The sequence below is a fragment of the Neovison vison genome, chromosome 1, assembly GCF_020171115.1.
Source record: "Neovison vison isolate M4711 chromosome 1, ASM_NN_V1, whole genome shotgun sequence".
NCBI classification, from domain to species: domain Eukaryota; kingdom Metazoa; phylum Chordata; class Mammalia; order Carnivora; family Mustelidae; genus Neogale; species Neogale vison.
The window spans coordinates 26,323,550-26,449,604 of NC_058091.1; the positions used below are offsets into that span (position 1 = coordinate 26,323,550).

Sequence of the window (126,055 nt, forward strand, 5' to 3'; positions counted from 1 at the left end):
TGGCTCAGTGGGTTAAAGCCTCTGCCTTCGGTTCAGGTCATGATCCCAGAGTCCTGGGATGGAGCCCCACATCATCGGGCTCTCTGCTCAGCAGGGAGCCTACTTCCTCCTCTCTCTCTGCTTGCCTCTCTGCCTACTTGTGATCTCTGTCAAATAAATAAAATCTTTAAAAAGAAAAAAAGAAATGGTATAGATAAGTTTCATGAACTAAAGTAGTTATGGAAGATTAATATGGCAGATTAATTCTTGATCCACTCTTTCCACCCCAAGTTTTTTTAAAACCTGGATTTAATTCGGCCCTAGCCCAGGCATTAAGTCAAAGAGGGGAGGAGGAGGTAGAGACCTGAGATTTCACAGCTAAAATGCCAGACACCCAGCCTTTAAACCACATGCCTCTATCAAGATAAGGGTGTTAGAAGGGAACCACCACAGTTTTCTGGAAAGATCAGATCTATGAATTTAGTGAGTATCAGAGGCCCAGCTATGGCTCTGACTGCAGCTCAAGTCATGGTCTCAGAGTCCTGGGATTGAGCCCCGCATCGGGCTCTCTGCTCAGTGGAGAGGCTGCTTCCTCCTCCTCTCTCTCTCTCTCTGCCTGCCTCTGCCTACTTGTAATCTCTCTGCCAAATAAATAAATTAAATCGGAAAAAAAAAGCCGTATTGGAAAAAGTTATATAAATCTTTAAGGAAACAGAGCTGGAAATGACTACCATCCACCAATTAATAGGTCAGCTAGCTGCCTGGAAACCAGAGTCAAATGAAAGGATTATCCAGCAAGCACCTAAAGAATCAGTCTTTTTTTTTTTTTTTTTAAAGATTATTTGTTTATTTATTTGACAGACAGAGATCACAAGTAGGCAGAGAGGCAGGCAGAGAGAGAGAGGAGGAAGCAGGCTCCCCGCTGAGCAGAGAACCCAATGCGGGACTCAATCCCAGGAGAGGGATCATGACCTGAGCTGAAGGCAGAGGCTTTAACCCCCTGAGCCACCCAGATACCCCCTAAAGAATCAGTCTTAAGGGGCACTAACAAGATGGCACTCCTGTGTGAATTAGAAAGATATTTGCTGTGGCCAGATGAAGCCTCCTGCCACTGGATCTTTGTGAGAACACTGACACCCCTTTTTCCAGATGAATGCAGTCAGTGCCCCATGCACAATATGGCAAGTAGAGAGTAGGATGGATTTCAGTCAGCACTTACCTCCTTGGCTAATTACCAGAAATCCTTCCTTGGAGATTCCTATGTGTGGTCAGGAAGAATGCTGTGACAAGTGCTTGGAGTGGGCTTGAGACAGCCAAGCGGCAGTAAATATCACTAACCTGCCTCGTTACTACAGTAACTCAGGTTAAAAGAGTGGGCAATAAGCAATGTCACACACACACACACACAGAGAGAGAGAGAGAGAGAGGAGTATTATGCCGCCATCAAACCCCCAAAATCTTGCCACTTACAACAATGTGGATGGAACTAGAGGGCATTATGCTAAGCGAAATAAGTCAATCAGAGAAAGACAATCATCATATGATCTCACTGATGTGAGGAATTTGAGAAACAAGAGAGAAGATCATAGGGGAAGGGAGGAAAAAATTAAATAAGACAAAACCAGAAAGGGAGACAAACCATAAGAGACTTTCGACCTCAGGAAGCAAACTGAGGGTTGCTGGAGTGGAGGGAGGTGGGAGGGATGGGAGTGGGTGGGTGAGGGATTGGGAGGTTATGTGCTGGGGTGAACCCTGATGAATCACAGACCTGTAACCTGAAACAAATAATACCTTATATGTTAATTTAAAAAAGGAAAGAAAAAGAAAAAATAAATACATAAAATGGAATTCTCTCCCTTAAAAAAAAAAAGAGTGGGCTACAAAGTTGGAGGTCAGGCCATAGCAGTCGGGCTGCAGGCCTCCCTGGAGGTCCTTCTGTGCCTCTGTTAGCCCCACCCCCCAGGGGCCTTGTGTTGTGGGAATGGTTGTAGGTTAGAGTACGATTTTTTTTTTTTTTAAGATTTTATTTATTTATTAGACAGAGAACACAAGTAGGCAGAGAGGCAGGCAGAGAGAGAGGAGGAAGCAGGCCTTCCACAGAGCAGAGAGCCCGATGTGGGGCTCAATCCCAGGACCCTGGGATCATGACCTGAGCTGAAGGCAGAGTGGTTAAAGCCCACTAAGCCACCCAGGCGCCCCATAGAGCACGAATTTTTAAGAGTTGATTCTGTAATTCCCCTGGAAGTAGCATGAAATGTTAGAGGTCAAAGAACATTCTGGAGCTGGAATTTCCATGTCCGTTTCCATTTCTTCATTTTCTACAGACAAGGTAGAGCATGGACTTTGCAGTCAACTGACAAATTTGAACCGTGGCTCTGTCTTAACAATGTGAGAACTTCAGACATATTCCTTTAAAGCTGCTGAGATTTCTCTTCTGTAAAATGGACTCTTTCAGGAGGATTAAAGCAGACAACCCCTATTAAATATGTGACAAAGGTAGGTAGTGTGCAATCAGTCTGGCAAAAAAAAAAAAAAAAAAAGAGGGGGGTGGGTCTTCCTCTCCCACTCCACCTCATTCTAGTCGCAGACAATCTACTGCTGGCAGCCCACTGCACACCGTCTGTGCCGCAGGCAAACCCTTGGCTGTCAGGGCCCGAGAACCTGGGTACCAGATTAACTGCCTAGACAGGAAAGGAAGATGATCCCTGAAGTTTGACTTGTCCTTTGGGTACCACAATTCCCCTAATTTCTACCTTTCTTGCTAAAATGAAACCCTGGGAAAGTTCCACCTGTTTATGGCTGTCCTTATAGACCACAGAGTGCTCCTACTTATTTTTGATAATGACTGAGTGTTGGTGTCGGAGAGATCTGGGTTTGAATCCTGGCTCTATTTTTGACTTTTTTTTTTTAATAACTATTTGTTAAATCGGGGGCATAAGTCAGCCCCCGTTTTCCTCAACTATAAAATTGGGATATTCATTATCTCATAAAATTCAAGTAAGATAATTTCCTGCCATATAGGAAGAATCAAATGTTATTGTTGTCATTGTTATTAGGGGATCAGTTAGGTCAGGTCTTCCTGAGCTGCCCTAAAGGAACCCTCCCACAAGTGGCAGAAGCATGGGGCCGTGCCTGGCAGTCCCTGGGCCAGGACACAGGCAAGCAAGGCATGGGCCGGTGACCAGCATCAGGAGTGCTGAACTGCAGAGTACTGTGTGTGTGTGCACACGGAGCTTGGCATCAATAATGTGAGCTTTTCAAGAACTGATGATTCTCAGGTTGGGGGGTTTGTAAATGGATGCAAAACATGGTTATCAAACACCTTGCCATGAATAGAAACACTGAAGTATGGCTGAGAAACGGAATTGGGATAACGCAAAAGAAACAGAACATATGCCTTGATAACCCTTACCACGTCCACTTGGAATTTAGGACAGGAAGGACTTTCTGGTCACACCCATGCCACCTTTCCAGGACTTTTTAAAGAAGTCAGCAGTACATAACACATAGGACACATACAACAGCTCTCGTGGTGGGGGCTATAAAGCTTCTTTCCGATGGTCCAGAAAGCAAAACCTAGCCCAAGGATGAAGAAATAGAATTATTCAAACGTGATGACTTTGAGGTCAAGCATCTTGGCTGCTACTCTTTCTCCTACAGGGATGACAGTAGGTGCTCAGTAAACGAACACATCGGCAGGAACGGAATTAAGGAATTGGCAGGATGATCAAAAGACCCTAGATGCTCCCACCTTGGTCCCCTCTCAATTGGCAAAGCTCAGATAAGGGCTCACCCATTGTCCCAGGAAAACCTCTAAGCACCTCTGTCATCTGGATGCCCAACCACCCAGTGCCCACTAGGGGTGTTGGAGTTAAGGGAGATGTGCTTCCTTCACGGTTATCACAAGCCATTACTCCTTCCCTTCCAAGACCGGAGTCGTAGGCACTGAAAATTAGGCCACCCCAAGCCCTCCGCTGTCCCAGCTGGGGAGAGGCAAGGTCTCCCTTTGCCGCCCCACCGCGCCCGGGAACGGGAAGATGGGGGAATAGATTAATAAGCAACCCCGGCTGTTCACTCTCCCGCCGGCGCGGCTACGGCTAAACTGACAGCGAGGGACTTCGGGAGGGCGGGAAGGAGGAGGCGTGGTGGCCCCCGCCCGGCGTGACCGGACGCGTGCCCCGCACCGTGTCCCCGGCCGGCACGGGTGCGTCTCCGGCGGGTGCCCGGCGAGGTGGCCCCCCGGGCGGCGGCCGGCGTGGCTGCGGCGCGGCCTCGGCGGGGTGGCCCGTGTGCCCCGGCGGCGCGGGCGCGGCCGGCGCTCCTGCAGAGGGAGCTGTGCGCCCGGCCCGGCGCACGCACGGCGCCGCCCGCTCCCTCTTGCCGCCGCCGCAGCCGCCGCTGGGCCCGCCCGCCGGGGAGGGGCTCCCGGCCTCGCCGGCAGTTGCTTCCTGCTTCCAGCACGTCCTCGCCGCCTCGCCGCCGGTCCGGTCGTGGGAGCCCTGGCCGAGAGCCGCCCGCCGCCGCCGCCGCCGCCGCCTGCTCGGCCCCTGCCAGCGTCCCAGCCTCGCCCCGCGGCCAGCCCCGTCCGCTCGCGCCCGCAGCCCGCGCCCCCACGCTGCCCCCCGCCCGCCCCTGGCCATGCTGTCCTTCCAGTACCCCGACGTGTACCGCGACGAGACCGCCGTGAGTACCCCAGCCCGCGCCCGCCCGGCTGCCCGCCGCGGGTGCCGCGTCTGCCGCCGCCCGCAGTGCTCTCCCCGCAGCCCCTCGCCCCCTGCGTCCCTCCCCTCCCCCTCGGCCTTTGTTTGCGAGAAAGGGGCCGGGGGCGCCCGGCTCCTCCCGAGCCGCGGGGGCCCTGGTGGCCGTCCTTGGCCGCCTGGTGGCGGCGGAGCCTGGGGTCAGCCGCCGTTGGGCAGCCTCCGAAAAATCAATGGGGTCAAGGGCAGACGCCCAGGTAGGAATGGGCGTTTTACGGGATTGGGAAGACGGAACGTGTCCCCGCTTTTTAACTGGAGGAGGCTCTTGCTCGAATATGGTAGGAGAAAGTGTGCATGTGTGTGGATGGTATAAAATTTAAAACAAAAGCAAACTTTTTGAACTTCCAGACTTAAAATCCTTAAGAGTTGAAGTTCATTCATTCGATTTTAAAACGTGTATTGAGTGCCTGCCCTGCCCCAGGCTGCCGGGGATGCAGAGATGAGACAGAGTAATGGCAAGGATTGGAGTAGTGACCCCACAGGGTTGCAGTGTGGATCCAAGTTTTCCTAAACAAGCAAAGGAGTTAATGGGGGTGAGAGGAGGCCTTTAGAAGGGAGAGGGGATGGCCTTTCTCAGAATGAGTTTGTTTTGCTTAGTGGAGGGGTTAGCCGTCATTTACATAAGCTGTAGATTATCTCAGGGTAACTGTTGAGATCTAGTGGGTGGAAATCTGGGCAAACACCCTTTTTGTGTAAAAATTAATTTGGCATCTTAGGAACTGGAGTGAATCCAGACCTCGTAGGCATGATTCTCTTAGGAATAGCCAAATTTCTCAGATAACTTAAAATAGAATCAGAATAAAAAAAAAATTTGTATATATACATCCAGTTTCTTTCTACTTACTCTGACCTGATTTATGCCAAAAAGTCTGTACTTCAAAGCACATTTCCTTTGGGTTAAAAGGTACTGAGACTTTAGAGTAAAGGACATATTGTTTCAAATTAAGACTTCCAAGTGGCACTGTACATTCATGGTTTCTTTGACCAGTGGCCATCTGGTAACCACGTTTTCTCAGTCTCTTCAGCTGCTTGATTATTAAATTTACTCTAACGGCCCAAGAAGCTGTATTCCTGTGTTTCCTTTGTGTATGAGAGTAAAGTGATCCTGCCCGGAATGGAAAAGAGGAAAAGACCTGAGTGCTAGTTCTGGTTTTGCAGCTCACTAGCTGGATGCCTTTGGGGAGATCACTTACCTGTTATAGGCATTCTTTCTCATATATGAAATATTAGTGCTGGCTGGGCTAGCCACAGGGCTTAGGACTTAATGTTTGCAGTAAGAAGATCGTCATTCATTTATTCCCATGACAGTCTAGCCCTGCTGTGGGCCAGACTTCAGTAATCAGAAGACATGTGAATATCTCATTTTGGTTCTTTGGGATATTTGAGTTTTCAGGGTAGATAAAAATATAAAGAACTATCTACTGTGTGGCTTGATAAGTGTCGTTTTAGACTTATTTTGTTTTTAGTAGGGATCGCTCCTTGCTTCGTTTTTCCATTTGGGTTACCAGAGTCCTGCAGTTCTAGAAAGGGTTAAGTGAGAATTTTATGAAGACATCGAAAAGATTATGAACAATTAAAACAGTAATGAACAATTAACTCAAAAGGTGACATGGATTTTAATATTCTCCAGTTTCTTCTCACCAGAGAACTCGTGAAATCCCTAAGCCTCATGGCCAGGAGAATGTAGCTCTGGTCCAGCTTGGACTCTGCTCTGTGGCTCTCGCAGTGTACTAATACCGGCCCTGATAGCCTACATGGGGTATCTTTTTCCTGTGACAGAGCCTTGATTACTAAACCTTAGGCTAGACTTAACGCATTTACTCAAATGGTAGCCTTGATTTCTAGGATGGTTTTTTCTCTCTCCAGCAGGTGCTAGAAATTACTGCAGCTCTCTCTCTGTCACTTGAACATCAGCAGTCTTCTGCTGAACTGTGGGGTTGGAGTATGCAACCTTTTTTGGTGGATTTCTGCCCTAATGAGCAGAAATTTGGAAACCATGACACTTGCAGTGCAAGGCCATCATCCATTCCCCCAGCGTGTTGCTGTCAGGAAATATTCAGGCATGCTCCAGGGGTTAGAAGAGTGTGTGGGGTGAGTGGAGAACACCCAGGAGAATGGGTTTAATTTCCACAGGGCAAAGAGATCATATGTGCGTTGAGCCTGGAAATTGGCCAGTCGGATAAGGTAGAAAGGACATTCCTGGCTGTGGGACCAAAATAAATCATAGTTATGTAGGGCTGGACAGTTGTGGACTTGCACTTGTTTGTGGGATGGCAGGGAGGCCATTGTGACTATCCATGGGTGGACAAGCTTGGATGGGAGCTGGAAAGGAAAGATAAAAAAAAAAAAAAGAAAGGTCAGATTTGATGGGCTTTGCCTGCTGTGTGCAGGACTCTGCAATTTACCCTGAAGTCAGCAGGTAAGCTACTGAATAGTACAACTAAAATACTGAATAGTAACAGTGCCTTGTCAGGGCTCTATTTTTAAAAGTCTTTGGGGGGAGATGAGGTATGGCTGGCAAACTTAGATCGGATGGAGTCAGACACTGCACAACTTGAGTTCGGGGTTATGGCTATAAGATCACTCCACTTGTAGGGAATGGTCTTGTAGAAGAAGTAATGGGGTAGGGGAGTAGGGTGGTGGCCCTTGGCTCCTGGGATTGTCCTGGGGAGAATGCGTTTCCTCCCCTGGTTAAAAATGTCTGCTGCACAGCTGACCTCAGTCTTTTTTAGATGGTAATGCTGGTGCCAGGGAGATGGGGCTGTTTCCTCAGAGGTAAACACCATTCAGGAGGCAGCCCTGGGCTCTGGGTCAGGGGTGGGCCTGCCAGTTTACACCTGGCCCGGTTCATCAGCAAGAGGTTAAGTGCACGGACTTTGGGATTGGCTTATAGAGGGTCATGGTTCTACTGCTTATTAAACTATCTGACTTCAGTTTCCTCATCTGGAAAATAAGTTAGTAAGAGCCTCTCAGTGAGATACTGTGGCTGAAATCTGTGGCTTGGTGTTTATAGTCCACGGTAGCCTCCAAGTGAACAGTAAGTCTGTAGCCCTTTGTGCTTGCTCGCCTTTGTGAATTGCATTCCATACTCTGTAAACTAGAAATATCATCCACCCTCTTACGAGGATGCCTTAAAACACTAGGCACAACAGTGGGGATAGTCAGCAAATGTTCATTGCTTTGGACCTAGTATTAGGCAAAACTAACATGATTTCCTGTTAATCTTTTCTGCTTTCTTATGACAAGTTAAGTCGATAGAACCGTCTTGAGTTTTAATAACATCATAATTGAGGACCATTTTTAAACCTGGCGTGTCACCTCCAAGGAATATTTGGGGAAAAGTTGTTGGCAGTTTGTTTTTAGTCCTAGCCCTGGTTCTGAACTCGGTGCAGCCCTGGGCATGTTGCCAGTTGTCTGTCATGGCTCCTAAAAATGTTGGATTGGAAGATCCTTTACAACTTTAAATTTTTCAGATTTCTTACTGTCAGAGAGGAGAAGGTAGTTATTTTAAGCATATTGAAAACCACTTCAAGGGGTGTAAAATGTGAAAGCCTTGCAGATACGAAGGTAAGTTTTCGTTCAGTGGTAACAGTCAGCTGCAATTTAGAGAGGTTTTTCCATAAAGGTTGAAAGTTGGTCATTTTATGAAAACTCATCAGGAGAGATTTTAGTCTGGTGTTAAGTCCCTTGCATTTGTCGGTTGTTTAATGAGAACATTTTCTGAGTATTCTGCTTCAACTGCCTATTCTTCCAGATGTGCATTTCTCCAGGTGTTCTCTCATCTGGCTCTCACCGGATGCAGTGAGATGAAGGCCCTTTGCAGAAAGCCCAGGGTTTTAGGCACCAGGAGATTCTTCTCACCTGCCCAGCAGCCACACGGGAACTGTGACCAGAAGTAGAAGCAGCAGATTTTTCCTTTCTCAGGACATTGTTTCTCTCTGTTAGGGAGGAGCCCTTACCTTCTGATGTTCGCGACAAAGCTAGGAGTTAAAAATTCATCTGAGACCCTGGTATTGTTCCCAAAAACCTTCCTAAGAAACTGTAGCTGGAATGTTGGAGTTGTTCAGAGAGATTTCCTGGAAAGATGTTGTCCATGTGGTTTCAGTTAGATTTATCAGGATAGTATGAAACGAAGAGATTTCATAACGGCCTCTACCCTTGGGAATTTTTTTTTAGGCATGATCACCTGGGGAGTGGTGACTCCTGCCCGCTCTTGCAGCCTCGCTCAGTTTCTGAGGCCAGGCACAAGATGTGGCTTTTCAGAAGCTTGAAGGTGTTTCTGATGGTCAGTTCCCATGGATGCTCCTGAAGCCTTCCCCTCAGCCAGTCCCTGCCTGCACTAAGCCATTGTCTTTCTTCAAATAGCAGACTAGTCTGACTGGGTGATGCCTTTGTGCCTCTTTTTTATAAGCGTTTCATAACAATACACAAAAGGGAAGAAAGGCTTCAGTTTTAGGAATGTTCTTTCATTATGCCCAAGTCAGCTTTTTTTAGCTGATATCACCTAGAATCATTCTACTGCACATCGGTGACTTGCTTTCTGGCAGTTGAGACTTAAAGACAAAACCTATCATGTAATATATTGTAGGGAGATTTTCTAATCATTAACAAGCTTAGCAGGAACAGACGAGAAGCCAGTAAGCACGTGTGTGGTAACTCCTTCACAAACGTGCCCTTCTTGTGTCCCGGCTGCATTGTGCGATTCTGGGCTTTGCCACTGACCACACATTTCCAAGTTTCTTTAGCACAGCGGCAGGCCTTTGTTTTGTGTTGTACAGACAGAGCAGTTCCCTATTCTGACCTTTCATCTTTCTTTCCTCCAGCTAAAACATGCTTTTCACGGCGGGTGGCTTGACACCTTTGAGAACCTGCCAGCTTTGGTTCATGTGGTAATTTGGGCAGACACATTGCCAGTGAGCCAATTGGGGTATTTTTGCCTGTCCTCCTGTTTTCTCTATTACATTCAGAAAATACTAACGCAGTTGGGGGTTAGACACTAATTGTTCAATACCACATTTTGTCTGTTGCAGGTACAGGATTATCATGGACATAAGATTTATGACCCTTATGCTTGGCTTGAAGACCCAGACAGCGAGCAGACAAAGGTAATTAGGGCTTATAATTAAAGATGAGGTGGACTTAGTACCTTAGTACTGATGGCTAAACCCTAGCCATCAGTAGCTATGGCTTTTTCCTTCCTGGTATCTTCCAGTGTTTTCTTCCATGGGGTGGTGAAGGAACCTGTTGGTGCTACCACTTTTTGTCAAATGATTCATGGGTGAAAGATGAGAACATTTTAGTCCCAGAGAAAATAAAAAATGTTTGCAATAATGTTTATGGTTTATGGTGACACTGATGAACCAAGTATTTGAAATGAAAATATGAGAAGTAAAATGCCAGGTAAAAATGAAAACATAAAATAATGTGAAGGGAAAGTTGCCTAAAACATTTTTTCCAAAGGAAAAGGAAATCCTGTAAAGTTGGCCTTTGAACAACCTGCAGGTTGGTGGCATTGACCCCTCTCCCCAGTGTAGCTGAAAATCCAGTTATAACTGAGTCTCCAAAAAGTTAACTCCTCATAGTCTGCTGTTGCCAAGAAGGCTTACCAATAACATGAAGAGTCAACACACATTTTGTATATGTACTGTATATTATCTTCTTAAAATAAAGGAAGCTAGAGAAAAGAAAATGGTATTAAGACAATCATAAGGAAGAGAGAATACATTTATAGTTCCGTACTATCGAAAGCTCAACTGTATACTGGACAAGTATCAGGTCTTAAACAGTGAAGGCTGGTCTTGAATTACTTATTGATTTTAATGGAACAACAATAAAACAAAAACCAAATTGTAAATATAAGAACATTCTTATATTTTATAGAAGTAAGAGGATGGAAGGGAGAATTTTCTGTTCTGTCTGAAAATACAAAGCTTTCCTATTCTTTTGGAGAAACTCAGTTTTTTTGTTTTTTTGTTTTTTTTTAAAGATGTATTTATTTATTTGAGAGAGAGAGCAAGCAAGAGCACATGAGTGAGTGGAAGGATAGAGGGTAAGGGAGAGAGAGTCCTCAGGCAGGCTCCCTGCTGAGTGTGGGGCCTGATGTGGGGCTCAGTCCCAGGACCCTGAGATCATGACCAAACCAAAGTCAAGATTCGGCCGTTTAACCGACTGAGCTACCCAGGTGCCCTGAAACACATAGTATTTTGAGCTGAAGTCTCATTTCATTAATGAAGTCACACCTCCGTGCTATGTCCTACAGATATTCTGTTCTCCTTGGAGTGCCCAAGACTTGTCATTTGGGACTCATCCTTACTTATACTGTATGTGGTTAATTCGTTTGTTTGGTGAGCAGATCATGTTTCTCCAATCCATCTCAAGTGCCTTGACTCCTTTTTATAACTATATTTATGTATTACTTAGTACATGGGAAGATGTATACTCTTTCTATTCCAGGAATTCATGTGAGCTGCTTTGGAATCCCAGAGTACACATTTCCCATTTTTCAAAAAGCAGTGTTAAATACACTCCCTTTCTGTCACCCTCTCCTGTTCTTCCTAGCATGTCTGTCCTTTTTCGCTCACTACAGAAGCCCTTACAACTTCTTCTCTACCTTTGTCCTTGAAATAAGCACGCCACCATTTTGAGATTTTCTAGTGGTGTTCCCTAGTACTTGTAATCCTTCTTATCTCCCTTTCCTGACTTTAAGGAAGGCAAAGTTCTCATGGGCGAGAATGATTGGTATTTGGGTTTTCATGAAGCACTGGTTATAGAGGTGGATGAGTAGGGACTCCAGAAGGAGAAACTGATGGAGATCTTTCGGAGTGGGCGAAGGCTCCAGCTCTGCAGGAAAGGTTAGACGGTGCAGGGAGTAGGTGTGGGGCTGCCTCCTCCCCTCCACCCTGCCACGCCCCACCTCACCCAGCATTAGTTTGAGCTGAGCGGGAGGATTGAGCCTGATAGGGAGTCACAGGTAGCTGCGTAGTCTGTAATGAACGAGAAGCCCCAGGGAAGGGAGTGAGCTTCCTGGGCTTCTCTGAGAAGAGTGTCCCCAACAACTGTCTCTTTGATGATGTCTTTGTCTGGGGTCATGGATACAGCCTTGATTTCTTCAAGCTTTGATGGTGATTGAGGGATTCAGCAAGATCAGAATGACCCAGTTTTAGTTTATGTGTTAATGAACATAACATATAAACTTGGCTGTTCCTTAATTGATACTGGCTGGTCCCGTGGTTGCCAAGCCACTTATTAGATGAGACTTCGCTAGTGATCTTAACAGCTAATGAGTGTACACTATTACTTTCATGGTGTACATTTACTGGTGCTTACTGTGTGCCAGACACTTTATTGGTAGCTTTGCATACCCTGTTTCATTTAATTCTCTAAGTCTAAAATAGATCTTTTTATTTTCCTCATTTTACAGATGAAGAAATTGAGTTACTGAATGATTAAGTCCAAGGTCACTGGTCTAGTAGGTGTGGAGCAAGGAGTGGCATCAGGGGGCACAGCTAGTTATCAATTTTACATTAAAAAATAATAAAAGAAAAAAGACTCTGGGCGTAGGGGATGCAAGCTGTAGGAATGTATTCCTGTGTGTGCCTGCCATGGGATTTTGTGGGCCTTCCACGAGGACCATGGGCCGGCCCCCATGCCCAGGCTAACCTGCGCATACGGCTTTGCTCAGGTGTCAGAGGAGCTTTGTAGCTTCTGCCTCCCCTCTGCAGTGTCCCTGCACACCCTTCTCACTCCGCTCCAAACAGGTTGGTTAGTGATAAGTAGTATGTCATCTGGTTTCCAAGGGGTTAAATTTTGGCCACAGACTGAAAAGGGTAGGGTGTGCTTTTCCAGTGAACATTTTCTGCTCATAGTTGTACACATACACACAAAGGTGGACTAGTCAGATCTTGGTGAAGAGGACTGTCTTCACATAGCCTCCAAAACAAAGAAAAAGAGGCTTTTTCTTTTCTTTTTTTAAGATTTTATTTATTTATTAGAGTATAGGCAGGGGAAGTGGCAGAGGGAGAAGGAGAAGCAGTCTCCCCACTGAGCAGGGAGCCTGATGTGAGACTTTGTCCCAGGACCCCAGGATCATGACCTGAGCAGAAGGCGGTTGCTTCACCGACTGAGCCACCCCGCGTACCCCTAAGGCTGCTTTTTTCAATAAAAACCAGCCAGGAAATGAGGAACATACGTCGCTCTTTTATACTAAAATCTGAAATGCTATCAGTAGATCTTTGATTTAATCTGGTATTTAATGTGGGTTATCCATTTCTGACAGTGCCTGGCATTTGAGGCTTTATCTTTTATAAAAGAATATCAGAACAGACCTGTAGCTTAAAAAATTCTCAAAAACCAGAGTAGGAGGGTGTTGAATCTAGACGAATCCTTTCAAGCTGTCAAGGCCCATATAATCCCATTTTAGCAAACGTTCCAGATTGTAGAAGATCTTGCACAACTCACTTAGTTCTCCGAGGTAAATCCGACCTTGACATGAAAACTTGAGATACTTGGTAAAGAGGAAACAGACCAGGGCTGCCCGTTAGATATATAATACCAGCCACATACGTAATTCAGATTTTTCTAGTAGCCACATTTAAAAAAGTGAACAGAAACAGGAGGAATTCATTATATAGTACTATATTTTATATAATCAGTATTTTCAAAATATTAATATCTCAACAGGCAATATAAAATATTAACATATTTTCCTTTTTTTGTTTTTTTTGAGACTAAGTTTTTGAAACACGGTGCGTATTTTACATTTCCTGCACATAGCAGTCCTGAGCTGCCACACTTCACGTGCTCAGAATCCACACGTGGCTAGTGCTGTATATTGGACAATGAAGATTTATGGACCAATCCTTCGTGTGAATATAAAGAACGTAAATAAGTGTTAGTAGATTTAAAAGAAGGCAGAATTTATCATAGGAAATGAAGAAGAATTTAATATTAATATAGAAATGGATTTAATAAAGCTAGAAAATTAATACCAGAAATTAAAGAAAATCTAAAAATAAAGTAGGAATAACAGTGCTTTATCAAGATGAAGTCTCATTCAAAAACAACTTAAATAGTAGGCTAAAATGTCTCTTGTCACTACGATTTTTAGATGTTTACAAAAGCTTTGACCAGTACAATAAAACATGAACCAAAATTTGGAGAAAAGAAAATTATCATTCACTATAGATTATATAGGATCACGTGTCTAGAAAATCTAAGGGAAACAAATGAAAATTTATTAGAATGATTCAGTAGAGTATGTACAAAATAATTTGTACAAAATAAAAAACTGTTACCTTTCATATATGTCACTAATAATGAGAAATTAGCCTATCTGATAGCAACAAAAAGCAAACACTTGGGAATGAAAGAGATTTCACACCTCCTGCGAGAGTAACAATGCCATTTTGGAAATACGGAGATCTCAAAAAGGGTCAGTTTGGGGCGTTATTTCTAATAGTGAAAAATTTTCAGCAGTAGGGTAATATTTTAGCAGAATATATTGAATCTGCTCGTGAATTAGTAGATGCATCCGTTAAAATGCTGGGCTGTAAAGATTGTTTACTAATCTGAAAAAGTGCTTCTGGTAGGTTATTTTTTTGTTGTTGTTGTTTATTTATTTATTTATTTATTTGACAGAGAGAGATCACAAGTAGGCAGAGAGGCAGGCAGACAGAGAGAGAGGAGGAAGCAGGCTCCCTGCTGAGCAGAGAGCCCGATGCGGGACTCGATCCCAGGACCCCGAGATCATGACCTGAGCCGAAGGCAGCGGCTTAACCCACTGAGCCACCCAGGCGCCCCTGCTTCTGGTAGGTTATTAAGTGGGAGAAGGATGCAAAATTCCAGTGCTCCAAACAATTGCAACTTTACAAATGACCTTTATAAAAACGATTGTTGGAGAATCTATATGGGAAAAGGAACTCAACCACAAAAGTCAGATAAAGGGACAGCTCTGAGTTAAACATACTTTAGAGACCTAGACCTGCCTCTTGAAGCATCTGAACCACAGTGAAATCTCACTGGCATAAGTGGAACACCAGGGTCACCTTAGAAGTTCTCAGCGTGGAGGGCTAGGGAGGGAGGTTTGCAGTCGTTAAAATGATATCAAGGACTAAACAGGCGGCCCAACAGGTGGTTAGCTCATACTCTCCTTTCAACAGGCGTTGCCAGCGTGTCCCACGCACGTCGTGGGAGGCAGTTTGGAGCAGTCTCCCTGCACGTCGGTGTTTTGACCCTGAGGTTAATTTGAACCTTCAGTCTCATAACCAGGCCCCACTTCCCCACCCTCCGTGCAGTGGCAGTAACGTGCAGTGGTGGAGAGTTTAAAGCCTCATCTTTAAACTTTCTAGATTTCGTTCTTGTTTCTGGTGGCAAAGAAGCAATCCCCAAGCCCCACACTCTGCCGTAGCTTTTTGTAACCTCTTTCTTCCTCTCTGTTGGTGTCCTGGCCCCTTGGGAGGTGCCCCGCTCAGATGTTATTTCAGATCTTACCGTGGTCTGTCTCCCTCTCTTCCTCTGCCTGTCCACAAGCTACTCTCCACACCCCTTGACGTAGCTGAGCCACCTGCCTTTGTCACTGTTCCCGTCAGTACAGACCAGCCTCCGTCATGAGCAGCCACGGCCCACTTGTCAAATCCAGAAACTTCCCAACCCCGTGTTCTTTACTGTTCACGTGGATCACATGTCTGGGGGAGTCATGGAGATGTGGGAGTGTCCTGCCTGGGGGACAGCTCTGCTGCTTGCCTCCCCGGACTCTGCTGCCATCGTTTTCACTGCTGAGCTGGTGGTCTCCCTGAGACCAGTGAGTGAGTATTGGTCCTGGCCTCTCTACCCGCTGTGGTGGTGTCTGTCCACACCGCGCTGTTTGCTCCCCTTCCCAATAGCGATAACTTCCTGTCTTTACATCTTTGGGCTTGGTTTTGCATCCCCAAGGTCCATATAGAAGCAGTGTCCTCCTGAGCCCTTGAGTCACTCGGCCTCACGCCATGTTTTGTGGCTCCAGCTTCTTAGTTGCCTATTCCAGAAGTTGCTACTGAGTTACCAAAGGGGAGATACACAGAGGAAGGAAGCATTCATATCTTTCAAGGGATAGCTGTCTTAACTGTAACTAATGGTCAGATCTGTCTCTCCCCGAAACTGTCCTGGGACTTTGCTACAGGAGTAACTAAGTATAGACTATCAGTTGTGTATATCTAATGGCCAACTTTTTTTTTCTCCCTAAGAGCTGCCCTAGGCAAAATGAGAGTAACAACAGCTCCATTTCCTTGGTGGATCATGAGAGAAGAATGCTAGTAAGAACCAGCAACAACAAAACCAAAGAGTCATTTTTATTTATATTCATGCCTTCTGATAAAACGAAATAAAATTACCATCTGTTTCAGAGAGGATCAAAGGAATACGCAACATAGGCCTTCTTCCCTAGGACATTATTTGCTCTTCCTTCCCGTTCCCCCATTGGCCGGAAGAGTTAGTTACAGGTTGCTAGCTCAGTACACCTGCCGATAAGGGGCTCGGAATCATAGAGAGGAGAGCAGGAGTCATTCAGTCTTCCAGAGTAAGCAGCTGGTCATGACCCTTTCTCTTCCCCTGTCCTTCCTTGCACTATTTCCTTCCCTGGCAGGCAAGATTTAAATCTTAAAGGACTTCTGATCATCTCTAGATTATTGAAGGAGGCTAGAATTTCAGTGTAGGTACTGCAGTGTCACGGAGGTCAGTAGGGAGGTCATCACCTGCTTTCAGAAAGACCTCCTTCCTGTCTACTGTGAGGTCTCTTTTCTTCTTTGTTTGCTTGCTTTTGTTTTCATTGTTGAAGGTTAACCCTAAGAGCGTGTAGTGTGAGGAGTTCCTGCTCTGTTCTGGTAGCGGTCTGGCCTCCACCTCCCTGGGCACCGGAGCCAGAACCAACCCGTGGAAGAGCCAGCGTGGAGCTGGGAGGCAAGACTCCTCTGCCCAGTTGCATTTGTGCGTCGGGCTACTGGGCTGCCAGGCTGCAGAGCCGATGGAGTAGAAGCCTGTCCCCAGGACTTCCCGTGCTGTGAAGGGCGAATTCACTGTCTCTGAGACAGATAAAGTTTACTGGAAATCAATTGAAAGCGTAAAAGACTGGTTTGCGTTTCCCGTGTTCTCTGGAGACTTCAGGCCATGAGTATCTTCTTCATGACTAGTGCCTTCACTGTGTGGGCGGCTGGTCTTCCTCATGGCCTTTCCGCTGGGAGGCCGTACGGAGGCGGAGGGCATTTGCCAAATGGAACTGGAGTCAACACAAATCCGAGCTCTTTTACCTCCATTTTCTTGTGGTCTGTCCATGGCAGGCTACCCTAGCCCAGATTCCTTTTTTCTATGTCTAAAATGAGTATGATCCTAATCTGTTCATCTGGCTTCCAAGGTATTCAGAGGCCTTCAAGTCAGCAAATGCACAGAAGATTTTGCTTTCTATACGCAGCAGAGGTCTGTGCAAAGATGGTGCAGCATGGGACGCTGTTGCTTAACGGGCCTGAGCACTGGACCTTCAGACTCGTGTGCTCCAGCTCCTTAGTCAGAATGTCCAACTTCAAGACTCTTCTCTTTATTTTCATCCAGGAAACTAAGCAGGATTTTCCTTTGGAAGCTTACATCTTTCAGAAGAATGTGCTTGACATTCTGGATGCTGGTGTTTTTCCAGGAACTATGACCTCATAAGTGAGGCTTCTGTGTTCTAAAGCATGACGATTCAACAAAGGGCAAAGATTACCTTAAAGGTGGAATCCCTTTTAATTAGGGCCTTTTGAACTCTACAGGCAAAGGTGGCCTGTAAAATACCCTTCCACCTGTTCATTGATGTTCCGTGTAAGGGCCTGGATTCAGAATTACTCCTATGCTGTCCATTCTTGAGTGGGAACAGGAACTGCCTTAGGTAAATATGTTACCATATATTATGTCAACCTCCAAGACGTGTAAGGTGTTAAATATCTCACCACCTCCTCTGGAAATGTTTACCCTTATGGTACTTTGTAAACATACTTCTCATAAATCCATAGATGAAATATGTAAGTAGGGAACATCTTCCTTTTGATCTGTGGATGGGATAATCCTCAAAAGTATGAGGAAATGAGGCATGTGGGTGGCTCAGTCGGTTGAGCGTCTGACTCTTGATTTCAGCTCAGGTCATGATCTCACGGTCATGAAATGAAGCTCCGTGTCCAGCTCTGTGCTAGGAATGGAACCTGCTTGAGATTCTCTCTCTCTCTCCCTTCCCCTACTCCACTCTCTTTTCTAAGTACTGCTGGCTCCCTTCTTTTTCTCTCTCCTCGTGCCTTCCAGAACCAGGGTTTTGATGCAAGCAGCAGAAATGGGTTCTGGCCAACTTCAGCAAATAGGGAATTTATGGCAAGGATGAGGACAGCTCCTGAGGTGGACTGAAGGGGTAGGCTTGGAATAGGCAGGAACCAGATAGTCATAGGGCTCTGTGGCAGGAATTTCCACTTTTCACCCAGCACTGTTAATGGTATCAATGATCTCCATTCATTCAACCCTCTGTCGCTTGTGTTGTGACTGTCCCAGGAGAGGGAGGTTTGATTGACCAAACTCCAGATATGTGATCAGTCTTTCCTTGGCTGAACTGTGGCCTTGAGAAATTTGGTAGAAGCCCCAGGGACCCTCTTTGGCATCTGTAGCGTTGAAAGCCACCTGGAGTTACTCTCTGTTAAGAAGGAAGGATGCTGGAAAAGAAGAATGGATGCTGGCTGTCCCAAACGTCACAGGTCTGTGGGTTTCCCCTTTTTTCCCCTCCATGGGGGTTTGTCCCTCTCCAACTCCCCCTAGCCTACGTTGACCTGTGCGAGACAGATGTGCCCCCTGTGGGCAGGGAATTTAGATGCCAGCACAGGTGAACCAGTGATTTGGGGGTGGGCAAGCCACTTAACCTTTGAGCTGCTACAGGTCAGTGCTGAAAGGACGCTGAGCCACATCTGAGTCGAGTTTGGGACACTAGCCCCTGTGGTCACCATCAGGGAAAGCTCCATTTTAGAAAAGCAGGCCCCAGACCACTGATGAAATACTTTAAATTGCTTAAGTACATTTAACACTGATATCTTGCCTGTGGACAATTAACTTGGCTTTGGTCTTAATCATCTACAGTGTTCCCTTAAGAAAGGCTGGGGTGTCTGGGAAGCCTGTCGGTAAAGAGCTAACAGCTGAAGAAGTGAAATAACTGACTTCTCCCAGCCTCTCTTTTTTGCCCCCAAACTTGGGTGTCTGAAATCCATTCACCACCCCACACTGCCATGTCCAGGGAACAAAGTACTTTGTCATAAAAAAAATAAATAAATAATCTTCCTTGGGCACATAGTGAAATGTGAGTGCCTAAGCCGTAATTCTGGAGCATCTGATAGCTGTAGAAATCTCTTTCCCAAACACTTCACCAGATAATTAAGGTCCAGAAAGCTTAGGAAAACTGCCATAATACCTTTGATTTATATGGGGTCTGCTTTCAAGGTGCCAAAATTCTAGTAGATTCCTCACTGTTTCTAGCACCTTTATAGATTGGACAGGCAGTGTTTGTGGTTTTCTTCATTGGGAGAGACCAAGGCATGTGTTAGAATAAGGACATCTGGGACTCTCCTGTTTAACATTGTACAGCATTGTGGCCATTCGAATCAGATGTCTGTTTAGTCATACGTGTGATTCTTGGGGGGTTTCAGTTCTGCCTCTGTAAAATCTCATGCCTTGCTTATTTATTTATTTTTAAAATTTTTTTAAAATTAGATCTCTGCTGATGCAGCTTTGGCTCTGACAGGCATTCCTAGACATTTGGTAGCTTCCTAACGTGTCTCTCTTCTAGAATTTTCTTCTAGAATTAGTTCCCCCCAGCAGCTAATGAGAACCTGTAGAGATCTTAGAACCTGTTTATTCACGGGAAGGCAATAGTGTAGGGTCATTGAATGAGCAGCTTTGGAGGCAGAAAGACTGGTTTGAAACTTTATGTCACAATTTCCTCAGATGTGACATTGGTCATATTTTTTAACAGCTCTGAACTTCAATTTTCTGATCTACAATTTGGAGAAAACTACCATGTATCGTTGTGGTGAAAATTAAGTACTGCTGTTTTTGAAACATGCAGCAAAGTGGTAGACTCAAGTCAGTGCTTCATAAACACTTGCTGTTGCCTTTATCACAGAGCAGTTGAAATAGCACGGAAATGATCTGTGTGATAATTTAGAGCTCTCAGGGACAAGTTCTTTTGCTGCATTAATTCTTGGGCTCTTTTCCTCTTTCATGGTTGTTACCTTGTTCAGGTCTTCTTTCTTTTTGGATCAATTTTAGTCCTTTGTATTTCCTAGAAAGTTGTCCCATTTCGTCACGATTCTAAAATTGACCAGCAGTGGATTATGTGTAGTATTTCTTACATTATTGGATTTACTCTGTATATGTCTATATTTCTTTATCATTTCTAATTTTGAATTTCTGTACCATTTCTCCCCTTTTGATGATTAGGTTAGCCAGAGCTTTGGTTGAATCTGTTGTTTTTTTTTTTTTTTAAGAAGCAGTTCAAGGACTTGTAAGTTATACTTTTTAGTTTTCCGTTTCATTAATTTCTTATTTTCTTTTGTTACTTTAAAACCTCTTGATGTGAACATTTTGTTTAATTTCACTTTCTCATTTACTGATGAGACAGCATTCGTGTAGATAAACCTTTTTTTCAGGTTTTGCCAGCCAGGACTTGGGTGAGCTTCTGATCAGTTCCTCTTCTGGGCTGCTCGTGTTCAGCTGACCTCACCCTGCCCAGCCAACAGCAGGACCCCTGGAAGAGCTACGTTAGGACTCCTGACTAGCGGTGCCTAAAGCCCAGCTTACTAGCTCATACCAGAAAGGAGCTGCATGGCTCCCGTAACTGGGGGCCAGGGTGTACGTGCCTTTGGGCAGAGCTCAATCCAGGAGTGTACGTATTTCCGGAGGCCTATCTCTCTTTGTCTTATAAATCATCTGCTTTCCTCTAATTGTTTTCTAGTAGCCTTTTCCATGGGGTAGGGAAAGATGGGCCTTGCCTGTTGAGGTTTTACTCAGTCCTCATAGCTGGTTGCTTTGCCTGGGTTCACAACTACTTTAATTAACTGTTGCCGTAGAGAAGACATAATGGAAAGACTTTGCTTGTAAAATGAATAGGATTTCTTTACGTAAGAATGTAGAAAGGAGTTAGCATAGTCGGAATACAGACAGAGGTGTAAGGCACATTATCTAGGACAGACTGCGGTGCAAGCTACTGGCGCCCAGACATGGTAAGACCTGATGGATGGAGAGAGAGGGTAAACCACAAACTTCCTGCAGACCTAACTGTCACTTTCCAGACCCAGCCTTTTTATTCACCTACAGAGCACCTCACCTGTGCCCAGATCAGCCCCTGGATCTGGGGGAGGGGTACTCGGAGGGCCGGTAGAGATCACGCTCCCCTCCCCCACGCTCTCTGCGGGCCTCCTCCAAGGTACCAACAAGAAATAGCTATCACCTCCAAATGTTTCGCCGCATCTCATGAATTTTAATTCTTAATAGCCTCATTTTTTTCTTGTTTTCTAAATATTCTTATTGTAGTTTGGATTCCCTCATTGATAAAATAGTTGTTCAAGAGAGGATGTGTATGCTTTTAACCTCTTCATGGTCAGGTTTTTAGTTAGGTATGGATTTGAGGTGCCCTGTGTCCTCGTCAGGCTTCTGCTTAGGAGCATGTGTGCCAAAGGACTGAGCCAAATGGTGTGAAAGTTCAGCGTGGAATGGACTCTCTGGTAGTGACTAGATTGGAGAACAAGGCTGAATTGTGAGGTCAAACCGATTTGCACATATGGGACAGGTAGAGAAGGTGGAAGGAGACGTGTCTGGGCTTCTGGAAGGCCCACCTGCTCTGTGAATCATGTGCTGCTGGAAGCTCAGCGCGAGCCTTCCTCACCTGAGGGCAGATGGGCCCAGAGGAAGAGGTGGACCTGCTGTGGGATTTTAATGTGAAAAGGCGAGCCCAATGGATTTGGGGTTCTCACCACTTGAGTTCAGTGTTTCTGCTCCTTGGGAATGAGTAATGGGTTTGGGGGCCAGGAAGAGAAAGGCACCTCACTTAGTTGAGGTTCATGGCATTGTGGTTACAATTGTGACCTAAACCAGCTTTCGTTCTTGAGATTTAAGATTTCCTTTGTCGTCTGAGATCCTGCTAATTTTCATAAATGCTCAGGGAGTACTGGAAAGTATGGACCACTCTTCTCTCTTTCGCTCTTGCTCTTTTCTTTCTTTCTTCTTTTTTTTTTTTTTTTTTGGTATTTCGTTCCTCATATTCGCCTTGTAAAGTACATTATTCCATTCTGTTAGAGTCTCAATTTCTAGATGTGTTTCCTGAAGCAGCCGCATCTAATTTTCTGCTTGGCATAACCTGCCTTCAGTGTTCTGTGTGACTGTCCAGCCCTCCTGGGGTGGTCTCCTGGCCCTGGGTCCCGTAGCCTCAGGAAGGAGCTTTGCCACCCTTTGGCTTCCTTTTTATAGGTGTATCCCTGCACTTGGACGGTCATTTCTGAATTCTGCTACACTCTCAGCAGTGACAGGGGACCCACATAAGCTTCTCCCTCTGGCCTCCAGAAAGAGCTCAGCCCTTCACTGGGCTGGGACCGTGGTTTTCTGTCAGGCCTTGCTCTGACACCAGCCGTTTTCCCCAGAAGCCCCTGAGAGTTGCTTTAACTGGGTCATTCATTTATATATATTTATATTTATATGTGTGTGTTAAATTCGTGTATACTTATATTCATTTATATATATTCATACACACACACATCCATGTGTTCAAACTTTGTGGGATGTGCATAGCGCTATCCCTAGTTTTTCCATTTACGTGGGAAGAGTGGAGGTTGAAAACCATGCCCAAGTCAGTGTCTGGTTCTCTTAACACCTGCGTGCCCCAGTCCCCTGCACCTCTGCCCCATCCTGGAAGCAGTTTCCCCTTTATTTGTTCTCCTGCAGCACTAACCCTTATCCCTGAACCATCTGTTTAATCTTACATTAATTGTGGTGTTTTGTGTATACATAATGAGTAACTAAATGTATGCATCATTTTGCTCATACACATATGCATTGTACTTATGAAAGGACTTGAGGTATTTATGGATTAAAATACAGGACACGTGAGGACAGCCTGAAGAAATTCTTTCTGAAGACAGGTGGGGTAAAGAATCTCCAGCTTCCCACCGGAGTGACCCTTTGCCAAGTGGCTTTTCATTTTTCTTTCATGGGCGTGAGAACATGTCATTCGGCACCTGCCCTCTGACCATTGCTGTGTGTGCGTGTACCATACTGTTGACGACAGGCGCCCGGCTGTACAGCGGGTCTCCAGAACTAACCCCTTATGCAGAACCGAAACATTGCTTTGCTGTTGGAGCTTCCTGACATATGGGGCAAAAGCAGACGTGAGTAGGGTTTCTTAGTATTTGAGCAGCTATTCGACGTGTTCAGATCCATCCACGGCGATAAAATCTAAACTGTTGGTCTTCAGAGGCTCAGCCACAGGCGTCACTGATGGGCTTCTGGAATCCAGTCGCTCTAACAGAACTCTGGAGAGTGATCGCGGACAGTGAGGCTTCTGGAGGAAACAATGAGAATTCTAACTCTCCTCTCCCTGCTGCTTCATCATCGTGGAAATCAGCCGGTTTCTTCCCTGTCTTTACTCCTTTTCTCCCTGATTTGTTCTAACGTTGAGACCAGGAAGCCAGACTATTTAATCCTTAAGTCACCAAGAAGGTATTTTTTAGATTAAAATATCAGAAATCATATTCACAGCACAGGGAACCCTAAATTTCACAAGCCCTCCTACAGAAAACTTGCCACCTTCATCATGAAGAGGATTTGCCCAAGTTATAGAGAAGTGCATGAAGGAAGAACTTTAGACTTTGAGGAATTTGATCACTGTTTGGTTTTATGTATAGATATTTGACTTGGAAGGGAAGAGTCTCTAAATATTCTCTATTTAGAGTAATTAATTGACTAACATCTGTGGGTTGGGGGTGACAAAATTGGTCACAATAATCCTTGAATTGTTTCATTATTTAGTGGCATTATTATGCCTGGCGCCTCAGTTTTATGAACATTTGAAATGAGAAAAGCCAACGTGTCTGCTCCCATGTGAGCTGGATTCTGGGACTGCAGCTGACACCGTCGTGAGGCATCCAGCAGAAGCCATGTGAGATGGAGAAGTGGCTGAAGAATGCAGTTCCATTCCACCTTTCCAAAGAAAATGAACTGAGCCACCTCTGTCTCTTGGACCTTCATGGTCCTACTAAACCAGGATAAGGTCTAGATCAGCCTCAGACAAGCACAAACCAGGACAAGGGAAACCAAGCCTGTAGGGTGCCCTCCTGAGAGGCCTCTCAGTGGAAGAAGAGGCGCCAGCCGAGACCCTCAGCATGCTGGGATCCCAGGGTGGGAGCCCTTAGTATCTAGAATGTTCTGATGAGGCCCTTGTGGGAATAGCCAACATATCTACACACTAACATGCACTGTGCCCATTTTTCTCTGTCCCCATGCCATTACAGTGGTTGTTCCTGGTCGTTTTAGCGACCAGCCCTTTCACTTGGCCTCGGCTCTCACCAACCGCTGGCCCGCCATCCTGACCTCCACTTGAACTCCTCTGGTCTATACTTCACCCAAAGCAAGGCTAGTTTTTGTTTTGTTTTGTTTTTAAAGATAAACCAGATATAGAACTATCTCCTTTCCTAATCATAGCTTGTTTTCACCTAGAATGAAGATTCAAACTCCTAACTGCTCTCCAGGTGTTATATAGTCAGCTCCGTCCTGGATCTTGGCTCCCTATCACTCATTTCCAGCCTCACTGACCTCCCTCCTCTCCTTCACGCCTGTCAAGCTCCTACCCCTCAGGGTCCTGCATTTGCTCTTCCTCGGTCTGAAATGCTGCTCCTATCTTTGCATGGCTGCTCCCTCTCCCCAGCAGACCTTCCTTCAGAACCTCCTCAGAAGGGCCTCCTGGCCACCCTCCCTGACATACCTGTCCTCCTCAGTGCTTCCCAGGATATGTGGTAAATGAGGGTTTTTAAATTTCTAAACCATAGTGGGTTGATATTTTTGTAAAATGTAACAAACCTGTCGCAGCGAAGTCCAGCTGCTTACAGCTCTCCCTCTCAGTCTCTCTGTTTCCTCATCGCAGCCAGGGCAGCAGATGCTTCTGGGCCAGCGGTGGTTGCAGATGCACGCGATTGTATGTCTTTGGGACTCCGCGTTCTCTGTAACCCTCTGGCTGGTGTTTTGTGTCTCCTGGTAGAATGTTCACTCCACGATGGGAGGGAGCAGGTCCTAAACTTGTCACCCCTCTACCCACAGTGCAGGACTAGTGCTGATGCACACGAGGTTCTCAGTAAGTCTTGCTGAAGCTCCAGTACCCTGATGTGCCTGTCCAGCCTTGCCTGACCCGGGTCGGGGAAATCATCCGAGGCCAGGCTGCCCTTTCCCCACTGTTGTCTGCTTTTTCTTAGCCGACATCCGGAATCAGAACTGCAGTCGCTCCTACTGTGACTGGTATAGAGTACCATGACCCTTAAAGTAGGAGATGGAGGGGCCTACCCCCACACCCGCCAGACTCAACTACTGAGAGCCCACTGTTGGCTGAAAGCCTTACCGATAGCATCAACAGTTGATGAACACGTATTTGTGCGTTAGTATTTATTATATACTGTAAAGTATTATATACAGTAAAGTGAGCTAGAGAAAAGTAAATAGTTATTAAGAAAACCATGAGGAAGAGGAAATACATTTACAGGACTGTAAAAAGTCCACAAATAAGTGGTCCTGCATGGTTTATACCTGTGGTGTTCAAAGGTCAAACCATAATTCCACTTCAGTGCCATGACTGAGTCACTGTGTGACCTTGACCAGCTGACTTCAGTGCCACAGGCCTCCATTTCCACGTCTGGAAAGGTGACATGGCATTTCCTTCGATCATGAAGTCGGGTAAGGCTCTCACACACACTTTGGGATCTCCGCAAGGCTGCCCCAGAGGGGCTTCACAGCCGTGCACTAATCTTTTTCTATAATGGACCACATATTAAGTATTTTTGATGTTATGAGCCACGTAGGGGTCTCTGTCAGGTTTTCGGGGTTTTTTCCAACTCTTGAAAATTATAGAAACTGTTACTAGCTCACCCAGGCCAGGACGAAGCTTGCCAGTCCCTAGTGGGTGGCAGCTGGAAGTATATTTCTTTGCAACTCAGTACATTTTATTTTCTGTCTGGATGAAATAAGAAATGTGGCCCATAATAGTTTTATTTTTCTTGAATTGATCCTCTTGCAAAAAAGGTTGTTCATCATTTTAGTCATACTTTCCACTCTTTGTTGTTTACAAGCACATTTTAAGTATTAATGCATTTTAGAACAGCTTTTCCTCAGCATGGAATCATGGTTTTCCAGAGCCGAGTTGTTGGTTTGTGTGGAAGATCCCATCTGAAGATCATTTTGAGCTAGGCGAGGCCCTTGAGGATCCATCCAAAAGTAGAGTCTGATAAAAATGTATTTTTGTCTGCCATTCAAAATGGATTGTGTTCTTAATTTCTTGAAGTTTTCTTCTGAGGACTTACTTGTTTGCAGACATGGGGTTAAACCTTCAGTTGAATTTAGAGCTGATACACTTACTCTTATTTCATTTCTTACTAATAGCCAGACGTGAATTATCCCGAGTCCAAGCTTTTATAGTACAAAGAACTTTCTAACTGCTAAGTTACCAATAAGGCATGCTTGGAAACAGTTGATCTGTTGTAAAACCTGCCCCATGCCCTGCCTATGCTGCCAGGGCCCCCTGGCTTCTTGCACACAATCTCTTGCCCTTCTTGCAAACCACTGCTATAGATATTCTCATTTAATGTCACCATTCTCCCATTTTTTTCTTGAAGATTTTGTTTATTTATCTGACAGAAGGAGCACAAGCAGGGGGAGCAGCAGGCAGAGGGAGAGGGAGCAGCAGGCTCCCTGCTGAGCGGGAAGACCAACTCGGGACTCAATCCCAGTACCCTGCGATCTTGCCCCGAGCCGAAGGCATACGCTTAACTGACTGAGCCACTTGGGCACCGCACCTCCACCCCATTCTCCAACTTTTAAATAATATTCTTTAGGGACACCTGGGTGGCTCAGTCCATTAAGTGGCTGCATTCGGCTCAGGTCATGATCCCAGGGTCCTGAGACCAAGTCCACTTTGGGCTCCTTGCTCAGCCGAGAGCCTGCTTCTCCCTGTGCCTGCTGCTCCCCCTGCTCGTGCTCTTGCTCACTCTCTCTCTTGCAAATAAATAAATAAAATAATCTTTAAAAAATATTCTTCAGTTTCAAATATTAGTAAGGTTCTCTGAAGTTGACAAATGACAAGGTAGTGGGTCTTAGAAAGATTGGTAAAGTTGGTAGAATAGCACCTATTTTATTTTATTACTATTTTTTTAAATTTTTATTACTATTTTTATTTATTACTATTTTATTACTTTCTTTAATACTGATGGTTTTGGGGACCACAGGCCGCTGACTAAGAAGAGCAGGACCTTGGTGTAATGTGGACGTAGCTCACTGCCTGCCTGATCTTAGCACAGTAGAGTGTGTTGGTTAAGAGGGTAGATGCAGGAGCCAACTCTGGGACTTCCGAGCTGTGTGACGTTGGGCAGTTTTTCTACTCCGAGACTCCCGTTTCCCCATCTGTAACATGGGGCTAATAAAAGAACCTTCTCCGTATGATTATTGTTGAGTTCTAGATGAGTTAATAGTACATAGTGCCACATAAGGACTAGTTAGTGTTTATTGAGGGGAAGAATACGCTTTCATGGTTATGTAACAGTGGATAGCACCCCACATAGAGAATTTTATATCTAACTTGCTTTGTCCATTTACATTTTCTCCATAGGCTTTTGTCGAGGCCCAGAACAAGATTACTGTGCCATTCCTTGAGCAATGTCCTATCAGAGGGTTATACAAAGAGAGAATGACTGAACTGTATGACTATCCCAAGTATAGTTGCCACTTCAAGAAAGGAAAACGGTATGTGAGGTTTTATTTAATTTTCTTGTTACTTTTCTAATAGAATGCTTTCTTAAATCTTAAAATACAAATTCTAAATAACTTACCAGTTTATAAAATCAATCTGTTATGAAATTGATTAGCTTCTGTGCTTGAGTATGAGAAGACTGTTTTTCGGTCTGTTGTCCATATTCTTAAAATCATGATTTAAGAAATTTAGTAGAGGCATTTCCTAGGAAAGCAAATCTAGATTACAGGAAATTATTGTTGTCTCATGGCGAATATTTGGGCTAGCAGGATTTGTAGATAGCAGTGGAGATTTGTTTGCCTTTTAACTTCTCTTTGGCTTCTACTACTAGAAAATAGGGATTTCTTTCATCCCAGAGTGGAAGTGGACCAGGAGGTGGCACCTATTCACTTCTTGGTTCCTCTCTCTTTCACATCAACGTAAACATATTCTCTTGTTCTTTTTTTAAGTGTCGGTGGAACCACCACCACAAATTTACTTGAGAATTTCTTAGACCCTCCTCTCTCTCTCACTAACACATACCTTGTATTAGCAAGGTACAATCTACATGCCTAACCCTTCCTGCTGCTTGTTTTGGTAGTTAAATTGAAATGGCACACAGAAATGTCCATTCACTTATCTATCATCCATAGCTGCTTTTGTATAACTATAGAATTGAATAATAGCAACAGAGACTCTATGGCCCACAAAGCCTAAAACATTTGCAGTCTTGCCCAATACAGAACAGGCTTGCTGACACCGGCCCGAGCAGCCTGTCTAGGGAAGGATCCAACGTTTCATTTTAGAAGATCTGCTTTCTTCTCCGTTGAAAAGAAAAAGTTACTGCTTTATTTGATTATCCGTTTTAGTTCTAACAAATGAAGCAGTCTTGATTTGTCCGCATTTAGCTAATATGCAGGATTACAATAAATTATTCCAATACTTAATTCAGGTCCCAAACTCTAATTATAGGGAGGTGGTGGGACCTTCCATCCTAGTCCCCATGTCCCTGGCTTGGCCTGTTTGCAAATGAACATTTGTATGTTTTTCCTTTTCTCTGTGCTTTGATTGTACCTTACAGATGGAAAACTCCACGGCTCAATAAAGACCATCTCTGTTCCCCAGGTATTTCTATTTTTACAATACAGGTTTGCAGAACCAACGAGTATTATATGTACAGGATTCCTTAGAAGGTGAAGCCAGAGTGTTCCTCGACCCCAACATCCTGTCTGATGATGGTACGGTGGCCCTCCGAGGTGAGTGTTGCCCGGCTAAGCCCATAGCAGTCCTGGGGCCCCCACTCACCGCTAGTCCCCTCTGAAATACCAGACAGGATGGACCATATTGGAGAACAGGTGCACATGCAATATCAGGAAAGCTAATTTTTGCACAGTGTCTTTAGAATACATGAGTAGCCACATGTTCTGGTGGCATGAAGCAGAACTGGAGAATAACTCACACTGGGCCCAAATTAGCTTCTGGGGCTTCTGAGACATTTAAGAATCGTCACCATTGCTTCTAACATCCCTGAGACCTCTCTGTGTTTAGGAAAAAAGTCTTCTATCACTAATCTAAGCTCTATGAAGAATGTTCCAGCTGTGAATGTACAACAGGAAAGAATATTTACAAGCTCTCTTTCCTTGGTGGAGAGGAAATGATCAAAGTTTTAGAATTTAGTTGTTTTAGAATTAAAAGTAGAAAACCACAGTCTTGTAAGAAATTAGACAACTTGATACCCTGTTCCCTGAAGATGGCAAGTTTGAAACCGGAATTAGTTAAGTTTTTGCCTGTAGTTGCCATGTGTTTCCTAAATAACCCCACCCTGAGATAACCTCCTCCACAGGCCCTAAAGATTACCCTAGGCTTGTGCCATTAGCAATAGTTCTAAGGAAGGAAGTTGGCGAGTCACTGGTTCTATAGTTTAATAATTGTATACTCTGAGAATCATCTATTGTTAGGATCCTAGATTTTCGCTCAGCATTTTCCGCATAGCATCTTCTGTTTTGTAGAGAAAATACAGGCCAAGTCTCAGCCCTGTGGAGTTGAGTGATTAGAACATTCTAGTCCTATAATCAATTAGGTGGGAATGAAAGGACCCTGTTTTCATATCACTCTGTGAAGACCCTTTTATAAAGCCACTCAATCATTTGGTGGTTCTTCCCCTCTTTTTCCCAAGTAGGCTGTGTATGTTAAAAATGATACTTTATATAATTAGTGTTGAAAGTAATCAGTATTGAAAATAAGATGCCAGGCAGCTAACTAAGAATATTCTTCCATGAGTTGAGCTTGCGGTTCTAAATGAATGTATGGTTCTGTGTAGTAATAAGTCCAGTGTAGGATATTGTTTAATTTTAAAAACAAACCTTTGTTAAAATTAAAGTTCTTAAAACTCTCCAGAAGAACTTCATTATAAGAGGGTCTCTAAAAGTTCATTTCCATAACTTTAGCGGAATGCCTGCTGCATATGGGTCCTGATAGCTGAAAGAGAAAATTAGACATGGGACCTGGCCTCAGTCTTGTAGTGTTCTGAAAATGATACAGGGAAGTTACAGTGTGGGTAAACATACAGGTTCTTTTGATAGAGTATGATTTTTTTGTACATTTTAAATCAACATTTTAATTTAAATTTTTCCTGAAAATTTTCTAATTACATATAAATAATTTATGTAGAGTGAGAAGTATTAGCTCCACATTGCCTTCTAGACTCTTCTCTGTATTTATATACAGATGAGCTTGAATACTTCATAGCAATTATAAAGGATTAATAAGTAGGTCTTGTGAAATTTTAAACTTATTTACCACTAACAGAAATTCCATGTAAAACAGTAGGAAGCCTCTGAAAATAGTTGGGTTTCTGAGTATAATTTTCAACCCCTGATACAGTTTAACAAATATTAAAAGAGGAAATCTGCAGTGTCCGTGTCTGGTACCAAATGCTCTCTATATATGCTTTATAAAAGCAAATATAAACATAGAAAATTTCTCAACACACATTCCGTAGTGATTAGAACATTCTGTGATGGACTTAAAGAAGTAGACACTCGTAACAGTTCATAGATGGTGTTGCTTTTCTTTCTTTCTCGTGGTTGCTTTGGTACAGGCTCCGTGTGAGCCTTCACTGCAACCCTCGGGCTTTTTTACCTGGGCTTGTGCTGGTCAGGTGGTGTGGACGATGTTAATCCTTGAGTGCCAGCGATGCTCAGAAAATGAGGGTATAAAGAGTGATTTCAAATACTTTGGAATCCATTCCAAAAATTACTTAATGGCTTCCATTTAGTTCTGTTACATGGTATGTGTCATAATCCAGTCATTACTGTAAAAGCGGTTTCCTTATTCTTTTCCCCTCCTCTTTAGGGTATAAATAAAATATGCTGAAAGTCTCAGATGAGCTCTGCTTTTAACTGAACTGCTCATTGAATTATAGCAATATAAACGATGGAAACATCTTAGCAATCCAATCCAATACGTCGTTTTATAGCCGAAGAACCTAAGACCCAGAGCACTTGTCCAAGCTCTTGAAGCGAATTCCTGTGTGACCCGGTCTCAGTCCCCAGAGGTCCTCAGGACAGGCTTCTTGCTGCCTCCATCACACATCTGGCAGAGAACATGTCAGGCAGCATGGAGGGCAGCAGGCAAAGCTAGGGATTGTGTCCCCATGGGCACTGTGTGAGAATTTCTCCTGTGTCCCACAGGCTATGCCTTCAGTGAAGATGGGGAATATTTTGCCTATGGTCTGAGTGCCAGCGGCTCAGACTGGGTGACAATCAAGTTCATGAAAGTTGATGGTGCCAAAGAGCTTCCAGATGTCCTCGAGAGAGTCAAGTTCAGCTGTATGGCATGGACCCATGATGGGAAGGGGATGTTCTACAACTCCTATCCCCAGCAGGATGGAAAAAGTGATGGTAAGTGAAGATGGCAGGTGAAACACCTTTCTCATGAAATGCAAGTGTGACTTTACATAACTTGAAAGGCTAAACCCTACAAAGAAGTAGTTTGGTATAGAACTAGGTTTCTTCAAAGGGTGTTGTATCAGCATTATTGTATGACAGATCACCCCAAAACTAGTGTCTTAGAATAATAATCTTTTTTTTTTTTTCTTTTTTTTGCTTGGGAGTCTTGGGTTGGCCAGGTAGTTCTTAGATTAGCTGAGTTCTGTCATGTGTCTGTGTTTAGCTGTGGGTCCATTGGCCTTGGCTTGGTTCTTTCCCATGTCAGGAGCTTTGGCTCTGATCCTTGTGGTTTCTCCTCCTCCGGCAGGCCAGCCTGCTAGGTTTGCCTGGCAACTCACTGGGATGTGAAAGGCATAAGTCTCTTTGATACCTGCACTTGCTGCTGGCCCTAAATCATGGTGCTGTTCTGTTGGCCAAAGCAAGGCACGGAGCCAGGCCCTGTTCAAGGGGTGGAGAAACAGATACAAGGAACCAGGAAGAACTAGGCCATTATTGCAATCAGTCCTTTTCAAATATGTTTTATCTGCCAAGGGGTCATGGAGAAGATTTTTTTTTCCCTTGAAACTGCTTTATTTAATGATGTTCGGTGATTATAAATAATTTATAAACTATAAATTTATATATAATATAATATATAAATATAATATAAAATAGAAATATTTAACATAAACTTAAATTTATAAATTGTAAATAATAATAAATAAAAAATAAATATATTTTCCTACTGTAGTGATCACATCTCTTCCTCCGATTAGAAGTTACAAGTCATTTGGTTGATTTATCTTGACACTTTCTCCTTGTGAACTTCCAGGACACACCTTTGTTCTTCTTCTCTGTTACACAAAGGTCCTGCTGTGTTCAAGCAATCTCTTTATTTCCCCCTTCACTCCTCACCTTTCCAGAGAGAAAGGCCCACCTATCTTGTACCTCGCTGTTGCAAGCTGTCAACAGTCACCTTCTTCATGCTACCCCATCTCTCCACAGGGACCTGTTGTCTTGGTTGGTCTTTACTCATGGGTTGTACAATCCCTTTGTGGGAGGTTTGGAGCTGAGGTACAGAGGTACAGAGGCTCAGTGGCTCAGTTACTTGTTGGAGGCCTGGAGCTGGCAAGAAGCACAGCTGAGCCAGTACTTTCTGCTACATATGCTGACCCCTTATCATGACCTACTGTATCTTGTCTTTAGATATGCTAGCTTGCTTTTCTGACTTCCCCCAGTTGAATTGGGAATAAGACTATAATTCTTTTCATCTCTTTCGGCTATGTTCAGCCTTTGCTACCTTTTAGTTAGGCTAAATCAATACTTTTTTCTAAATTCTACAAGAGGGGCTGATTTAAGAGTAGGCTTTTTATTTGAGGATGTTGGCTAAAGAAAGACCTCTGTGCTCTCTACACTAAATTAGCTGCCTGTGTTAAGAGTGGTACTGAGTTAGAAATGGCTACTTTGAGTTCTAGGAGACCAAAGATGTATTCCCCTGGCCATTTCTTGTTAGAGAGCAATGTTATTAATTTGTGAAAAACATGAAAATTATTATTTAGGCTCAGCTTTCAGTGGCAAAAACAGTAAAGCTTAGTTACAGTGATTGATTTCAGAAAGGTACCATCTGCTCCCCGCAGTAATTTGCTGCCCTCTTGTCCAGAGGACCTCAGCAGCCCCTCAGGTTGTGGGGTGGAGGGACTTACCAATGAGGCTAAGTCTTTCCAACCATGTGCTTCCTGGAAAACCCATGGAAAGTCACCAAGTGCTGTAGAAGCTTTCTTTTATATTATGGTGTTGTCTTAACTTCTTTTTCATTGTCCTGAAAGCTTAGTACCTTTTTGTAATGAAAAAAATAGTTCAATCTCAAAACATCTTCCAAAATCTGCAAATATGTATGAATTACTTCCAGGGTGATACCCAACCAATACTTTAAAAAAAAAAAAAAAAAAAAAAAGGATAGTGAGACTTCATCTTTGAGAGCATTTTTAGGTTCACATCAAAATGGAGCAGAAAGCACAGATTTCCTGTACAGCCCCTCCCCCACACATGCAGAGCCTCCACTATTACCAGCCTCCTTCCCCTGAGTAGATATAGTTGATGACCCTCCATTGACACGTCATAATCCCCCCAAGTCCAGAGCTTACACTCAAGCTCACTCTTAGTATTGGGTAGTCCACAAATTAGACAAATGTAAAATGGTATATTTCCTCCATTATAGTATCATACAGAGTTTGACCCCCCAAAGCCTTCTTCCACCTGTCCGTCTTCCTTGTTCACTAGCCTCTGGCAACCACGGATCTCTCTACTGTCTCCATAGCTGTGCCTTTTCCCAAATGTCTGTAGTTGGAAACATACACTGTATAGCCTTTTTAGACTGACTGCTTTGACTTGGTGATATGCATTTAAGTTTCCTCCATGTCTTTTCATGGTTTGATAATCCATTTCTTCCTAGTGCCGGATAGGATTCCATCATCTGCATACAGCCCAGTTTATTTATCCTCTCACCTACTTTTTAATTCATTCAGCTACTAAAGGGCATCCCAGTAGTGTGCAAGATGTGGCAGTTATCAATAAAGCCACTATAGGGACGCCTGGGTGGCTCAGTTGGTTGGACGACTGCCTTCGGCTCAGGGCGTGATCCTGGAGTCCCGGGATCGAGTCCCGCATCAGGCTCCCAGCTCCATGGGGAGTCTGCTTCGCTCTCTGACCTTCTCCTCGCTCGTGCTCTCTCTCACTGTCTCTCTCTCTCAAATAAATAAATAAAATCTTTAAAAAAAAAAAAAAAAAAAAAAATAAAGCCACTATAAACATCTGTGTTCAGGTTTTTGTGTGGACATAAGTTTTCAAATACTTTGGGTAAATACCAAGGAGTGTGATTGCTGGATTGTATTATAAGAATGTTTAGTTTTGTAAGAAACTACAAACTGCTTCCAAGTCACTACGAATTTGCATTTCTACCAGCAGTGAATATTCTGTTGCTCCACATCCTCATCAGCATTTGGTGTCGCTGTTGTTCTGGAGTTTGTCAATTCTAATAGGTGTGTAGTGGAATATTACTGTTTTAATTTGCATTTCTTTGTGACATGATGTGGACCATCTTTTCATGTGTTGCTTTGCCATCTGCATATCTTTTTTTTTTTTTTTTTTTTTTAAAGAAAGCACACACATGCACAGGGAAGGGGCAGAGGGAGAGAGAGAATCCCCAGCAGGCTCCACACTCAGCCGCTCAAAGCCTGACGCAGGGCTGGATCTCACCACCCTGAGATCATGACCTGAGCCAAAATCAAGAGTTAGATGCTTAGCCCACTGAGCTGCCCAGGTGCACCTGCAAATCTACTTTAGTGAGGTTATTGTTAAAATCTTTGGCCCATTTTTTGATAGGGTTAGAATTTCAAAAGTTCCTTGTAGGGGCACCTGGGTGGCTCAGTGGGTTAAGCCTCTGCCTTCAGCTCAGGTCATGATCCCGGCGTCCTAGGATTGAGCCCCGCATCGGGCTTTCTGCTCAGCAGGGAGCCTGCTTCTCTCTCTCTCTGCCTGCCTCTCTGCCTACCTGTGATCTCTGTCAAATAAATAAATAAAATCTTAAAAAAAAAAAAGTTCCTGGTAAATTTTGGGTGAAAGTCCTGTATCTAATACATCTTCTGCAGATATTTTCTCCCAGTCTGTGAACTGTTTTATTTTCTTGACAGTGCCACAGAGCAGAATTTTTTTATTTTAATGAAGTCCAGCTTCACTTGGTTCTTTCATGCATCATACCTTTGACATTTTATCTAAAAAGTCATTGCCAGGTCTAAGGTCATCCAGATTTTCTCATGTTACCTTTTGGGAATTTTATAGTTTCACATTTACATTTAGGTCTGTGATCCATTTTGAATTAGTTTTTTTGAAAGGTACAAAGTCTGTGTCTAGGTTCATTTTTTTTGCATGTGGTGTCCAGTTGTCCCACCACCATTTGTTGAAAAGGCCGACTTTGCTCCTCTGGATGGCCTTTGCTCCTTTGTTCGAAGACCAGTTGACTGTATTTACACAGGTCTGTTTCGGGGCTCTCTGCTCTGCTTTATTGATTCACCTGTCTGTTCTTTTGCCAGTACCACACTGTTTTGATTACTTACAGTAAATCTTGAAGTCAGGTAGTATCAGTCTGCCAGCTTTGTTCTCTCCCTTCAATATTGTCTTGGCCATTCTGGGTTTTTTCTCTTTCCATATAAACTTTAGGATAAGCTCATGGATAGCCATAAAATAGCTTGCTGGGATTTTTATTGGAATTAAATTGCATCTGTAGATCAAGTGGGGAAGAATTGACATGACAACATTGAGTATTCCTGTCCATAACATGGAGCTTCTCCATTAATTTAGGTCTTTTTGATTTCTTTGATCAGTTTTTTTTTTTTTTAAGATTTTATTTATTTGGCCGACAGAGATCCCAAGTAGGTAGAGAGGCAGGCAGAGAGAGAGGGGGAAGCAGGCTCCCTGCTGAGCAGAGAGCCTGATGTGGGGCTCGATCCCAGGACCCTGAGATCATGACCTGAGCCGAAGGCCAAGGCTTCACCCACTGAACCACCCAGGTGCCCATGTAGGTTTTCCTCATATAAGTATACATATTTTGTTAGATTTGTACTTGACTATTTAATTTTGGGGGGTACTAATGTAAATGGTATTGTGGTTTTTAAAAATTTTTTTTGCCAAGTGAAGTAAGTCGAGCAGAGAAGGTCAATAATCATATTGTTTCACTTATTTGTGGAACATAAGGAATAGCATGGAGGACGTAAGGAGAAGGACGGGAAAAATGAACGGGGGGAAATTGAAGGGGGAGACAAACCATGAGAGACTATGGACTCTGGGAAACAAATAGAGTTTTAGAAGGGAGCGGGGTGGGGATGGGTGAGTCTGGTGATGGGTATAAAGGAGGGCACAGATTGCATGAAGCACTGTGTTATATGCAAACAATGAATCATGGACCACTACACCAGAAACTAATGATGTACTGTATGGTCATTAACATAACATTATAAATAAAATAAAATTTCTTCATTGAGGTATAATTAACATAGAACATTATATTAGATTTAGGTATATAACATAATGATTCAATATTTGTATATATTATGAAATGATCACTATATAAGTCTCCATCGTATCCCCATACATAGTTATGTTTTTTTTTTCCTTGTGATGAGAATTGTTAGCATTTTCTCTCTTAGCAACTTTTAAGTATGCAATACAGTATCATTAACTAACTATGGTCACCACGTTATATATCACATCCTTAACGATACTATGTTTTTAATTTCAAATGCCACATGTTCATTGCTGGTATATAAGAAAGCGGTTAACTTTTGCATATTAACTTTGTATCCCATGGCTAGGTAAATAACTTTTTAAATGTTTCTAGCATTGTGCAATATGGGTAGGATAGATTTTTCTTAAATTTGCCAACTGCACTTCAGTAAACATTTTTAACTCCTTCAGGTACGGAGACATCCACCAACCTCCATCAAAAGCTGTGTTACCATGTGTTGGGAACTGATCAGTCGGAAGATATTTTGTGTGCTGAGTTTCCGGATGAGCCTAAGTGGATGGGCGGAGCTGAGGTATGGTGCTACTGTGAAATTGCCCTACAAACACGGTGTCCTATGGATTGTGTATACGGATGTTCTTATTGTGTGATCTTTAAGGATGTGATGAGTCCCGTAAGTGAATATTCTCTTGTTAAAATTATTGGTATTCCAATTGATTCTTAATAATGAAGGTGATGATAAACGTTTTAACTGCAGCTTCAACATAAAAACCTTAATACAAAGTAATACATGCTTATGGTAAAAAAAAAAAAAAAAAAGCAAAAGTGCAGAATCACATAAAGCAAAACATGAACATTTTGAAATTCAGAATCTTATGTCTCAGAAGTGAGGAAAGTATCCTTCCCCAAAATTTACTTTGTATAAATGAGAAATTGGGGAGAGAGGGAGTATATGTTTTCCTTTTTTACACAGCTTTCCTCTTCATGCATATTGTTCACTTGTTCTTACATCAAAATGTGCATTTTGAGATTTTTCCCATCTAATAGATATTCAGGTATTGCTTGGGGGTCTTGGCCATAACCAAACTGTATTGGAAGTCTTCGAAGTTACCGGCCCAGATTTTATTCTGTATCTTGAGAATCAACTATGAAAAAACTTAGAGGGACTTGGAGTAAAAACTTAACTCTTACTAGTTTATTTCTGAGTAGTAAGAAGTATTTTTTAAAGAAAAGCATTCTGAATGTTTTGATAGAGGTGGGCTGTTGGCCCATTTATAATGGGAATGAGAAATCCACTAGAAGATCTTTATAAAGCTCCCAGAGTCACTTACTTAGAACTTTGGTTAAAAAAAAAAAAAAAAAAAGGGAACATTTGATATTCAAAGTTGGGCTCATGGGTCTGGTTCACAGGAGATAGAATAGGAACCCACAGTGTTTTAGTTCATGTGCATTGATACACCTTATTCCAGATTGTCCTTATATTTATTTATTTATAAGTTTCCCTAGAATGGGTTGGTGGACTGCTGCCTGCCTTCAGGCCACATCTGGCCTGCTGCCAGCTTTAGTAAATAAGGCTTTATTGGAACCCAGCTGCACCCTTCATTTTGTGTCGTCTGGGGTTGCTGTCAGATGGCAATAGCGGGGTTGAGTCGCTGCAAAAGGCCCTGTGGCCCACAAAGCAAAAATATTTACTTTCTGACCCTTAGTAGAAAAAACTTGCCAGACTTTAATGCAGTGTGTGAATTTTTAGTTCTGTGACCTGAAACTGTCCTTTTCTCATGCTTTTTCCTTCTCACTTAAGTGCCTCCCCCATGAGCCGTCCTTATGTAGTTACTACTGTCATTTTTCTCACCTATTTGTTTTTTATGCTGTCTCTGACTCTATTTATAGATTGTTTCTACCCTTTCCTTCTTAGTTCAGCTTCTCCTCCTACTTAAGTCTTCTGGTTACTGTGGTTAATAGATGTTGGTTTATAAAATAATATAGATTTTTACTCATCTGAGTGAAACAATTAGGGAGATGAATAAGCTACCAATGTTTTAATGTTAGATCATGTGTTTCTCTTTATCTTTTTGGAGGGAAGGTATTGATGCAGAAAACCTTAAATAATATGTTCAATAATCAATTTTATTCCCCCTGGATTCTTCATAAAAATCAAAGGCCAACTTTCCTAGAGAAATTTTTATATTTCAAAGCTAATAATTTCATTACAGCAGGCCTGTTTTAATTAAGGTAGATGTATTTGGTTGATACAGTAACATGGATATTGAAAATAAATGCCAGAATATTTATATAATTTAGTGTATTGGACTAAAAGGAAACAAGCTTTATAGTAGAATATGCGTGCAGCTCAAGTTGCTTGAATTTCTCTTAATGTTTGGTTGAAGCAGTGAGGTTTCTTGTTTGTTTTTTTCAACTTTTCAGCTGTGGTAAAATATACATAACAGAATTACTGGTTTAATCATTTTTAACTGTAGAGTTAAGTGGCATTAAATACACTGACATCATCATGCAACCATCACTAACCATACACCTCCAAAACTTTTTAATCTTGCAAAACTGAAACTGTCCCCGAAGTAATAACTCTCCATCTCCCCTGCTTCCCCCATTCCCTGGCAGCCTTCCTTCTCCTTTCTGTCTCCCTGGGTTGGACTCTTCTAGATGCCACGTATAATTGTCCTCATGTAGTATTCGTCCTTTTGTGACTGGCTGTTTGACTTAGCACAAAGTCCCTAGGTTCATCCATGTCGTAGCATGTGTCAGAATTTCCTTCCTTTTTATAGTTGAATAATATTCCATTATGGATATCACCACATTTTATTCATTCATCTGTCAATGGATATGTGGGGTGTTTCCTTAGCATTTTTTTTTTGTAAAGATTTTATTTATTTATTTGACAGACAGAGATCACAGGTAGACAGAGAGGCAGGCAGAGAGAGAGGAGGAAGCAGGCTCCCCGCTGAGCAGAGAGCCCGATGCGGGGCTCGATCCCAGGACCCTGGGGTCATGACCTGAGCCGAAGGTAGAAGCTTTAACCCACTGAGCCACCCAGGCGCCCCTTCCTTAGCATTGTTGTGAGCAGCCAGTTTTGAAGTGAGGGGCACATGGCTGGCTCAGTCATTAGCATCTGATTCTTGATTTTGGCTCAGATCATGTTCTCAGGGTCGTTGTGATATCGAGCCCCGTGTCAGGCTTCTGCTGGGCATGGAGTCTGTTTGAGATTCTCTCTCCCTCTGCCCTTCCTCCCCCCACCCACTCAGTCACTCTCAAAAAAAATAAAAGATAAAAATATAGTGGCAATATATATGTATTTAACATACCTACATTCAGTTCTACCAGGCAAGTGAAAAGAAAAGCAGATTTAAGTAGTTGATGTGATCCTTCTACCATTCATTAAAAAGGTGTTCACTCTATGTAAATTATCTGATATAATCTTTACCAAAGCCTCGAAAAGGAGGTGATCATTCCATTCCATTGCATGGAGGAAGTAAAATGCCTGCCCTGGACATTACCTTGCACGTGCCTGGCTGGAACTGCCTGCTGAGTGTGTTAGAGCCACAGCCTGTGTCTTCCTAACCCCGTGCACTCAGCCTCTCTGGTTAGAAGGAAAGAAGGCTTGTAGAAACAGCAGCGAGGACTGTTGGAAGGATACATCTGTACTGCACAGAAGTAATAAAGTTGTTAAAGAACTTCAGGGACATATGTGATGAGTCCCAAGGAACTTTATATTGGATCAGAGCCTTAATAGTGAAATATACAGAGCAAGTCTCCAAGAACCAGCAGGCTTAGTCAGTCGAGGCTGGGTGTGGTCTTCCTTGAAGCTGCGTTCCACCTGCTTGGGTGGTCTTGTTATAACAGGTGTCACCCTTCCAGGTGCCAGGGTCGGTCGCTTCATAACCACACACTGATGCGTGGGATTTTTCAAGTAGTACTTTGGGGATCATCATTTTGAACCCAGTGTTTTGTTAATACCTTCCACACTTCAACAGTGTCTGAATGGAGAGCTAGTGATGGTGTACTGTGACAGAAACTCCGAGATTGTGTCCTCGTCCTGTCGGTGCGGCCTCGGGCACATCCCTTCTCTCCAGTTCTCTTTCCTTCATATCCCCTGGGGCTTTTTCGGCTGAAAGTCTATGGCTAGAGGATTCAGCACAACATCTCACTGACCCTGACTCAGGCTTCCTAGGTGAGAAGCTAGCTGCCGGATGTGAGAGCAGCTTGGGCTTTGTGGGTGTGGTTGGAGGGGCCTTTCGGGGGGGTGGCTGGTGAGTGTGTAGATGTGCGTGGATTTCTCCGGTGACCCGCCATACCCCTCCCTTTGGCTGCTGCCGTCCGGGTTCACTGAGGACTTCCCTTTGTATCCCAGACACTGTCTCCTTAGGACTCCTTTTCCTTCACAGAGGTCTCCTCTGCCTTCTTGCACAGACAGGTCTTCCTGCCTGGAGCAGTCCACCACATAGAACCAGGAAGAAGCTTTAGTTTTGCCATCATTGCCCTTGACAGCATCTGCTCCCAGGATGACTGATACCATGTAGCAGAACCCACAGCTTCTGGACGTTTTTGGGTATTAGAACTATTACAGAAGATCCACATGCTGCTTCCCTCTGCCCAGCTCGTATTTGGTGAGCACAAGAGGGACTGGACGGGGAATAGGGACTACTCAACTCCCGCTTGGGGTTTTTGTTTTGTTTTTTCCCATGCAAAGACTTTATTCAAGATAGCCTCACAGTAGCACAGCCCAATTACCCACTGTCAAGCGCATGAATGAACTAACTGTGGTACATCCCTACAGTAGAATACTACTCAGCAGTAGAATGGAACAGAATGTGGATATATTCAGCAACAGGAATGAATCTCAAAATACTTATGCTCAATGAAAGCTAGAAGAAAGGAGAACGCAGGAGTACAGAATGTTTGGTTATATTTATAGAACACTCTGGAAAATGCAGACTAGTCTATAAAGGCACAATACAGATCACTGGTTGCTTGCAGACGGGGCTTGGGGAACAGGAGGAGGGGACGCGAAGGGGCAGGAGGAGACTCCAGAGGATGATCGGATGGGGACTCTGGAGTTGACGCTTCATAGGTGAGGCCATTCTGAGCAATGACAGTCTCCAGTTCTCTCCCCTCTGTTATTCATCGTGGGCTGGTTCTGCAGTGGCCCTGCAGGGAGGAGGAGTTGGAGCAGGCGAACGGGATTCTTGCTGCTCCCGAGCTATTTGTCGGTGTTTGGTTGCTACTGTCCACTCGCAGTCATGCCCGGTGTCTTGGTGCGGGCTCCTTGATGTAGGGAGACGTCCTTGCGTAGGGAGAGCCCCTCCATTCTGGGAACCTGTTTGCTGTTCTCTGCGGTGGATAGTAAACGCTCTGGCTCACGCTTGTGTTGCCTCCCAAGGCCGCTGCTCCCAGCATGGTCCCCTCCGTAGCGCCCGTCGTCCATCCTTTTTCTGCAGGGACCTTTCAAGATGGCTGGAGGGAGGCTACCTTCCTGGTGTCTCTTGTTCTGAGGGAAGCAACCTCCATGGTTTGCTCCGTCCCAGAAGGGTGGGTGCTGGTCAGCATCACTCTCCTCACCTGCCGGCCGAGAGCCTCCTCCCTCGGGCCCTGCAGCTCCCTCATGGCCCTGGGGTAACGTGAAACCCATCCAGTGGTCCCTCTAAGCCAAATTATTTAATATAGACCAGAAAGCTTTACCTAGAAGGCAGGATTGTGGGAGAATAGAAATTGTCATGCTTTTGAAGATTCTACTGGATTAAAAAAAAATTCCCTTTATTTGAAAGTGATTCTCAGAGCATTTGGGGTGTGTGTGGGGGGCTAGAAACAGGGAAATCAAGTATTTTGAGGCACTTTTCCCAGCAGAGGGTGCTCTAGAATGAAGATTCTGAAAATGTGTCAAGTACGTTTAGAAAGGATTACAGAGAAAATGCCCAGCGTCTCTGTGACTGTCTAGCTGAGTTCTGTATTGAGAACCGAATTCTGTCATAACTGATTCTTGAAAAGAGGGCTTCCTTTTCACAAAGGTAATCCTAATCTTCACGTTTATCACATATCTCTGTTGTGTGTTCACTTGTGGTCCCTAATCATTCAAGTATGTGTGTATTTGTGCAGACGTTTGTATATTATATGTATATGTTAGCGTGTGAAATCACTGCCTAGTGCTGGACTCCGTGGACACACAGTGAGCGTTAGTGTGAGGTTCGTGCACGTGAAGACTCTTGAGGCCTGGTGTGCATCCAGCTTTGCCTTCCAGAACTTAGGCGGCCTGGGTGTCTCGGTGTCCCTCAGGGAATTCCGCCTCACCTGCCCCTCACTCACTGCACAGCTCGGCTTGAGCAGAGCCCTTGCTCGGCAGCCCTCTTCGTGGTCAGCGCACTTCGGGCATCTCTTCCCTGGGGGCCCAGGAAGCCATAGGCTTGGTGTCCCCTAGGTGTGAGGGCCGCGCCATCCTCAGGAGCACAGGTGGGCGCGCTCGGCCCTTTGGAAGCTGTTCTTGTTGTAGTCGGCTCTTCTGTTTATGAACATTTCACAGTACTGCTGAGGAGCTTAGGGGCGCATGACACAATGTCCATCAAGTTCCGTTTGTCTGCCATTTTATTTATTTATTTATTTTTTAAATTTTTTTTTCAATTTATTTATTTTTAGAAAAACAGTATTCATTATTTTTTCACCACCAGTGCTCCATGCAATCCATACCCTCTATAATACCGACCACCTGGTACCCCAACCTCCCACCCACCCCCGCCACTTCAAACCCCTCAGATTGTTTTTCAGAGTCCATAGTCTCTCGTGGTTCACCTCCCTATCCAATTTACCCCAACTCCCTTCTCCTCTCAAACACCCCTTGTCCTCCATGCTATTTGTTATGCTCCACAAATAAGTGAGACCATGTGATAATTGGCTCTCTCTGCTTGACTTATTTCACTCAGCATAATCTCTTCCAGTCCCGTCCATGTTGCTACAAAAGTTGGGTATTCATCCTTTCTGATGGAGGCATAATACTCCATAGTGTATATGGACCACATCTTCCTTATCCATTCATCCGTTGAAGGGCATCTTGGTTCTTTCCATAGTTTGGCGACCGTGGCCATTGCTGCTGTAAACATTGGGGTACAGATGGCCCTTCTTTTCACGACATCTGTATCTTTGGGGTAAATACCCAGGAGTGCAATTGCAGGGTCATAGGGAAGCTCTATTTTTAATTTCTTGAGGAATCTCCACACAGTTCTCCAAAGAGGCTGCACCAACTTGCATTCCCACCAACAGTGTAAGAGGGTTCCCCTTTCTCCACACCCTCTCCAACACATGCTGTTTCCTGTTTTGTTAATTTTGGCCATTCTAACTGGTGTAAGGTGATATCTCAATGTGGTTTTAATTTGAATCTCCCTGAGGGCTAATGATGATGAACATTTTTTCATGTGTCTGATAGCCATTTGTATGTCTTGATTGGAGAAGTGTCTGTTCATATCTTCTGCCCATTTTTTGATATGTTTGCCTGTTTCGTGTGTGTTGAGTTTGAGGAGTTCATTATAGATCCTGGATATCAACCTTTTGTCTGTACTGTCATTTGCAAATATCTTCTCCCATTCCGTGGGTTGCCTCTTTGTTTTTTTGACTGTTTCCTTTGCTGTGCAGAAGCTTTTGATTTTGATGAAGTCCCAAAAGTTTATTTTCGCTTTTGTTTCCTTTGCCTTTGGAGACGTACCTTGAAAGAAGTTGCTGTGGCTGATATCGAAGAGATTACTGCCTATGTTCTCCTCTAGGATTCTGATGGATTCCTGTCTCACATTGAGGTCTTTTATCCATTTTGAGTTGATCTTTGTGTACGGTGTAAGAGAATGGTCGAGATTCATTCTTCTACATATAGCTGTCCAGTTTTCCCAGCACCATTTATTCAAGAGACTGTCTTTTTTCCACTGTATATTTTTTCCTGTTTTGTCGAAGATTAATTGACCATAGAGTTGAGGGTCCATATCTGGGCTCTCTACTCTGTTCCACTGGTCTATGTGTCTGTTTTTATGCCAGTACCATGCTGTCTTGGTGATCACAGCTTTGTAATAAAGCTTGAAATCAGGTAACGTGAGGCCGCCAGCTTTATTTTTGTTTTTCAACATATCCTTAGCGATTCGGGGTCTCTTCTGATTCCATACAAATTTTAGGATTATTTGCTCCAGCTCTTTGAAGAATGTCAGTGGAATTTTGATCGGGATGGCATTAAAAGTATAGATTGCTCTAGGCAGTATAGACATTTTAACAATGTTTATTCTTCCGATCCAAGAGCATGGAATGGTCTTCCATCTATTTGTGTCTTCTTCAATTTCTTTCATGAGTGTTTTGTAGTTCCTCAAGTACAGATCCTTTACCTCTTTGGTTAGGTTTATTCCCAGGTATCTTATGGTTCTTGGTGCTATAGTAAATGGAATCGATTCTCTAATTTCCCTTTCTGTAATTTCATTGTTAGTGTATAAGAAAGCCACTGATTTCTGCACATTGACTTTGTATCCTGCCACGTTGCTGAATTGCTGTATGAGTTCTAGTAGTTTGGGGGTGGAGTCTTTTGGGTTTTCCATATAAAGAATCATGTCATCTGCGAAGAGAGAGAGTTTGACTTCTTCATTACCAATTTGGATACCTTTTATTTCTCTTTGTTGTCTGATTGCTGTTGCTAGGACTTCTAATACTATGTTGAACAAGAGTGGTGAAAGTGGGCATCCTTGTCTTGTTCCTGATCTCAACGGGAAGGCTGCAAGCTTTTTCCCATTGAGGATGATATTTGCTTTGGGTCTTTCTTAGATAGATTTGATGAGGTTCAGGAATGTTCCCTCTATCCCTATACTTTGAAGCGTTTTAATCAGGAACGGATGCTGGATTTTGTCAAATGCTTTTTCTGCATCAATTGAGAGGACCATGTGGTTCTTCTCTCTTCTCATATTAATTTGTTGTATCACATTGATTGATTTGAACCTAAAGATACATGCAGACTGAAAGTGAAGGGATGGAGAAGCATCTTTCATGCCAATGGACCTCAAAAGAAGGCTGGGGTAGCGATTCTTATATCAGGTAAATTAGACTTCAAACTAAAGACTGTAGTCAGAGATACAGAAGGACACTACATAATCCTTAAAGGGACTATCCACCAAGATGACCTAACAATTGTAAATATCTATGCTCCCAATACGAGAGCAGCCAATTACTTAAGAAAACTATTAATCAAGATAAAGAATCATATTGATATGAATACACTAATTGTAGGAGATCTTAACACGCCTCTTTCAGAATTAGATAGATCATCAAAGCAGAAAATCAATAAAGAAACAAGAGCATTGAATGACACATTGGACCAGATGGACCTCATAGATATATACAGAACATTCCACCCTAAAACAACAGAATACTCATTCTTCTCAGGTGCACATGGAACCTTCTCCAGAATAGACCACATACTGGGTCACAAATCAGGACTCAGCCGATACCAAAAGACTGAGATTATTCCCTGCATATTCTCAGATCACAATGCTTTGAAACTGGAGCTCAATCACAAGGAAAAGTTCAGAAGGAACTCCAAACACCTGGAAGCTAAAGACCACCTTGCTTAAGAATGCTTGGATCAACCAGGGGATCAAAGAAGAACTGAAACAATTCATGGAAACCAATGAGAATGAAGACACTTTGGTCCAAAACCTATGGGATATAGCAAAGGCGGTCCTAAGGGGAAAATACATAGCCATCCAAGCCTCCCTCAAAAAAATTGAAAAATCTAGAACACAACAGCTGTCTCTACACCTTAAAGAACTGGAGAATCAACAACAAATCAAACCAACTCCACACATAAGAAGGGAAATCATCAAGATTAGAGCTGAGATCAATGAGGTAGAAACCAGAGATACAGTAGAACGTATCAATGAAACTAGAAGCTGGTTTTTTGAAAGAATCAATAAGATCGATAAACCATTTGCCACACTAATCCAAAAGAAAAGAGAGAAAGCCCAAATTCATAAAATTATGAATGAAAAGGGAGAGATCACAACTAACAGCAAGGAAGTAGAAACAATCATCAGAGGTTATTATCAGCAGTTATATGCCAATAAGCTTAGCAACCTAGATGAAATGGATGCATTCCTGGAAAAATATAAACTACCAGCATTGAACCAGGAAGAAATCGACAACCTGAATAGACCGATATCTAATAACGAGATTGAAGCAGTGATCAAAAACCTCCCAAAAAACAAGAGCCCAGGACCTGACGGATTCCCTGGGGAATTCTACCAAACCTTCAAAGAAGAAATAACACCTATTCTGAAGCTGTTTCAAAAAATTGAAGCAGAAGGAAAACTTCCAGACTCTTTCTATGAAGCCAGCATTACCCTGATCCCCAAACCAGGCAAAGACCCTACCAAAAAGGAGAATTTCAGACCAATATCACTGATGAATATGGATGCTAAGATTCTCAACAAGATCCTAGCCAACAGGATCCAACAGCACATTAAAAAGATTATCCACCATGATCAGGTGGGATTCATCCCTGGGCTACAAGGATGGTTCAACATTCGCAAATCGTCTGCCGTTTTAAAGACACTTTGTCCTCCTGACCTGAGCTTTGGGGGCGGAGCCGGCGCGCGCAGCTTGCCTCACTGGTGAGCCCCATCTCCTCCTTGCGCTCCGCCGCGGCTCCCAGATCCCATCCCCTGGGCGCGCCCAGCGGCTGTGCGGCTGTGCGGCTGTCTTTCTGTCCGTCCCGGGTGGATCCCCAACCGGACTCCTCGCCCGTGTCCTCTCTCTCCCCAGCACCGCGGGGCATGATAACATCCGTGGAGCTGATTAGCGCAGGAACACCCAGCGCTTGGTGGGACGGGAAGGCAGGAAGCCCCGCCGCAGACCCGGCTGGGAGTTCAAGCTAGCAGCGGGGAAACAGCGCCCGCTGGCGGAGAGATGGTTTTGGGGGTAGAGGGTTGGATTTGCAGATCAGTCGCTTCTCACCTCACCCCCTTGGTCAGTGAGGGAGAAAAGAAAACAAACTGGATTCTCAAACAACCCAGCTGCTCTGCCCCGAACAGCAATGGCAGCTCTGTCATGTCAAGACCTAGTTACTCATTTTAGTTTGAGTGCGGGTTGTTTTTTTTTTACCCCCTAAAATTTTCTGTCCGATCTGTTTCTGGCATACTGAGGAACACCTCATACGGGCTTTGGGTTGGTTTCTGTTTTCCCGCATTGCTGTGGGACCACAGTGTGCTGGGAAAGTGCTCTGACTGAATGACTCCCTGTTGGGATGTTTGTGTTAATCCGGGTCACGCGAGCCTGTGACTGCCCTGTCCTGGGATACCTCAGCTCTCCTGTAGTTGTGCACATCCATCGTGAGTCCCCTAAGCGAGACGCCGTCATTGTAATGATTATTTAGTTTGACCTTTAAAAGTTGTCCTCAGCCAAGTTCTGGAAACATACTTAATATTAAAGAGATAATGTTAGGATTCACTACTATTGTGAAAGGAATCCAAAAGAGACTATAAAATAAAACATATAGTTTCCTGCTCTGAGAGGCACATGATTAACTCCCAAAGCTATTAAAATCTATTTTATTTCTTTTGTTAATGTTCCAGACAATTTTAAGTCCCACTGCTTTTTAGGATACTTTTTAAAAATAAATAAATAAATAAATAATATATATATATATATATATATATATATATATATATTTCTTTTGTCCTAATATTTAAAAGGAATACTTTCCTCAATTTGAAAAAGTGTGTGTAGATTCAAATTATGGCAAAAAAAAAAAAAAAACAAACTTCACTTCTTATTAGATTCTAAGTGGAAATTATATATACCAAAGAAATTTCATGTCTGTAGAGGTTTGGTTAACACAAGACCACATGACAGGAGTTCAGTAGCTCTTGCATAAAATAGCTTATGAGTTCTTTGAAAATGATAATGTGTTTGGGACACCTGAGTAGCTCTGTTGGTTAAGCCTCTGCCTTTGGCTCAGGTTACGATCCCAGGGTCCTGGGATCCAGCCCTGTGTTGGGTTCCCTGCTCAGCAAGGAGCCGCCTTCTCTCTCTCTCAGTCAAATAAATCTTTTTTTTTAAAAGAAAAATAACATGTTTGATGCAAGTCCACATATTATACACACACACACACATATAAATATTAGCTATGTGTCTTTGTTGTTTTGAAAAAACCTTTGTAGGGATGCCTGGGTGGCTCAGTTGGTTAAGCGTCTGCCTTTGGCTCGGGTAATGATCCCAGGGTCGGGGCGCCTGGGTGGCTCAGTGGGTTAAAGCCGCTGCTTTCGGCTCAGGTCATGATCCCAGAGTCCTGGGATCGAGGCTCGTATCGGGCTCTGCTCAGCGGGGAGCCTGCTTCTTCCTCTCTCTCTGCCCGCCTCTCTGCCTACTTGTGATCTCTGTCTGTCAGATAAATAAATAAAAAATCTTAAAAAAAAATGATCCCAGGGTCTTGGGATCCAGTCCCACATCGGGCTCCCTGCTCAGCAGGGAGCGTGCTTCTCCCTCTGCCCTTCACCCCACTGTCTCTCACTCTGTCTCTGTCTCTCCAGTAAATAAGTAAAATCTTAAAAAATAAAAAAATACCTTGTAGACAAATGATTGGGAGTTTACAGCATTTAGTGATCTTTGTTCATTTTCTCTTAACATGAGATGTGTAAAGAAAAGTTAGTTGATTCAAGTCATTTAGAAGGCCCAGCTGTTCTTATTGTATAGTATTGAGACTGAGAATAGCCAAATTCAGTGAATTTAAAATTTCTATGTGCTAGTAATAATAATAACATAGGTTTAGTGAGTTTTTTTTGGTTTTTGTTTTTTTTAAGATTTTATTTATTTGTTTGACAGAGATCACAAGTAGGCAGAGTCAGGCAGAGAGAGGAGGAAGCAGGCTTCCTACTGAGCAGAGAGCCTGATGGGGGGCTCGATCCCAGGACCCTGAGACCATGACCCGAGCTGAAGACAGCGGCTTAACCCACTGAGCCACCCAGATGCCCCGTTTAAAATAAACTATAAAGATCCCATTTTCCAGAAAAACTGCTAATATTGTCTTATTGTATTTCACACTCATTTCTGTAAATTCATTTTTTTAAAAAATGGGAGCATCTGGGTGGCTCAGTGGGTTAAAGCCTCTGCCTTCGTCAGGTCATGATCTCAGGGTCCTGGGATGGAGCCCGGAGTTGGGCGTCTCTGCTCAGCAGGGAGCCTGCTTCCCTTCCTGTCTCTCTGCCTGCCTCTCTGCCTACTGTGATCTCTGTCAAATAAATAAATAAAAACTTAAAAAAAAAAATGAATGGATGGTAAAGCTGATACATCTTGTAAATATGGAGCAGCTATGATCCAGACCCGGGTCTGAATGGGTCACTGTCACACCTGTGTGAGGCATTAACTGAAGACATTTTATAAAAACATTACTTGGGACTAGATTCCCCTCGGGTATATTCCAGTTGCTGTTTATCTTTTTAAAATTCTGTGATGTTATGACTCCTGGATTTGTAGAGGTTATATCCTGAATGTGCTGATTCATGTGAATTTTGTGTTTGTTGAAGCAGCATATGAGAGCCTATCAGAATAAAGAATGAAATACATACTCCATCTTACAGCATGAATGATGTCTGTCAAGGGTTTCCTTATATTATTACCTCAGTGTAGCTTAGTGCCACAATACACACAAGTAAAACTTCTTAGTGTGGCTTCTTTAATGAAAGTATGAAGTCTGATAATCCCACACCTTATGCCATTTGATAAGTGTCCATGAATGTGACAGCCATTACTGGGTCCCCTCTTCAAAAACAGAAGCCAGCACTTACAGCAGTTTTCTCCAGTAGCACAAAATACGCCAAGCTGAGAAACCAAAAGATTAGAGGGGAGCACTTCTTTCCACACTCGTCTGGCCTCCCTTTGGGGGAGTTTTCCTCAGTCAGGTCTTGGAAACCGAATAGGTCAGGCTGAGAATTCCCAGCCGACTCATAGTCCTGAGCCACATTCTTTTACGTAAGCACCTTATCAGCAGTCGGGTTGAAATCTCGTTCTGCACATGCTGACTCTTGTTTCATTTCTAGCTGATGCCCTGGGAGAAGTGCATTGTTTTTTGGGCCTGCCCAGGAGGCTGAGTAGTTGTGGGCTCTGCTAGGTTACACACTGCCTGTGTACGAGATGTTGTGATGGCCTTGCATGCTGTTACAGGTCAGGTTCCTTGGCACGCGGACCGGAAGTTGAATGGGCGTGCTTTCAAAGCCTGTGCTGGGGGGCGAGGGCAGAGAGGAAGGAGGTGAGCTGTAACGCAGTCATTACGACGACCTCGGCCAGTCCTCCAGGGAGCTCTCGAGCTGCGTTCACCTTCAGCATTTTCCTGACTGGGACTTTATATCCTTGAGTTCATCAGTCGTTACATGGGGGAAGAACCCAGAAGGATCTGTGACCTTGGGAGAGGCGGTCCTCTCCAACCTGAGGACAGGCTGTACCTTCAACCTGAGGACCCCAGCACTGGCTGCTCCCGGCGTGTAGCCGACCGCAGCCTCCCCTGCACGTGCTGCTGTCCATTGGCAGTCCGTGCCCTTGGGAGTGAACATATGCAGCTCAAGTATATGTCAGCACAGTTCTGGGGACCAGATAGCTGTACCACCGCAGCAGGTGTAAGAAGGCAGAATTCAGGCAACTGTTTTGAAAGAAATTCTACTTCCCTTTTAAAATCACTTAAGGACCCTCCCCCGGAGCCTTCTCAGCGGTCACCCTTCCTCCACTCCCCTCCCTGTTAGCTGCCCTTCTCTCCACCCCCTTCATACTTCGCACTTCTTGCCATTACTACTCTGTAGTGTTCCTCTGTGTGCATGTGTGTGTCCCTCTCTTACTTGCATCTGAGCATGAGCTCCTCCAGACCCTGTCCTGTTGGGGTGCCTGGGTGGCTCAGTGGGTTAAAGCTGCTGCCTTCAGCTCAGGTCATGATCCCAGGGTCCTAGAATCTGCTCAGCAGGGAGCCTGCTTCCCCCTCTCTCTCTACCTGCCTCTCTGCCTGCTTGTGATCTCTGTCTGTCCAATAAATAAATAAGTAAAATCTTTAGGGGAAAAAAAAAAAAGACCCTGTCCTATTGATCTGTGTGTTTCAGAACGCTGGTGGAATAAATGGCCTTAGCTCAGACTCCGTGAATAGTGGCCAGCTGTGTTTGATGGCATAAGTTAAATCATGTCCTGTTTAAACCAGCCACTATGGTGCCCATAGTTGTCTCCAGCTCCCCCTCCCCACCCCAGAAGCGAGGGGGCCGTGACTGGGGTGACTTTTCATTTGTTTCTCTCCACTGAGGTTTGCCTGGTTATGGATAATGAAAAGCTGAATGGTAAAGAATGGTTATTTATGAATAAATAAAGAATGATAGCTTTAAGGGGCGCCTGGGTGGCTCAGTCATTAAGCGTCTGCCTTTGGCTCAGGTCTTGATCCCAGGGTCCTGGGATGGAGCCCCACATTGGGCTCTCTGCTCGGCGGGGAGCCTGCTTCTCCCTCTCCCTCTGCTTCCACCCTCATGTTCTCTCTCTTGTGTTCTGTCTCTTAAATTAATAAATAAAATCTTTTAAAAAAAAGTCTTAGCTTTCATCCCTGTTGGTGGTATTTGGAGTAGAGTTACTGGATTTAATATCCACAAATGTAAATATTTGGTTTATAGTAATTCTTAGAAATTTTTTGTTAATTAATACTTAATTACATAAAATGTGATTTTCATGAAATAAGATCATTTCACTTAAGGAAAATTTGTTTAAACAATATAGACATGAAGTAAAAGAAAGCTGTGAAAAGCAAAGATTTAAGAATTACGGCTTTTATAATTGGTCAGATTAGTATTACTCCCACGTTGCAACAAGTCTGTGCTCTTGAATCAGATTAATTGCTTCCAGAGAACACAGTTATTCTAGTTGATATCATATTATTTAAAGAAAAAACAATAATATTTTGTGAACAGGAATTTATAGTGTTTTGTGAAGGCCTGATGGGGCCCTTGGCTCAGTTTTTTATCTGTTTTCTTTTTATCTGGATTTCAGAAGAGTCACTTATTTTTTTAAAGATTTCATTTATTTATTTATTTGTCAGAACGAGAGCACAAATAGGGGAACAGCAGGCAGAAGGAGAAGCAGGCTCCCCACTGAATAGGGAGCCCAATTTGGGGCTTTATCCCAGGACCCTTGGATTATGACCTGCATCAGAGGCAGATGCTTAACCGACTGAGCCACCCAGGCGTCCTAGAAAAGTCCCTTTTTTTTTTCTGTTGAGATCCAAGTGTCCTCTTTGTTAACAGTATTTTTCTCTCCTCCCCCCAGTGGTTTCCAAAATTCATTTTTAAAATTGCCTTTAAATAGTCTGAATGTGAAGCTAAGGCTAATAAATATACATTATTCCGATTTTAGTGGAAGAAGGTGTATTTCTAACCTATGTATTTGGGGATAGCAGTGACACTTAAAAATGATTTCAAAATCTGAGATTTTGAGCATCTGAAAATTGAGAATTATTTCTAGTTTAGCAAATTTGTTTGGTGACTATGGACTGTCACTGGGTTGTGATGAAGAGAGCTACAGTGAAAAAGACGGACTGAATTGGCATCCCAACAGTAATGTACCTTGGGGCTTTCTACCTTTGATTAAAAATAAACGGCTACAATACTTAGTCCAGCCAGAAATGCTGAGAAAAACTTATTAGACGTGCTCGCAACACCTGTCATCAAAGGTTTGATGTGGTTCTTGCAGTGAGTTTTACTGCCCTGTCTTTCCATCAGCTGGGTCACTGCAACTGAATTAACCATCATTTATGATCGATATATCATAATTTTAATCACTAAGCTATAAAAATTCCATCTTCATTTAAAGGATAAGAAAACAAAACTATGAAGTATTAATGAGGCTACTTTTCATTACATTTGATAAAGTTATGATCATAAGATTGCTTGACAATATTCACAAAGGATCAATTAAAAATAAGGTGAAACTAAAATTCTGGACATGAGTTTATTAACTTTGTATATGAAAACCTTAAGGAAAACATAAAAGCTTAGAAATAGGGTATACATAACTACCAAAGCAGTCAAAGAAGGGACAGTGTTCATAAAGAAATTTTTATTAATGCAATACCAACAGGAAAGAAGGGGAGAGCAACGTGAATAGAATACTTGAAGTTAAAAACGTGGAAGCCAGTATATCAGCAATAACAATTAATGGAAATGGAATATAGATACTTAGGTCAGATTTTTTTTTTTTTTAACTCAGTCAAGTCTAACATTATTTGCATGAGACCCACTTAACATGATGATGGGTAAGTTGGAAATACAGTGAGAATGAGAATGGAGAAAAGGATTAATGGAAATCAGAAATTTATATGAGGTTTTTCCAAAACTGATGATCTCTGGAAAGACTGTGAGGAGCCTGGCCAAAGATGGAAGAGAATGCACTGGAGGCATTCGATGTTATGTGTGGTTTGTGGCAAAGACCCATACAGCGAAATGCGATTCATGTTTGTGATGGGAAACTGCTTCTGAACACAGAAAAATGTCACTAGGAAAGAGCAGCCAAATTAAACGGGGTTTTCTAGAATTTTTGGTAAAACTGTAACTTACTTGGAATCCCACTGCTGTTTATCAAGTCCAGATTATCTCTGTTCTTTAGAAGTTTTTTCTGAGAAGGAGATGTTCACCTTACAACATCCAGTACACTGCCGAGTGTTTAAAAATGCTGTGCATTTTAGACATTATGGCATTATGATTGATTTATAAATGCAGAAGAATCTGATTTTTAATATATTTTTAATTTTTAATAAATTTAATTTTTAATAAATTTTTAAAGCTATTATAAAATAATTTTTAAAGGATTTGAGAAAATGTTAATATAATGAACAAAGAAATAATATAAAAATGAGCCAAACATTTTTCTAGATGTGAAAATAAGCCATCCAAAATGAAAAAGTCTCTGTGTGGGCTTAATAGCACTTTAGATACTACAAAAATATCAGTGCATTTGGAAACAGGACAATTGAAAATAAACCAAAAAGAGACAGAACAAAACCAAAAATGAACACAGCCTCATCTGTGGAACAATGCTAAATGATCTAACATTGCGTATTTGAAGTCCTACAGTAGGGATGAGGGGGAATATGAAAATACATAGGAGGGGGAAAAGGTCAAAAGTATTATGAATTTGAGAAAATAGACAAAGCCATGGTTCCAAAATGCTCGACAAATCTCAAGCAGGGTCCTACAGCAAAGCCCATTAGTTAATTTGCATAAAACCTAAGATGATGTTAAAAAAATCTTAAAAGCAGCAAGCACATAGTGAGAAAACATGGTGAGAAAACGGTTGGAAATGACTTCTCACCTGAAACAATGCAAGGTAGGAGACAATGGAAAGAAAGCATTTTCCTTTTCGACTACCATATTTAAAAGTACAGTTCTTCCCCTCCCCAACCCCCACATCCTGCCCCTCCCTTACCTACACCTGTTCATGTTCTCCATGGCATTCATCATTTTATAATATGCTACATAATTCCATATGTGTCTCCTCCATTAGAACATTTTTTTCCTGATCTGTTCACTAATGTATCTTTAAAAGTCTTGCACATAATGGCTGCTTAGCAAATATTTGTGGAATGAACATATAAAAGAGTAACACTTGTTGGTAAGTGTGTGAGGCTTCTGAAGACAAACAGAACCAACGGGTTATGTGTATGTATATATAGAGAGATTTATTTTTAAAGAGTTGGCTAGGGGCGCCGGGGTGGCTCAGTGGGTTAAAGCCTCTGCCTTCGGCTCAGGTCGTGATCCCAGGGTCCTTGGATTGAGCCCTGCATCAGGCTCTCTGCTTGGCTCCCTGCCTGCCCCTCTGCCTACTTGTGATCTCTGTCTGTCAAATAAATAAATAAAACCTTTAAAAATACATAAATAAATAGAGCTGGCTAACATAATCGTGAAGGCTTTACAAGTCCAAAGTCTTAAAGGTCTTAAAGGTACATCAGCAGGCTGGAAATCCAGAGTTTCAGTTTGAGTCTAAGGGTGGTCTGCTGGCAGAACTCCTCCTTGCCTAGGATGGTCACTGTTTTTCTGTTAACACTCTGGGCTGGTTGGATGAGGCGTACTCACATTATGGAGGGTAATCACCTTTAAGAATCCACCAATTTAAATGTCAATGTCATCCAAAAAACATCTTTCACAGAAACATCTAGAATAATGTTTGACCAAATATCTGGGTACTGCGGTCTAGCCAAGTTGCTAGGTAAAGTTAGCCATTGTAGTAGGATGTGGAAAAACAGGAACTGTCATTCACTGTGACACATCAGATGTAAGTTGGTACGACTATTTCGGAAAATAATTTGGCACCACCTCACAAGGTTGAATATGTGCATATCCTGCCACTGAACAATTTCACTTCTCTTTATAGACCTGGAAATACAGATAAGGCCACAGATTAACATGTTCAGAATTTTTGTGACGTGTTGCTTGTAATAGGAAGAAAATAAAAATAAAACATTTATTCATGGGAAAAAGGATCAATTAATTTTGGTATATTTTTAGATCAGAATACTGCATAGCAATTAAAAAATGAATTAAATATACGTATGTTGACGTGGATTGATTTTTAAAATTACATTGAATTAAAAAAGGTTAATTCCAAAAGGACATGTGTGTGCATTTATATAGAGTGGTTTGAAACCACTTCTATTTCATTTTGGAAACTGAAAATCACAATATATTGTTTGTCATATTAGTCTACCAAGATTGTTTTTGCTACCTGAGATTCTCCTGTTTAATACTACCAAGGAAATCCACAGAAGCACAGGCTTTTGGTCTTTGACATCGTGTTGTAGAGGCAACTAAAGATACCCAAGGATCTGCTCAGTAGAAACCGCATCATGTCACCAAGTTGCACCACTGATGAACTTCCTTGTGTCCTGCCTGTTTTGCTAATTCTTACTCATTTACAAAAGTTTTAAAATATGTGACCCAAGACGAAATTTCAAGGTCAGGGATATTGATATTTAGAATGACAGATTGCATGTATTCTCAGTTAAAGCCTAGACTATAAATTTAAATAAAAATCACATTGAGTCACGACATGCAGTTGTATCTGTTGATATTTTCCATTTAAGTATTTCACTATGCTTTTTTTTTCAAATTGTGATGCAAGAGTAAAATAAATTAAAATTGATGTTTATCTTTTTTCTAACTTTCTTTGCCAGTCATAAATTTGGGGTAACCATATGATATTTGAGGTTAACCCTTATTTTTTAGTTAACAGTGGTTTCACAAAAGAGATTTTCTAATCAGCCCCCTGCCCTGTTTTTTTTCCTTCCTAGTTGTCTGACGATGGTCGCTATGTCTTATTATCAATAAGGGAGGGATGTGATCCAGTAAACCGACTCTGGTACTGTGACCTACAGCAGGAATCCAATGGCATCAGTGGTAAGTTATCTTTCAAACAGGCAGTAGTCCAGAAAGCTCCATTAAGAAGCAATTATTTTGATCTTTTAATTGATTTCCCAAGAAACCTCCTTCCATTCAGCCGTATGAACCCTCAGTTCATATTTTTTCTTTCAGTATTGTTGCATAAAATGAGGAAAAATTGAATGAAGCTCTTTGTTGGCTTTAGCATTTTCTCCATAAATTGAGGTTAACCGTATACTTTGCATATGAATGTGGACGTGTCTGTTGATTATTGCAGATGAAGAAGATTATTGCAGTTAAAGAGAATCTAGCTCTTTGGTCTGTAAAGCACTGTAATTGTCTAGATGTAATGGTGCAAACTGTCACAGGCAAAAGGAAGAGACCCGTGAGAATTAGTGAGGTTAACAGGTAATTATAAGATGGTTTCCTAGCACTGAGCCACATGCACAGTAACAGCCTGATTTTGCTTTCTGGGAGCCTTATACATCATGAGAGTAAGCATGGGACCAGCCAGCTACAGATTGTGGCAGTGGCTCATTTTAAATGTTGCCCTCTTCGAGCCTCTAGGTCATAGCAGCAGCATTATCGAGCGCTAAAGCTTTCCAGCTGCACAATTTACTGTGCTAAGAATACCCAGACCCCAAAACTGCACAGATAGGCTGGCGCTCGGATAAGGACAGGAAACTAATTACACTGTTCTGGTTAAAATAAATATATTTTAGAGAATGTGATTCAGATTTTCAAACTATATAATTTGAGTGCATTTTAAATTATTACATTACTTCACTGTGTTACATTATGATAAGAAAATATACAATTTTTTTTTTTATTCATCGGGTATTGCATCATTTTTAAACTTCTCTGAGCAAGATCCACATCCCAACATTCTTAGATACTGTAGAGCGCCATTCCCAGATGCAGAAGGATGAAGTCAGCAGATTGATTCAGGTGTGACATATATATCCATTTAATAAAGATACCTGTAGGGTTTTTTCTGTTTTAAAAAAAAAAAAAGATACATCCATTTTGATCTCAAAAAGGAAGTTGCAAGAACCACACCAGTTGTCACGCTCTTTGACAGGAGCAAAACCAGCACCTAAGAATTGTTCGCTTGAGTTTCCAGTCTAGTCGACACGGAACGGAACCTCTGAAGAGTGGGATCTGGAAAAAACAGGGACAGCTGTTAACTCTGCTGTTACCCACACAGTATTCCTTTGTGAGTCTGAGATAGTGGAAAGAACTTCACTTTTCTCCACTTTATTATAAATTCCAGTTCCGTCATTCTTCCTCTAGAGAGCGCCAGTTTCATTTTCTTTTTATTACTTTCTTATTATATATTTAAATTATTAGGTAGACTTGTTATTAAATGATGCAAGTTAACAAATCAAAAAACACAAATTGCTTAATTTCCTTTAAGTACAAGGAGGAGAATTTCTTCCATAGACCAGTACTGAACTCGTATTGCTGTGTCCGCTTTAATAATAGTAATAACTGAGTGAAACTTACAAAAGAGCTGGCAGAACTCAAGGAAAGCCTGTTTTCTTCCAGACCTCTTGGTCTTTATCTTTTTTTTTTTTTTTAAACTTTGCATACTTTTTATCCCCCAATTTATCATTGCCATATTATGGAGGAATTAGAGAAGAGGGTATGATACCTAGAGATTGAGATTCTGGAGGGAAGATGGCACAGAGGTACACCAGGCCATCACAAATAAAATGCTAGACACTGTAGCCCTGAAAGAACATGAAGGAGAAAGAAGGGAAGCGTCTAAGGAACCGTAAATGGCAATAATGCATGCAGCTGGGAAGCTCCTGTTCACAAAACAAGCCAGCTCCTGGCCGGCCTTCCCAGTTGGATCTTCCTTGAGTTACCTGACTGTTGTCTCTGCTTCTTAGGTGGCAGTTTTGCAGTCTAGGTGAAGAGCCCAGTGCTCTTACTTTAGCGATTACCATTTTCCAATTGTTCTCTCTTTTTTTTTTAATCATCCAGAGGAATTTTAAGGTTATTTTGTCATGATCTGAACAGAAGTCCAGCCATATGTTGGACTAGGGCTGTGTGTAAACCTGTAAATTTATTTGGTATTTGATCTCTCAGTGGAACCACTTTTTTTTTTTTTTTTAACTTTTTAAACTTTTACATAAGCTCTACGCCCAGCATAGGGCTTTGAACTCACAATCCTGAGATCGGGAGTCTCATGCTCTACTGACTGAGCCAGTCAGGTGCCCCATAACCACAAACTACTTGTTAGAGTTACTCCTAGGTATATGTAGTTTTGAGTTATTGATGGCTTGTGAAGGTATCTGTCAAGGTTTACCCAAAGAAGCAGAACCAGTAGGAGACATACATTAAGAGATGTTTTGTAAGAAACGGGCCTATGTGATTTGAGGGCTGGCTAGCTAAGTCTGAAATCAGTAGGGCAGGCCACCAGGAAAAACAGTCTGGAATTCTCAGGCACAGGCTGAAGCTGCTGTCCACAGGCGGTATTTCTTCTTTCTCAGAGAAACCTTACTTCCCGGAGAAGGCATTTCAAACTGATTGAATCAGCCCTGCCTAGATTATCTAGGATAATCTCCTTTACCTAAAGTCAACTGTTTATGGTCCTTTTTTTTTTTTTTTTTAAAGATTTTATTTATTTATTTGACAGAGAGATCACAAGTAGGCAGAGAGGCAGGCAGAGAGAGAGAGAGGAAGAAGCAGGCTTCCTGCCAAGCAAAGAGCCGGATGCAGGGCTCGATCGATCCTAGGACCCTGGGATCATGACCTGAGCCGAAGGCAGAGGCTTAACCCACTGAGCCACCCAGGTGCCCCAACTGTTTATGGTCTTTAATCACACCTACAAAACACCTTGGCAGTAACACTTTGCTCAGTATTTGATTGATTAACTCCAGACATGTCAAAAAGACCATCCAAGTGAGCTCATGGAAAACCACAGGGAGAGCAAACAAGTCTGACCATACGAACCTGATTTCATTTTTTAATAAGGTGACTAAACTGACCAGTATTTGGAATTCATTGAGGCACTTAAAAAAGTATATGATATCCTATAGATTTGGAAGCGAATAATAAGATAGGTGGATTTGAAGCTGTTGATTCATACACTGATATGCATACTGAAGGCACTGGGGAGTGTTGGCCAGTGACAGCTGCTAATGTCTCGGTCTGGCTCAGCTTGCCATCTCTTTTTCATCATTGCTTCACTAGCATTAACTCCGTTGATGACATAAACCTCAGAGTAGTTACTCCTTTGAATGGCAGTCCTACGATTCTGAAAGCTCTGGACAGTCACAATGATCGGCCAGTACTAATTAAGATGAAATGGGGATCCATTTCTGTGCTTGGGTTTAAGTCAGTTGCATACAACAATTTTTTTTTATTTTAATTTTTTTTATTAATATATAATGTATTATTAGCCCCAGGGGTACAGGTCTGTGAATCGTCAGGCTTACACACTTCACAGCACTCACCATAGCACATACCCTCCCCAATGTCCATCACCCAGCCACCTTATCCCTACCTCCCTCCCCCCAGCAACCCTCAGTTTATTTTGTGAGATTAAGAGTCTCTTGTGGTTTGTCTCCCTCCCGATCCCACCTTGTTTCATTTATTCTTTTCATACCACCCAAGCCCCTTACGTTGCCTCTCAACTTCCTCGTATCAGGGAGATCATAGGATAATTGTCTTTCTCTGACTGACTTATTTTGCTAACCATAGTACCCTCTAATTCCATCCATGTCGTCGCAAATGGCAAAATTTCATTTCTTTTGATGGCTGCATAGTATCCATTTGCATATGACTATATTAAAGAGAGTTTGTTCGTTTGTTTGAATTGACAGCTGGTTCATTAGGAGTCAATAATATGATTATTACTGTTTTAAAGAGACAAGTACTGTGAGTTGAACTGTTGAAGACATTAAGTTAGTTTATAACAGGAGAGACCTAGCAGATCAAGATAGTGATCGTTAAAAATTTTTTAAATAATCCCTACTGACCAGGGTTGGATGTATTGCAACAATAACCAGAACACTTTCAAGTCTGATGTGAATTTTAGTCTCAGCTCCAAGACTAACTAACTGGTGAGCCTGGAGTTGGAATGTTTTCTCTCACTATTTCCATGACTACTGATGGGGAAGGAATACCTACATCAGGAGGAATTGTGAGGCATAATGAAGAGGTATGGAATACAGCTTAGCAGGGTTCCTGGCACATAGTAGGTTCTAGGAATTCCTCCCTTCTTTTTTCCATTGTTTCTTGACTGAAAGAGGAATATTTGGAATGAGCACACTTTGATTTGGGATACCACGGGAAAATAGATTGAGGTAGTACTAGAGTAAATAGTTAACCTTCCGTATCAAAGCTGCTCTAAACACAGGTCTTAGTATTGACTTGTTTCCTGCAAAACCAGATTCATAATAAAAAAGAAATGTCCTTTCATTAACAAAAACATAAATAGGTGTGTCTGTAAGTGCAAGACTGTGTGGGGAGATGTCTAATTTTTGATAATTGATAATTGAAATTTCGGGGGTTTATATACCAGAAATCTTTTTCTTGCTATTTCCTTACCTGATACATGTTTGTAATATTTTTTAAACGAGGGGAATAATAACTAACATTTAACTGAAATGCTAAATGTGCTAGTTAACTATTCGATGAGTTGAACTTGAATAGCCGGTGACCAAAAACTAAATCTGTTAGGAAATCTTTCATTTTATATTGCTGAAATTTAACCTAAAGCCTTCTGCTGTGATTTTAATCTTTCTTGCCTTAAAGGCAAGGAAAATGATCAGCATTTTCATGCAAATTAATTCTTCATTTATTAGGGCATCGCTGAATTGCTTGTCAGGAAAACTAAATTACTTAGGTAGCACTTTTTAACTTTTCTGTCAACTTTGCCTCCCAAGAAAACCTTCTTTCCCTGTGCATTTTGAAATGAGAATCACAAAAAGCACAGAAAAGTGGCTGATGGCTGTACAATATCATAAAAAAAACAGGACACAGAGAAAACAAAACTACAAAAATACAGGATGGGAAAAAAAAATCCTAGAGCCTTGAGAGTTAAAGGAGTTCCCTGTGAAACTGGATTCCTTTGTCATTTACATTTGTCTTGTAAATTCCAATTTTTCTTCTCCAATCTGCTGACCATTTGCCACTCTGTTAGCCGGATCTTTCCTCAGAGAACCTCCTTTCCACCATTTACATCTGCAGTATTTTCACTTAAGAATGGTATCTGTTACAAACCGTGGGCCATAGCTTTTCCCTAGAACTGGAAATCAGGGTGGTTGGCTGCTCCTTTCCTGACCTTTATGTCCAGGTAAGTCCTCTGACTCACCTCATTCACCACTATGTAGACACAGCACTAGGCATATATATGATTTCCTAGGTGTTCAAAACCGCCAAGTAGGTGCCCTTCAAAAAACATCACACCCCCTTTTGTGCCGGCTGCCGGAGACATGTTCTGAGTTGCTCTCTACTTTCTTTGGGGAAGGAGAGATTTTTGTCTTAGCCGTGAGCACACTTTCTCATGCCTTCAGTTGACGCCTTTCCTTCTCCAATTGACTGGGTTTTTTTTTTGCCAAATTCTGATTTCTTTTTCTCTCCATACAAAAATAAAACAAAACCAGTAAGAACACTTTGAGTATTTGTGAGCTGCATGAGATCAGGGACCTTGTCTGTCTTGCTCTCTGGATTGCCCAGCCCCTAGAGCAGGGCCTGACAGATAACAAGGACTCGGTCCTTGACCAGACTTGACTTAGGCTTCCCTAAGTCCTCTTCCTAGCTAGGCCTCAACCTTGGTTCCTTGGCCTCCTCCTCCCTCATTGGACCAACATAGCTTAGTTGTAACAAGAATCTCACTACATCAATTTAGAGAGAATCCCCTACCGTCCATATCTGATCACCCTTGATATCTGGTAAAATTCCTCACTCCCCACCCCGCCCCACTGTCCTCCACATGCTGATGACTTTGACCTGCCGCCACCAAGAATATTCTTGGGTCAGTTTCACAAGAACCCCTCTACTCTATGTGTCTTCTCAGTGACTACCCTTCTGTCCGTTCTGCTTATTGGCTATAAATTCCCAGCTATCTTTTTTGTATTTGGAGTTAAGTCTGATCTCTCTCTCTTATTGTGATAGTCTTGATTATCTCAACAGTCCTAAATACAGTCTTCTTTACCATTTTAACAAGTGTAAGGTAATTTTTTTTCTTTAACATAGACTCATAGAAGGTGGGTTCCAGCTTGTCTTGAATATCCTTGGCCCTTTGTGGCTCCTGGTGCTCAGAGGGCCCTGCTTTATAAGCCAACTTCCATCAGTAACTGTTAAATTTTCTTGGAAGCATTTTGAATCTTCACTTTTCTGGCCACCTAAATTTTTTTTAGTTGAATTTTTATCCTTTGTTAAACTCTGAGAATGGTGAGTAGGTACAGACCGTGTTTCTCCAGTCCTATATATTGTACAAGCAGGAGATTTTTGCTTCTCTTTGTCGGTTCCTTGTTTAAGACCAAAAATGAGGAAACCACTTAGTACCCCAGGCTGGCATGATAATTTAATCATTCTGCAGTAGAAAAGACAGCTGAGTCTTGACTCCTGTGATTCTTAATGTGATTGATGCCAGTAGATTAGTTGAAATTAATCATTCTGAACCTTGGAAGAAAATGATCCATGTCTAGATTTTCTTAGTTATATTTTCTCTACTTTTCTTAATAGTTTTTTGAATTATATATGTATTTTGTTTCCTAAGTTTATTATCCTATTTTGAATATGCAATTGGCCCTTGACCAGCCCTAATTTGACCTTTGCACATCCATGTATACACAGATTTTTCCTTTTCTTGATAATAAATACAGTATTAAACTGTAAAGGTATTTTCTCTTATGATTTTTTAGTGGTCACTTCCCTGTAGCTTATGTTATTGTAAGGATACTGTATATAATACACATAACATACAAAATATATGCTAATTGACTGGTGGTGTTGTCAGGAAAGCTTCCAGTCGACAATGGTCTAGTAGTAAAGTTTTGAGGGAGGTAAATGTATACATGGATTTTTTTTTTTTTTTTTTTTTTATAATGGATTTTTGACTCTGCCCGGGATGGTGTTCCTAACCCTTGCACTGTTCAGCGGTCAATAGTATATAAAGTTACTTCATATCAACTAAATTGGGAATGAATTTTCACATATTTTCTCTATTACTGTTAAATATCAGGACTTAGATCTGTTCTTTTTTCATATATTTGGACTTCAAAAAATTTCATTAAAATTTAATTTATACCGTGAAAATATAAGCAATGGTTTTCAACATTCTCTTATATAAATTTATTTTAGTGTTCAATATAGTTAATGTACATTTCTGAATAGTTTTATTGGAAAAGTATGAGACTACAACTTTAAATTCGATTGCTTCTGTTGTCTTCACACTGTCAACAGATACATATGTTTCAGTCTGAAATGCAGGATTGTATAAATGTTACCTGTTTAGTTATGAAGCAGACACATAGCAGCACCCCACTCTGTTCTGTTCTTCCTCCCCTGGTGTGCTCCCCGCCTGCTGGGCCCAATTTCAGGGCGCAGCGGTGCTGTGACCTGGCACACAGGCCCAGGCACAGAGGTAGGACAGCTCTGGAGTTGAAAACACTCAGCTCCCTCCCGCTCCCCTCTGGGTTTTTGGTTGTTGTTGTTCCCTCCCTTTTTGGTTCTTTCCATTTTTCTGTGAAAGGTCAGAGACTTTATTTCATCTTTTATAGGGTGACCAACAAAAGAGACTCTGACCATTTGGCCCAGTTCTGAATGAATTTAAACTTGTATTAGAAGTTTTTAAGTAGAATCTTTAGGAAGCAATTATTAGGTGAAAAGATCTATCAGAGCCCGAAATCCTTGTTAGTGACATAATGTACTCCCGGCACAAACGTCACCGTCCTCCAGGCAGGCCCAAAGTGGTCTTTGCTCCCTATCGCAGCATTAACGAAGCCTTCGGCAAAAAAGACAGGTTGTGCAGACATCATTGGTCATCGAAGGAAATACCACCTCACCCTTACTTCATCCAGACTTTCACCACCCTGTCTGCTTTTTCCTTTTTTGCTGAAAGTTTGAGCCTTCTAGGCTGATGAAGTTTCTAGCACGCAGCATGTTGTTTTAGTACTTCCATGTCATTAAATAAGAAAATTGGCTTTCTTCTGAATAAGAAATGCATCTACACTCCAGATTATATGTAAAAATAAAAGGAGCTCAGTATTCATCAGACACCTAAATGGCTCCTTTAGCCATCTCTGGCTAACGCAGGGCACACCTCTTGTTTCTAGGTAGCTGGGACCATAGTGACTCCACGGGTCATACCTTGTGGGGCTGAGGGGTAGTGGAAAGGGGGAGATAAACACTTGAGAAACTTGAAATGAAAGAGTTGTCCAAAGTGCAGCAAGCTCAGCTGAGTGTGAAGAGCTGGACGAACAGGGGAGGGAGGCCTCTCTGGGAGACAGGGAGTCATGAGAAAAGAGTGCGTTTCAGAGCGGGAATGCAAGAAGGGCAAAAAGAATTGGAACATCAAAAGATAACATAAAAATAAGACGTGGATTTTGAAGTAAAATAAGTAGTAGTGATAAAATTAGTATTTTCACTAATTTTAAAATGAGTGATTTTAAGGGCTTTTTCTAGGAAAATAGCTGTGTGTTGTGACAGATGGAAATCAGATTTTAAAGTTCACTATTAGCAAAACAGGCTGTTCAGAAGCCACATTTAGCTTATTTTTGTCATTTGAAGAATGCTGGGATTATTTGGAATAGTAGTAAGTATTGACTGTTTAACATTTTCTGTGTGCCAAATTCTGAGCAAAGAGTGTCGAGAATTCATGTAGCCTTCTCAACAACCTCTGAGGAGCACATGTTATCCCCAGGAGCCTGGGATGTGAGGCCAGTTCACTTTCCTGAGGTAAAGATTCAGACTCAGGTCAGCTGATACACCCAAGCCCGTGTTCTAACCATCACTATGAGGCAGGGGAGGTGGAAAGAAGTTGGCAGGCCAGGAACAGCTACCTCCCCCGCCCCCCTTCGGTTTTAGAGCAAGTCCACACTTTCCATTTGTTTATGTTGTTACATAGTGTTTCATAAAGTATAAAAGCACTTTTTAGCTCCTGTTACTAGAGAGCTTATGAAAATTTTCTACGAAACATAGTTAATACCATGCATTTTCAAAGAAAGCAATAAAAGTAATGACTTTGCTCTAGGGAAAGCACAAGATGAATTATTTTAAGCTAATCTTCATTCAGTAAACAAATCATTCTCCCACCAAGAATCAGGTCTATAAAAAGTAATTTTAACTTTAATGTGAAGAAGTTTGGGAATTGGATTCTTTTGGCTTCAGAGCGAATAATGTCACTTACAGAGAAAAGAATCTAAGAAAAGGTTGGCAAAAAACCGAGATGTTTGGGAGTTAAGCCGTGTCTCTTTTTTAAAAGTAATTTTTCCGTGTTCCATTTAAATCAATAGAGTTCTGGCTTGTGAATAGCAAAACTGAGTGAGCCCCATTGTTCAACTGAAATACCATTTCTCTTGAATTATTTCGTGCCAGAGCCCTGAGGAGCAAGGAGCTCAGGAGAGCAGAAGGATTTTTGAGCTCCATTTTAAATGTGCTTCCCCATGAGGGCCAGTACTCTGAACCACCTTTGTATAAATCCAGCCACGTAACTCAAATTTGAATGAATTTGTGACTTGTAGTATTTATTAATGACTGAGGTTAATACTCCAGAATTTGATGGTAGACATGTACACTGTTATTTCAATGTTCACTGGAGCCTTGATTATTTGAAACAAATGTGCCACATCTTCAGGCTCCCCTGATTATATAGAGATAGTGACAGTCAAATGTCTACCGTGCCTTTGGTAGATGTTTCAGTGACTTTTTGTGTTGGGGGTGGGGTGGCTAGGGTCATAATAAATATCACTACAATGGCAGCAAGACCTTTTCAGGTAGAAACCGTAAGATGGTTACTTTGAGAAATAAAGGTTGCACATCAGGAAATGTTTTATTGTCAGGGGAACATTTAAGGAATCTGACATTTTCCTGAGCCAAAACTCTTGTGTCTACAAATGTCATAGTCCAGAAAATTGTGATTCATCACTCTTATTATAAACAAATGTACTTTTCTGATTGTCTGCAATTTTTACATTACCCACTAAGTTTTTAGTTATTTACTTACTCTTCTAAGGAATATTTTTTGTTTCCCCCCCCCTTAAAGCATTGTTTTCTGTAAATTAAAAAATGAAGTTACCTTTGGTTACCTCCTTTTGAGATTAGCAGTTTGTCACTAAAAAAAAATTATAATTTGAATGCACAGCTTAATCTTTATAAAAATTAATTGTAAGGATTTCTCTTTGAAGGAGTTTAGCAGATTATATATTCTGAGTAACCTCCCAGTTGAAATAACTGAAATGCTTTAAGAAGTTTATAAAGTATCTTTCTAAATATATTGTTAAGTTAGTACACAAAACAAGAGAAACCATAGAGACCAAAGACAAAATGAAAGCAGGAATCCTGGATTGTTCTGGGTTGTTCCTCCTGGGCTTTGAGGGTTGATTTCCCATCCGATGGCCACCTAGGGCAAGGGGATGGTGGATAAAGCCTCTGGTTCTCTATGTTGGAAAGTCTAATAAGGGATACTGTCAATGTAATGGTGATTAAGAAATAAACCTAGGAGTGGGGAAATGGGGAGTGAGAAGAGGAGGAAAACCTGCCTGCCTTTACCTTCGCACTAGTGAGGGAGAGGTAGTAGCAGGGTGTGAATTCTCCTAAAACATGAGAAAGACTGACGTGGGTACAGTTGTCTGGATTGCCCCTCTGAGGTCCAAGTCCTCATGCCAAGAATTTAACTTAAAAGGGTTCCCAGGTTCATTGCCTCCCAACAGGCAAATGGAATCCAAACGGAAGTCTTCTCTGGAGGAGTGCCACTTTAACCAGGCCTCCACGAATTGCCACAGATAATGTTTCAAGGGAAATCATTTCACAGTAAAAAATCTCAAATTAAAGAAAAAAGTCACGGGGGCACCTGGGTGGCTCAGTGGATTAAGCCTCTGCCTTTGGCTCAGGTCATGGTCTCAGGGTCCTGGGATTGAACCCCACATCAGGCTCTCTGCTCAGCAGAGAGCCTGCTCCCGCACCCCCTGCCTGCCTCTCTGCCTACTCATGATCTCTCTCTCTCTGTCAAATAAATAAATAAAACCTTTTTTTTTTTTTTTTAAGTCACAAATCAGACAAAATCACCAGCATGAGCAATAGAACAACCAGAAGAAGCAGAGTGGACTTATCCCATTCCTAATGTAAAATAAGTACATTAAATATACTTTTAAAAATAAATAATGTGATTCTGCTTTTACAAAAATAAACAAGAAGGTTGGAAGTATGAGCAGGAAATGACATCATAAAGAATGACCAGATGGGAAGAAGACTAATAGAATTTCTGCAAATAAGAAATGTGGTTATTAACATTAAAAAATTCAGTTATTAGGTTGAGGAAATTAGACACAGCTGAAGAGAAAATTCATGAATTAGAATATGAATGTGAGGAAATTACCTGGAATGTAGCCCACCAAGAAGTGGAAAGCATGAGTGGTGAAGAGACATGGAAAAGAAAATCTTTTCAGAAATGATAACGTAATTGGGATCATTTTGCAGAGGACAACTGGCCCAAAATGTTACCATGAAAATCACATAACTGTTTAAATATCAAAGTAGACTTTAAAGTGAAAAGCATTGCTAAAGGGATTCCTGGGTGGCTCAGTGGGTTAAGCTTCTGCCTTCAGCTCGGGTCATAATCTCAGGGTCCTGGGATCAAGTTCTGTGTCGGGCTCTCTGCTCGACAGGAGGCCTGCTTCCCCCCTCTCTTTAGAATGATGTTGTCAAATTCCGTAAAATTCTCAATTGAATTTTGATTGCAATTATTTAAAGTTATAGATTTCCTTTGGGATTATTATTATTTTTTTTTTTTAGATTTTATTTATTTATTTGAAAGAGAATGAGAGAGCATGACAGGGGTAGGGTCAGAGGGAGAAGCAGACTCCCTGCTGAGCAGGGAGCCCAATGTGGGACTAGGTCCTGGGACTCCAAAATTATAACCTGAGCCGAAGGCAGTCACTTAACCAACTGAGCCACCCAGGTGCCCTGCCTTCCTAAGTATTAATTTTGCTTCTGCTCTAAGAGAGGGCCGTCCTCATCCCATGTTTTCTAACTGGTTATTGCTGGCATATAAGAAAGCTATAGCTTTTGTTTAACTGCTTATTATTTTAATTCTAGTCATTTGTTTTAACATAATATTTATTGAGTTTTTGTTGAGGGTAGGTATTAGTAGTCACTTTATAATAATTTTTGAATAAACTTCCTCCTCCTAGTTTACAGTTGAGGAAAATGAAGCTTAGGGGAGGATAAAGAGATTACTCAAGGTCACACCATTAAATAGTTGAGCTGGGGTTTTAATTCAGCTATGTCTCAAAAAAAAAAAAACAACTCTTTCTACCTTCAGAGTATATTTTTCTTGATAAATTTAATTCAACAAAAAAAATCATATAAGATATTATGCTATGGAGATGAATGAGATAATGTAAAATAGCCTTGAAAGACTAAAGGAATATAAACAAACTATCCAAATTAGCAGTTTCACTGAGAAATTTAAGGTAGGAGATTAGTTAGAGAGTAGCTAAGATCTGGCATTGCCTTTCAGTAGTTTAGAAATCATAGAGCTCATTTGTTTATAAAACTTTTGAAAGGTATTCTGAACATCTGTGTCGGTCACGTTGTGAAATAGATGTCTTCCTGGTGGTTTTTTTTAATTTATATTTTTTATTTTATAAGTGGCATTTAGTGTAAAATCAACCCTGTTTGTGTGTGTGTATGTGTGTGTTAGTGATATCACCTGTGAGTGTGTATGTGTGGGTCTTGTGTGTATCTGTGTGTGTGCACGTGTGTGAAATCATCCCGGGGAGAGCCACTGCCAGAAGACCCAGAGGGGACTGATGAAGATGTGGCATGGTGTGGTGGCAGTTGAGGTAGAAGGTAGTGTTCCAACAGGAGACACACTCCGGTAGAGGAGGATTTCCTAGATTACATGAGGCAGGATGCTTAGAGGAGAGGCCTTCAGTCTCCTTCATTGCCGGGGGTTTCAGGAAAAAAATTTTCTTCACATTTTTAAAAACCTTAAAATTCACCTGTACTTGTCCTTGCTGTCTCAAGCCTTAGATCTTCCAAATACTGTGTCTGCTCTGTGTTCCATGGACAGACTTTTCTGTCCTCCCTAACATACACATAAAGAAACCACACTGTTTTTAGCACAGGAGAGGTGACAGGGATCTTTGGTTTCTCACCAGGAATCCTGAAGTGGGTAAAACTGATCGACAACTTTGAAGGAGAATATGACTATGTGACCAATGAGGGGACGGTGTTCACGTTCAAGACAAATCGCCATTCACCTAACTATCGCCTAATCAACATCGACTTCACAGATCCCGAGGAGTCGAAGTGGAAAGTGCTTGTTCCTGAGCACGAGAAGGATGTCTTAGGTAAGATCCTGTGCTACTGGAACACTGTGTGCTTTTGTTTTTAGTGAGAAGGCCAAAAACTGGTACAGCTCTCATTCTCTGGAGACTGGTTACAAGGTAAAGAGCCTTCAGCCTTCAGTCATCGAGAGCGAAGTGTCTGAACAGCATCTGTGTGGTTAGTACGACGTCACGCAGGGTCTTCAGAAAATTGTGGAGTATGAATCCAGGCTTCCAGGAGTAGTGTATTGTTGTTTTAATATCAGTTGCCTCTCTGTGTAGTAAACCATTTAGATCAGAATCCTTAGCTTTTAGGCTTTTGAATAACCTTTGGCTGTTTGTATTATACCTGTTGTAGATTTTGGAGTGGATCTACAGTCCTCTTGTTGGAAGAGACTGTTGTCAGATGTCACTGAAACTTCATATGTGCACGGAGCTACATTTAACCTCTTTTTTTTTTTTTTAATTTATTTATCAGAGAGAGAGAGGGAGAGAGAGCGAGCACAGGCAGACAGAATGGCAGGCAGAGGCAGAGGGGGAAGCAGGCTCCCCGCTGAGCAAGGAGCCCGATGTGGGACTCGATCCCAGGACCCTGGGACCATGACCTGAGCCGAAGGCAGCTGCTTAACCAACTGAGCCACCCAGGCGTCCCGCTACATTAACCTCTTGAGAGCCTCCCTTTAGCAATTGTTTCAGAGTGCCATTTCATTTTCTCAGTGATTTTCCAAAATATCATTTCCAAAAATGATATGCTGCTTTATAAATTATTCATTGCCTGGAAGCTAATTTGATGAGACTAAAACCTGCGAAGTTTGCTACCATTTTTTATACAAAAGGAGAGTCTGGTACCTTCAAGCCAAGGAAGACTTTTCTTGTAGGATGTGAGCTTGTGCTGATCTGTCGAATAGGGTAAAATCTAGGGCCGTCCCAAATTGTGAAGGTATAAGTACAAAATTAGGAAAACAGTTCCTTTTGAGATCTGCAGAGTGGCCCTATCTGATAAAGCCGTTCTTGCTGTGACTTTCAGTGAGTTAAAGCACAAGTACTCGAATCAGACAGGTCCAGGTTCACATCCATGAAGAGTAGGGGATTCTTTCCCTCTTAGCTCAAGGCAGTATGCCCTGTGCTTGACACATTAAACTTGGCCTTGCATAGGGGTAGAAGGGAAAGGACAGACGATGGACTGTCTCAGGGAGGGCTTCCTGCTGGGCCCTTGTTTCTGTAGTTCTCTTGGTCCTGGAAGAAGCACTACTGTGGGTGTTTGCTTGAGATTCTCCTCAGCCCTTGGGCATCTGAGTGCACTCCACCCCTTTCTTCTCTACTGAGGTCTCCACGTCCTTCTGGGAAGTTCTTTTGGACAGGACCCAAGACAAACCCCATGCCTGCTCTTTCCTGCAAAACCCACATCTGGAACTCTGAGGCAGCAGTGTATCCCAGGCCCTTCCTCTGGCTTCTAGGTGTTCGGTCATAGTCCTTTTAGCTTCTCAGGTTTGGCTCTCTCATAAGCTGGGCTCCTCCCTTGGGCGGGGGGAGGGAGAGTGGGGGCAGAACATGACAGGGGCTCTCTTCAAGGACATTTCTCCACCTGTCTTCTGTCTTCTCAGAATCTTCATTCACCGCCTGACCCTCATTTATATTTGGATGAGGGATTCATGAGCCAAGGAACACAGTTTTGGCCATTTCCTTCAACATCTTCCTATGAGGAATCTGGTTTGTAGTGACTTCAGTAGCCTGATGGCTTCAAGCCAAACCGAGACAGAATATCCCCCTCAAGGGTGGCAAGATCCAGCATTCAGTGAGTGCTTCCTAAGTGCCACATGAATTTTGCCCCATCGTATTTGGTGGGTCCAGGTGAGCCTTTAGTGGCATAAGTCTTCATGTAGGTGGCCTGGGTGTTATTTAGGAGCAAGTCAGGTTGCACCAGTGATCCTTATATAGGGAGCTGTCAGAGATAGAAACATCTCCCCAAAAATGTGAGTTTTCTGCCTTTAAAGTCCTGAGGAAGTGGTTCCGCTTATGTCTTAAGGTGACATTCTCTTTCACTTGTAGATCGAATGAGATGCAAATCGATGCTTGGAGATTTGGGGGGACGTGATATATCTTTATAATCTTCCTTCTCTAAGGTTATAAGTTCTTTAGAAAGAGGAAACCTTCAATATTCACCAGAACTCATCAATTCAGAGAGAAGCACTATTACATTTGCTATATATCATTAGCACAGAATGCCCTGTGGAGAGTAAGAACCAGAGATGAGTCATAAAGTGCAGCCATAAAGTCAGAGCTTTTATTAATGACCGTCGACACATCACCTTGTCTTTTCCTTATTCAGTCTGTCTGTTTTATAATTCTGACATGGTCATAGTTAACACAGAGTGATTATTCTTTGACAGAAATAATTTATTCAGTTTTCCCCTGTACTTTCTTTAAAACATTAAGGCCACCTGAAATATATTGCTTGATTGAGGCACTTTAAACAAATTGCATTGGACAATGAGCAAATTACTTTCAGATGTAAGAGTTCTTCTGTCCTTACTTGGCGGAAAAGCTTGCTGTGGTAATCCAGACAACCCAGCACCACGGAGGCCCCGGGTGATCTTCAGGAGTTCCCTCTGGCCAATGTCTTGTTCATATTGTTCATAATTGATAATTAATAATCTTATAAGCATGAACAGCTAGTTTCTTTTGGGTTGTAAGAATAGGGGTCGGGACCCTCCCCCCACCACACCCCACAGCATGAAAGGCTTGTCTTTGCCACGAGTTGGAGCTACATTGCCTGTCACCCTGTCCTTACATGTACTATAGCGTCTCTCCCTCCAGGGGGAGGGGGGCTGTCCTTACCTCAGGCCGATCCCACGCACACCAGAACAGGTAGTGCTCGGGGCCTGCCCTTCCGCTTTCTCCTCTCCCCACCAGCCCCCTCACCTCCTGTCCTGGCTCTGTCACTGACAGCACCGTTCCTGACCTCGTCGCAATCCCAGGAGTTGAGGAGGAGTCCTCTCTCTGCCTTCCTGTCCATATGCCCACAGTTACCACGTCCTGATGATTCTTCTGGGAAATGGAGTTTTTTTCCTTCCCTCCCTAGACTTTGTTCCAGCTTGATGTGGTGTGACTGGCTAACGATGGCAGCCGTGTTCTTCCTCGTCTCCCCTCCCTCCTTCCGTAGCCCCCCCCCCGCACTGTGCTGCGTCCCTCGTTGCTATCATCTTCGTTCATGTCACCCTTCAGTGCAAACAGTACCTGCCCCGTAACGGCTCAGTGCGCACTAACCTCCCCCGTCCAGCTCACCAGATCCCCTGCACGCCACCGCCCTCTCCTCCCACCCACCACTGAGCACCTTTTTGTCTTCTTCGAAATGGATGTCTCGCATGTTCTCTTTACCAGTCTCCCTCCCTCCCTGCTGGCCGTTCGTATTCCTTTTCTCTCTCTCCATTCGCAGCTCTGGCTGTCCTTCCTTGAGTTGCCTCTCCTCCCACCACCTCGTCCCCCAGAGAGCTGTGCCGTCTCTGACACCCTAGGCACCCGTCCCCTCGCACCCCTGCACTCAAGGTGCAGTTCAGCGCTTGCTTAAGGGCTCTTGTGTGTTTTGGGTCCCCAACCAGCCTATCACTTACCTCTGCTTGCATGTTATTACTTGTATTTTTATATGATTGTATCTTAAGGGCAGAAGTGACATCATCTGCCTGCCTGTTTCTCCAGGACTTTGCAAGGTATTTGGCACATATCTGGGGTGCAATATATTTTTGTTGGAAAAATAGCCCTGACAAACATGGTTTTACCTCCTATACCCTGATACTGGGCCCAAAATAAGTAGGCAGGATTATTTGTATCACAGAATATTCTGTAGAATATTTTGTTTCCTCTGGACATGACAGTAATAATTTATTAAAGGAATATGCTAGAAGTAGATGAATGATTACATCCAGTTACAAAATCACTTTGCAAGTCTCATTGCTGTGTAGCACAATGGAGAGTTAAAGAAGTGTTGTTCGGTGAAGTAAAATCTGCTTTTCACTACTTTCAAAGCCATGTTAGCTTTGATCTGTCCTTACCTTTTCAGAATGGGTCGCTTGCGTGAGGTCTAACTTTTTGGTGTTATGCTACCTTCATGACGTGAGGAACGTTCTGCAGCTTCACGACCTGGCCACCGGTGCTCTCCTCAAGACCTTCCCCCTGGAAGTCGGCAGCATTGTGGGGTACAGCGGTCAGAAGAAGGACACTGAAATCTTTTATCAGTTTACTTCCTTTTTATCTCCAGGTGAGAGTCTTTTCACCAGTGTTACTCAGCTGAAAAATCAGACTTAATGTTTGGGTTTCTTTTGGGAAATGGAAATGGAATGCTTTGTTACTGAAAATCCCATATGCTGTAGTATAGCCAGAATTACATAATGGGGAAAACAGTAAAACAGATGCTTAGAACACAGGGAAATGTGAAAGCCTAAAACGGCACACTCATTCATCTTATATCCTGAGTCTCTCTTCTGGGTACAGGACTAACTGGTGTTCTAGGGTGATTTAAAAAATTAGTGTGAACACGTAGAACCTGAGATTCAGCCTTTGGTCTGTACGGATCAAGATACACACAGTGCAGAGTAACTAAAAGCATAAAAGAAAAATCTATAGTCTCATCTGACATGAAAAACCTGTTTTCTAAAACAGACTGAGAATAATTTGTGTTGTTGTTAAACTGAATTAAAATATAATTCTAAAAGTGTAGTCTTACATCATATAGAGAAAATATATTCCTTGTTTCAAGGAAAAAAAAAAAAAGCCATGCTTAGAAGTTATGATACTGTGTTCCGTGGTATGGGTTAATTTTGCCCAAAGCAAACAGTTCTCTCTGTAATTTTTTTTTCAGTTGATCACATTCATTTTGTTGTTTTGGTTTTTCCTGCTTCTCCACTTGGCTGCCCAGATTTTGTTGTCACCAGAGCCACACACATACCCTGATCTGTCCCAGGAGTCTGGCTCCGTCGGCAGCTTGATGTTGACCTAGCAGACCCTATCTTAAGAGCAGTCTGACTGAAAACATTTCTGTACTTCCCTTGTTTGTTTTTCAAGCTCCTGCATAGTTCTTTTGTCCCAACTGGCTTTGTGGCAATCATTGGTCCCAGCACAGTCAGCAGACCATAGGGGAGAGAGCTAGGCAGGTGCCGAAGCGGCTCTTTCATCATGGGATTCAGCCAGGTGGCGGCAATGCCTCATCTACGTGTGTGTGTGTGTGTGTGTGTGTGTGTGTGTGTGTGTGAGAGAGAGAGAGAGAGAGAGAGAGAGAGAGAGTCACAGAGCAGCCAATCGTGAGGAGTCTTAATGGCATGACAGCTTGCTGTCGGGGCTACTGAAACCAAGAGAGTGATGTTCTTCTGTAAGTAGGTCTGATGGTAGATCCAGAATGCCGGCCAGCTCTACTTTCCCCTGTACCTTTTAGAGGACCCAGGGGGTCTGGGGAAAGTGCCCACAGCCCTGTAGAAACCATGCCCTGCACCAGGAGTTGGAAACTGACAGGTCAGGAGTCCCATGTCGGGCGGTCCTATGCCATGTCCCTTTTGCCCTGGGGAACAGTGGCAGCCAGTGCACCGGAACCGAAAAAAATCCATTTCTTTCACATTATCGTTCTGAACCCACTGCTGTTTGGGTTCACCATTTATTTCCCTAATTTATACTGGTTCCAGAGTTTTTACTTTGAAAATTCCATAGCTTAAACAGTTTAAATGGATAAAGGGCAATGAGGAGAACAGGATAGGGGTGACTCACCTATTCTTAACAAAAGCCAGTGTCCTGCAGGGACTCTCTGTGACTCAGGAACAAGCTCCTCATTACCTGGGCAAGAAAGGGCTCACTGACCTAGTGTAAAGGGACGGGTTCCATGCCAAGCAGTGAAACACTATCCGTGACTATTATGGCTGTGAAGTTTGAAAAGTTGCAAAGTACTGCCAGGCAGTTTCTAAATAAGCTCTAATTTGTTGCCGTAATGCTTTGTTCTTCCCTTTTGTCTTGTCTTACTCATTTTGCCTTAGTCTTTCTCTTTTCTCCCTTTAATGCAGTTTTTTAGATCTAAAACCAGAGAACAGGGCTTCTAGACTCAGGCCTGCTGGTCCAAAGTAAAAATAGCCATCAGAGCATGAAACTAGATCTCTCAAAAGCAAGAAACTGTCAGTGAGTATATATATACATCTAGGCACATACGTACCAGAAGCTCTCTCTCCCTGGTCTCTGAAGGTTAGCTGTCTACTACTGCAGTAAACAACAGATACCAAATTCTAAGTGAAGCCTCGGGGCCAACAATAACTCCAGCTCCGGCTATTAGGATGTGTGCATCTGGCCAGTGGGTGCCAAGTGACCCTGTTTCCCATGGAGGCACACAGTGAAGACTGTGTCTTGAACCCAGGCTATTTAGACTTTTGTACCTTGGATTGAACTTGGGCGACCACAAGCAGCCAGGGCAATTTGGAACACGATGCACTTATTCCCTGTGGCCCAAACCACTTATTGGTTGATCTGATTAATTCTGTATTCATGGAACCCCAGAGGGTTGTCTGAGGTTAGCTCCAGACAGACTCACACCTTGTAATAATCCAGTATATCAAGTCCCAGGTGCATGGCTCTGGGAAACAGGGATGAGCAAAGAAGCCTTTGCCAGACTGTTTGGGAAAGGCAAAAAATAAAAAAATGTAAGACTTAATTTTTTAGAACAGTTTTAGGTTCACAGCAAAATCGAGGAGAAGGTACCAGAGATTTCCAGTATACCCCTGTCCCCACATCACAGCTTCCCCCATTATCAGCATCCCCCACCAGAGTGGACAGTTGGTACATTGATGAAACTACGTTGATACATCGTAATCACCCAGAGTCCCTCGTTTACGTTATGGTTGACCCTTGCTGTTGCACATTCTGTGGGTTTGGACAAATCTGTAATGACATGTATCCCTCATTATCGCATCCTATGGGATATCTTCACTGCCCTAAAAATCTTCCATGCTCCCTCTGTTTACCTCTCTCCTCCCCCCAACCCCTGGCAACCACTGATCTGCTTACTGTTTCCACGGTTTTGACTTTTTGCAGAATATCTTATGGTTGGAATCATATGGTATTGGCTTCTTTCACTTAGTACTAGGCATTTAAGTTTCCTCCATATCTTTTCAAGGGCTCAATAGCTTATTTCTTTTAACCCTGAATAACATCCCATTGTCTGGATGTACCAAGGTTTATTTACACATTCATCTTCTGAAGGACATCTTGGAAGCTTCCCAGTTTTAGCAGTTACGATTAAAGCAGCTATAAATATCCGTGTGCAGCTTTTTGTGTGGACATAACTTTTCAACTCCTTTGTGTAAATAGCAAGGAGGGCAAACATTTTTAAGACTTGTTTTAGTTTCCACTTAGGTTTTTTTTCCTTTAATAACAGTAAAAGCCACCCAGGTGGGTCTGTCTGGATCATCTTTTAGGAAAAAGTTCTTTTGCCTTCTCTGTACATACCCAGTTTTCAAGTCCTCTGATTTTTCTTTCACAGTCTCTCACAGAGTGTCTCCTCTTAATTCCCACTCCCATTGCTCTTACCTCCTTACATTTATTTTGGATTATTGGGACTGTATGAGCCGATCATCCCTGCCTTCTTGCCGTTACTAATAGGGCTTTGTTAAACCTCTGTTTTCATCAGGAGACCCGACTCCTCAAGTCCAGACACCTCCTCTGGCCTTAAGGGACTTCCATTACCCAGTTCTGTCTTCACCCCTTAAACGTGGAAATTAATTTCCTAGAGATCACCTCCCCAGTCCTCTCCAGTCTATGGTTCTAAGGTGTCTTCTCCAAACCCACCTCCCTTGGACTTAGCAAGCCAAATCAGACAGGACACAAGCATCATTAGATAACAGGGATTCACATTATGTGAATGTGTGATGGGTTCGTCCAGGTTAACCCAGATGGATCTGTAAAGAGAAAGTATTGATCAAATGTATTAAGCCTTGTCCGTTCAGGTTTAACCCAGCCTCCTCCACGGTGCCACTTTGGTGCAGAACAGAAGGGCAGAAGTCGGGTTCTTGGCCCCCTTTCCCTGCATAGTAGCCAGAGCCTTTTGCCTACTTACTTCGTTCTGCTGTTAGAGGATGTGACGTCTTAGTTCTTCGGCATGAACAGGCATTTAGAGTACATTTCCAATTCATGGTCTTTCACAGAGGAATTTGTCTTCTAGTACTTTGGTGGCTTGTGTAAGGTCATTGACGGAGCACCTGTCACAGGTGGGGGTGCTGGCTGCCTGGGCCCGTGTCATTCGCTGGGGTGCAGACTGCTGTGGTCCAAGGTGAGTCGGGCTCAAACGGCACCTGCTTGGTCTGCAGTCTTTTTTGTTAGTTGCTTGGTTTTTTTCTTCGCTTTTTTTTTTTTTAAGATTCAGATTTTTGTGTGTTTTGAGGAAGGGGGCAAGTACATACTGATCTAGAAGCTTTTCAGAAATTAACATATCTCTGAAAATAGCCTCACCCCCATGATTACATTCATCTAGACAAGGACACTATTCAGTATTTGGTACATTAGAATGTATGCCTCCCCCCACCCCAAAACCAAAAATGTATACCCTGAATGTAGTTTGGAACTACTTGCTGTACAAAGACAGATTTCAACAGATATCCAAGTATGACTTAAACTAGGAAAGGCAGTACTTTGGTCATATTACTTACCGTCTTTCTATCAATATTGATCATACTTCCTGTTGTAGTACCTTAAAATAATTTGTCTCTAAGCATGAGACTTGCGATGGCATTCATAGAGATGAGCAGTCGTGCTATTAATGAATGTAAACGTATTGGGGGTGCAGAATGTGGTTTCCTATCTGCTCATGAACCACATGCACAGAGGAGTTGAGAAGAAAGCAAGCCACCCTTATAATACATGATCAATCAATTCGAATGTGCCCTGTGGGAGTACCATTTTAGTTTCTAGTTTTCCAGCAAGTATTGGGATCACTGATTTTTCATATATTTGACAGCATATGCTTAAAGTATTGTGTGGGCAGGTTGTTTCCACACCAGTCACTGTGAATGACTAATTCTGTTTCATAAACCACCCCAGTGTCATTGTTTCCAAATAGTAACATCTCATCTTACTTATTGTTTCTTTGATCAAGTTCTTCCCTGTTAGAGTGTAATAGCATTAAATTCAGGAAATGGAATTTTAATTAGGGATTAAATAAGCTGGCATTCTTGGTGTATTTTCATTAATTTGTGCTGCACACAGTTAATGGGATGATCAGAATTTTAAAAGTAACTGGAAAATGCTACCTGGCCATCTTGAGTCCCTGATTGCTATCCACATGTGTGTCCGCAGACGGGTGGCCATCGGGTACCCATGGCCACCCGTCTGGAGCCCCAGAGTTCCCAGCACAAGACCCTGGCTGGCTGTTGACTGTGGGCAAATCGTTTGAGTTTTCCGTCATACTCAACCTCAAAGGTAAAATGGCCTTACATGAAGTTTCCCGTTTTCTTTGACCTGCACTCCTACGCGACCTGGCATAGGCACGACCTGTTAAGTTTCCCCCGTGACATTTTTCTGCCTCTTCTCATACTCAACAGAATGCTGTGGAATCTTCTAAAATGTCCTCGCAGGTTACAGGTGTAAGAAGGCAGGCCCGATGTGGTGGCAATGGGCAGGAGGGAACACTCGCATGGCATCCCCTGCAGTGGGCCGTTCTCAGCTGCAGGGGACCCTTACTCGGCAGCAGAGAGAATACCGCGGTCCCTCGCTGATGCTCCTCCCTCGCTCTTCATGGCATCTGGCTGTGCCGTGTGACCCTCGCCACCCCCACTTCGTATCCAGTGAGTCTGTGAACTAACCCAGGACTTCCGCTTCCTTCTAGGTATCATTTTTCACTGTGACCTCACCAAAGAGGAACTGGAGCCACGAGTCTTCCGAGAGGTTACGGTGAAAGGGATCGATGCTTCCGATTACCAGACAATCCAGGTATGGAGCGTCTCCGGGAGTTAGAAAACCTGACTTCCGCCCGCGCCAGGCTGTCGCCACCCTAATGTGTCAGGAGCTGCAGAGGGAGCCGCGGAGGGAGCGCGGGTAATAGAGACAACAGGTGTTTCCGGGGCTCCTGCTCTCCCGGGGCAGGGAGCCGGGCACGGTCCCGCCCTCCTAGAGCTTGCAGCTTCTGCTCCCCCAGCAGCTGCTCTCGACCAGCCACAGGAGCACCTGTTGGGGGATCTTCCTGCAGGAGCTGTCGAAGCAACACTGTTCCTCTGCTTGCGTGAGAATTGGCTAGCCCAGGTCTCGTGGTGTCCCAGGTAACAATGCAGATCTGCTCTGCACAAAGTCTTTCCTCAGGCGCTCTGAGTCCGTCTTTTCCATCTGGTGGTCCCGTGTACTTGTGCCTGGCGCAGACGAGGCACTCCGCAAAATACTAGAATGAATGACAACTGATTAATTGTCATGGCACCACAAGTTCCGTCTCTGGCTGCCCGTCCTTTTGGGTTATGAAGCTCCGTTTTTGCTTTCCAGCTCCCCAGAGGCACCGAGTCTCCCAGAAACTGAGTCACTTATGATTGAGGACGTAGCATGTCTGACCCTTTGCAGTGAGAGGTCACCTGTGAGGTACCAGGTGTTTTATCAGGCCTCTCCCACCTGGAGGACCAGACCACACAGACCACAGATTGGGAATCCAAACACTGGAAACCAAGTGTAGAACAAAGAGTGGATGCTCCCACAGTGTTTCTCTGAAACTAGATCATTACTTCAGCCTGCTGAGTTACCCGTCACCTGTCTAGAAATGGTCTGGATGGTGGGCTACATCTAGATCATAAGTAAAGTGTTGTTTACAGAAACCCATGGTGGGCCAGATCTGGCCCAGGGCTGCAGCCTGTCACCCCTTGTTCTAGGTTTTGGCAGGTTTTGGCAAATGGGCCTCTGGTTTTGTGGGAGAACAGCCACGCCCATCTGTTGACATAGTGGGTGTGGCGGGCTTGGTGCATTGATAGGGTGAGTGCAACAGGGCCTATATGGCCCACTTAGTTTTTTGGCCCTCTGAGAAAAAGTTGGCTGATCCCTGGTCTATATTAAAAAGTACTTATAGGGGTGCTTGGGTGGCTTAGTGGGTTAAAGCCTCTGCCTTCGGCTCAGGTCAGGGTCCCGGGGTTCTGGAATCGAGCCCCGCATCGGGCTCTCTGCTCAGCAGGGAGCTTGCTTCCCCCCCCCTCTCTCTGTGCCTGCCTCTCTGCCTACTTGTGATCTTTGTCTGTCAAATAAATAAATAAAATCTTAAAAAAAAAAAAAGTACTTATAAAATCCCAATGTTCTCGGTAGGTGCACAGGTTCTTTGTCACGAAGCTCTTTCGGGCCTGTAATGTGCATGTGCTCATTGGGTGACATGGGATGAGTCACTTAACCGCTCCAAGTTTTTTTAGAGGTGATCTCTATTTTGCAGGATTCCTATAGGATTATATGACATGGTGTATATTTTGTGTCTGGCACATAGAATATAATCCATTTTTTCAGTCACTATTCGAAATAATATAACATACTGTTAGTCTTCTGTATATCTGTTTTGGCTTGCTGCTGCTCTCATTTTCAAGGTGAGCTATTGCCTGGAGAGAGATCCTGTGGGAGCCAGTAGTCCATCTGGCACTTACGTGGTTCACTCATTCACCTAGTCCTGTAGTAGACTTTAAAAATCATTATTAGGCTGTCACTCTTAGCTATTATCCCTTTTCTCCATGTATTGGAGATCTGTCCCTATCAAATGTCACATGTCACTTTCCCAGGGCCTGTGTCTAGTCTTTGCCTCAGCAACCCCGGGGCCAGGGTGTGTGCCTACACACCATCGCCTCCCCCATCAGTAAGGCCAGGGCTGCCCCAGCAGTACCCGCTGACTGTCCCTTTTCTGCCCTCAAGGGTCGCGCATTGGCTGCCCTAGAATTGGACAGTCACCCAAGAGAGACCCTGTGTCATTGCCTCATCTTTTTTTTTTATTTTTTTTAATTAAGATTTTTATTTATTTATTTGACAGAGATCACAAGCAGGCAGATAGGCAGGCAGAGAGAGAGAGAGAGAGAGGAGGAAGCAGGCTCCCCGCCAAGCAGAGAGCCCAATGCGGGGCTCGATCCCAGGACCCTGAGATCATGACCCGATCTGAAGGCAGAGGTTTAACCCACTGAGCCACCCAGGTGCCCCTCATCGCCTCATCTTGACTGTTCAGCCCCTCAGCTCTATTAGAAAACACATTATTTTCTTCTCCTTTCCAGCTTTCTCCAAATTAGTGCTCAAGTCTGCAGTTATCTTGGGGTTTGAGGAGGGAGGGGCACCTATAATAACACCAGGAAGGCAGCTGCTTACAGGGAAGTTACTCCTCACAGGGAGGGAAGGGGAGGGGACAGTTGGAGTTGTAGCCATTCTTGTCCATGCTGGCAATAGTGATATTCTTGATAAATGATACCCAGAGACACTAGTTACCAGCTACTCTGTACTGTTCTCTTTTATAAATGAAAAGATAACTCATTACACCTGAGCACATGCTCGGCAGAGTAGAAATCTCTCAGCCACATGGGTAGCCTGACATCTACACATCTAACCAGGGAAGGGACGGGCTTGGGTGACGCCAGTGTGTGCAGTGTCACACAGCTGAGCTCCTCTGCCTGGCTCTCTGCTTCACAGAGAAAACTTCCCTATGTTGAGCTACCGGACGACAACCTTTTGTTTTTACCACAGCAGTAGGGAAGAAGAAGGGGAGAAAGATGGTAAATATTTAAAAGTAGCTGGAGAGAACACAGGTGCATCCCACATGTCAATGCGCTGCTCCTCGTTTCCGGATTTTGACAGCAGAGCGCTGCCTGTGGACAGAGTAGTCGTAGAATGCCAAGAGCAGAGTTTCTGCCTATTGATGACACACAGCAGACATCTTGCACTGAGTTACCAAAACAGAATTCTTTCATCATTTACGGGTGCCTTGGAAATGCTCTTTGATATCCCAACACCACAACTTCTGTCACTTCAGCTCCGCCGTGCGGTGGCTTAGAGTCACGTGTATCAGCAGAACCTTGACGTGAGATGTGAGCATGACAGATGTCCTCACGTTTTGATTAGGCTCTCAGCGGTGTTGCCAGCGATGACCTAACCATTGTAAAAGCAGGCCCTGGAGAGGGATCGGCGCATGACTGGAAACCGTCCTGATGGTGTGTTGTAGCATCCACAGCATTTGGGCGGGGGAGGAGGTAGATTTTTGTTTTCAGTCACTTTAGGGTAATGTCGCTTTTGATTCCTCTTGACCCTGGTGTTCATATTCATTCCGTATATGATTTAAAAAGAAGATCCTCTGGGCTGTCTGTGATCCCTTCTTACATTTTGTGAGGCATGTTATTGTTGGGAGCAAATCCTACAGCACGGATTACGCTGCGTGGTTAGTCAAATGCAATTAATGGTGGTGATGACCCCGTAGAGCTACCTGCTGGAACAGCTGGTAAGACAGACGAGGAGAAAGAGAAGGTCAGAGAAACACGTGGCTAATTAGGCCACAGAGGGCTATTCTTGTGTGTTGTACATTCCCAAGACCCAGCACATTTTGAATTTGGATGGAGAGGGGGCGTGGAGGGTATGGCGTCATATTCTGCTGACAGACATAGAACAAAACTGTATAACCTTTACCCATTCCTAACTGCAACTGCGGGTAGAAAGTTGATCTCTCTCAGGAATATAATTTTGAAAATCAGATCCTGGAAAATTGTTTCTCTTCCAATCAGGGGTACATATAAAAATTTAGTTTTAGATGGGGTTATCAAATCTGCACGTGACTAATCCTGTCTTTCCTTTTTTTATTGTGAATGACACGTCCACATTATATTGATTAGAACCTCTGTGCCCCTCTCTTTAAAAAGGAGCTGACAAACCGTGGGAGACTGTGGGCTCTGAGAAACAAACGGAGGGTTTTGGAGGGGAGGGGGGTGGAGGGATGGGGGAGGCTGGTGGTGGGTATTATGGAGGGTATTGCATGGAGTACTGAGTGCGGTACATTAACAATGAATTTTGGAACACTGAAAAAAATAAAATTAAATTTAAAAAAAAAGCTGAAATGCTGAGCATTAGCAATTACATTCATAAGACAAGTTTGGTAATAAGTGATTTACCTGAAAAAAAATCTGTCTACTTTTATGACCATTAATGTGTTTTAAACAAACATTAAGTAACAGGGACATTTTAGTTAAATTTAGTCCATCAACAGGTATGACCTGACCTTCAATGCCAATGGTACTGTTTGAACACAGAGAGTTTCTAGACACAGGACATTGACCGTGGGAAATTTAAAGTCAGACTGGAGAGTTGAGACATACAGATCTGAAAGGTCAGACACTGCCCGGGTATTCTCGGGTGAGCCCAGGCAGGGTTCAGCCTTCGGTCAGTGCTGTGGTGTTGAAGACACAGGAAGGTGGGCGCTGCCGCTGTCCCTAGTTCCCCATGAGACTCCTGACCAATTTTACCACCAGCCTCATTTGGAGACTGCCTCTGCCTTTCTGCCTTCTTGTGGCAGGTTGATTAATAATTTCACAGCAAATTCAAGAAGGGAATCCTGCCCTCAGCATCCCGTGCAGTGGGCTGCCTTTTGTCGTTTGTGGATGGACCAGTGTTTGCACCACAGTGGAATGTGGTAGAAGGAGGAGCAAAATGCACCTTTTGGTTTCTCAGTATCTCATTTGTCCAGCCAGGCTGAGGGATTGGCTTTTTTCTTTTTCCATCCCCAAAGGAAAGACAAAATTTATGGACCTGAAAAAAAACAAAACAAAAAAAAACAGTGAACGGAGTGTACTATGAATAAACTCCCATTAGCGACAGTTTCCACATTTCATAAAAGACAAAAAATTGGGAAGGAAAGTCCAATTTTATGGGTGAAAGCAAACAGTATATTATGAAAATAGTAAGAATCATAGGTATTTAACAGATTGAACTGTCTTGATTCCTATTTTCTTATGCTTAGTAGGGACTTTGCTGTGATTTGCCTGCTGTAATGCATACAAAACACCAGGAGCATCCCAAAGGTGTTTGCTGGGTAACTGAAAAGAAATGTTAAAATTAAATACTTCTTTGGGTTTACCAAGATGCCTTGAGGTAGAGGGAGTGTGGGGATTTTTGTCTTTAATTTAGTGTATTTTTTTCTAGCCTCGGTGCTAGCTGGTTTGTGGTTGCTAGCCTACACAGGCTTTGCTGTCCAGAGAACACATTCTCAGAACATTAATTAGTCTTTTAACGTTTGTTAACTTCTGTGCTGAGCGCATGGGACATCCAGTTCTTGGATTTTGACTCATCCACATCCCCAGTGAGCTGACCATTGAACTGGTGATAAGGCTTCTCCGTAGAGCTGTGTTCTCATGGGTGCCGGGCAGAAATGTTCAGAAATGCCAGTGAAGAGTGACTGCGGGGAGATTTTCCCAAAGAACTTTTTGAGGGGTCACCGTGCTTCCAAATGTCGAGGGAACTGCTTTAAATTGTTGCTGGTGATTTAGTGCTGGAGCACCCCAGTGATCTGAGGCATGATTTTTACCGCGGCGTATTCTCTCATGAACAGACCCCCCACCCTTCCTTAGCACTCCATCATGCAGGCGTTCTAGACTAAGGGTATAGTGTTCATTTTCAGAGGGTACGTGTTTGGGTCTCTTTCCCCTTTTCGTATCAGCCATGTTAAAATAATTTGACTGCAAAGGTTGCTGAAGAGTTTGTTGTTGTTGTTTTTTTAATAATAGAAAAGTAAGTTATGGGGACCCACGTCAGTGCCGTCCTTATAGCATGGTAAGTAAATCCTCTTCCTGTTTTAAAAAGGACTTTACTTGCAGCCATCTGCAGACAACCCTCTTTGAGTAAAAATCACAAGGTGGCTTGAGAACTGAGCAGTCGGTCCCCAAAACGAGAAGCCTGGGGAGGTTTCTTGAGCCTTCTATGTGAGGCTTCGCTGTGGCAACATGGGTGAAAGCCAGGCTGTGCCGACCTTGCTCTGAGCTTCTCTGAAACTGCACTGAGGAAGAGGAGATGGGGGCCAGGACGACCCTAGAACCCACCCTGGTGACTGAGAGCCTGAGGAGGGCGGCCAGCAAGAAGCCCTATTGCTTGGCCCTCCTGGGGGACATGGTGGTGAGTCAGCAGCAGGCATGTTTGCTCAGCTTATTTTGTGGAGACATTAATGAGTTAACAGGCGTTGATGCTGTTTGAATGGGTCAGATTCACTTCCTGGAAGGCCATCTAGGTTTATTGTTCTTTACTGTATTAGAGGCCCATATGAACATCAGAGATCCTGTGACCTGTAAACTCAGTACTGCAGGAGACAACGGTACTCCTTGGAGATTTCTTCTTCCTTAGTACACACAAAATTTGTAATTTGTACCTTACAAATTATATTACATTTGTTAATCTGTACATTACAATGTATCTGATATCTACAGATAAAACTGAGTTTGCTGTCAGTTAAGGATAGAGCCATTTAAATAGATTCAAATTTTATTTACCTGGTTCTAAGTGTAACGGCTTTCAAGATCCATAAAAAGTTGCAGGTTACTGAGCTTTGCTGATATGCAGGTGGATCAGTTTCAGGTTACTCACTGCTAATAATTAGCTCCAGCTGCTTGCTAGAAAACGATCTTGGGAAAAGAGCGTCCTATTTCATTATCCTATAGAAAACAGAGTAGCATGCAGCTTCCTTCTTGTTAGAACTGAATCAGTGGCGTGGTATCATCTATGAATGGTATGTGGGCAAATGGTAGTTACCTTTTGCCATTTTAATGATTTTTGTTTTTAAAAATGAATCTGAATTTTGGGGCACCTGGGTGGCTCATTTGGTCATGTGCTCTTGGTTTTGGCTCAGGTCACAATCTCAAGGTCTTGGGATTGAGCCCCATGTCAGGATCCACACGCAACGTGGAGTCTGCTTCTCCCTCTCCCTCTGCCCCTCCTCTCTCTCTCTCTTAAATAAAGGGATAAGTCCTTAAAAGAATAAAAATGAATCTGAATCTCAAGATATGTGATTCAGATTAGATCCAGCTGTGAGCACCAGGAAACATCAAAACAACCACAACTTAAAGAAGAGAGACATTTATTTCCGTCTCAGAGAAAAGCTCAGGAGGAACCAGTCCAGGGTGTCTGATGGTACCCTCAGTATCTAAGGTGCAAGGAATCCGCGCTCCGGCTCTCTTGCTGCTTTATCGCACTTGGCTTCTGTTCCCAGCATCTCCTCATGGTCCTTGAACTCTTCTGACCGTGCAGCCCCATTATATCCACTTTCTAGCCAACAGGAAGGCAGCAGTAGGGAAGAACAGGGCAGCGGGGGAGGGAAGGTGCATGCCAGCTGTCTTAGAAGCATGTTTGCTTAAAGGTGACATGTATTCTGTCTGCTTTCACCTTCTGGTGAAAAAGTACTCGTCTAACCCCATCCAGTGCAATGAGGTTTAGAGATGTCGTTCTAGTTCCAGGAAAAAAATATGTGCAGCTAAAAATTAGGGCCTTTTTGGGAGGAGGAAACAGGGGAATAGATTAGCAATCTGTCACACAAGACAAAACAGGACTTCAGTAGAAATTGTTCTTGTAGATGGGGAGCCTGGGGTGGCCCGGTTGATTAAGCCTCTGCCTTTAGCTCAGGTCATGATCTCAGGGTCCTGGGATTGAACCTGGTATCAGGCTCCCTCCTCAGCAGGGAGTCTGCTTCTCCTCCTCCTGCCCTGGCCCCTCTACTTGCCTGTGCTTTCTCTCTCTCATATAAATAAATAAATGAAAATCTAAAAAGGAAATTTTTGGTGTCAACCCTGAGACCAAGGAACCCAAACACCACCTGGTGGCCAGGTGCCTAAACCTCAGGGTCAGGATTAGGAAAACAAAGACTGAAAAGGTGAATATTCAAATTTTGTAATTACAGACAGCAGAAATCATATACTACAAAGAGAGAACACCCTTTAAAGAGGTGCTTCTCCCGTGAAGAAAGACCTTTAATATTGCTTCCAGAACATGATCATATGTATTTCCTGAGTTCTGGCCTTGACTTTAGCAGAAGTGTAATGCAAGGCACAAGATGGGACTCAGAATTAGAATAGAGGTGAAGTGTAAGGGGTCATCTCTGGGAGGCTGAGGAAGCTAGGTAAGCTAGGGCCAGGTGGCTCTCCAAATGTTTGACTCCATGGGAAATCCATCTCCCAACCACCCCTCTTGTGAAGGATGTGGACCCAGGCCATCCCTGAGGACCTGCTCGTTAGAACGGAAACATAGCATGGATCAGCCTCCGAGGAGGGCGTCAAGCCCCTAATTTCATAGCTGCCTCTTCGCTTTTTCCTAGGTGATCTGTTCTACCACTAATATGTTTTTGGGCTACAGACAAAATTGTATGCATTCCAGTTGCATATACATTAGAGTTCATATGGTTGAGACCTCTCATTTTACAGATGAGGAAACTAAAAATCAAGGCAACAATGTAAATAATTGACAGAATTCAGAGCTGTGCTGATCTGTACGCTTCGTTAGCAGGATGAATTATTTGCACACTCTATAGCTCAGATTGTTTTTTGTTTTGTTTTGTTTTTTTCACCTTTAAAGTAAATTAGACTAAAAGGCTTCTGAATTCCTACACCTGCTTAGCTTTAAAAATATGTTTCTGCATCATATAAGTATGCAGCGATTACTTCATGAACTCTTATAGAACTTGTTCAACAATGAAAATACTCCTTGTGTGAAAGGGGAGACACTAAGGGCCCATAAATACAGCTTTAAAACTGCTTCTAAATACTGTGATTTATTTTAGTGTTCACTTCTAATCTTGTTGTATGTTAATGGAAATTCTCATTTCTTTATCTGTTTATTTACATCATATATGATAATTACTCACACATATACACAAATACATTGTGTTTTAATCAGAGGAGTTTTATGTAAGTCTTAAATGTTGATTGCCACACGGCAGCTTGAAACTCCACTTAAAAGTGGAATGAAACTTTAAGTGTTTATGGCTTTGCTTTTGTCATCTTATCTCTGCTGGACCTCCCCCAAGATCATACTCGGGTTGTCACTAATGCCAGTACGGGTATCAGATTGCTTCAAACTCAAATTCAGAAGAATATCCTCAGATTTATTTTGGAAGCGCTAGCCCAAGACCTTGGCTTCTTGTGCCGTGAACCTGGAAAGACACTTCTGTGCCCAAAGGAGGCAACCTTCTCAATAGCTTTTTCTTAGACAAGTACACCCAATCCAGTGTCTGCCCAGCATTTCTGCCTTCTTAATGGGTGAAGTTAGATTAAAAGTTCATAGGATTTGGTGGATATCTAGAAACTGGAATCTTAAAAGTGCTTAGATTTTTTTCTGTGCTGAGAAGGCTCAATGGGAGAGAATTGGAGGAATTTTTCTCTGCTTTTCTGTGACTGTCTCCCGCTTAAACCCCAGGGGTAAGTCTTTATGTAGGCTGCCACCTAGACAAGTGTTCTTTGGCTTCTTGCTCTGCTCTGTCTTTTAGGGCAGATGGGGAGAAGAGAACATAGGAGCTTAGTGTGGTCTCTCCACCTGCTCCATAGTTCTTCCCACCCCTCGCCTTTGCCTGCATCACACTGATGGCCGCTGGATGAGAGACTGAGTAAAAATAGACCTGGCACTCCAGATACTCCATTATCTCCCTGGAAGAAAAGCTGTTACAGCCTAACTTCACTGGTCTGTGAAGAAGGAAGGAAACATGTTCCATGTCCATAAGTATTAACCTTTCGTTTGGGGTCAGGTATACTTTGACCTGGGTTTAGAGAAGTAGACTCGATCCTTCTCTGTTCACTCCCAGTGCTGACCAAGTGTAAGTGGTAGATTAGAAATGCTGTCATAGTGGCAAACATGATGGCACTGTGAAGGTACTAAACAGGGGCACACACAGGTTCCTGGTCATTGTCTGTGTCAGGTGTGAGCTTCTCTCCCCAATTCTTTTTTTTTTTTTTTTAAGATTTTATTTATTTATTTATTTGACAGAGAGAGATCACAAGTAGGCAGAGAGGCAGGCAGAGAGAGAGGAGGAAGCAGGCTCCCTGCTGAGCAGAGAGCCCGATGCGGGACTCGATCCCAGGACCCTGAGATCATGACCCGAGCTGAAGGCAGCGGCTTAACCCACTGAGCCACCCAGGCGCCCTTCTCTCCCCAGTTCTTGATGCCCTCTTTCATCCAGCCCCACAAAAGTGCTGCCTTGCTGCCCCAAGTCCCGACCCCAAATACTCGGCTTCATCAAGGCTTAACTCCCAACCAAGCCCTTGCCCACCCTATGCAGACTTACCTCTGCCTGGTTCTCCTTTCTCCATGCCTGTCATTGCACTATTCTTTTTCCTTACCGCATTTTCTGAAGTTCTATACAATTTGAGTACTCAACCAAGTCCTGACTTCTGTAGAAGTTTCTCTTCTTGTTCCTGGCCTGGGAAACTCATTCAAAAGCAAAAGACAGGGAGAGGGGCTAGTGGCGCTGTTAGTTGGGAGTAGAGCAAGGATGTGGACACCCCCTGTGCCAGGCTGCGTGCCCGCGTCCTCAGCACCTCCTCTCCTTTCTTCGCATAGTCAGGACTCCCGTGATTTCCATTCTTGAGCTTAAGAGGCTGCAGTGCAGGGAAGTTAGACGACTTGTCCCTTCTCACACGGTGGCACAGCTGGTGCTATCAGCCCTGAGGAGCTCGGTTAGCCTCTCCCAGTTGTCCCAGTTCAGCAGTTGAGTACCCAGAGATAGGTGGTTCTGTGTTGTCATGTAGGAACTGATAGAAAACCCCGTGGCCTCATTAAGACCCTAGAGAAAGCTTCATTGTTCACCTTGGTTAATGTCTCAAAAGAAGGAAATGTGCATTACCTAGTATAGCTGTATTGATAATGCAGCCCATATAAATTCCTAATACACTTAAAATCATCTGCTAGTTGGTTCTGCTGAGTTAAGTCATAGCTGGCCAGCCTTGTGTCCTTCCTGCTCCAGCTGTGTTCGTGCATCTACATGTATAGGTCTGTGAGTGGATATCAATATTAATTTGCCTATAATTTGCATGTAAACATTTTTAAACAGAGAATATGCTCTTTGATCCCAGATCGGATAGTGGGTAATTCTGAAATTGACTCTCAAACAGAAAACCATTTAGGGTGCACGTAAAAACTATCATGTATATGCTGCCTTCATCAGAACCCTGGGGCCTTCCATGTTTTGCATAGGATACAGCTAGTTCAGCTCCAAAGTTTAATGTCCATATAGCTAATTTAAATATTTGGAAAAGATTAGAGAAGAATATAAATACTCTAAACTGTGGCTGGTGCTTTGCTAGGGAGTCTGCAGATAGGACTGTTGAAGTGCCGACTTGGAACCATTGCTCAGAATCTGCAGAGAGAGGAGGGACCAAGGAATGTTGTCGGGTGTTGCGGGCACCATGTCTGCTCCCCTGCCTAGACTTCCACTCCTCCTCTAGACCATCTACAGCTGCCAACAGGTGTCTTCCTCACCTGCCATCAGAAGTTGGTCAGCCTTGTGGAGAAGTGAGATAGGGAAGAGAACCACTTTCGTTCATCCAGTCTATGTGTTTATTAAGAATTTACTCTGTGCCAAGCATTGCGTTAAACAGTGACCAAAAGAGCTGTGGTCTTTGCCCTTAAGAGGAGTACATGCAGAAAGAAAACAACAACAAACCAAAAAACACAAGTGAACAGAAAATAAACATGGAGATTTTGCAAGTTGGTGAAAGGGCCGTGAGTGAAATAACTAGGTCCAGGAATGACAGTGTGAATTGGGTGGTCAACCAGAGTTCCCTTGTGTTATGTCAGTGGAAACATAAAGGCGATGTTCAGGGGAATTAACCAAGTTGAGATGCGTTAGACCAAAGACTCTGCTTGGCCTCACAGAAGACCTGAGAGAGGACTGGTGTGGTAAGTGAGGGGGAAGGCAGGACCTCATGGGTGTGTTTGGGTTTGTTAGGGATCCTAAGTGCAGTGGGAGTCCTTGCAGGGTTTTATACTGGAGTGTGACATGTTCTCGTCTAAGAAAGCCATCTTCCATTTTGTGGAGAATAGATGGAAGGACCAGATGCTGCTGTAGAGATTGCTGGAACATATCTGTAGCAGTAGACCAGGGAAGACATAGGAGGCCTACTCTAACGGAGAGACTGTGGACAATGAGGAAGAGGGGGTTTGGAAAACACCTGGAAGAATCAACAGGACGCACTCGAGTACTGTACGTGGAGGGGAAAGGGGAAGGAACACATCAAGGGTGACTCTGAGATTTGGAATCTGAGCAGCTGCTATCATGTGTCAAGTTGTTGGCAGTGAGTCGGGGAGGACATGTTTGGGAGGATGGATGTTTTGGACGTGTCAAGTCTGTGCATGTTACATTGTCAGCCAGGTAGCAATATCAAGTATGGAGCTGGATATTTGAATCTCGTGCTCAAAAGAAGAGATCTGAGTTGGAGTTACAGGCATGGACATCTTCAGTGTGTTGTTTAAATCTGGGGCAAGGACAGAATTACATGGAATAGAGTGAGGGAGGGTCAGAACTGCATTGTGAGCAGCCCCACAGCCAGGGGTTAGCTGCTGGAGGAAGGGCCAGGAGGGGAGCCCCAGAAGCAGTAGCCAGGAGGAAGGTGTAAGAAAAGCCCACAAACCATAGACTTGGGGGAGCAAGAGGTCAAGGAAAGGGTATTAGAAGGAGACAGTGGTAGACAACATTCAGTGTGGTTGGTCAAATAAGGAAAGAAAAAGAGTTCTTGGATTTGACCAGGTATATTCATTTGTGATTTTGACAAGAGCACTTTCAGGAGCAGTGGGGTAGACTGGTGGCTGAACAGGGTATATTGAGGAAGAGGGGAGAAGACCTGTGTGATTTCTTACGGGGGAGGGAGGTGGGATTGAGGGATTAGCTTTGCTTTTCATACATTGTTGTATTGCATTATTAGTCTAGTTAGAACAGTCTTGTGTAATGCTATAATATGAAAGCTTATATTTTAAAACTTTTAAAAGATTCTTAAGAAAAAATAATCCTTGCTAAGCTAACTGAACATCTCCGTCTTTTAACAACTGTGATTTGTCTTCCTACCCTCCCCTTCTTCCTCCTGCTTCAGATTGCTTTTCAGATTTTTCATTTTCTTGCTGTAGAATACAGCTGTACTAAGAAAACAAATCAATCCAAAAACTGAAACTTTAACTTCAGAGAACCTTTTATAGATGGAGTCTTATAGCTTTTGTGGCAGTGTATTCAAGATCAGGGAAGAGGGAGGTCCGGAAGAGGGAAGTGAGGAACCATGTGTGTAGACAGTCTTGAGAAGTTGAATAGCATAGGGTTCGAGAGGGACGTACAAGGTCAATGGCCTGACATGAAGCGGGGAGAAACCAGATTATTGTGTGTTGATGGGTTGGCCAGTAGAAGGGAACCACCCCAGAAGCCAAGTCCCTTGAGAAGGTGAGAGGATCCCAGGCCCTGATGGAAGGCCTGGCCTTCATAGGAGGGACATTCCTCCATTCTGTCAGGAAGGAAACCAGCTTCTTACTTTCCTTCTGTGAGACCTGAATTCTCTATTTTCTTTTGTTTTGTTTTATGTTTTTATTTAAATTCTAGTTAGTTTATATGTAGTGTAGTATTGGTTTCAGGAGTAAAATATAGTGATTCATCATCTACATTTAACAACCAGTGCTCATCATCATGAGTGCCCTCCTTAATACCCCCCATCTGGTCCATCCCCCACCCACCTCCTTCCATCAACCCTCAGTTTATTCTCTATAGTTAAGAGTCTCTTAGAGTTTGCCTCCATCTGTTTTTTTCTTATTTTTCCATCTCTTCCCCTATGTTCATCTGTTTTATTCTTAAATTCCACATATGTGAAATCATATGGTATTTGTCTTTCTTAGACTGACTTATTTCACTTAGCATAATACACTGTAGTTCTGTCCACATTGTTGTGAATGGCAAGATTTCCTTCTTTTTGATGGTTGAGTAATAGTCCATTCTATTTGTGTGTGTACCACATTTTCTTTACCTACTGTTTTCTCCAAACAATTTTTGAGTTTCAACTAGAAACGAAAAAAGTAGTTTTAAAATTTGGCAATATGTGTGCATTTTTGATATGTACTCAGTTTATGCGCTAGAAGACTCTCGGATAGTGAGTATGAGAAATTTTCTGCTTCTTATGAATGAGTTGCTTCCTGATCGCTCTTTTCTACATTAGTCAGGTGGGCTAGGCTATTGCAGTTAACAAACACCATCCCAGCCTCAGAGGCGAAAAGTCAGAAAAGTTTACATTTTGTTCCTGTTCACTATCCATCAGACCTCCCCGGGGGCTCCAACCATGCTGTCCCTGTGGTGCAGAGAGAAAGCACATCCCATCCCATGGTGGCCCATAGCCCTCCCTCCCCTGGTCACATGTCATTGACCAACCCCATGTGATGGGGACAAACCAGCTTCAGAGTTGGCAGATGATGACAGCCATCCATCCTCCAAGTGCTAGAAGGAGCTAGAACAGCACCCGCCCTGGTGATACCACGTTTCTCTCCCCAGAGAAGGCAGGGAGGCCTTGGGGGAGCATGGAGGTTGCCTCTGCCCCTAACCTCATCCTTGACCACAGCACCTGAAATCCTATCAATAGAAATACATTCCTTTATTTTTAAGCTTTCATTTTCTGAATATTTTCTTTAAAAATATAAGCAGCTCTACAAAGCTTAGTAAATCATTACCTTTTATTTTCTCTGCAGGCATTAATTTTTTCTGGTGGACTCAAAATTGTAACAGTTTGTGTCCTGAACACAGTGTTCTAAGTAACATGTATTTTCCTACTTTGTGAGGAACATGCAGCACTGCCAGCGAAGCCTCCACCTGGCGTGAGCTCACGAGTGCAGTCTTCTCCCGCAGGTCTGCGGCCATCAGGCCTCTTGGAGTTCTGCCCGAGCGCTCGGGTCCCCATCGCGCCTCGGTAGACCCATCTGGACGCAGGACCTTGCATGCGGCCCAACTAGTCAGTCAGAGGAGGGCAGGAGGACCCTACAGGCTGCACGAGACAGCCCCTGGCGGGCAGCGCAGCCTGGCAGGCGTTCCTTGGTGTGTCCGCGCGCTCGCTCTGCCGCCTCCTCACCCCCAGGCCACCTGCAGTTGACCCGGATTCCTTGCTACATTCTATGAGAGTGTGATCATTTGAATTTTTTAATTAATGCTTTCAGACTTTGGAAGCTTAATTCTCTCCCTTTGGCTTTTGGCTTTTCTAACATGTGTTCTAAAACAGCCTCTTACATTTCATGTTCTCACTTTCCCTTTCCTACTTCACTGCTCAGTAGTTTATTGACTTGTACGTATGGTTCCTTTCTTCATTGTTGGTGTTCCATGTAACGTATTCCCTGACTGTGTTTGTCTAAGCGAGGTCCCCAAAGTCCCAGTGCCTCACAGAGAGAAGCTGGAGGGATGCCTAAGGCAGTGATAGTTATAATAGTACTAATTTAAATAAAATGGAATTTCTAAATGAGAAGATAGCATAAATAAAAACAATTCTTTCACAAACATTTCTCAAGCTGCTATATTATATCTAGCAGCACTGAGACTTTAAGGAATGATAGAATTTACAAGGGGAAATGATGTGATCAAACATTTGTAGCAATTTGATGGTGGGAGAAACTATATAAAAGGTGACCCCAGGTCCCGTGAGAGCCCAGAGGAGGAGGAACATCTAGGACTGTCCAGGGAGGGCTTCCAGGAAAGGAGCTTTGGGCAGACAGGGGAAGGGCACAGAGGGAGGAGAGCTTGTACACAAGCAGAGATATCCCCAGCACCAGGGCTGGACCTCACCGCCAGGAGATAAGCCTGGAAATACAGACAGATCAGACCATAGGGTCTGCTTTGCACCCAGATGAGGTGAGATTTTATCGAGAGTGGGGAGCCCTTGAAAGGGACTGTGCTGGATACCTAGGTGGCTTTTGCCAGGCACTCAGAGAATTAGCGTCAGGAGTCAGGGAGAGTCGTGAAGGCTGTCCCTGGTGGTGGTCAGTGAGCACAGATTGAAACCCTCGGTTGTGTGCCTAGAGGGGCAGGAGGACCAAAGGGAGCACTAACATTTAGGGCCTGGGGAGGTGGCCAGGAAAGCAGTAGACTGAAGAGGCTGTGAGTGGAGCTGCCGAGCCCAGCCGGCTGGGAATGAGGAGTCTCCCTGCAGCCCTCGGCTTTGCCTGTTAACTAGCAGCCAGGAGAGCTGGTACACAGAATTCACGCGATGGCAGTTTGTGTCCACAGTGTGCTGGTTTGTATCCAGCTCTTCTGCACACACCCCTGATGCTTCATGGCCATCAGCTGTTCCCCATCCTCCGTCCTGAATGCCGTCTATCTTCAGAACAGCACAGTGTTCTTTTCCAGGTCTTCCACGAGCACGAATCGATTATTCATCTGAAATGCTCATTTTCCTGAGACTTGGATATTTCGCTACCTTAATGCCTTGATTACAAGTGATAATAAAAAGGGGTGTGTGTCTGCATACTTAAAATTACACTATTTCCTCATTTAAGGCATTTAAAAATGAATAGGCAAGCTCTGTCGTGATAGTGCTGGGGTGAACAAGGTGGTGGGAGGCATTTCGTAGCCATCAAAAAAGGAAAAAAGGATATATGGTTCCACTGGTAAGATTTTTGCTGGTGTCATTCTTCTGCACAAATACAAAACCATTTCACACAGCCAAGCATAGAATATAAATCAAAGAAGTTGTGCTTGTAGCTTTGCAGCAGGATTTCTGAACCTTGTGATTTGCGTTCCTTTGCTCCCCTTCCTGTTTTCCAACCCCCGATGAGTTGCCCCCAGTGGCTGTCTGTGCTGTTCCTGGAAGCCTCTACTTCCATGTCTCCCCACGGGCCACCTCTCTGCTGCCCGCCTTCACCCGCGTGAGTCCACTTCTAGCTCCCCGTTCCCCGGCGGGGTCGGGGAAGGGGGCTGGTGAATTGCACCTTGGCGCTCATGAGCTTCCTAATGACTGTCCTTTAAGCGACCCGAAATCATCTCCGATGTGTTGTTCCCGCCTCTGACTCTCCCAGGGTTTATTTGGGTGATTGGCATTCGCCTTGTCTGAGAGAGTCTAGGTAGAAGCAGAGCGGTGGACTAGCAGCATTGGAGGTGCGCAACAGAAACTCCCGTAAACATCTTTATGCCAGAGAATTTTCCTTCCAGGTCCCCCTCTTTGGTATTCCGGTCATTCATTTTTTGGCAGTGAAATGATTTGTGAGTATTTGCTCCTCCCAGTGTATTGCTGCATCTCCCATTCCTCTGGGATATACAAATGAAAAAGTGGTTATTGGACAGTTGTGCCAGCGTCCCGGCTCAAGGGCTTCTGTCCATGCTGCGCTCAGTTCAGGGCCACTCTTGGTGGCGCAGTTCTGCTTCAGCCCTCCGCCCCCCGCCCCCACCAGGAGCTGCTTGATCGCACAAACACTGCTCTCCCTTCTCCTCACTAACATCTGCCTCTCTCCAAGTCCGGCCTCTTCAGCCTTCACATTCGGAGCTGCCCCTGTCCTCACAGCTGTGGGGTTGGTCCCTGCTGTTAGTGACCATTCTGGCCGGCATTTGTCACACCGACGTTTTGCTTATTAGTTTTTATTTTTCTAAGGCAGTAAGATAAATAAGGGGTTTGCCACAGTGTTAATGAGAATTTGAAATGGATTTCAAGTTTTCTTCCTGGGTTTTTATGACGCAGGTGCAATCTCATGCGGTGAATTACCGTTACTAAACCGCTTCGGAGCCGTGAAGCTCATCCTCCGTGGCATTGCTAAATTAATAGATTTAACAGCTACACATAAAGAAAATGTCAGATGTTAAATATTTTTCATCCGTAGTAAGTTAGAAATTTGTGACCTTATACAGTCTCTTGAGTGCCTCAACCCAAGTTAATTTGTATTTTATTCCTTTTCAGCTTGTAAGCATTTTGATGCCAGACTCTAGAATGTTTTAGAGGTTTTTTTTTCAGTGCACTGTCCCTTAGAATGCTTTCTTGTGTGTTGTTTGACTACAGCGTGGTGGCCGGTTTGTGTGTTTGTTATGCAGTGACCCAGACTTGTGTTTGAAGTGCCCACTGTCTTCCAGGCACTGTGCTAGATACAGAGAGGTACACACGCGCGCACATGCTCACATACACACACACAAACCCAAGACGGCACAATAGCTATGAACAGGAGGATTGGGGGGGGGGGCTTCGGAGGGAGGTCCAGGAGGTTGCTCATCTTTGTTCCTAGTGACTGAGAGCATGGAGTCTGGAGTCAGTTGGCCCAGGTAAAAATCCTAACTCCATCACTCCCAGGATTTATGACCCAGACAAGTAGCTTCCCTGGTCAGAGTAGCCTCCTCTCTGGCCCAAACTTCATAATGAGGGAGTATTTATAAACCCCTTAGAATAGGGCTTTTTCATGGTAAGAACTATTTAAGTGTTTTAAACACATCAAGTAAAATAAATAATATCTATTTTTGACATAAGGACTAAGGAAAATCCTATTGTGAAAAATACGGAAACCTACTGGCGGGCGCTTTACTTTTTTTTTTTTTTTTTTTTTAATGTACAGAACTTTAGTTGATAGTTTATGTAGAAATTTATTATCACCAGGTTCTGTCTCCAGAGCCTTGGCTGATTTTGTTCCCTGTATTTTCATTTGTTTTGATATTTTCAGGTAAGGAAGAACTTTCTAGCGGAGAGGGTCCCAGTGAAATGAGCCGCCATTTGTGGTGTTGTCCATTTCTCTCTTACTACTGCAAATAGCCAAGCAAAGGTTGAACCTGCCTGAGATACAGCACTGGGGATGTGTGCATTGGGTGGGAGCTCGAGAGGGTCAAATAAGTGAATTCCTAAGAGCCAGTGAATTTTTTTTTCAGTTGTGGTTTAGTCTCTCAAGCCTGGTGACTTCGGGGATCTGGAGATGTGAATGGCCGTTTCATTGGAAAGGACAGTTGAAGTTGGGAAGGATTCAGAAGATAAAAAGTGGAGAGATGTAATGGCTGGTCTAAAACGTGGACCTCATGGTGTAGAGAATGGGGAGGCATTGTGTGTTGTCAGGAGGGGAGTGACCTAGATTAAAAGGAAGGTTCTCTCTCTCTCTTTTTTTCTTTTTTTAAATCTCAGGAAGATTCATCAGGTAACAAATGCCCAAAGATTGGAAGCGGGAATCCTATTAGAAGCCAGGGCCTCCACATGGACAGGCGGGGAGGAGACGGTGTGTGGGAGGCTTCCGAAGTGCTCTGAGCCTCAGGACCTGAAGCAAACTGGCATAGGTGTTGGTGGGGGGGGAGGTCATAAAGAGACGGGGTGTAATGTGCAGTTCTAACTCTTCATGCATTCAGCAGATGTTCACTGAACACGAGCAGTGCAGGGCTCATGACCCCTAGATGACGGATTCATCATTCTGTTTCCATAAAGAGCACAGCGAATGCAGGTGCATCTGATGTGCCGCCTCAGTGCCCCCATGGTGAGCCTCAGCGGCCTCACGTGCTGCATCCTGGGAGGGGGGCACCCAGAGAAGCATTGCCTGGTACAAGCACAGAGGCAGCTTTTCCTGACCCTGTGCAGGCAGTAGGTCTTTCTCTTCTAAAAAGAGGTCTGACTATGTGGACCTTGACCTCAAAGAGGTGAGATCAGTGCAACTGGAGATGGCAGTTATGGTCTGTGGTCAAGTCCTGCTTATTCATCACGGCCCTGAAAGCCTCCAAACTCCAGCCAGACCATCACAGTGCCACGACCGACATGGGCCGCTGTCTTTCTTCCCTGTGTCAAGCACCTTGAATTTCTGTTTCACTTCTTGATCCACAGTTTGGAACTGGGAATAGGCTTATTATTCCAAAGAACAGGTGACCCAGCCTTGGAGAGCTGAGGCATTTCTGCACACACTATCAGCAGAGCACTTAGCACATTGTTGATACTCAAGAAATGGACCGAAAGTTAAAATAGATTTTAAATAGACTGACATCACAGCTATTGACGTGCCCCCATGGGTGTTTTTAAAGCTCCATGGTTAGAAAACTGTCAAGCCATACTGTGAAAAGCAAACCAAAGGATCTGGAATAGAAATTTCCCTTTGTAATTTCAGCCCAGAGGTAACTCTTAAACTCCTCCCCACTCCTCCCAAGTCACATGCCTGGAAAATAGATAGGATTTTGACCTTCTAACGCTGGGCAGGTATCTTTAACCTAAGCAACATGCAGCATCCCTCGAAACCCCACGAAGCTCTCCCCATCCTCTGCTTTACAAGGTAATGGACGCCCCGCAGTTGCTTTCTGCCTGGTTCTTTGGGCAATGGAATGTCTTGACCCCTGTTCGCCTTGACCGTGAGATTTCTGAGCAACTCTGCTCCTCATCACATGCGTTTGCCACACTTAGCACAGGCCACACAAGTGGGCTCTGTCAACTCGGATAAAAAGGGAAGTTCAACACCCTTTCATGAACATTCTCCTTTAAACCTGTCAGGCCCTAAAATTAGGAAGGAGCTGCTATCACCAGACATTCTTCTCTCCGAAGGGCCTGCCCTTTGCAGTTTGCCTTCATCTTTCGTGGCTGAGCGTGTCCCTTTACTGGGGACATTGAGCGTGCTGGCATTCGCCTCAGATAGCACCCCACCCGAACAAGGACAAATCTGCAGTTGAAGACTGATTGTTTTCAGAAGCTTCGGTGGTTGCCCATGTTGGACTGTCTCAGCAAAATTGATTTTACTACCAAATGTATTCATTTCAAGAAAAAGTAATAATCTCAGAAGAGATGGCTGGTCTTTTCATGACTGATGATGTCATTGTCTTGAGGAACGGTTAACATTTCCTTGATTTCTTAGGTTTCCTTGCCCTGCCTTTTTCCTTTAAGGAAGATGTTTTTATTTCATCTATTTGAAACCAGATTCGCACGTTAGGAGAGCTGGACATGTATTCAGTGACTCCTCTCGTGCCAAAGCCTGGCCCGAGAGCCGCATTGCTTTACACTTGGTGATGTCCCTGGGAAGCCAGGCTTGACAATAAGGGGGTGGTCATTTCTGGCATTTTTTATTACATGCTTTATGTAAGTGTAAACCCTTTGTCTCTCTCCTTCAATAGTTTTTAATTCAAAGACTTCCACTCAAGGATCTGTGAGCTCTTATCTGTTAAATAATCATTCATTAGAATATGGTCTTTAATATGCAAAATGGGAAGCTGCTTTAAATTTAATTGATTGCTTAGAAAGTTGGGTTGCTTTCTTTGTGATTGTCTCAAGCAGTTTCATTTGTGAAGTTAATTATGTCTGTAACACCTTTTAAAAATACTACCGAGACCGTTTTTTTTAGTAGAATGGCATTGCAGGATATACTGGGCTTTTTCTGTCTTCAAGATGGTAACATTGATGACTGTTTGGAAAAGGGTCATCTTTCCATGCAGACTTATTTTGCTTCCAAAAAAAAGTAAATATAATGACCTCTATATCTGAAATATGGCTTTTGACATGCTTGAATGAGTCTCCTTTTGAAGAGGGCAACAAAAACAGAAAAGCAAATAAATCACAGTATCTCTGGGAGAATATTTGTGCCCTGGATTCCCTGGAGACTGGTGATTATTGTCTTGAAGGAAATAAAAACCTATTAAAGCAGTGCCAAAGCTTCTAACATTTGCAAAATTTTACACAGTTACACCCAATAAAGATATTTACAAGGAAGTAATTCTGTAGAGTGAATTACTTTGTGATAAGAGTAGAAAGAAAATCCTGGACCAGGGACTTAGGAGACCATAGTGGTAACTTTCCATAAACTGGCACTGTCACCTTGGTGGGTATCTTGTCTTCATGGATCTCAGGTTTGTCTTTTGCATAAGCAGATGACCAGCTTCTGAAGTCCCAGAAGGACAATCTCTCATTTTATCTAAAACATTATAAGTCCCCAGAATTTGAGATTATCTTATTAACTCCCCAGGGCTGAGAAAGAATTGACACCAGCTTTTTTGTACCTAGTGGCACAGTCTTGGGACTGCTCAGAAAAGACCCATTGCTGTCCTCTGTGGAGAAACAGTGGGGACTTCCCAGAGGGCATAGACCCTTGTTGCCTTGTTGTGCTGAATGCTCTTGGTTGGACACATGGAGTAACATTGTTACACCGCTGTGAGAGTCTCCAGAATGGAGAATTTAAGTTTTAAAGGGGAAAAAAACAAACATCAAGGAGGGAAGCTTTTTTAATACAGTGTTTGAGCGACCAACCTTCGGCTGGCTCACTCAGGTTTAGAACGAACGGTGGTTCTGAATTACCGTTGTGATGTGTTGTTCTTGTTTTTTTTTTTTTCCTTGTGGTGTCCCCGACAAAGGTATCACGTGGAAACGTGCTAAGCAGAGCCTCTTCTGAGATCTCCCAGGGGCTTCCAAAGACTCTTGGCCATAGGTTCTTTGGCGGGACTTGCCTTCTGTTAGGTGAAGGTTTGTGCCAGGGGGACAGACCCCATTGCTGACGTTGGCATCACAGGCTCCTTGTCAGGCTGACTCTGGCACAGCCTGTTTGCTCTGTTGCTGCCAGGAAGAAGGGGGAAGGCAGGGCCCGGCAGTTTCACGTGACCAGCCATTAGCCCTGGATGACACAGATTTTCTCTTTTGCTCAGGTGGCCACCTGTTAGATCCCATGTGAGCCTTTGTTTTCCTGTCGGTTAAGGGTCCCATAAAAGCTTTGAGGCTGTGCCCACACTGGACTCTCAAAAACAATGGAGGTGTTTCACCAGCTCGCTCTCATTTGGATACAAGTATGGCGGGGGAAGTACGTTGTTCTGCTTTTTTTACTTGAACCTAAGTATTGTGGTGGCAATACCCAGTGGAACAGTGGGGAAAGAACACATGGCTTTAGGCTTGGCAGTTGTCTGCTCATAAAGCACTAATGGCTTTTGTATTATATACATACACGTACTTACATATATTTATATAAATTAAATTATAATTCGTGTACGTGACTAATAATAGTTTAAGGTTTTATTCTTCTTACCACAACTCCACTTTAGCAAATGTGAGGCATCAGGAAGACAGGCTGGTTTTGAGGCTCGTGCCGCAGCGAATCCCGAGCGGGTCTGCCAGCGGGAGAGGAGAGGACTGGTTGTGGGAAATGGAAGGACTCAATGGGTGCCCGGGTGTGGGGTCCTTGGCACAGAATAGGATTCTCAGTTGGCAGTCAGGAGGCTGCGAAGAGAGAGAAATGAGGGACCATTGGTATTAGCCAAACTAAGAGAGCCCGGAGGAGGAGTATGTCCCCAGGTATATCTGGGGTATGGAGACGTGGTGGGGTAGAGGGCCACCCACCCTGGGAGACCTCATGTGGACTTGAAGGGCCTTAGCACAGAGTAATTTATTAGGGCTCTCGGAGGATGGCAGAGGAGGGATTTGCAGGGAAGACCAAGTATAGAAAATTGCAACACAGTAGCATGTGATGAGAAGACCTAGTAATGGATCAATTAGGAAGGTTGAAAAGGAATTAGAGAAATGAAAAAGAAGAAGAACCAAAGATCCACTCCACCCAGGAAGCCGAAGAAGCTATTGCCAGATAGAAATTAAAACAGTTGAGGCCTGGGAAGAAACCAGTTCAGAAGTAGCGTTTCTGAATAGTGGGGAAAGAACAATCCTTCCGTGAGTGGTTCGTGATAGTTGGTCTTTGGGGGAAAACCATGTGCAAAAATGGATTCCAAATATAAATGTAAAATTTCAAAGTGAAAATACAGACAAAAATTTTCATAACTTGGGGTGAGAAACCCCTACCTATCCCTGTGGTGTGTATATTCAGGATTCCACAAAGAAAGGTAAAAGACATGTTATAGACAGGGAGGAGATACAGACAAAACTTGGTAGGAAAAAGGTTGATATTCTTGATGTAAGAAGAGTTTCTATAAACAGAAGAGTAACAATATAAGAACAGGAATGCTTTGCTTTCTGACAAAGAGACATAAAATGATGAATAAATAGGTGAGAATGTTTGTGAATTTAAAAATAATCTTAAAGCAATAATGAGATGGTAAAGTTCGCCTGTTAGACTAGCAAAAATTAAAATCCATTGTAGCATCCACTGCAGATAAGACATGGACTCTTAGGTAATCACTGTTACTAGGTACTTAAGCTGATAAACCATTTTTAGAGAATTATTTGTCAGAATGTATTGAGTTTTTAAATGCACATCTATTTGATCTGCAGTCTCATTTCTAAGAACATATATCCTACAGAAATCATAGCATGAATATATGAGATTTATCTAAAAGGGACTTATTCCATCATTGTTAAGAGAAAAACAAGAGTCAGAATATCCATCAATAAGCAGATGATTAAATGCATTGTGTACATTCATACAATGAAACATTTAGGCAGCTGTTTTTGTTTGGTTGGTTTTTTGTTGTTTTTGGTTTGGTTTTTAATTTTTGTGCTTTTTGTTTATTTGTTTGTTTGTTTTTAATGGAGGTTTTAACATGGAAGGAACCCCATGATATCTTGCTGTGTGAGGAGGGTCTATGTTTTAGGCCAGTATTAGCATGACTCCATGCATCACATGTCTGTAACCTGTGTGTGTGTGAATATGTAAGAGTAGATGTGTCTCTATAAACTTATGAAAACCTTGGGAAGACATGCACCACGGAACAGAGATGAAGTTGGAGGGGTAAGGAGAAAGACAGAAACACTCACCGATGCCCTTCAACAGTGGTGGTAAAGCTGGGGTGCCTGGGTAGCTCGGGCAGTTGAGCATCTGACTCTTGGTTCCAGCTCAGATCATGATCTTGGGTCATGGGATGGAACCCACATAGGGCTCCGCACTCAACAGGGAGTCTGCTTGAAATTTTCTCTCCTTCTCCGTCTCTGCCTTTCCCCCTACTTGTTCACTCTTGTGTTCTCTAATATTAAATAAATCTCAAAAAAAAAAAAAAAAAGTGGTAAAGACACCACTTTGCCACTAGTGGTGAATAAGGTCAGAAGTCATGTAGGTGACCATGGAGATGTGTGATCAGGAAGAAAAATATGGAAATTTAGCTTCAGGGGCACACAGGGCAGTGCAAAATGTTTTGGTGTTTTGTTTTGTTACATAGGATAGGAGAACTCTGAGTGTGTTTGCATGCCAAGGAAGGGGAGCAAATGCAAAAAGATGACGTGGTGGTGGTCGGGAGTGTGCTGGTGGTGGGATTGGCAAAGACTAGAATCAAGGCTGAGTCTTTCTCGGGTTGTAGAGGGTGAATGAAGTTGGCAGAAGGTTTTTTTTTTTTAAGAACTCCAGGCAGATGGCCTCTGTGACAACAGGCAAGACAAAGAGTAGGGGATGCAAATGGGTGGTGTTAGGAATGTTAGATGTAAAGTGTCGGAAACAGCTACTCTGGAATTGATTTGGCGACAAAAAAGGGTATAAAGAAGACATTTAGGAAAGACGTTGGAAGGAAAGGAAGAGAACCGTAAGGAACTCATTTAGGGAAAGGAGAAAACTGACGTAAAGCCTAAGTTCAGAGCCCAATGAGTTCAGGTATTACTAATCTGCAGTGAAGCGAGCTGGCATTTTCTGAGTGCCCGCAACCTGGAGGAGAAGGAATCCAGTGACTTCGGTTAGAATTAGAGGATTCAGGCATTTGGTGACACCGAGAGGGCTGGCTAAGGGTCTGGAGCCCAAGTGAGGCTGACAGAGCCAGAGAGAATATGAAGGACTGCATGTTGTGGTAAGAGCTAAAAAAAGAAAAAGGAAGATACTCAGGAATCGGGAAGGGAAGGAAGGTGGAAGAACAGGTTGGAGTCACAGGAGGAAACATCAGTGTTCGTTGCAGAGAGTTTCAGGATCTGAGGGCAAAGACAGAGCCAAGGTCATGGGTGATTGTAGTGCCTGCTGCCTTGTCTCTGTACACCCTAAGTCCCGTGAGGGAAGGGATGATCCAGCTCCCGTCCATCTCTACATCCAGCACCTGGCACCTGGTGGACACCCAGCAAACATTGGCATGAACGAGCGGATAGGGGGGTGTGGAAGCTAAGATCGGACAGTGAGGCATTCAGGCATCTAAGGACAGGATGCTGGACAGGTCATCAGTTTCATTGCTAAAGGCACTGAAGAAAAATCGCATGAAAACTGGGGGAAGAGAGGAGTCCCGTACTGAATTATCAGGGATTCTGGGAAGACACATGGTTTTAGTCAATGTAATTGACAGGGATACAGGAGGTGACAAAAGCAGACTGTGTGGCTAGTTTTTGAGCCCCAGTCCACCTGTACCAGCGTAGATGGGAGACTTGCTCAGTCTGCAGCCTGGAGCACTCCCACAAGACGTGGAGAGTCAGGACTTGTGGGAATGTGGTCCGGGAAGCTGGATTTCCAGCATGTTCGTCTCAGATACTTAGACCCAGACAGTGAGCTTGAAGAACCACTCGTGAGATTCTGAAGGGGAGCCTTTTGGTTTGGTGAGGTTTGGGAAGCCAATGAAAATGAGGAGTTTACTAGCTTTTCTTCTGAGCCAGACAGATCCAGAACAGTGGGAGACACACCCCAGAGCGTCTTGAAGAAAAGCTCTGAAGGAAGTGGCTTCAAGAGGAAAGCAGTTTCCGTTCAGTCGAAGGATACCGTGCGGGATGGAAAATGGCTGGGCTACTTGTAATGACTATTTCTAAAATGTTCACATGGATTCCTAGCATGGTTACAAAAAGACTCAGGATTCAATTTGCCCTTTCATTGAGGAGTCAGGTTCAGGTTTATTATCAGTCGCTGTGCCATAAATGGAAATGGCCTAGAGCACTACTGTGTGTGTGTGTAGAGAGGTGTGATAAACTCTGAAATAGCCTTCTTGTAAGGAGTTTTCTGGAAGGTGATTTTATTGTAATCCTCCTCACAGTGCCCTTTCACTTTTGGACAGCATTCAAAGTGGTGTTATTTTAACATCTGAACCACACCAACTTCAGCCTGGATGTATTTTTGCAGCTTCGGGCGTGAAGGGGACTTTGTGCTTCTGCTGGTATTCTAAAAGGATTCCTCTGTCCCGGAGCCAGAAGGCGGGGGAGATATGCCCACTGACTCATAGGCATTGCACATCTCCAGGGGGCAGCAAGAGAAGTGGGACCACAGGGGCCACATTGTCACAGGGCACCAAGATGGAGCACTTGAACAGTGCTCCAGGAGAGCCAGCTGAGTGGAAACTTGGGGTGCATCAGCCCCACTGGCTGGGCAGAGAGCGGGGAGCACAGGAGGGCGTCGTGGGCGGGTGAGCTGGACCGGAGAGAGGAGGTGCTGGGCAGGGGTTGAGGATAGGTGTCAGCTGGAGGGAAGGTGATTTCTGAACAGAGGATTCTTTCAAGGTGGAATCATGTGAGCCGATTTGCTCCCCTGCCCCTTCTGTGCTTGGAGAGCTCCAGATCCCCCCATCCCTGCGCCCCCCCCACCCCCCCACCCCCATCTGAGGTGAAGGCCCTGTATTTGAACTCATCAGCCCCAGCCAGTGACTTGGAGCTTGTTCTCTCTCTCTGCCTGTACCCGTACCACCCACACAGTCACGGTCTATTAGACGCTGCTAACTGGCAGCCTCTAACAACCTTCAGTAAAAAGTGTGTGTCCTTTCTGATAGTTTTGAGTGCTGAGGAATATTCTCCACGATTCCCAAACTGTCAAATTTACATCTCTCTCAGTATTTCTCTCCAGAGTCAGAAAACAGTGCTTTTTTTTTTTGCTATTATTTCTTGGCAGGTTTCAGAAAACTACCAAGCGTGCAGGCATTTACTCACCCTGTAGTGCTTTTGGCTGCATCTGTGCCCCCACTCCCCCACCCCCCGTCGCCTGCCAGGGACTTTGTGGCAGCCATCTGCAGTAGAACTGCTACCGTCGAAGGCTTTGGATGGACTGTGGCTCCAAACCACATTAAGTGCAAAGGCTTATGTCCTTGGGTATAACATGGGAGGTCGGCAAGACATTTCTGAGCGGGAATACTTTCCAGATATCATTTGGGGTAAAGACGCCGTGTTTGCCCAAAGAGAAAACTGCTCCCTGTTTTTTCTGTCTGGAAGAAACCATTATCTGTTTTTGGTGGCTTATCACTGGATTAGCATTAAGTTTTCTCTTTCTTATCCTTTTTCTCTTCCTCCTTTTATCCAAGTGGTAATGAATAATGTTGACCAAACTTGCCCAAGGTTGCCGAGACTCCGGCAGCTGTGATGAGCCTTAATTAAAAATGCTGAAGAATGGGGTGCCTGGGTGGCTCCGTCGGTTGAGTATCTGACTTTGCTCTCAGCTCGGGTCTTGACCTCAGGGTCATGATTTCGGGCCCCACGTTGGGCTCCCTGCTGGATGCAGAGCCTTACTTTAAAAAAAATGCTAGAGAAAATGTTTTTACCCAGGAATAATAGGCTTTCCTTGTTGTTGTCATTGTTCTTCTCTCTCACCTAATACATATTTCGTACTTGCTAACATTTACTTAATAATAGCTGAACACAGAAAAATGAAGAGTTGAGTATCTTAACGTGTAGAGAGAAAGCTGAATATGAAATTTGTTCCATGGAAGTCTCCCTAGGTTGAATCATTTGGTAGGTTGGCCAGTCTGACTTTTGCAATCCTGGGAGGGTGATAAGGAGCAGAGAACGGAAGGTCTGTTTTCTCTGTTCTCTGGTGGGCACGATGGCCCCATTTGCGGCTGAGGAACCAAGGCAGAAGGATGATAAATGGCTTAGCCATGGTAACTTAATTAGCTCCTTGTGGAGTAAGAATTCAAACTCAGGTCTCCCTACTTCCTGACACTTTCCTCTACTCCACAAAGTCTCCTTAAAACTGAAAGATGCTTCGCATCAGATACTCAGGGGGACTAGCTCTCCGTTGTACTGCTCTCCATCTTAAAGAGAGCCGACTACCGGCACGTCTCTCCCATCTAAAAGCAAGCGCTAACGAATACTAAAATCCATTCTTCTCTCTTTTGTTCTAGATTTTCTACCCCAGCAAGGATGGCACAAAGATTCCAATGTTCATTGTGCATAAAAAGGGCATAAAACTGGATGGCTCTCATCCTGCTTTCTTATATGGCTACGGCGGCTTCAACATATCCATCACGCCCAACTACAGGTAAGCCTTGAGCGCTCCCCGAACTTCGGCGTGGATGGGATCCTCTCCCTGCAGTGGGGAGAAACCAGAAACTCGTCCACTAACTCATTGTTTCAGATGTGTGTAGCTGTATATTTCTTGTTTTTTGTGTGTGGAGGGGCAAGATTGTGCGTTAAGTACATGTCCTTTTGGTCAGGAATTTCAGAATCACGAGCTAATCTTTTGTATTCGGTGACGAGGTTGTTGGAGAGCTGGATGCTGAGGCTACGGAAGGGGAGGGTCAGCCGAGGTCTGGACGGAAGGAAGCTCGTCCCTGCAGTGTTTGTCATTTGCTGTCCCGCCACTGACCTCAGCATTCTCTTCAGAGAGAATGATTTTTCAGCTACTGATTATATTTTTCAGCACCACAGAGTCTTAAAATAGACCATCTTAACATTCAGCCATAAGTATACTTTCTCTATGTGCCATTACTTCATCCATTTTAAACTGTTTATGTGATTATTTCCCAATAAGTATGTTTCAGGGGGAAAAATCAGCATTGCCACACTTGCTGTTATTTAAATAACTATCTTCTGTCAGTTATTTGAAAACCTGGTTTTAATATCCCATTCACAGTTTAAAGTGGAATCTGCTCTGAGCATTTTTAGTAAAAACAAGGAGTCTCCTACCAGTAAGACCAACCATGAGCCAACTTCTGAATAGGGCCTCATACAAAATCTGATCCTGTTGGGGAAGAAACGTATGGGCTGGCGACTACCAGGACACAGGATCAGTGTAGATCCAACTGGCCACCCCACATACGAAGATAAGAAAACTGTTGCTTTGTTTTTGAGTTTTTGTTGGCTCAGTGTTGAGGATTTAATGAGGTATGAACAAGGTCCCTGGCCCACAGGAGCTTATAGCCACATTGTGAACCGCCTTGGACATCTGGTTACGAAGTTGGATTTTACCCTTTAGTTGGTGAGGACCTGGTGAACTTGTAAAATCATCACGGAGCCCACTATTTTTGGAAGATCATCACACGAATACATTAAAGGGAAACCAGTTAAAAAGGTGGAGCGGGGTGGTTCCTCATTCCCCGTCCCGTGGCAGGTCCATTCTGCCTTCTGCACGGTTTCCTCCACACCAGCCATGATTCGGGGCGGGGCCTGAGCCGCAGACAGGCTGCCTACCTCTTGCCAGTTTCCCAGGCAGTCACATGGGCCTCTCATTCATATGTCCGTGTCTGTGTGGTCAGACCACAGGTTGTATTTATTCTCTGTGATGATTAGTCTAAGAATGCAAACCAGTACCTGTTGGTTCATTAGATTAACCTAATCCTTAAAAAATAAAATGTGGCCTCGTTTGACCTTCTTTATCACTCAAAATGATGAAATTCAAGCTTCGGTTTCAAGTCATGGTGACACCTGAGTGTGGGGCCCATGAGCATGTGTTTCCTTCAGAGAGTGAGTTTAAGAGACTCGCAGCCAGAGCCCGACTTCCCTTACTCCCCTCAGGGCGTCTTGCATGGAGACAGCCCTGTTCCCGAGCAGATCTATAGCTGAAACTGCTTGTCTTTGCTTATCTGTACAAGTGGTTATTAATCCTGCTCCACTGGGACTTGAGAGATGAGAAAGGAAGGGTACCTGTACCATTTTTATCCCAGAACCCAGCAGATATGCTGCGAGCTTCTGTAGAGACCATCAGGAGTACATGAACAGTGCTGATGAGAAGACCCAAGTGACTGAGAATCTCTTTGGCCAATCCACTTGTGTGGTATGATCACCTCCCCTAATTCTCCTTTTTTCTGAGTCCTCAAGACCCAACAAGTCAGCACTCAAGGCCTTCTAGAACCCTAGGTCACAGAAGCCTGCATTTACCCAGCTACTAAGAGGGAGAATGATAATTAATTTTAGCTAGCAGAAATGATGGATGTCATTTAGCACCGTTAGGGTCAGAGTGGAAAGAGGAAGAGAAGACAAAATCCACATTTCCCAAAGGACTTACTTAATGGCTTTGTGCTATAGTTTCTTCTGCTTATTTCTAGAAAACTTTCTCCAGTCCTGAGCCCTCCACGCTTCCTTTCTGGACCATGTCCCTGGTCTCCTCAACCCCCTCACACCTTGTGTTAGTTACCTAGTTCAGCATCTAAATGCCTGTAAAACTGGAACGCCTCTTTAAAACCCCAGTTTCAGCAACAGCTTTATTCTAGCTTGAACAATGAGGGGAGAGATTCTAGAAACTGTGAAGCAGGGACCCTACTGAGGATTCCTGCAAGCCCAAGCCACTCACTCAAGGGCTGTGTCACGTGGTTGGAGATACTCAGTTTGCCAACATTAAAAGACAGATTCAGCATGAAATGAGAGCTTCTGGTTCTTTCTCTCTTTGCATTATGACCTGTGTATTCCCACTTCCTATCGTAAAATATTTACCAGCACAGAAAAATGAGATATATTGAATGCATATGAAAATGTATGAACTTTGCAGTTACATATTAATCAGAACTTTTATATTTTGCAATTTAATCAAGTGATATAAAACTACCGGATTCCTATTTCAGTAATATTACATGTGGAGTATCTTTGGGAATACATTTTTTTGGGATAGAGAGAGACAGCATGGTCCGTACCAGGTGGTTAAGGGAAGCTTCATTATTTGAACTGTTTCTCAGTGTGTCCAGGCTCATCTTTGTGAGACACATGGGCGGCGTCCTTGCAGTGGCCAACATCCGAGGAGGTGGCGAGTACGGAGAGACGTGGCATAAAGGTGAGGTCGCTTCTCTACAGAAACACAGCATAGCCACCAGGGTGTTTGAATGAGCGGCCGGGATTAGGAGCAGACAGGCGTTTGGGCTAGACAAGCGAAAAATAAAGGAGATGTTCAGGCATGTTGCAGGCATCACGGCTCCTCTAGAAACAGCTCCGTTTTTTTTTCAATTTTGTTTTCCTTTGTACTCTGTTTATTTTAATGAAGTACACACTTTTTCAGAAGCATTCCCTATAGAGCATCATCAGAATGGGGTTTTTAGGAATGTGTGGGCCCATTTTTATCTATCACGGTCAGAAGTGGGTCTGCCAGGGCACTTTTTGGCATTTATTCGATCTCTCCGGAGTCAAGACCAGGCTCTCTGGTTAGCATTATAAGGCCATCTCCAGCCAGGTCATTTTGTCTTAAAAGGAGCAGCCCCAAATAGAGCTTTCCTGTTCCCAGACCAAGCATCCTTTTGCTTGCGTTCTCTGATTTCCCCGATGTTGCTAAGAGGTAGTATCCTCCTAATATTACGACTGTGACTCTGTCATGCGCAGGTTTTAGGCTTGAGAGCTCACTTGTTTTTCATGATTCAGTCTCCGCTCTCCAGCCTCCTGAAGCGTGTGTTCACTTCATTGGGGATATTACTTCCATAGTAAGCGTCATTCCCTAGGCCGTCCATGTTTTGTGTTTCTTTCTTTTCTTTTCTTTTTTTTTTTTTTTTAAGTCTTATCCCTTCCTTTTCTTTACATATGGAGCACATCCTTTCCCCCAGCCTTTTGTGTCTGGAATTCTTGACTAACCAATAGCCACAGGAGGGTGTGGGAATGCAGCCCCAGGCTCCTCCCCACTCTCATCATCTGCCATCCCTGATCAGAAGGCCTCCTGGAACAAAGGTAGCCTCCAGGCCCTGGCATTGGTAGGCAGCATCAGGCAAACGGGGTCTTCTCCCACAGTAGGAGCAGCAGACCCACATTTATCCACTTGTTCCTGAACCGGAGGCCAAAGGCTGTGGTTTTCTGCACCAAATCCAGTCTGCAAAGATGAGGGTAGATCTGTAAAGAGATTTTTCATACATACCTGTTAGATGTCAAGATGTAGAAAGGCCAAGCCTGACCCTCTGAACATGCAGCAAGCACCGCAAAGGCTGACATCCGACAGCACACTAGCTGCTCGAGCATCTCAGCGAGGATGAGTGTTTCTTGTTAACACTTGGGCTCCGCACCTGCGCGCTGTCATCAGGGCGACTGCTCCCAAGTGTCATCCCTAAAGACTTAATCAATTGTCATTGTATAATTTTGACCCTGACCTGATATTAGAGTTAATTACATTAAAATCATACTATGATATTAAGAGATGATCAGAGAAAAATAATCTCTACATCTCATATATTTATGTTCCAATTCCGTATGTGAAGTCTGGACCGCCTAACACACATCATTTACTCGTTAAACTGTTTGTGACATACTTACACACACCCCTGCATGGACTCTTGGTCCCGTGGCCCTCTCCTGGAGAACCCAGAGTCTTCTCCATAAACCCCCTCTGGCCACCAGGTGTGCATCGTGCTGTGACAGGCGCCAGTGCCCCTCATCTCTGTATTAATTAACCAACTTAATTATCTAAAAGCCCGGGGGGGGGGCAGTTTGGAGCTTGAATGAGTCTAAAAGTAGACTATCTATTTCTAGACTGATTGATAAACTTTCTCCAAATTTAGGCAGTCAAGGGGCCAGAAATGGATTTTTCCAGTTAGACCCATATATACTAAACATTGATAGATCTAAATTCCATTCTGTTTATGGAGTTTAAAATTTGATGCTCTTTTAAAAAATATAGTCATATACCCAAAATGATATTATTCCTGGAAACTAAGTAATTCTAGCTGTTCTAATGCACTGATAATTTCTTATTAAAATTTTAATAACATTTGTTTTGATATGAAAAAATGTCTTCGGTAGTACTGCTCCATCTTCAATTGAATTTCTGCAGAAGTGGTTAGTCTCCAGTATCTAATTAGACCCATGTCTGTTTTTTGTTCATGTCCCAGGCAGTTACTTCAGACGTCTCTTCCATTGAGGGCACGTCTTTGGCTTTTGGCCTTTACTTTCAGATATTACAAGACCTTACAGATGTTCTTCTCTTTACATAATTTCTTTGTTTGGCTTTATGCACCGGATGAGAAAATTCAGATTCTCTGGGAAGATGGCTCAGATCTTAATTTAAGGATTCAGAAACCGTAACAGGCTGCTCTGTGCACCCCCATCTCCCTGCTTCACTCTTGCTTACTACATTCTCTAAATAGGGCGAAACCAAGTACCTTATTTCTCAGCCATACCGTTTCCAACTCTTGCTGAGGGGAGGGCTGAGGAGCACCCCTGTGAGCTCACAGCCATCCGTCCCTGAGATGGGGTCCTTGCTCACTACACAGAAAGGCTTGAGCACAGCTCAAGCTTAGCCTCTTTAAAATCTAGGTTCACGGGGTACCTGGGTGGCTCAGTGGGTTAAGCCTCTGCTTTCAGCTCAGGTCCTAATCTCAGGGTCCTGGGATCGAGCCCCACATCGGGCTCTCTGCTCAGCAGGGAGCCTGCTTTCCCCTTTCTCTCTCTACCTGCCTCTCTGCCTACTTGTGATCTCTGTCAAATAAATAAACAAAAAAATCTTTAAATTTTTTTTTAAAAATCTATGTTCTTTTTGGTTACCTGCATTCTTACTTCCATCATCCTCGTGGTTCTCTGGCACAAGCGATCAGGTCCACCCTGTGGACTCGTGACTGTGGTGTTAATGAGTTTCCATAATGCATAACAAAATTTTAGTTGAGGCATTTCTTCTAAATGTGGGATTAGCCTGCTGTGCATCAGTAATTGATAGTTGAAACTCTGCCCTATCATTTGAATTCCCTTTACGTGAAACTTCTATTGCTGTTGTTTTTAAGGATTTGCTTCTTTACCGTCTTATTAATTCACACTTCGGCACATTGCAGGTGGCATCCTGGCAAACAAACAGAACTGCTTTGATGACTTTCAGCACGCGGCGGAGTATCTGATCAAGGAAGGTTACACCTCTCCCAAGAGGCTGACTATTAATGGAGGTTCAAACGGAGGCCTCTTAGTGGGTGAGAACTGGATTCGATCGTACTTACTAGTTTACACTCCTGGGGTTTTCGGATGCACTGTTCGTAGACAGCTCTTGACTTTCTTTGGCTCATGGGTGGGAGCAAGGAAAGCAAAACCCGTTTGTATCAGGGCATCTGATAAATGACACAGAGTGACCTAGCTGAACCCACGGGACACAGGCTTGATTCGTGATAGCCCGAGAGGCTGTCCACAACCCCCCCCGCCCACCCCGTTCTCTTCGGGGCTGCACACTGGGTGGGACCCCAGCCCCACAGACTGGGTCCACAGCTTCCTGGGGTTCAGCCAGCACAGGACTGAGCCTGAGAACCCCTGTGATTGTGTTACGCAGAACTTGTAAGAAGTGATCACCACTAAGCATTGTTGAACTACCCGTGCTGTGGGTGCAGAGAGGAGTGGCGAAGGAGAGCCAGCTAGCGCGCGGACGCACGGCGGACAGGCAGGAAGTCGTTCGTGGTATTAATTCACACTCGCGGAGTTCCCTGTGTGCCCGGCGCAGCGCTGAGCCCTTCGCGTGCGCGCTCTCGTTTGTCACGCACGCAGCTTGAGGGACGGGAGCTGGTAGGAGTCCCATTTACCAGGACCCGGGGGCACAGAGAGCTTGAGTCGCTTGCCTGGTGTCACACAGCTGCAAAGTGGTGATGCTGGTTTTAGATTCTGTTCCTTCAACCTGGTGGTACGGCCTCTAAGTAGCTTTTCCTCATTTGGGATAGTTAATGACGTTTTTCCTTAGAATGAACATTTATGGTAGCCTGGACTTTGCTTGCTGGGCCCTCCATCCAATGGCATTAGGACATGAGGGGCCATTGTACAAAGGTAGGCTCCACTTGAAACACACGTGAAAATCCACTGTTTTGGAAGGGGGGGGGCGCATATTCACTTGTTTCCTTATCCTTGAAATATACTGAGTCATTGCAAAACCTGAACACCTGTTCTTACTCTTTACCCCAATAGAATATAGTCTTAAAAAAAAAATTCCCCATGTAGGTAACATATATATGTCCAAAATAATTTGTTGAAATTTAGAAAGGGCGTTGCTAGGTTTCAAACAAAACAGACTAACACCTCTGCCCCTGTGGAGCTTTCGTTCTAGTCAGAGGCAGACAACACACACCAAAGGACCGGAGGCCAGCAAGGGCTCAGAGTGTTCTAGCAACGGAGTAGAGGCCCACGGCTGGCTGCTGCTGGGCACAGTGAGTGAGGGAGAATGTCCGGAGAGGTGGCAGGAGGCGAAATCAGGCAGAACCTCAGAGCCAGTCTGACAGACCTGGTTTACTCTGGGAAATGTGAAGCTTTTGGGGGAGTGTCATAAGTTGACTTGTTTTTTAATGGGATCGCTCTTGGACTGATCGTGTTATGGTGTTAAGGGAGGCAGGAGAAGAAAAGTGGGCACCAGGTAGGAGGCCTCTGTCCCAGGGAGCCACGGTGGTGGGTTGGCCCCGGAGTGTGGCGATGGAAGCTGCAGGAAGAGGTCAGATTCTGGGTAGTTCTGAATTTGCATGCGGACCATACGCAAAGTGTAGAAGAGAGGAACGAAGCGCAAATAAATCTAAGATTTAATGGGAAAGGATATTGAAAATACCATCTGATTCCAGTAGTGGGAGAGCTGTTCAGTAACGGACTGTTTCATCCAGTAATTCCTTTATATTTTCAGCTTATTGGTTTACATCTGTTGGCAAACCTGGTTCCTTGTTCCTTGAACAACTTGCAAAAAATGGATTTCCCTTCTCAGGGTGCTGAAGGCTTATTTAAAGGGATAGATTCCTGCCCCTCATATCTGAGAGAATCCGGGTTTTCCAGGGTAAGACTCAGGATCTGGTATTAGGAATAAGCACTGAACTCACAATCCGGGTGTGAATTGGGTTTTTTGCCAGAGGTAGGAGACGTCCAGATTCCCTTGACTCACTGTTCGTCACACCAGCTTTGATGGGACTTCCTCCCGTAGCATCCCTACCTCCTTAGCCCAGGTTCCCTCACACCCCACAGCCCCTGAACTCCCCCCACAGGGGAGGTTCCCACACTGTAATCACTCTTTCACTTAACTTTCCCACTAAAACCTTCACTGATCTGACTCCAGCGCCAGGCACGTGGTGGGATGTTCAGTAAATATTGACTTATCCAAGCAAAGAAATACATTTATGTAACAAGTATACGGAGATGATTATTTTTAAAACAGGACAAGAACGTGTGCCAGTAGTGGTTAGAGCCTGTGCTGGCTTATGGGCCCTGCCTTGGACTGTACGAATAGTTCTTACTCACAACACTTCCAACACCAAATGTATGGGGGTTTTTCTCCACAGCAACCATTTGTTGATTTGTCTCTATCTAGATGTTGAATGACAGACTGCCTCCTTTTCCATTCTTTGTCTTGGTTTCAGCTGCTTGTGCAAATCAGCGCCCTGACCTCTTCGGCTGCGTTATTGCCCAAGTGGGAGTAATGGACATGCTGAAGTTCCATAAGTACACCATCGGCCACGCCTGGACCACTGACTATGGGTGCTCGGACAGCAAGCAACACTTTGAATGGCTTATCAAGTAAGTCTCAATCCATAGCGATACATGTGGTGCATGTCGCTAACGATTTGATACACTACTCAACAGTCAGAAGGATAAGTGTTTGACTCTTTGTCCCTTTTGGGGTCTCCTATTTGCATATCATTTACTGCAGAAGTAGGGGAAGTGATGGGAATACCTATTTGTCTTCCTTCTTTTGATCTGGTCTTTAACAAAAACAACAAACTGCAGAGATGTGACAGAATTCTAAAGATGTCCTCCCACCCCCAGATTCCTGTCCCCTGGTCTCTTCAAATCAGACACTAAGCTGAGTGCCACTGGGAAGGGACTTTGCAGATTAAATTAAGGTTACTAATCAGCTGACCTTAAAATAAGGCGATAATCCTGGATTACTGAAGTGGGCCCTAGTCTAATGACAAACCCTGAAAGACAGAGCACTTTCTCCGGCTGGAGGCAGGGGATACAGCAGAAAGGGAGGTCAGACTAGAAGAGGGAGAAGGGCTGGCTCTGTCATTGCCGGCTTTGAAGATGGAGGAAGGGGGCTCTAGAACCTGAGAACGGCCCCCAGCCAACAGTCATCAAAGAAAGGGAGACCTCAGGCCAATAACCACATGGGAACGGAGTTCTGCCAACAGCCTGAATGAGTCTGGAAACAGATTTTTTTTTCCGCAGAATTTCCTGATAAGAGCCCAGCCAGCCAACACCTTGATTTCAGCCCTGAGACCCAGAGCAGAGAACCCAGTTGAGGCAACCCAGACTTCTGGCTGACAGAACTGTGAGATAAGAAATCTGTGTTATTCTAAAAAGCTGCCAAACTTGGAGTAGTTTGTTACCATAGCAATCAAAAACTAATAGAAAAAGGTGTCAGTGTACTTTACGTCTATGTATGGGATTTTAAGAAGCAAAGAGAGATCTGTGCAGGTACATTAAATTTATTTTGTTCTCTCAGTATAACCATATCTATTTGAAACTGCAAATCACGTTATTAAAATATTGTACAACTCCATTCCTATCCTTCAGCTGCTCTGGCAAGACCAGTGGGAAAATGGCAGACATTTAGACTCTCGTGACCACAAGCTACATTCTTTCTGGCTGTTCCCTGTCTTCACTTCCCACGTGCAGGGGGTTGGGGACCGACATCAGCAATTAGAACTGCCCATGTCCCGTCCTAGTCTTCCCAGTCGACTCCACGTTTCATTACAATTATTTCTCCCATCAAGCTGTTTCTTTCATTTTCTGTGATTTTTGTGGATTTTAGCTCTTCAACTAAAATGACCAAAGTTTTATCACTGAAATAACCTCATCGACAAATACCAGTAAAAGCTAAATAAGAAGCTGTCGTTCAAATTAACATAAAGAAAATACACGATTAGGGAGTCTCATCTAAATTCAAAATACTGACCGAATTGTGTATCAAAGGCAACAAAATATTCAATGGAACCTAATACTTTTCAAATTAATTTGGGAAAGAAAAGTAACTTAATCTTCCTCTCAAGTTGTCTGTGGTATTCCTACTTTAGACTTTACTTTTCCAACCCCGCTCTCATGGGGCTGTATTCTCACCCCCGCTGCTCCCGGCAGAGTACAGTCGAGCCAGAGCGGCCCGAGTGGGCAGGAGCTGCTCAGACCCAGCAGCTTGTCCCATGAAGCACCGTCTGGAGCTTAAAGCCCTCCTCCCGCCCAGTGATGGAGCTGGATTTCCACATTTGGGAATAGCTTGGATAAATTTTCTGCAGAAAGTCTCAGTTTTCCAAACCTTTTTTCCCAAGAACTAAACTTGATCTAGAAGGCTGGGGTTGATCCAAGAACACTCTGAAATGAGATCAGAAAACCGATCCATTGCCACCCCAACCCTATCTATTGGGAGGCTGTACTCCAGAACGTTCTAGTCTTGACTTGATTAACTGAGCAGAAATTTTGCTGTTTTTGATTATTTACCCGCCAAAATAAAACTCTCCTAAAATAGCCGATTATGTTCAGTAAGACTGAACACTGAGAAACATGACGTCCATATTGAGTAAAATGTGAAGAAGAAAATCCAGAGACCCCCTCACTTCACTACTACTATCAATTACTGTTTAATTCGACCAGACTTTTATTCTTAAAACCCTTTTGTTTCCGTACCTGAAAAGTTGTACTTGAGAAGGTGCCTCCCTGCTCCTCTGCCAGCCTTGTCACCGTCAGCCTAAGGCCGTTTTCTTTCTGCCCAACCTCGAGAGCCAGCCAGAGGCCCAGACAGGATACAGGTTCTTCCTGGGACTGCCTCGCTGAGCCTGCAGTAAATGTTTTATAGATGTAAAGGGGCAAAAAGTGGCCGTATGCTTCAACAAAAGAAAGGCTGGCACCAGTTATACCCACGGTCAGTGGCTTAAAGCCCATCTCCTTGGTAGTAGTGAGAAAGTCGGTCTGAAGAATGCAGAACAGTTCAAGACGCAAGTGTGCACCTGCAGTTAGGGTTCTCAGCAGCCCCAGGAGTTTCTCCTTTACCCAGCCTTCCAAAGCGGGAGCCACATCCGTGATGCAGCTCCCCAGTTTGCCGTAGCCCGGCCAGCTAGGACCTCCACAGTGCTTCACGCAGAGGCGGCGGTGGGCACCTGGGTACTAGTCAGCCACGGTTATTGCTGGTGAAGTTAGGTGGTCAACCACAGGGCTTCCTGTGTCCACCCACCCACCCACCTTCCTTGATCAGCCCCGTGGACACACCACTCTGCCTCTACCATCTGGCCCCACGAAACTGCCTTTGCCTTTCAGATACTCTCCGTTGCACAACGTGAAGCTCCCGGAGGCAGATGACATCCAGTATCCGTCCATGCTTCTCCTCACCGCCGACCACGACGACCGTGTGGTCCCGCTCCACTCCCTGAAGTTCATCGCCACCCTTCAGTACGTCGTGGGTCGGAGCCGGAAGCAGAGCAACCCCCTGCTTATCCACGTGGACACCAAGGCCGGCCACGGGGCCGGGAAGCCCACAGCCAAAGTGATCGAAGAGGTCTCGGATATGTTTGCGTTCATAGCGCGGTGCCTGAACATCGACTGGATTCAGTAAACGACTCTCCCGCTCCCTCCTGACAGCCGCAGAAAACCTCAAGGGCTTTCACATCGTCCACACGGAGAAACCACTGGGCGTAATGCTTCCCCACACGGACACCGTTCCTGCACTCACAGACTGCAGTGGAACAGAACTGCTGCGGGAATTTTATCTTTTTTAGGCTTCTCCTTTTTAGCAAGCCCTTGGTGTTTTTTTTTTTCCACCCTGTGCAGGCACATGTTTAAAAAAAAAAAAATTAAAAAGGCATGTTTGGATAAATAGCTAAGTGGCAGCCAACACATTGTGAATATTAGATTGCTGAATTCAGAGTCGTAGTCAGGCCTCCTTCATCTAGAGCACTCAGTGAAACCTGCTTCTATAACCATAACCAATATATCTTCGAATGCGAGAACTTTCTCATGAACAAGACCTCTTTGCAACAATAATAAATGTTATTTAAGAATGGGAGGCTTTGTTTCTGGTTCCTGTGTGTTGAAGGGCCCTCATTCTGGATCATGTCACTTCTCTATTGGAATAAGCAGTTCGCCGAGCACCTGGGTGCCTCAGCTAAGGCACGTGCCTTCGGCTCAGGTCAGGATCCCAGGATCCTGGGATTGAGGCCCACATCAGGCTCTCAGCTCTGCGAGGAGTCTGCTTCTCCCTCTCCCTGCTGCTCTCCCTTCTTGTGCTCTCTGGCAAATAAATAAATAAAATCTTCAAAAAAAGTAAAAAATAAATGTATACCACCCCCCCTAAAAAGTAGTTCTTTCCATATACATTAGTTTCCAAACAGTGAAACCCTAGAATATTAGCACTGAGAAGAAGGTGCGTGCATCCATTCCAGCTCCCGTGTTTATGGGGATGAAGCGATTAGAGGCAGCTCACAAGCTTCGGTATTAACTAATTAGCTGATCATGGGAGCGAGGGCTCTTTTGATTTGGATACTTAACGCCGAAAAAAAAATTGGACCAGAAGCTTCAGATTATTAGCCTACCAATCTGGTTACAAAGTATCCCTGGACTTGTGAGCACCTGGCATATAAAACCCACATAAGTGAACGATCCAGATACATTTATCCAAACTTACCTTCAAATCAGAAATTTCAGCATTTCCCAAGCTATTCTTGCCCCACAGACTACTTAGAAACAGTCACACCTAAAACAGTTTTGGTCCCTTACCTTTGCCACCTCAAATGTTTTAAGAGGAGGATACAGCATTCCTCAAACCACCGTGCATACAATCTCAAGACATTCACTCTCCTGAAATACTTCCTTTAGGCATCAGTTTGGGAAATGCTGATCTAATTTATGAAAAAAACATTTCTTCTTCATCTTGCTTCAGATGACAAAAATAACTCCTCTCGATTATGTATGAAGTATCTTAACCTTTAAAAGGCTTAAAAGATTGCTTCATTGTTCCACTAGTTTGTCCTTTTCCAGAGAAGTCCTGTCTTCCAAATCATACACATTTGTGCTTTTCTTTAGCGCTCTACGTCTCAAAATGTGGCCTGAAATCAGACACATGGTTTGCCGTCAAGTACGTCACTACATATCAACAGAGCAGAAAGCTGGCTACTTTGGTTTTTCTCATCTAGAATCATGTATTCTAGTAAAGTGTCATTAAGTGCTGCCTACAGTGTGGCTGTCATTGAGCCTGGGATGCACGTGGTTGCCTCCCCGCTGCCACCCTAACCCAGAGGAAAAGGGTGCCTCGCCTATCTGTGCTCATGGAACCGATATCCCCTCTGCCGAGAGATGCAAGCACTGGCTAACTGTCACATACCGGCCGACCAGCAGGGCAGGAAAAAAAAAAAAAAAAACTTTTGCATAGATGAGCTAGAGGCAGCCTTTTTCTTAGACCAGTGGTTAGTCTGAGATCCAGGCAGCTGAGTTGTTTCCACTCAGTCCAGAACATGTTCAAGCATGCACAGAATCTAGCCCTACTTTCCCACTGAGGTCTCCCACTGAGCAATAGAAAGTGAAAAGACATAGTGAGTAGGGGTTCAGCTTCAGGAAAATTCACTCAGGCCCAGGTTCAAATTCCAACTCTCCTCTTGTAGGTGGTAATTAGGAATAAACATTATAGTACACTTACAAAAGTGCCTACCAAAAAAATTGGCCTCTAATTGGGAGTTCTCTTTCCTAAGCTAATTTTCACATCTAGATTTAAGCAGGACACCTGAGCCCACAAACCGAGGGTAGCTTTTTTAAGCCTTGAACACTAGAAGCATAGGAGATTGGCTCCTTCCCAGATCTCCAGGGCCTTCCCTATTAGATGCCGCCACCCTCTATGTCCAATGCTCTGCCCTTCTGCTCTGTCCTATGTTGGTCTATGGTGTTTGGGGGGCGGGATGGGGAAGCTGCACGCATTGTACAGATAGTCTAACTTGCCACACAGGCCACAGTATTTGCTACCTTAGTGAAATAAAGTCAAATTTCTGACTGTTAATGCATACACATCTGGAAGAGTGTAAAAGGTGGCAATTTCGGTTTCCTAATACTCCCACTAAAACTTAGCCAATTACATAGAAATGGTGCTGCGGGCTGGAAGGTTAAATTTCAGCTAAGAAAGCTTGTCACCAAGCTGTCTGTATCTGAGCCAGCCTCGGGGAGTTCCCCAGGACAGAACATACAGCCATTGCCCAGAAAGGTCACGAAGACTCAGAGGGGTGAAGGACAGGAGGGAAAGCTGTGAGCGGTCTAAAAAAGCATTGGACTGGAATAGGGTGGTCAGGCCAACAGGATGAGGGCTGGGGCCAACGAATAAGGAATATTTAGCCATGTTCTCCATCCAGTCATTCCAGGGGCTGGGGGTAGAAAATAAAGCCCTGTCTTTGTGAAGTTCACACTCCAGAAGGAGACAGATGATAAATGATTTTACTGAGTCCCCTGTGCCATCCAGCCCTTAACACTCGGCGTATGGTTGTTTGTCCTCAAGCAACCTTACAAACCACATGCTACCCTTACCCCAATCTGGCAAAGGCCCAAGTTCCCCAGCCAGGAAGCAGGGCAGTAACCCCAGTAGCTGACCCCTGGAGTCTGCACTCTTACCCACTGGTGTACTAATAAGATAATAAGAGGGCTCTCATTCCAAACCATGACACAGGAAAGTCCTGAACTTACCTCCTCCCACAGATGCACTGAATCTACAGCTATATACAGAACATTTTCTGGAAGAAACAAAAACTAGTTGAGCAACTCCTACAAATTGGGCAAATGAGAAAAAAGCCCACATTGAGACAGGAGAAGCTGAGACCCAATCTTCCCATAAGTACCCTATACCCCCAGCATGGCCAGCACAGTCACGAAGGAACTCACAACTCAGAGCTTCTCCCTGAGGAGTGAAGGATCTGGACCCCACATATGGTACCCCAACTTTTAAGACCTGCATCTAAGAGACGGGCCCCCCAAAACATCTAGCTTTGAAAACCAATAGGTTTTGTGTCCATGAGACCCACAGGCTATACCAAACTGAGAAACACTTTCATTTTCTGTAGTCTACTCACATTTTTTATTTGAAGGACTAAAAGTTCATGAGAATATAGAACTTTCAAATCATTTAAGATCTCTCTTAGCAACTTTCAAATGTACAGTATATTATTATTAACTAGAGGTACCATGCTGTATGTGACATCCCCAAAATGAACTTTTAACTGGAAATTTGTACCTTGTGACCTCTTTACCCACTTCACCCACCAGAGAAGTAGTTCTTAAAGGGCTCATGCAGACTGAGCTACCCCCACTACCCAATCCCCCCACCCCCCGCCAGAGCTCAGCAGAGAGGCAGCCAACTGAAAAGTGTCCAGTCTTCCTATGAAAGACACCTGCTTGCTCATCTGAAAAATCTGACCTGAGGGAGGGGCAGGCTTCTAACTTAACACACATCTATCACCCTTCTGAAATACTCTAAAGACTGGAGGGGCCAATGGTAGCCATCTGCACACTCTCCCTCTGCCCCCTGTCCTGGGCCCTAGTATTTCCGGGAAAGGCACTTAAGCACACAGCTGGTGCCCTAGTTTGGGCAGCTGCCACCTCAGGGACAGCCCTTGAGCACTGGCTCTGGTGGCCAGTGGGACTTACATTCATGGGTCCCATATGATGGCAATGAATGGAGAAACAGTTCCTTACCGGCTCCCTCCTCGCGAGGGCACAGCTTGGAGACAGCAGTCTGAAATGGACCTCCAGTATTTCTGCAAAAGTGGCCTATTAGCTTAGCTTCATATCTGTGGCCCAAGGGGCAAACTACCCATTAAAAACACTTCTAAGGGCCAACAATAATCCCCACCAGAGACCAGAGTGGCTGGCAGGTATCATCATCATGCTCCCTCTGTCCCACCTGAGGTCATCAGGGTTTCCAGCATTTGTGGCCATACCACATCCCATGATAGCCTAGGTCTGGTGGCCAGAGGGGCTTGTGTTCACAGGGCTTATGTTTGTGTTAATGGAACAGTAACAAACACAGAAACAGTTCTTAACAGGCTATTACCCCAAGGCTCATACAGAAGCAGCACACAGAAATGCCCACCTCCCAGTCTTGCCCTGAAAGAGATATGTTTGCATGCTTTAAAAACTGCTAAGTGTCTGGCTTCCAATCACCCTGAATTTATATGCTGACCAAAATATTCCCCTTTGGGACACTGGATAGATCTTGGTAAACCCCCACCAGTAGAAGCCACTAAGACTAGAGTAAGCTGCTTAAACAATCACAGAGGTTTGGGAGACGGCCAAGAGCTAAGGCAGGGTTGAGTGATAAGGTTCATCTCCTACAGAAGGTCACACTTTCAAAACTGGGAGAGGTGGCTATTTAAATAATAGATTTAAAGGAAAACAACAGAGATTCAAAGAAAAATGAAGAAACAAGAATATCTTCCAAACAAAAGGATACAATAAAACCTTAGGAAAAGCCCTCAATGAATAGGGATAAATAATTTACCTGATAAAAAAGTTCAAAGTAACAATCATAAAGTTGCTCACCAAACTTGGAAGACAAATGGATGAACCCAGTGAGAACTTAAAAAAGGAGAAAATATAAGATAGTACCAAATAAAAGTCACAGAGCTGAAAAATACAGTATCTACACCAAAAAAGACACTAGATCGTTCAATAGCAGACTCGATAAAGCAGAAGAAGGAATCAGTAGCCTTGA

At 43.7% G+C, this 126,055-nt stretch overlaps 1 protein-coding gene across 1 annotated transcript; it reads left to right on the top strand.

Moving 5' to 3' along the window:
• The first annotated feature begins 4,516 nt into the window (after window positions 1-4,516).
• Window positions 4,517-121,378, top strand: LOC122904254 (prolyl endopeptidase). The gene is made up of 15 exons (XM_044244837.1): window positions 4,517-4,662; window positions 9,767-9,841; window positions 27,619-27,752; window positions 28,864-28,994; window positions 31,431-31,640; window positions 37,137-37,258; window positions 56,999-57,104; window positions 70,427-70,618; window positions 74,652-74,849; window positions 80,439-80,542; window positions 109,395-109,531; window positions 112,161-112,255; window positions 115,218-115,349; window positions 117,747-117,903; window positions 120,634-121,378. The coding sequence occupies exons 1-15, from the start codon at window positions 4,618-4,620 to the stop codon at window positions 120,926-120,928; spliced, it is 2,133 nt and encodes a 710-aa protein (XP_044100772.1). The 5' UTR covers window positions 4,517-4,617; the 3' UTR covers window positions 120,929-121,378.
• The last annotated feature ends 4,677 nt before the right edge of the window (window positions 121,379-126,055 follow it).

Coding starts and splice junctions, on each gene's coding strand:
- LOC122904254 (XM_044244837.1), top strand. CDS start 4,618: ATGCTGTCCTTCCAGTACCCCGACGTGTACCGCGACGAGACCGCC. Junction 31,641..37,136: donor GCAGGATGGAAAAAGTGATG/GTAAGTGAAGAT, acceptor TAACTCCTTCAG/GTACGGAGACATCCACCAAC. Junction 74,850..80,438: donor TACTTCCTTTTTATCTCCAG/GTGAGAGTCTTT, acceptor GCTTCCTTCTAG/GTATCATTTTTCACTGTGAC.